The 144,179-nt window shown below is 41.9% G+C and overlaps 5 protein-coding genes across 9 annotated transcripts; 3 read left to right on the top strand and 2 right to left on the bottom strand.

Moving 5' to 3' along the window:
* Positions 1-1,866: 1,866 nt before the first annotated feature.
* LOC121319488 (charged multivesicular body protein 4b) lies at positions 1,867-6,175 on the top strand. The gene is made up of 5 exons (XM_041256948.1): positions 1,867-2,217; positions 3,489-3,666; positions 4,115-4,229; positions 4,369-4,495; positions 4,898-6,175. The coding sequence occupies exons 1-5, from the start codon at positions 2,034-2,036 to the stop codon at positions 4,957-4,959; spliced, it is 666 nt and encodes a 221-aa protein (XP_041112882.1). The 5' UTR covers positions 1,867-2,033; the 3' UTR covers positions 4,960-6,175.
* A 4,126-nt stretch (positions 6,176-10,301) lies between these two features.
* Positions 10,302-19,846, top strand: ahcy (adenosylhomocysteinase). The gene is made up of 10 exons (XM_041256947.1): positions 10,302-10,419; positions 11,504-11,694; positions 12,004-12,079; positions 12,598-12,750; positions 13,885-13,997; positions 14,854-15,061; positions 15,207-15,294; positions 15,773-15,887; positions 16,265-16,459; positions 19,075-19,846. The coding sequence occupies exons 1-10, from the start codon at positions 10,392-10,394 to the stop codon at positions 19,204-19,206; spliced, it is 1,299 nt and encodes a 432-aa protein (XP_041112881.1). The 5' UTR covers positions 10,302-10,391; the 3' UTR covers positions 19,207-19,846.
* Positions 19,847-25,620: 5,774 nt separating this feature from the next.
* LOC121320288 (agouti-signaling protein-like) lies at positions 25,621-40,233 on the bottom strand. Its single transcript, XM_041258541.1, has 4 exons — positions 40,163-40,233; positions 30,806-30,984; positions 26,874-26,932; positions 25,621-26,089 (listed from the first exon to the last, which is right to left on the bottom strand). The coding sequence occupies exons 2-4, from the start codon at positions 30,966-30,968 to the stop codon at positions 25,910-25,912; spliced, it is 402 nt and encodes a 133-aa protein (XP_041114475.1). The 5' UTR covers positions 30,969-30,984; positions 40,163-40,233; the 3' UTR covers positions 25,621-25,909.
* Positions 40,234-63,625: 23,392 nt separating this feature from the next.
* On the top strand, positions 63,626-68,592 carry LOC121319485 (eukaryotic translation initiation factor 2 subunit 2-like). The gene is made up of 9 exons (XM_041256940.1): positions 63,626-63,758; positions 65,120-65,297; positions 65,385-65,497; positions 65,714-65,846; positions 66,209-66,312; positions 66,504-66,652; positions 67,037-67,093; positions 67,290-67,375; positions 68,089-68,592. The coding sequence occupies exons 1-9, from the start codon at positions 63,744-63,746 to the stop codon at positions 68,262-68,264; spliced, it is 1,011 nt and encodes a 336-aa protein (XP_041112874.1). The 5' UTR covers positions 63,626-63,743; the 3' UTR covers positions 68,265-68,592.
* LOC121319486 (RNA-binding protein Raly-like) lies at positions 68,453-128,621 on the bottom strand. Of its 5 annotated transcripts, none has more exons than XM_041256941.1 (10): positions 128,512-128,621; positions 95,479-95,763; positions 93,407-93,479; positions 92,647-92,694; positions 84,700-84,857; positions 84,190-84,303; positions 82,325-82,446; positions 81,721-81,817; positions 73,506-73,550; positions 68,453-72,185 (listed from the first exon to the last, which is right to left on the bottom strand). In XM_041256941.1, the coding sequence occupies exons 2-10, from the start codon at positions 95,732-95,734 to the stop codon at positions 72,172-72,174; spliced, it is 927 nt and encodes a 308-aa protein (XP_041112875.1). In that variant the 5' UTR covers positions 95,735-95,763; positions 128,512-128,621; the 3' UTR covers positions 68,453-72,171. The 5 variants fall into 5 exon arrangements, with proteins under 5 accessions (XP_041112875.1, XP_041112876.1, XP_041112877.1 ...); XM_041256942.1 differs by lacking the exon at positions 128,512-128,621 and adding an exon at positions 127,656-128,013; XM_041256943.1 differs by lacking the exon at positions 128,512-128,621 and adding an exon at positions 98,268-98,480.
* Between the last annotated feature and the right edge of the window lie 15,558 nt (positions 128,622-144,179).

Raw genomic sequence — 144,179 nt, 5'->3', positions numbered from 1 at the left:
CTGCATGCATGTATGTGACAGCACAGCAGAGTTACTTGTAAGTGGGTCAGTTTGAATGGACTGTCCTCACAAGGTGAGTGAAGTATGTCTCAAAGACTTAATGCTGGAGAGGGCAGAGTGAAAGGAGGGGCTGCTGATTCCCTTTCTTGCTGACATGTCTCTCCACACTCCGGTCATGGGCTGACGTCCAGTCCAGGATTTCAGAGAGACTCTGCAGTCACCACTCACATCAAACACACAGGGATACAAACTGGGCTTTCCACAAGCTTTCTTTTCCGTAGTGAACTAGTTAGTAACCTTCACAGCTGATTAAACGTGCCCAGCATGGAAGGTGCCTGCAAGGCTGTGTGAATCACAGAAGACGAGTGTGTCGTCTGGAATATGTGCTGGGGGCAGCGGGGAAAGAGGAGGAGCAGGAGGAAGGAGATGGAGAAGAGGCTGTGAAGAGAACAAGGCAGGGGCGGAAGAGCAGTTCAAACACACTGGCAAACACAAACACATCAGGAGAATCACACAATCAATAGCAATGAACACACAGCTAAACAAACCCTTGATCATGAAAATGCATCAAAATCATATCTTACTTCAGTGGGGCATTGCAGAGATATGAGACATTCTCTTTGGCTTTCTGTAAGGAAAAGCTGTGCAGTTTCCTTTGTATCGAATGCACATTTACCCAGGGTTCAGGGGTGCAGTTTGAATGCACATTTACCCAGGGTTCAGGGGTGCAGTTTGAATGCACATTTACCCAGGGTTCAGGGGTGCAGTTTGAATGCACATTTACCCAGGGTTCAGGGGTGCAGTTTGAATGCACATTTACCCAGGGTTCAGGGGTGCAGTTTGAATGCACATTTACCCAGGGTTCAAGGGTGCAGTGTGAATGCACATTTAACCAGGGTTCAAGGGTGCAGTTTGAATGCACATTTAACCAGGGTTCAGTTTGGTTCAACATGGTGTGTTTTTTTGTGCAAAAACTCATCTTCAAATATGTTGTGTCAGTCAGATATTACTCATGAAGTTCAAAAGTGTGAGTCATGTTTAGGAGCCTTGGTTGCCTATGTAACTTAACAAAGGCAGCAGAGAAGAAAGGGCTAGAATCTGACTTCTATCACAGCCGCAGGCTGAAGTGTAACTGTCTACATACCATACCAGACACACCACTATATTCATGTATACCGTTTTTAATATCCCACTTTTTTATAATTGGGATTAAATGGAACCCTAAGTTATATGTTCCTACATGTGATGGATTCATGGATAAAGGGCTGATCCTACGTACTTTACTGTGTATGTAGAGGTTCGGTTATCACAGCGCGCCCTCTGCTGGAAATATGAGCACTCTGCTCCGCTGCGGTTAACCCTGTAGTGCCGTGACCTGACTGCCTCGGGCTGAAACGCAAACTTAAAAGCTATCTTAATCAATTACCTCTAGTAGCACCTATAACCTTAGATCTCGGGCTTTTTAAAACACCACGGTTCCTTGGGTTCGCACAGATATTTTCCACACCTCAGAATAATATCTCAAAATGAGTTTAAAGGGGGAAACCATCTACCGCTACAAGCAGAGACATTTGTGTCCTTTCCACAAAGCAAATTGACTTCACTTCCAGAGCCTTACATTTCTGTCCCGCCTGTATATAAGGTGGTCAGGTTGGTCAATTTACCTGTTACACAAGACGTAGGCGACATGCACTGCGTTTTAAATATGTATTTGTGACTTTACTAGAGTCGTGCTCTGAATGCATTAATATTAAAAAAACAAACAACAACAACAAAAAAAAAACACACGCATTCGACTTTAAGACGCTCTTGGGCGCGTCCACGTTCCAAAACGCACGCAGCGTGACTCACGGCCTGGTGAGCGTGACGTCATCGAGCCCTGGACAACAAGTGAGGAAGGAGGAATAACAACAAGGCGGCGAGCCGGCGGTGGCTTTTCGCTGAAACCAGAAGGCAAAGCATCGTTAACTAGTGAAACTGTGTGTGTGGGTTTTTTTATTTTATTTTATTTAGTGCGTAGTTGTTTCTCCGGGATGTCTTTGTTCGGAAAGCTGTTCGGGAGCGGGGGGAAAACGGGCAAAGCCCCGACTCCTCAGGAGGCGATCCAGCGGCTCAGAGACACCGAAGAGATGCTGACGAAGAAACAGGACTTCTTGGAGAAAAAGATTGACCAGGAGTTGCTGACTGCAAAGAAACACGGCACGAAAAACAAGCGAGGTGAGAGGGAGAGGGACAGGGACACGAAAACACAAGATCGATTCTTTTGGCTATATATTCCCATGTATAAGAAACGGTTATTTCCTAGCAACAGAGCGGATGAAAACAACAAGACAAGGACGCCAATACATATCTGATCAGCAGTGTTTTAAAGAACTTCCGACTAGTGACGCAACTGTTGGAAACTGGGAAGTGATGTCGTGGAGGGGGTACCCATCCACCCGTGGGTACTGTCTGTGCACAGGCGCACAGCATTCCGTTACAGAGTACAGTAATGAGGATAGGAGCCGCACAGTGCACTCTGTCATCGAAGCCACTGTAGGATCGTAATGTTGTCGTTTTGCGTGGCACAGGCAGATGTCTAGAGTCCGAACTTAACATGTAAAAATAGAGCGAGTGTAAGTGACGTCACTACCGCCATTCAACAAACAGTTCACGAGGTCCCTCGCCACACCCTGAGTCACGCAGAGGACCGTTCCTGCACATTGCAGCTGTGCGGGCTGTAAGAGTAACAGTAGCACACACACTCAGTCTAGTCAAACAATTAGCGACGACGACCTGTGGAGTTAGGGCATTTGTACTGCAGTACGATATAGCACGCAGTCTGTTAAAAAGGGTATTCAATGGAAACTGTGTTGTTAACTGCAGTCTCCTCCAGTTTTATACTAGCATGGTTCTTGGATGACTTTCGTAGTGTACCCTTATGTTCACCCAGACCTCGTTGGCTGTACAGTTTGTTTACATTCCTTATAAAGATACAGCAGGACTTAAGGTTGTTTCAGCTTTTGGATCAGAAGTGTCCTATCAGTTGTGCATATTGTGACCCAGCTGCAGAATCCACACAGACTGCACAGTGACCTTTGGAAGATATGTGTGCTAGAGTGTAAAGATAGCAGACTGAAATGGGACTGAATGTGTTTTCACTCCTCCTGTGTGTTCTTACAATGCTAGCTTGTTTTGAGGAGCAGGATCGGTACGTTCTGTACTTTTTTTTCAATCGTTTAATTGAAACTTTTAACTTTTACCAGCTTCACAAACATGCATTGCGCATGACATGCATCCAGGACATTTTCCAAGGATGTTGCAGAATTAGTCCCTGGGTGGCATTGTTATCTGGAAAGATCTCGAAAATATGTGACATGCATGAAACTAGGCATTGCTATCTGGAAAGATCTTCAATATATCTGGCATGCTTGAGAGTCAGGCTGTTATCTGGAAAGATCTTGAACATATCTGATAGTTGAAACTTGCTTTCACTGTACTGCCAACAGCTGCTCTTCAGGCCTTGAAGCGCAAGAAGAGGTATGAGAAGCAGCTGGCGCAGATCGACGGCACACTGTCCACCATTGAGTTCCAGAGGGAGGCGCTGGAGAATGCCAACACAAACACAGAGGTGCTCAAGAACATGGGCTTTGCTGCTAAAGCCATGAAAGCTGCTCACGAGAACATGTAAGGGAACTTTCTTCCAACACAGAGGCTGTGCTGTGGGACTGAAACAGCTCTCTATTCATTCACAAGGGGTGGGGAACTTTCACAGCAATGTTTTGGCTGCTGGTAGAACATTGTCAACCGTTTTAGTTCTCGACTGTTTTTTTTTTTTTTTGTGTGTGACTTCATTCTTTCCATTATTCCACTAACTGGGAATGTTGCTCTGGGACTAGAGTAACTTCTTTACTAAATTCATACAGGTGGTAAATCCTGCATTGGCTTTGTATAAATATATACCTCCTTAAAACCTTTCTGCATGAGTGGCACTAATTCAAAACCAGTTAAGAAAAGCTCTCAGATGTACTGTTCTGTATCATTTTTATCAGTATCTGCATCTTCAGTTATTACTGAATCACAGGGCTAGCCAATTAGCCCACCAATGCATTAATGTCTTTTGCATTGTTTTCAGGGATATTGATAAAGTAGATGACTTAATGCAGGACATCACAGAACAGCAGGAGCTTGCACAGGAGATCTCTGATGCTATTTCCAAACCCGTAGGATTTGGAGAAGATTTCGATGAGGTAAGGGACAGGGTTTCTTACGTGAGGGTTTTCATGGTTCAAATGAATTGGTTTGGAGGGTGTCTGTATGTATGCTCTGATGCTCAAGTGTCTTTGAACTGCACATGGAACTGATTGTTTTGTTAACTTTGTTATCCAGGATGAACTGCTGGCAGAATTGGACGAGTTAGAACAAGAGGAGTTAGACAAAAACCTATTGGAGATTGGAGGCAGTGAAACTGTAGCACTGCCCAGCGTGCCCTCCACATCCCTGCCAGCGAGGCCAGGTAAAGCAGCTGCTCTTAGGAGAGCACGGGAGGGGAGCTTCATGAGGACAGAACCATTTCATACCAGCAGATTCCTTTCATTGGAACACATGATTGGGTTCCTGCTCTTCAGCAAGCTATAGTGCTGGAGCTAAAGAAGCAACAGACTCATTCAAAGTAACAGTACTTTTATGCAACCCTTTTGTAACCCATTGCCCTGATCTAAGTAACAGTATTTATTTGTTTCAGTCATTTGAAGAAAATCAAAATACAGTAGCTGAAAAAAAAACAAACAAAAAAAACAACCTTTATTAATACATTTAGACAAATAAGCCTTTTGAATTTTCTTTACTAAAAGACCATCTAGCGGTAAAAAACAAATCCAGATTTTGTGTTGACTCGCGCATTGTACTCTGATTTCAGCAAAGAAAGAGGAAGACGAGGAAGACATGAAAGACCTGGAGGCCTGGGCTGAAACCATGTAACTGCAGCAGAGCCAGCGCCCGCCACTCTGCTTCAGGACAGAGGAAAGACTGTCAGCTCTCACAGTGGGCTGTGTGTGACATTGAAAAGAAATGTACTCCAGATACCCATAGCTCTTAATCTCCTCCCACAGCAGTAAGGGGTGCAGTGGGGTATCTTTAAACCCATTTCCCCTTGGAGAAAGGGAAGCCATCTTCTCAGACACTGGGGTTTTCTCAGACCCTTGGCCAATCCACTTCATTCAGCATACTGCTGTCAAGACTCTGCTACACTCCTGCTTCAACAGGAGCCATTGGCACCACAACACACACACACACGCCATTCATTTAATTGGAAACAATCCAATAAAATGCTCAACACAATGTCCCTTACAGACCCTTTCAATTTGAATGTCAGTTTCAAAATATCTCCAGTGATAACATAAGGCTGCGTTTAAGTCACAGTCGTTGCTGGCTAAACTTTATTTTTTAAAGGAAAGAAGTGCTTTTTGGGGGTTTGGGTGCTTTGAGCAGAAGTTGCTGGGTCCTTGAATTTGGGATGGACTTCTCAGTACATTTGGAAGCTGATGGCCATGCTGGTTTTGTGTTAATTTAAGATTTGCATAAGGCTACCACTAAATTATTTAAATATCGTAACATTAGCTGAATTGACTGATGGTTAGGTTTTTATTTTCAAAGCAAATGAAATGTGTTTCTATTGTAATCGTCAGACGAGTTAGATAAACTGGCATGTAATGTGTGCTGTTTATTCTTCTGAGCAGTGACTTGGGTTTTCACATGCACACGTGCTATACAATCGTTGCTTTCTTTGGTTGGTTCCATAATGTTTATAAAATATAAAATATTCTTCTGTATAGAAGATTGCTTTTGTGTATGAGAGAAAAATCCAGTGCAAACCCAAACTAAACCCTCTACAAACGTAGTCTGGAAAGATGTGCAGCAGGACATTGTTTTAATTGGGATACCAGGAAAGATAGGAAATGTGTGCTTTTTTTTTTTGATATCCAAAGGTAGGTCACATTGCAAACTGGCATGGAATTGACAAGTATCTTGTTGTTAAACAAAAGGGATGTTGTTCAACGTGCTGTACGTTTTCTACATATAAACTGCGGTGTGTATGGATATTTGGAAGTGTTGACACAAGCATTAGCATGTATACATGTATATGTTTTCATGATCCAGACTATTATTTGAATATTCATTAAACTTGTTGATTATTTGCTGCTGTTAGTTTTGTTTTAGGTGGAGGCTGTGTAGAGTGACCAGGTTTAATCTTCTAATCTGCTGTTTGTAGTGGAGGAGTTTCTGTTTGCAATGTGTGGAAGGCAGAGCGCCTCCTAGTGTACTCTTTACACACACACAGGCTAACACCCTCACACTCACACACTTACACACACACTGGTCTGTTGAGTTTCCACCTGCAGTGTATTGTCCTTTCATTATGTTGTGGGCAATCAGAAACCTGCGGCTGAGATGAACCAGGTACTCTAGCCTGACTGGCAGGGACTGCTGTTTTCCAGATCTTTAGGCATGCCCTGCAGAGTTAGCCAGTAGTAGGGGGCTGGGGCACAGAGATGACGAGGCATGATTGAGGGCTAGGGCAGGAGCAGGCTCTGGATTGTGCAATGCATGGAAAGAGGACTAAACTGCCTGAAAGCACTTCTGTTGAGATTTGAAGGGGGATCTCCACTATGCAGCAATACTTGCATAGCAAACCATGTGAACCGTACGTAAGGCCTTGAGGTTCAGAATGTGTGTTGTATGAATGGAATTGTCCCGCGGAGGACCACTATAGAATATACACTACCGGTCAAAAGTTTTAGAACACCTCCATTTTTCCAGTTTTTATTGAAATTTACGCAGTTTAATGTCTCAATGTACTCTGAAATTAAAGCACAGAACAAATAAACAATTGGAGATAAAAAGAAATCATGGAATCGTTTTGTTTAACAAAATTTAATCTACATTTTTTACTCAAAGTAGCCACCTTTTGCAGATATAACAGCCGAACACACTTGTGGCATTCTTTCTACAATGGAAATCAAATATTGTACGGAAAGTTCTTCCCAACACTGTTACAGAAGTTCCCACAAATGTGTTGCACTTGTTCTTCTAAGGTAGTTCTGACATAGCCAGGAGGTATGTTTTGGGTCATTATCTTGCTGTAGGATGAACCCCTGACCAACTAGGCGTATACCATTGGGTATTGCATGGCGCTGCAAAATGCTGTGGTAGTCATTTTGGTTCAGGGTGCCACTCACTTTGTGCAAGACACCGACTCTGGATCCAGCAAAAGAGCCCCAGACCATCACGCTTCCTTCTCCATGTTTGACAGTTGGTGTCACACACCGAGGAACCATCCTTTCACCTACTCGACGGCGTACAAAAACCCTGCGTGATGAACCGAAGATTTCAACTTGTGATTCATCAGTCCATAAGACCTTCTTCCAGTCTTCAGTAGTCCACTGGCAGTGCTTCATGGCCCAGGCAAGCCTCTTTTTCTTATTTTGCCATTTTAGCAATGGCTTTCTTACTGCTACTCGACCTGTCAAACCTGCAGCTCGAAGTCTTCTGTTCACAGTTGAAACTGAGACTTGCTTACTTCGACCAGTGTTAAGCTGTGCTTGAAGCTGTTGTCCTGTGAGCCGCCTCTCACGCAAGCTGTTGACTCAGAAACTTGTCTTCTGATTCTGTTGTGGCTTTGGGTCTGCCAGACCTCTTCCTGTCAGAGTTTCTTCCAGTTTCCAAGTGCCTTTTGATGGTGGAGGAAACTGTACTCACTGACACCTTGGCTTTCTTTGCAATTTCTCTAATGGAAAGACCTACACTTTTAAGGGTTATAATGGTCTGTCTGTCTTCCTTTGTTAATTGCCTTTTTCTTGCCATTATGATAGCAATGTACTACTTCCTGCAGTACAATACTGTCCAAATAATGCTTAAGAGGGTGTAGTAACACAGTCTGTTCCAACACTGCTTTTATACAGACAGAGGGTTTGTAAGTAATCAACAAAAGCTGGGACACCTGTAGGAATTGTTAGCATTAACTTTCAAGGCTTAATTTACTTCCATTGCTGCAGAACAGCTGTAAGTTGTTAACCCATTGCTTGTTCCCTGAAAAAGGCCTTTTTGTATAACTCTAAAATGTACGTTATTTTTCAGTTTTTGGTAACCTAAACTTTTTTTTTTTAATCTCTGGCAGTTTACCGTTTACCTTTGTACCATTTCAGGTTATTCACTGGACTTGAACTGCTTAAATTTCAATAAAAACTGGAAAAATGGGGGTGTTCTAAAACTTTTGACCAGTAGTGTATCATGGCATCAGACACAACATTATTACTGTTTAGCTGGAAAAAGCTGGTTACTTTTAAGGTTTAAAAATAAAACCTAAAAGCATTAACTGTCCTGGTTTCTGAAACATAAGATGAAAATAATAATAACAAACAGGCCGATGTATTGTTAGAAAGAAATCCTATACTCCAGCCCCTGCTGTTTCTTCTGATACTATTTCAGCTTTGCAACTTCAGATATCATGCTGCAGGAGCTAGAATACAGAACATCCTCCTAGTTCACATACACACGGCAGAACATCCTCCTGGTTCACACACACACACTGCAGAACATCCTCCTTGTTCACACACACACACACACTACAGAACATCCTCTTATTTCACACACACACACACTGCAGAATATCCTCCTAGTTCACATACACACTGCAGAACATCCTCCTCGTTCACACACGCTGCAGAACATCCTCCTTATTCACACACACACACACACACTGCAGAACATCCTCCTAGTTCACACACACTGCAGAACATCATAGTTCACACACACACTACAGAACATCCTCTTAGTTCACACACACACACTACAGAACGTCCTCCTAGTTCACACAAACACTGCAGAACATCCTCCTGGTTCACACATACACACTGCAGAACATCTTACTAGTTCACATACACACTGCAGAACATCCTCCTGGTTCACACACACACTGCAGAACATCCTCCTGGTTCACACACACTGCAGAACATCCTAGTTCGCATGCACACTGCAGAACATCCTCCTAGTTCACATACACACTGCAGAACATCCTCCTGGTTCGCACACATTGCAGAACATCCTAGTTCGCATGCACACTGCAGAACATCCTCCTAGTTCACATACACACTGCAGAACATCCTCTCAGTTCACACACACACACACACTGCAGAACATCCTCCTGGTTCACACACGCACACACACACTGCAGAACATTCTCCTAGTTCACACACACACACACACACTGCAGAACATCCTCCTTGTTCACACACGCTGCAGAACGTCCTCCTTATTCACACACACACACACTGCAGAACATCCTCCTAGTTCACACACACTGCAGAACATCATAGTTCACACACACACACTACAGAACATCCTCTTAGTTCACACACACACACCACAGAACGTCCTCCTAGTTCACACAAACACTGCAGAACATCCTCCTGGTTCACACATACACACTGCAGAACATCTTACTAGTTCACATACACACTGCAGAACATCCTCCTAGTTCACACACACACTGCAGAACATCCTAGTTCGCATGCACACTGCAGAACATCCTCCTAGTTCACATACACACTGCAGAACATCCTCCTGGTTCACACACACTGCAGAACATCCTCCTAGTTCACACACACACTGCAGAACATCCTCCTGGTTCACACACACTGCAGAACATCCTCCTAGTTCACACACACACTGCAGAACATCCTCCTGGTTCACACACACTGCAGATCATCCTCCTAGTTCACACACACACACTGCAGAACATCCTCCTGGTTCACACACACTGCAGATCATCCTTCTAGTTCACATACACACACACACTACAGAACATCCTACTAGTTCAAAAACCTGGAATAGGTAAAACTGCTATGCAATAGGAGTCCTGATTCCATTCCTGATAAATCTGAAAATGACCTGGGAAGTGCATTGTTTATATATATATATATATATATATATATATATATATATATATATATATATATATATATATAGGTATTCTGAGTGTGTTTGTGTTTTTCTCAGTAATTTAAACTATAACTTGAAGGAGCCTGTCGTATTAAAAAAAAAAAAAAAAAAACAACAAAAAAAAAAAACACGGTCCAGGTTCTTCTGTACACCACACCAGTGCCGGTAAAGGGTAACCGGGCGCCGTATCCAGTCACAGCTTTCATGTCAGACTATGCCCACGATTGCACCGCGTTCGGTTATGAAATATGGACCTTGATACGGAAAGCAACTCATGAATATGCTAATGAGACAGTGTACTTAAAGCCTCGAGAGGATCTGCCCCCTCTCCCTTTTACTAGTACAGCGCAGTTGCGGACGGTCTGGGCGAGTAATTCATTTCATTCTGTAAATCCCGCCCAATCAACATCAACATGTCCGAAAAACTGCCTTTCAAAGTCGGTAAGTGGCATGTGTTTAATAAATGGTATTGTGTTTCATAAATAAATAATATAATCTTGTGTTTCTGGTCTGTAAAACAGATGTAACAGTCGAAAACGAGGCTGGCCCGCTCCTGATGGTAAAGAATCAATTTTTTGTTGTTTAACATGCGAGGCTATTTTGGAGTATTGATAATTTTGTCTTTTATAGCATCACCATTGCAGGTTTATAGTTGTAGATTTTGACCTGCATTTTGTCAGTAACTTGCTTTGTGCATTGTAGCTCATACGATGGTTGATTTTTATGTTTTAATTTTTTAAAGCTAATGTGTTAATTGATATACAGTAAATGCTAGTGACCGTTTGAATTGATGATCATTCCAAATAGGCGACGCGTTTAATGTTTATTTCTGTCCGGAGGGGAAAATATTTTGCAGCGTGGTTCCCGATTTGTAGATATAGTCCAAATTTTCACGTGCATGCTGGTATTTGTAGTCCCTCCCGTTTGTGTGCATTACACCTTGAGCTTGGAAAAACTACAACTCGTAGACTGCCCGTACGAGCCTGCCAAAGTGCTCGCTGATTGACAATCAGGAGTTAAACTTGAGCTATTCTTAGATGTGTGGCCTAGAGCTGTGCAAAAGCTCACACGTGGCGGCGTTTGCAGGTGGATCTTTGTTAAAAACTTGTAAGTGTGTGCGCATTTTTTTTTTTTTTTTTACATAAATTGGTTTATGCAAGTGAAGCTTATGAAACATGATCGCTTGCTTTTATAATGCCTTAAAACCGACCTCCCATAATTGGGACGAGTTTTACTCGCTCACGGTGCAATCCCTTCTACTGGACATTGCACTACACTTCCAGTTCAGTGACTGTTGAGTAATAGCGCACAGCTCCCTGTTGCCCTTCCAGTTCTGGGCTTGTGTATTGGACAGCCCTGGTCTTCACCTTCCCCAAACCATTTGGTGCAAAGCTCCTAGTGAAACAGGAAATGACTTTGCAATGGGAGTCTCTCTTCCATGCCTGGTGCTAATGAGAAGTGACTAGGCTGGTGCTCGGATCTGAAGAGGTTCTCAGACCAGACGCTCCATTCCTTTTGATTGCAGCTGACATCAGCATGGCGGAGTGGGGCCGCAAGGCGGTGGAGATCGCGGAGAACGAGATGCCGGGTCTGATGAAGATGCGGGAGATGTACGGGGAGGCGAAGCCCCTGAAGGGAGCACGCATTGCCGGCTGTCTCCACATGACCCTCCAGACCGCCGTGCTGATCGAGACCCTGACAGCTCTGGGGGCCGAGGTGAGAGTTGCTGAGGGATCCCGGAGACTGGCTTCAATATCATTGTCCTGTGCAGGGGAGCACAGCTCTGTTTCCAGTGCTCGGTGGCTGTGCTCCTCTTCCACCCAAAACCATCTGCAGGAAATCCTTGTTGCACTTTCAGTCACCAATACTAAACAGGCAATTGTGTGACAGATCTGTGTGCAAGTGACCTTGCTGTTAAGTAAAGGAATGCATTCTCTTGTAGGTTTATAGAAAGGACAGCTTCTCTCGTGTGGTGTTGTCTTATCTGTGACCGTGACCCCACGTTGCGCTCTGGCTGTGTTTCAGGTTCAGTGGTCCAGCTGCAACATTTTCTCCACCCAGGATCATGCGGCTGCGGCCATTGCCAAGACTGGCATTCCTGGTAAGTGATCTGAATGGCTTGAAGCAGCACACACTGCGCTCCTTAAACATGGGTTTGGGTTATTAGTTTTCAGTCCTGTCCTGTTAGGTTTGCTGCATCTGTCTCCCAGTTTACTTTATGTAAAAGGCAAATCTGAGTACTCAAAAGTTTCCCCCAAAATTAAACAAGCAGTTTTGTCTGGCCCTTCTGCTGGAGACTTGTGTCCTAAAGAGTTATCAATTTCCTTTCACTTTAAACACATGCAGTGTAATGGATGGAAAACTGTCCTACATTTGTTTGTAGGTGTGTTTGTGTGATGGTGACGCTCAGCTCTGTTGAATGATTTGTGGAAGCGCAGCGGTACGCTTGATCACTCCTTTACAAGCTTCTGGAACGCAGCAGTAAGAAGAGTCCTGGCACGAACCCAGTCATCTGCATAAGAGCTCAGTTGAAGCGCTGTCCTCCTAGTCTGCCTTGTTAACTCTCTCCAGCATGCACTTCCCTGTGTCATTGTGCTTTGTTCTTCCCTCGTCATCCAGTGTACGCCTGGAAGGGAGAGACGGATGAGGAGTACATCTGGTGCATTGAACAGACCATTTATTTCCAGGATGGGAAGCCACTCAACATGATCCTGGATGATGGAGGGGACCTCACCAACATGGTGCACAAGAAGTACCCCAAGCTTCTCCCAGGTAAGGGCACCGCGCTGGGATATGCCAGCGAGGTAGAGCCCTGGGTTTCAGAACGCTCCTCAGTGAGGTCCGGTATTGAAATGGTCAAGAGGCTGTTTGAACAAATCGGGCCTCGGTTAGTCATGTAAAAGCCTTTGTTCTCAGTCACTCAAGTATTGTGGACGGGGTGTTGGGAAGACTAATCGAGGGTCTGGTGGCTCAGTTTCTTGGCCCCTGGAGTGTTGAACAATTGGAATTCTGAAACCAGGACTGCACGCAGGGCTGCTGTGTGCTTCTAACCTTCCACTCCAGAATTGAAGAGGATCACGAGTGATTTACATTTGTTTAGTCAAACAATGGTAACTAATAATGGTGACTGAAGGTCATTTTGTATGAGCTTGGATGCAAGAAGTCTGTCGAGTAGTGTTGCATTCCTGTTGGACACTAGGTGGGGGTGTTGCGCTTCCTTGCACACCTCGGTTGTCTTTTGCATTAATCCTGTTTGTGTGAAACTAGTCTCAAACACTGTAATCCTTATGCAAACAAGAGATGAAAAATGCCTGTCCCGTGGAGTGGAACGGGGGGGGGGGGGGTACGAAGTGCTGGCCTTTGCTGTTAATGAGTAGCATGCAGAGGTGTGCCAAACTACTGCATTGACTGGCCAGTGTTCCAGATTAGGATCTAGGGGGCACACTTCAGTTTAGTGTAAAACTGAGTGAGAAACACTTTATATGCTGCCATTGTAAAAGCAGGTTGTCCTATTGAAGTTCATTGTGTCTTTCTTTTCTTAACACTGTCTGGGTTGTGGATTGAACTGTGGAAGGCTGATCTATTCCCATGTTCAAGCTGCCTGTGTTATTCCTGCCTGTCCTTGATAAGAAGCGCCAGTTTTGATGTTGATCAGAGCTCTGCACTCAGCTGCTGGTTGTCGTCACTCTCTTTGCTCTTTCTTTCATGATCTATTTCAGTGTAGTGGGGTTTGCAGTGTCAGTTTATGAAGGCACTGAAGGATATCGGTAGGGTTAGGGGAGGCGAGCCCCAGTGCTTGAAGAGGTATAGCTGATGGGGTACCCTTTGCTCCTTCTCAGTAAGGCTAGGGCTGTTTTATTGCTCCTACCAGAGTTGCAGATGTATTTGATTGTTCTCTTGTTTTAGGAATCAAGGGGATTTCCGAAGAGACCACCACAGGAGTTCACAACTTGTACAAGATGTTGAAAAATGGAGAGCTCAAAATCCCAGCCATCAATGTGAATGATTCAGTGACAAAGGTACCACAGTAACTCGTGCTTTCCGTGCAAGTCAGTATTGTAAAACCTCCCCTTGCTTCAGTGCCCCCGGCTCTCCTTGCATTCTGCCAGAGAGCAGTGTGAGAATCGGATCTTTCTGTCTGCAGTCTCTGCTACTTCCAAAACCGCCTCAGGATCTCCAGATTGCATTCCCTGTAGACTTGTTACAAAGCAGAGTTAAACCCAAATCGTCCTCCGAGATCTGCTCTCGTTCCGCATTATTTTCTGTCTCCTTTCTGCCAGTTAGAGCCTGTATGTTGTGTGTGGGACAGTTTATTGTGCGTTTTGGAATTCCATTCCCAGCAGTCTTTGAGAGGAATTTGTGTTGACTTTCTGGGAATAGGACTTTATTGGAGTGACTGCTTTTCTGTGACCTTGTGATCCATCCAGAACGTCAAACACATGATCATAAATGAATGTGAAACCTAGAAGTGATCGCCATATCCAGCCTCCGCGTGAGACATGGAGATTAAAGGCAGAAATACAGCAGCTTAAAAACACCAGCGGTTGAGTGTGAGGGTTTGTTGCAGTTTGTATTGTTTCATGGCTTAGGGTTCCCCTGTGTACACTAGCTACAGTAAACTAAACACTTGCTGACTGATCTTCAAAGAACATGATCTAGTGTGAGTAAAGAAACTTTGAGAAATGGTTTGCTGAAATGGTGCCTCCCATTAATAAAGCACTGCAGGATCTAGTAAAATAAACTAATTCAAGTAAAAATGCAAATGGATGTATTGCAGACCCCAGTGCTGCTCCCAGGGTGCACACTACACTGAAGCGTGCTTGCTGCTCTGGGGTGTGAAGAGAGTAACGCCCCCTTGTTCATCCCTCTCTGCAGAGTAAGTTTGATAACCTGTACGGCTGCCGTGAGTCTCTGATCGACGGAATCAAGCGTGCCACGGACGTGATGATCGCTGGGAAGGTTGCGGTGGTGGCGGGGTACGGAGACGTGGGGAAGGGGTGTGTGCAGGCGCTGCGAGCCTTCGGGGCGCGAGTCATCGTCACAGAGATCGACCCCATCAACGCACTGCAGGCAGCCATGGAGGGTGAGGCAACAAAAGATTTGTTTTTACTGCATATTGTACTGCAGAGTTTTAATAGCCGTGGATAAGCAGCTCTGCTGAAGGCTTGCTCTGGTTAGGGTTGGTCGTGGATTAGCTCTGCTGAAGGCTTGCTCTGGTTTCTTCTTAGGGTATGAGGTGACCACGATGGACGAAGCCTGCAGAGAAGGCAACATCTTTGTCACGACCACTGGCTGTGAAGACATCCTGCTGGGAAGGTGAGTGTGTGCGCCGGGAGGACTGAGCGGTTCTTCAGAGGTAGCTTCAAACAAGGGCAATTAGCCTGTCACTGTCAGGACGGGCAACTAGCCAGGCACCACCAGGGCAATGAGAGCTTCAACTAGGTGGTTTAAGATTTACAGTGTTCCTGCTGTTAAAACAGAAGTCTAGAGGCAAGTGGGTGCATGCTGGGTATATCTGCTCTGAATGGCTGCTGTTTCTGATGGCAGTCAATCAAACAAATATAGCTAGATCGTATCTGTCTGTAATAACTGTGTAGAGCCTCATCGCCTTGGATATCATGGAGATCTGTAGAGAACGGGTGGAAATGCTGAAACGGGTCAACCGTGCAAGTTACCTGCAGTTTTTAAAAGTAAAATGCAGGCTTTTTTGGGACAGATTTAGGCTGCTTGTAACTCTTGACACTGTGCATGAAACCAATTCAGTCAATTCTGTTTTACCAATTTCTTGCATTAGGCACTTTGAACAAATGAAGGATGATTCCATTGTCTGCAACATCGGACACTTTGACATTGAAATTGACGTGAAGTGGCTGAATGAGAATTCAGAGAAGATTAACATTAAACCCCAGGTGAGTCAAACTGCAAGTGTAACACTTTGCCTCTGTACTGAATGCACCAGCTTCCTATCATGCCAATGATTTTGCAGTTCTGCAAATAACCACCATTGTGCTCAACTGAAACCTTTTCACAATATACAGGGTTGAAGAGGCATGTGGGTGGAATGTGCTTAACTATGCCTGTTCAATGCATGCTTTTCCCATGGATGTATATGCCCCTGCATGTAGATATGAGGATTGTGAAACCTAGGTAAGCTTCAATATGACACTTGTACCAGTCTGCTATTCATGATGGACAGTGTATTTGAGGTACAGTAGAATCGGATAGACTTGCACAAACCAGCCCATGCAGGCAGTTCTCTAATAGTGCGTGTCTGTCTCTTGTGCAGGTGGACCGCTACACGCTGAAGAACGGCCGGCACGTTATCTTGTTGGCAGAGGGTCGGCTTGTGAACTTGGGGTGCGCAATGGGTCACCCCAGCTTTGTGATGAGCAACTCCTTCACCAACCAGGTCCTGGCTCAGATCGAGCTGTGGACCAATACCAGCAAATACCCCCTGGGGGTCTACTTCCTGCCCAAGAAGGTAAGAGGGGCTGGGCAGCTCTGCATGGCAAGGTTTCTTCTCAAATTAGATGCAGTGCCAGGACGGCCCCATGTCCTTTTTAAACTTTTTTGAATGGCTTCTGCCATGTCCTCGCATGTCCAGATGGATTACTTTTGTTTTAGTAGTTCTATGCAAGCTGAGCGTCTGACAGGTCATTGTTTTGTTATGAAAGCAAAGCCAGGGTAACTGTTGACACATCAGTGACCTGTTTTGTCTAGAATTGCAATCTTCTCTGGGATATGTGATGGAATTGCAGGGAGTGCAATGTGTTCCTCACTCTCTAGAAGTGGCAGGGCTGGCTGAGTTTCACAAGCTAGCTGTGTTCTTCTGTATTTGTCGTTCTTCCATTATTGACTGCACTCTGCGCAAAGAAGAGGTTCAGAGCGTCGTATTGAGTAGATTTAGAGAGGTGGGAGCACTTCTATTATATCTAAAGAAAATACTAAGCAATAAAAATGTGCTGGCTCAGCCCATCGGCACACACTTCTATGTAAAAGGGTTGTCACGCCACTCGTTTTTATAGTGGTGTGTGGTTTTTTAAATTTTTATTTCTTGCCACAAATTAAACTTCAGCTGGACCCCTTTTTTATTATATCTTAGAAAAAAAAACTAACTGGGCATTGCTTTTTATTTGCTTTTTTTTAAATTCTCTGACGCAATGGAGAGGCCCACGGCACCTCTTCAATAGAGAGAGATATCCCCACTGTTCAACAGTGAAGCGATCCCTGGGCTGGGCAGGAAATTCCACAATCTGTGTGGTGAAGCCGCCTCATGTGATGCTTGGATTGATTTTCTGCAGGAAGGCTGATCTCACTCTGTTTACATTTAGTTTCCTTCGCATTTTAATCGCTGCGGGTTGTTGTTATTTAGTGGGGGTTTATACGCTAGAAGCTTTTCATTTTTTAACTGGTTCTGCCAAGATCAGCCCTGTTGATTTGCTAGTCTTTTAGATCTGCTGCTCGCACTGGAGAACTGGTCTTGAAGAGACTGCCCTGTATTCTTATTGGCCGGCCTCTCAAGGTTTAAACAGTTTCACACTCTGCTCGGGTTTCAAAACCCTGCTGAAAGTGGTGTCTGGGAACCTGATGGACCCATGTAGGGATGGGTTGGTATTTCGGTTTTTCAGTTTACCACGGTTTAGGTACGTTACGGTATTAATACAGTTGCTTTTATTCTAAACTGCAGTTATTATAATTCGGTTATACACCGGTTAACACATTTTTGAACTGCAAATCTGCTGCTTCTAAATCAAACGATGGTACTTGCAGCCTTAGCAAAGTGTCTGAGGAAGATCTTTTTGTGAACTGATACTGTGTTTTGAAGGAAATGGTCAATGACACAGAACACACGTTTCAATTGCTGCGTTTTGTTACCCAGAGCTTGCTGCTCTTGGCTGCTGTCTTTCTGACGTCACACGGAGCTTTTAGAGAAACGCCTTCTCCAAACCTTGCAGCAGAGCACACATTTTCAATATAATATTTACATTTGTCTGGATTATCAGTCAGTTTAATGTAATTGATAAACATTAACTTTATTGTAAAGTTTTACATCAATTATCACAGATTTAATACATTATGTTTTTAATTGATTTATTTAATAAATAAATAAATTTATTTAATTATTTAATAATATTTTTATTTTTTTTCCCCAAACTCCATGCGTGTGAATCATTGGAAGCTGACTTGTGCAATGTTGTAAATGTAAATCCAAGAACATGTTTTAGAGTGTGTGTGTGTATATATATATTCTTTTGGCCACACTTTGTCTGGTTGAAAAAATAAACAATTCATCTGTGCTCTTAAATAACCTGTGGTACATGTTTGTTAAGCAAAAGACTGATAATTTCCTAATTCTGTTTGCCATTGGCTACACAAAGTATTTGTTTCATTTTAGACCTTAATACTGTTGTAGTATAACATTGAGAGTACAACTTCAGTTTTTTTTTTTTAATTCAGATTCTTTATAAAAAAAAACAAAAAAAACATACAAAGTTATTTGGCATAGTAAAATACTAAATTCAAAATGTTTAAATCATTCCATGAGAGGAAGTGTGTTTTTGTTTTATTTTTGTGAATTCTGGTAATTTTAGGTGACTGACTTTAGTCTCTTCCTTTTTTTTTAGCCTTTTATTTGATAACTTGCATGATGTGCTGTATACTGTGATATTAAGGTTACCACGTTATTTAACAGTTCATGCTGTGCAAATTTTGCACCGTCCCATCCGTAGGCCCGTGTTTCTCCACCAAGCAATTGGAATAGACGCCTAATGAAATAATAAATGTGACTGGTTAATCTCCCAGTGCAGTGCACCTCTCTGGCTTGGCTCTACATGGTAAATTTAGGAGACTTGGTGGTCCAGTGGTTAAAGAAAGGGGACCTGTTACCAGAAGGTAACTGACTCGCTGTGTGTGACCCTGAGCTAGTCACTTAACCTCCTTGTGCTCCGTCCTTTGGATGAGACCTAAAACTGAGGTGCTGTTGCAAGCGACTCTGCATCAGTTGTGATGCGTAGTTCACCCTCTAGTCTCTGCTAAATGAATTTAATGTAATGGCTAGCAGCTTACTGACTTCTCTTCCCCTCCTCCTCTTTCCAGCTGGACGAGGCTGTGGCAGCTGCTCACCTGGAGAAGCTGGGCGTGAAGCTCACCAAACTGACTGACAAGCAGGCCAAGTACATCGGCCTGCCCAAGGAGGGGCCCTTCAAGCCAGACCACTACAGATACTGAGACCAACCTTCCAACGCTCGCCAGCGCTTCCAAAGCTGCTGCATTCATTTCTGGATTACTGGAACGAGTTGTCAGGTGTGTCCCAAACCCCCCCCCCCCCCCCCCCCATCGCTTGGCACTAAGCCTTGCATTTGTTTGTGGTCGTCTTTAATTGCAGAAAAAACTCCCTCTGTTCCTGGCATTTAGTTAGCCCTGCAATAGAACGGTAATTAGACTTTTACCTAAGTGTGACGTGAGGGATCGTTGCCCAACTGTGTGAATTGCCAGCAAGTCGATCACTTTGAAAATGAGCTTTCATGATTGCCAAACCATTCGCTTGACCATTCAGCCTAATGAGAAGGAAACTGCCATTCTATTAGTTCTGAAATAAAGCAATTCCAAACTGGAAAGCACTTCATCTAATGAGACGCTTCAAAGTGAAATTTGGCTTTGTTAAAGGAAAAAAAAAAAACAAGATTCCAGAAATGAATGCTGACTTGAACACCCCCACATGGCCAACGTTGACATCTTAGTTGAACTAATAGCAGCGTTGGACACTTCTGTTGGAATTACTGCCATGTCTTAACACTTGAATAATGTGTTTGCTTTAAGCATAGAATTCCAAATAAATGTAAGTGTTCAAAATAAACGGTTGAGTTTATGTAGCTTTGACTTTTCTTGAGTCCTTGGGTGACCAGGTTCAGGTGACTGTGGGTTATCAGTGCCCTCTCCCCCTGGTTTCAATGACTGGGTTATCGGTGACCTTGTACCCTGTTTTGAATGACTGTGGGTTATTAGTGCCCTCGCACTAATACTTGAATGACGGTGACTGGATTTCCCCTCAGAAATCTGCACCCATACTGGGAAAAGTAGTACCCACACAAGTAGTTCACCTGGTCTTTTGTTAACAATACATTAATCACCGCCCCTGGAAACAACTTCTGCCAGTGCGCCATGCTCAAGGGTCTGTGGTCTGGGTGACGTTTATTACCCTGAGTGAGTAACTGAGTTTTTCACTTCTAATCTTGTGTCTGTATCAAGTGCTGGTGACAGTTCCATGCACTGAGATGGGGAGGCACACAATACAGATCATGAGCTGGGGAAGTGGATAGTTGTTTCAAGTTTATTGGCATAGTTTTCAATTGACTCCTAAAAGCATCAAGATTTCCTTAGTTAATTAGGACACAGGGCATTGGTTAACAAGCTTGTGTTTACAGACCCCGATCAGGCCTTTGACTTTGAGTAAGCCCTGAAGGCTATAACCCCTGCAGAACATGAAACCAAGTCCCCTGAGACCTCCAGCTCAACCCAAAACCACCTTTTCTGATGACATTTTAAATGGAAAGCAGCTGCTGATGAAAGTGCCATTATGGGATTGCTAGATTTTCTTAAGCTGCTCTCCCTGTGCGCCTTCATATTGACATTCAGAGTTTTATAATATGGCAGTAACACTCAGCGCAGACCTCTTTAGCTGACATTATGGACCGGGGTGTGTGTGTGTGTGCGTTTTCTCTCTGTTTGCAGAGCTGGTCCTATTGGAACCTTCAGTGAGTTTACATGATGAAGCTCTGAGGACCGATCTGCGACGGGATAATAAGCTGATAGCTTGGGGTTCTATTCCTTGAATCCCTGAACCAGAGAGAAGAGAATTCTGAATCTAAAGGCAAGGACACTAATGCTGTCTCAAGGACCGCATGTAGCAAGATCCCAATCCTTCAATTGCACAATCCACACAATCGCAATCCATGTGCTGATGCAGGGTGTGGTAGCTGTGTCAGTCCAGAGAGGATGGACAAGGGGGTGTGATACCTTGTATTGGATTAACGGAACAATAATGAATCCCTACAACTCTAATGTAAGGAAAAAAGCTGTCTGTGTGGCGCCACAAGAGGCAATGCCAAAGGCATTCGGATTGTAGAGACAAGAAATGAGTTATTTTTGTATAAGAAACATTGATCTTTCTGCCCTACTTTCACCTGAAGAAGAGACCTTTGAGGTCTTCAGCGCTTGTGATTAATTATTGTTTAGTTGGTCCAGTAAAATTTATCGCCTCCTTCTCTTTGTCTAGCAATACGTGTTAGAATTCTCTTCAGAATGTTGAGCTTTTCCAATGTTCCGCTGATCTGGATGGAGCTCAGCGTTTCTCAGTGCATTTTTATCAATGCATTTTAGCTGTGTGCCGTGATGGTACGATCCTTGTGCGTTTTAATATTAAGGTTATGTGAAATGGCTCATCTGACTTTGAGACCTTTTAATCCAGCCGATAATAATTAAACAGCCGCAAAGATGCACGGTAATTATCACAGTGATTTACATTTACACACAGACCTCTTAACAACCACGTCCAAGGCTACTGTCTGCGTGTGCTCTTAGAGGAGCGAGCAGCTTCAGATTGCACGGTTTGTCTGGTGGAGCTGCTGGGACTCAGCTCAGAAGCTGCTCTTTTATATCACAGACATACAGAAGTGAGATCAGCCAGTCTGTAGTAGTAAGTCATAGAGCACTAGGTGGCTTGGAAAAAGACTCTTTGCTTGTGTGTGTGGCAGGCAGCTGGAAGTGAAGAGCTGCTCCTGGACTCGGGTCACATTACTAAGAACACAGCAGGCTTGTACACTTGCCATGCTTAACACTGCTCTGAGATGAGGAATACAATGCATTACTGCATTAAATATGTTCTTCATGAAGCAAGAAAAAACTAAATGCTCTTTCAGAGTGGCTGAAATGCCACTTTTTAGCATCATACAGAATTCCCTCTGAAAAAGCTGTGCTGTGACTTAATATGTAACAGGACTGCCTGGGCTTGAACTGGCGACCCTGCACACCTCAAGAGCTGGGCCAGGAAGGAATCTCTCACACAGACATTTGTGGAGCTAGCGGAGCACAGCTGGTGGTGACTGTGATAGCTGGGGTTTGATGCAATCATCCCCCGTGGAGGGGTGCAACACTGCCAAGTTCTCTTGGTGTAAGTGAAGATTGTCAAACACACTCATAAAGCCATTTCATAAGATTTTAATTGGCTCACTACAAAGTTTTTTTTGAATTTTTCTGTAAGCACGATTACAGAAAATATTTATTGTAAACAGGTGGAACTGACAGAAAGCAGAACTAGCCTGCCAGTCCACACGCACACATGATTCCAAAACTTTCCATGGAAAACCCAGTGCAGAGTCCTGTGTGCCAGACCTGGCTCTCTAACACACACACACCCAGTACAGAGTCCTGTGTGTGCCAGACTGGCTCTCTAACACACAGATTGCAGTCTTCCATGCAGCGTCTCATTACTGCATGACTTTCAGTGAAGTGCTTCTAAATTGAGATGATGAACAAAATCAAATCATCACCAAATGATGAGCCCAGAACTTTATTTAATGCAGGTGCGCACCGATGCTGTTTTAGTCATGCCATTAAAGAAATGCTTTGACAATTCCAGAAATGTAGTCTCAATGTTTTTTTTAGTGCTCTGAAGTGTAATTCAAACCATATAAAAACCTTATAGAATGCATTTGCATGAATGCGCTAGCAGGCTCATCACCAGACAGCTGCTTTGTTATTCCTTGCAGATCTAAGATACTGTCGTGTGGAATCAGATAATGGCAGCAGGGAAGTATTTTACAAGCAGCATCTGACACAGCAAGTAATGTTAGTGTGGAATGCTGCAAAAGCTCATGTTTGTGGGGGATCCAATATAATGAACTCTCATTATTGAAGTTTACAGCAGAATACCAGGGCAAAGGCAGGCAGGGCCAAGTGATTATAAACAGACATTTCTGTTCTCAAAAATTATGCAAAATACAAGACAAAAAGAACATTGCGATGTATAGCATGGCAAGTCATAGTGAAGCAGTGTCTCCTCAGTGTCCCTTGGTCGGTGTGCATGTTTGCTGAAACGCTGTCTCCTCAGTGTCCCTTGGTCAGTGTACATGTTTGCTGAAGTGTTGTCTCCTCAGTGTCCCTTGGTCAGTGTGTATGTTTGCTGAAGTGTTGTCTCCTCCGTGTCCCTTGGTCAGTGTGTATGTTTGCTGAAGCGTTGTCTTCTCAGTGTCCCTTGGTCAGTGTGTATGTTTGCTGAAGCATTGTCTCCTCAGTGTCTCTTGGTCAGTGTTCATGTTTGCTGAAGTGTTGTCTTCTCAGTGTCTCTTGGTCAGTGTGCATGCTTGCTGAAGCATTGTCTCCTCAGTGTCCCTTGGTCAGGCTCAGGTGAGAATATTTTGTAAGTGTTGCTTCCAGGTCTGCATTTTTTATTATATGTCAGGGTGTGGAGCCTGGTGCTTCAGAACAGACACATTCCAGCATTTACTGGATTTGAACACCCTGTTTAACATGATCATTAAAAGTTTCAAGTGATTTTTATTGCTGTTCTGTGCTTGAATTAAAAGCACTGCACAGCAGCTTGAGGAAAAAAACATTTCTGGTTTATACTGCATGACTCTCAGAGCATGCAACAGTAACTCAGACTTGTTCAATTCCTCACATTAATTTCTCACATTAATTGGAATTTTTCCACAGTAATTAGAGAATATTATGGCTTTACAACTTCTGATAGCTGTTATATTGTTCATTTTACAGACTGGAGTTAGTTTCCTATGATGCAATGATCTTCCAGTCTGACAGGCAGTTTCCAATTCAATTATGCAGATATACTGAACAGCATGTACTCACACTGTAACTATACAGCATGTACGCAGACTGTAACTACACTGTACACATGTACTCACACTGTAACTACACTGTACAGCATGTACACAGACTAACCACACTGTACAGCATGTACACAGACTAACCACACTGTACAGCATGTACTCACACTGTAACTACACTGTACAGCATCTACACAGACTGTAACTACACTGTACAGTATGTACTCACACTGTAACTACACTGTACAGCATCTACACAGACTAACTAAACTGTACAGCATGTACACAGACTAACCACACTGTACAGCATGTACTCACATTGTAACTACACTGTACAGCATCTACACAGACTGTAACTACACTGTACAGCATGTACACAGACTAACCACACTGTACAGCATGTACTCACACTAACTACACAGCATGTACGCAGACTGTAACTACACTGTACAGCATGTACACAGACTAACCACACTGTACAGCATGTACTCACACTGAACTACACTGTACAGCATCTACACAGACTGTAACTACACTGTACAACATGTACTCACACTGTAACTACACTGTACAGCATCTACATAGACTAACTACACTGTACAGCATGTACACAGGCTGTAACTACACTGTACAGCATGTACATAGACTATAACTACACTGTACAGCATGTACACACACTGTAACTACACTGTAACTACACTGTACAGCATGTACACAGACTGTAACTACACTGTACAGTATGTACACAGACTGTAATAAGGGCTTTGCTTTAACCCTCGTTTCTTTCCTCCCTTCTTAATATCTGTGTGGGACAGCATGCAGAGTTAACATCATCATTTAGGAAGAAAAGGGGGGTTGCAACGATGCTCTTTATATGTTTTATTAATACTGCTTCATTTGCTTAGTAACATACAGATAGCTTTCTGTTGTTATAGGAAATGCCTGCATAGCTGTCATTTCTAAAGGTTTTTACAGCAACAACCTTTAGAAATATATTTATATTGGCTTTATACATTGCACTGCAGTGTTCATCTGCTTGCACACTAATGATTTATGAATACAGCACGAGACATTACACAACTAGCTACTCAGATAGTCTAAAATCATCAATTATTACACTAACTGGCAAAGAAACTGAACAACTGCTGTTATAAATATAGAGAAAATGATGTAGCCGTGTGACATGTCATGAGATCCATTAGCATTTTAGACTTACACTGTGTGAAAGTTTTGTGCGACTATTCAGCAACAGCATGAGAACACAGAAGGATGCCATTCATTTCACAAGTGGCATGATAGTGCCTGAATGGACCAACAAGACCATTCAAGACATTTCAATATACTTCAGTTCCAAGAACGGAGACTTTGAAGCAAAACAATAAAAGGAAAGAAAGGGCAGCTATGGTGGCAAGCAGGTCGTGATTGAGTCTGCAGGCACAAACACAGCTACATCCCACCCCATTCATTACAACACAAACACAAACACAGCTACATTCCACCCCATTCATTACAACACAAACACAAACACAGCTACATTCCACCCCATTCATTACAACACAAAACAAACACAGCTACATCCCACCCCATTCATTACAACACAAAACAAACACAGCTACATCCCACCCCATTCATTACAACACAAACACAAACACAGCTACATTCCACCCCATTCATTACAACACAAACACAAACACAGCTACATCCCACCCCATTCATTACAACACAAACACAAACACAGCTACATCCCACCCCATTCATTACAACACAAACACAAACACAGCTACATTCCACCCCATTCATTACAACACAAACACAAACACAGCTACATCCCACCCCATTCATTACAACACAAACACAAGCACAGCTACATCACAAATGTAAGTCAGTGTGCCCCAATTCCCAGACCTGGCTACTCATCGGCTCACCATGACAGGAGCGTACAGAATTCTCATGACATTTCAACAAGGCTTTCCGAGGGAGATGAATTGAGCAAATAAAGAACACAAGCAGCATGCAGACACAGTTGTGTGCAATACAAAGGTGACGCCACGCTGACACACGACACTGTTACTGGTCCAGCAAGGGTCTTAACATCCTGGGCTTCCCATTCTGCAGTAGCAGACTGTTTTAAACAGCCGGCATTGGCAGAAGGCACAGTGTTCACAGCAGACTGTGCTTGAGGGCTTGCAGCTTCCCCAGGGCGGCACGCAGTTCGCTGGGGGAGGCTGCCTTGGCTTCTGGTAAGTGTTTTGGGTGTTGAGCTTGTTCTGTACAGAGGGAAAGAGGAAAACATGTTTGAATGTCTTGTAAATCCTGATGAAGGCTCCCAAATGTGGATTTGACTGGCTCGCTTTTTAGTCTTGATGTTGCACAAATAAAAGTTACAAGTGTTTTGGTGAACAAACCCTGAGTGTGGACGCTCTGTGCTGCGGGTGCACTTATTTTATCCAGCACCATATTTCTGTTTCTCACATCACCAGGGGTGCCCTCTAGCAGATGAAAAAGCCATTCAATCTCATTTTCATTTCTCATTTCATTGAAACTGTGCTGATTTGAAAATAAAAAAAAACTAAAGCTGTTTTCTAAGCACACACATTACAATGCACTCTCTTAGTGTTTAATCCAGGAAGGGACTACACTGAAAAAAACTTCATAGCAGTATTTCACATTAGTGTTCATCTGACACAAAGTGCAATACCCTCCTATCAGGGGTTCCAATGGTCACCAGCACCCTCACAATTGCTACTGTAAATACATGTCCTGTAGTAAAGGAGCCTCCAATGTACCTTCATAGGGACAGCTGTCTGCCCACTTTGATAATGACTATTATTATTATTACTTGTTTATTTAGCAGACTCATTTATCCAAGGTGACTTACAGTGACTAGGGTGCGTGAACTATGCATCAGCTGCAGATGGAGCACAAAGAGGTTAAGTGGCTTGCTCAAGGTCACTCAGTGAGTGAGCTGGGATTTGAAGTGGGGGCCGCTTGGTTACAAGCTCTTTTCGTTAACCACTGGACCACACAGACTAGTTAAGAAGGTACACATACTTGTTTTGATTTCTTTTCTGTAGATTTTCTTGCGCTCACTCTTGATGCTTTTGGAAGTTCTGCAAATAAAACAATATTGTTAATTGAGAGGACCAACACATATGTGTCACTATTCTAATATTCTCAATATTTTAATACTCTAATATTCTAATACTCTAATATTCTCACTATTCTATTACTCTAATATTCTCACTATTCTATTACTCTAATATTCTAATATTCTCACTATTCTAATACTCTAATATTCTAATACTCTAATATTCTCACTATTCTATTACTCTAATATTCTAATATTCTCACTATTCTAATACTCTAATATTCTAATGCTCTAATATTCTCACTATTCTATTACTCTAATATTCTAATATTCTCACTATTCCAATACTCTAATATTCTAATACTCTAATATTCTCACTATTCTAATACTCTAATATTCTAATACTCTAATATTCTCACTATTCTATTACTCTAATATTCTAATATTCTCAATATTCTAATACTCTAATATTCTAATATTCTCAATATTCTAATTCTCTATTACTCTAATATTCTAATATTCTCAATATTTTAAGGGCATATAGAGTAAAGAGCAGCTGAAGCCAGTTCACTGATATGGAGCTGGTTCAGTGCACTGTTATACATCTGATCAAGAAGTGCTCGCCTCTCATTAGCATAACAAGATTCTCACAGGGAGGGATGTCTTTCACTTTGAACCAGTGCCAACATGCTTCGTGCTCACTTCCTACTAGCAATAGGTATCTGCTGGAACTTTCCTCACTCATTCAATGCAGTGTATTAGGAATGCTGTGGATGAGGTAGAGGGATCCTTGTTATCTGTAACAATTCAATGCAGCTTATCAAGAGTGCTGTGCTTGAGGTGAAAACATGCAATGTTATATTAGTTTAGGGTCTTCTGAGGGGGATCAGTACACAATTAGAGCATACTTAAGGAGCCAGACAGGTTATTTACATTCTAACTATAAAGGCCTGCTGGTTTGGGTTACTGTTGTAATTATTTCACTCTGGAGACAAACTGCTCATTTTCAGGTTACAGAGGAAGTGATCTCGGTGGTCCAACAAGACTCTGTGTTTGTGCCGTTAAATTCATCTGTGAAGAAAAAAGGACTTTGTGCAACCAGCGATTAGCCCTTAAAGCAGACTCTCAATGTTAGAAGATATTGAAATGATAACACAATGCTTGCATTTTATTTTCTGGTTGTATAGAATGAAAACTATTTTTAAAATCTGTTCAATAAAATACAGACTAACATGTGAATGGAAACAATATATGATGTTTACACAACAATAACCTTAAAAGATTACAACATGAAATTGAAAACCGTGATGTATCTGATTCTGTTTTCATTTAGTGACTAACTAAATCTGTATTTTTTTTTACATGCTTGTGGTACACCAAGATAAACTTCCTTACTCAGAATAGCGTCAAATTTAGAAGGTACAGTATGAAACTGGATCTAGATTAATTCAATCAATGAGTTTCAAATCAATCAAATAGTAACCTTTTTTTTTGGGGGGGGGGGGGAATCTTTTTCCAATAGTACCCCAAAAAACATAAAATGGGGGGGGGGGGGGGGGGGGGGAATCTTTTTCCAATAGTACATCAAAAACATAAAATCAACCATAGCTTCTATGCCTCAACAAACAAAGATCATATATATATATATATATATATATATATATATATATATATATATATATATATATATATATATATATATATAATATATATAATATCATATAACTATCTGCCATTAATAATACACAACAATCTGCCATTAACAATACACAACAATCTGCCATTAATAATACCCAACAATCTGCCATTAACAATACCCAACAATCTGCCATTAACAATATCCAACAATCTCCCATTAATAATAACCAACAATCTCCCATTAATAATACCCAACGATCTGCCATTAATAATACCCAACGATCTGCCATTAATAATACCCAACAATCTCCCATTAATAATAACCAACAATCTCCCATTAATAATACCCAACGATCTCCCATTAATAATACCCAACGATCTGCCATTAATAATACTCAACAATCTCCCATTAATAATACCCAACCATCTGTCATTAATAATACCCAACAATCTGCCATTAATAATACCCAACGATCTCCCATTAATAATACCCAACGATCTGCCATTAATAATACCCAACGATCTGCCATTAATAATACCCAACGATCTGCCATTAATAATAACCAACCATCTGCCATTAATAATACCCAACGATCTGCCATTAATAATACCCAACGATCTGCCATTAATAATACCCAACGATCTGCCATTAATAATACCCAACAATCTGCCATTAATAATAACCAACAATCTCCCATTAATAATACCCAACGATCTGACCATTAATAATACCCAACAATCTCCCATTAATAATACCCAACGATCTCCCATTAATAATACCCAACGATCTCCCATTAATAATAACCAACGATCTCCCATTAATAATACCCAACAATCTGCCATTAATAATACCCAACGATCTGCCATTAATAATACCCAACAATCTGCCATTAATAATACCCAACAATCTCCCATTAATAATACCCAACAATCTCCCATTAATAATACCCAACAATCTCCCATTAATAATACCCAACGATCTGCCATTAATAATACCCAACAATCTGCCATTAATAATACCCAACGATCTGCCATTAATAATACCCAACGATCTGCCATTAATAATACCCAACAATCTGCCATTAATAATACCCAACAATCTGCCATTAATAATACCCAACCATCTGCCATTAATAATAACCAACCATCTGCCATTAATAATACCCAACGATCTCCCATTAATAATACCCAACAATCTCCCATTAATAATACCCAACGATCTGCCATTAATAATACCCAACAATCTGCCATTAATAATACCCAACGATCTGCCATTAATAATACCCAACGATCTGCCATTAATAATACCCAACAATCTGCCATTAATAATACCCAACGATCTGCCATTAATAATACCCAACCATCTGCCATTAATAATACCCAACAATCTGCCATTAATAATACCCAACGATCTCCCATTAATAATACCCAACAATCTCCCATTAATAATACCCAACAATCTGCCATTAATAATACCCAACGATCTGCCATTAATAATACCCAACGATCTGCCATTAATAATACCCAACGATCTGTCATTAACAATACCCAACGATCTGCCATTAATAATACCCAACGATCTGCCATTAATAATACCCAACAATCTGCCATTAATAATACCCAACGATCTGTCATTAACAATACCCAACGATCTGTCATTAACAATACCCAACAATCTGCCATTAATAATACCCAACAATCTGCCATTAATAATACCCAACGATCTCCCATTAATAATACCCAACGATCTGCCATTAATAATACCCAACAATCTTTTATTTCACAAACACAATTCTGTTCATTTTGACAAGAATGTGCTTAGGCTTGGTACTGCAGTGCAATAACTCTGATCCAGCTGAAAGATGGACCAGGCCATCAACAGTGTGTTCTTAACTGTGCCAAACAAACCCAATAACGTAAACACTATCTGCAAAATAATGATGACCAAATGTTCTGAGTGTGTCTCAGGGCTATGAGTTCTGTGTTCACACCAATCTATAGCATATGTCTCAGATCTTCTTTTGTCCAAATAACCAAGTAAGTATTTAGTGATTTGCAGATGCACTGTAGTTCTGTCACCCTCACAACAGTAATGACATACAGACTAATGCTAATATTGAAAGGGAGCGCAGCCCCAGAGCCTTTGGACTGTCTAGTTATTCTCTGCTGCAGAGCTCATCAATTCACATTGGGATGTGTGTTGCTCTATGAAGTATTTAAGAGACTGAAATGCCCTTGCTGGTGTCTGGAGACTAACCTACGATCAGCACTGCTGGGGTCTCTGACTGCTTCTCTTCTCGTTTGCTGGGTTCACAGCAGTCGTTACCAGGAGTCTTCTCCTCCATCACAATGTGTGGAAAGACCACCAGGAAACAGGCAGAGCAGATCAGCAAACATTGGTGCAACAACCTGGCACTCATGTTAAAGGTGACGAGGCTGAAAAATAGGAGACATGAAGAAAAGAGTCTTTTTATTACATTTTATTGAGCAACAATCGGCTTTCTTTTGCTGTTTGCTTTCCCTTTTGTCTCCCTCACATTTCCACCTACATGCTTCCATGCTATTCTAATTATACCTGATTCTTCACAGGTCCCAGTGCACTTTATTATTGTTGCATTTAGTACATAAGTGAAAGGAAAAGAGCAGAAGAGTGGCTGTGTCAAGAGCTGTCCCGTTTACATCATTCAAATAGACCCCTTACTTAGTTACCAGTACGGGAGAAGGAAACAGTGTTTTGATAAACACTTGTGGGAGTTGCCTCAAGGGCTCTAATGCAAATGGTTCTGTCAAACACAAACCCTCAGACGAAGCTCGAAGCTACCAAAGTGTTTTCTTTGTTTTTGCTATCGGCATCTGTCCAGTATGTCTGTCATAGATTAAGTTATCTGGAGTTCAATTGTATTGTGAAATAAATGAATACAGCCGAAGGAAATGCGGTATTGTCGAGCACAGAACAACAGAGTGGACCAGAACTCCAAAAGCAAACATTGCATTTCATCTGAACAGCGCAGTCCATTACTGGCAGTCAAAAGATCTGAAAGTTATGAGAATCAGGAAAACTGGGTTCTGCTGTTTTAGATGTCAGAACAGAAAATGTAGCATTGCAGCCTACCTGTTTATAAGCATGTGCTGGTGTTTGTTAAAATACCCCAATATTTGATGTGCCGTTCCATTGCCAACTCCCTTTCTGTGTTCCATCAAGATATCTGATACATGGGGTCCCCGAGAGGCTCCCCTGGTAGAAGTGATATCTGATACATGGGGTCCCCGAGAGGCTCCCCTGGTAGAAATACAGCCGTGTTGTGTGCAGGGGGAGTCATACAATGCAGGTTCATGTCCTGGCTGGGTGAGGTAGGCTGATCTTAAATAATAGGCAAAGCCTAATTTTAGTCTCTGTGCTTTTAGAAATATGAAAAGGATTTAGAAAAATTAGAATTAATTTTAAAACTGTTTTTTTGTCGACGGATTTAAAAGAGATGTGCATATAATCAAGCACATGTGTATCAACTGAAGTAGATCTTTCTGCAGATCTACTGATATGGAGTCAAGATAATCTAATGGAAATGCCTAGGGGGTTCTCAGAGAGTGGGTGAAATAACCTTTCTCTCCAGCTAGAAGAGACAGTAGCAGTATAAGAGGGCACAGAAGCAGACTTGGCATGGAAAGAGACTCACACATTTTATATTGCAATCATAAGAGTGAAATGCATTTATTTTAATAGGCTGTGCAGAGGATTCTGTTGCATGAAGACGTCTGAAAATATTAAATGAAGAAATAATTAATTGCACAATACAACTGAAAAAAACATACTTATTCCTTATCAATATTACAAAAATTGAATATTAAAAATACATTTTTATTACAATACTAAAATCCCATTATTCATTATTTTTTCAACAGTTTTGAAGATGTCTTAACAAACAACACTATTTTTTGGTATCTGCTTTTCATAATGTCTTTTTTGGAAAGAAAACGTATAATGTAGTGTTAAAGTTAAATTGCACAGAAAGGCTTTATGTACACGTAGCATTATCAGACCCTGTACACTGCAGTTTACTAAAAAGATGTGAGTCTGTCTGTAACAAGCAGCTGTGTTTGTGTCTGCACTGCACAATCCATTCTTTCAAGAGGATTTTCTCAAAACATTTCAATGCTGCTTTTTTCTTACATTGAGAAGAGACTAATTTTATTTCTCCAAGATACTGGAGAAAAGATCCATTTTGGCTGATGGCTCTTATCTGGGGATAACATTCTCTGCCTTCTCGGTGCTGTTTAGAACTAGAGTCGATAAACTTACCTTCTGGCAAGTTTTGTGCTTTTGCCTTTTTTGTTTTTACAAATGGATCTGTCTAATATTATGCTATGGCTTTATTTTGTAATGAAAGCGCATTCTCAGAATAATATTCTCATTTATTCCTGCAAACAGTTGCTCTTTCTCAAAGCCCTCACCCCCGATTTCCATCCTGTTCATTTTATAAGAACATGGATTTTTATACCCACTATGCAATGCTTTGCATTTCTTAACATTAAAATGAATTTGCCACAAGTTTGCCTAGTTACAGAGAAGGTGGAAATCCTTTTGAATTAGCTGGGCTGTGGTTTTAGAGTTCACAACTCCCCCAAGTTTGGAAGCAAAAGTATCTTGGTCCAACAGTTATGGTCCAAATAGAGACCCTTGTGGTGCAACGCTAAGTACACACCACCAATCTGATTTTACACCCCTCACAATGACTCCCTGCTGAAGGGTTTGCAACCTGTTCTGTATGCAATTACATGTCCTTCCATGTCTTCCTATATTGGCTTTAACATCATCAGAACAGTCAAACATCCAACTTGTTCTGGTGGGAAACATAATCACAGTGAACCACTGACTCCTCTGGGGGAGGGGAAGTCTGCACTGAAGTCACAATGTTCTTCAGACTAACCATGGTTGGGTTATTGTTGTGTCTTGGATATTGAAGCACCTTCAAAACACATAGATGCAGTCAGCACTCTATAGCCTTGTCAGATTTCTGCTGCTTTTATCATAGTGACTGAATATATATCCCTGTATTCTGAGGATTTTGATGTAATTCAAGACAACTTCAATCCCAGTCAGGTTAAATTTTAAGCGTGTCATAAGGAAAGCACACTACCCCAAGTCCTGGACCCAATAAAATGTTACAGCAGAAATTTTGTTCTGCTCAAGCCTGCCAATGTTAATCCTTCTCCTTAAGAATGGAGGGTTTTTTTTCCTTGCTATCATTTCAATATGATTTATTCTCACTGTATGTCCAAATAAATTAATTGTGCCTTTCATTTTTTAAGAATTTGTACATTTTTCTCAAAGGAATTATTGATTATATTCATTTTTTTAAATGTCAGCTTTTCAGAATGTTTATATTTCTTGTGCATTATAATAAGAAATGATTATAATGAGAATTGCTTCTCTCAGGGTGCAAGGACTGAGTTTTGGCAGCCAGACACAAACTCCACAGAATGTGTCTCTTACAGGGCTGGCTGATTTTAGTCAAGTCGATGGAAATCACTTGATTTAAAAAAACAAAAAACAAAAAACAAAAAAAGATTTAAATAATTTTCTTTTTCATTTACTGCCTATTTTATATAGTTTCTCAAGGAAATAGATGAAAACTATGTTTTAAATTTATTTTATTAACGCAAACATCTTAAACTCTTACTGTCTATAAACTAAAACTCTTAGGGCTGTATCCTGATCACAGCGCAAATGCGAGTGCAAACGCAAAAGGCGCTTGCCCCCGATTCTGTGGCGCATAAATGAAGCAAGCTTCGTTGCGAGTAATAATAATAATAATAATAATAATAATAATAATAATAATACTGCACTGAAATGGTATTCTGAAGACATGTCATGCCCCGTTAGAGAGCGCCGGCTCCAATCATTAACTTATTCGCCGAAGCGATTCTGCACAATGGGGTCCCGCTGAAACCAGATTTATTTAGTGGTGCAATCAGGAACTTTAACAATTGAACACACTATGAAAAGCAAAGTAGTTTGCTTGTGTTTGTAGGGGAGACCGGAGCTGGCTGTCACACTTTTCACTCTTTATTATTTTCCTCAATCTGGTGACATGCTGCGAGGTTTTGTTCCTCGCTATATTGCAGAATAACTCTTCACGTACAAATTGATGCTTTTGTTTTGTTTCAGCATAACTTTATTCCAAATATGATATTTAAACGGTTGAAATGCGCCGGTCACCTGTGACAACCTGATATGGGGTTGGTTGATTGCCACAGCGGCATGTTCTTGCTTTTACAATAGACAATAATGCAACATTTTTTTTTTTTTTTTTAACAACATAAAGTTTCTACTGTGCACAATGACAGAAAAAGTTATATTTTTACTTTTTATGTGAACATAAAAAAATACAAACCTATATGTATTTGAAATGTTGACCCATGCTGCAAAATAATACAACAGCCTCCACAGAACCAGAGGACAAACAGAAAATAATTTCAATAAGCATTATATAGTGACATATCCCACATTTTGGTGTAAAAAAGTAGAAAGAAAAATATAAGACTTCTTCCTATAGGATTTACATGTGACAACCAACCCCAAAAACTATGTGACAACCTGCCCTAACCAGACTTTACATGATAATTTAATTATCTCAGTTCTACTGGCAGAACCTACTGGTTTTGTTTTTAAACCAAAGGATAACCAGTATCTGGTTCTATTTAACATGGCCACCAGTTCAAACAAACTCCAATACTACTAAGAGTTATAACGTAAATAACAAGATATGCGTTTTATATTTTGGGTATCAAAAATAAATGAAATATGTGCTAACCTTTATGTTAGATGGAATTGACCTCAAATTACAAGAAGGCTGACTTCCAGACAATAGAACACACGGGGGGGGGACGGGGGGGGGGCGGGGTCCTCTGGCTACTCCATCGCTAAATTCTTGTAGTTCACATTTAGAGGATGCCACAATGATAAATAATTAGTTTTATTGAAACCACCATTTCCAACATCCTTCAAACTTACAGTTTGGAGGGACTGTAGAGCTACAACTACGGTACTACAAAAACAAACAAACAAAAAAAAACCAAAACAAAACCAAAACCAAAACAAAATCCATAATTAAAAAAAAAAAAAAAGATTTAAATAAAACAAATCAGATTTAAATCAAACACATCTGATTTTTGTTTTGTTTTGTTTATTTTAACAATAAAACGAATTCCTCTCATACCAGAAGATTCATCGAGGGGCGTCTCTCACAGTACACATTTTATGAAGTGATGAATGTTTCTTTTTTGACATCAACATTTATGTACAGCATTAATTGCTCTTAAAACAATAAACAGCGCAGGAACATACTGAGAGGTACTGCAGTAAACTTCAACACAAGAACGGTATAATAATCCAAATATTTTAGCTCAGAATATTTGAATAAATTATGTTATGCATTATTGTAACACCAGTTATATCTCAGACTTAAATTCACTTGAACCGGTGAGACAACGTTGAACTCTCGAAATGGTTTCATTCCCAAAAAATATTTGTGATTTATTTATTTTTTTCTTTTAATTTTAGGAAATAGAATTTATGGATGCATAGAACAAATTTGAAATAAAATCTATAAAGATATGCGGACAAATTGAACACCCTATTTGTTACAACAAAATGCAGCATAAATGTTTGAGTCAGTAATAGCAAGTGCTAGGGATCAGGCATTTCACGTAATGCCTGACTATATTTTCACAATATGCCTGTAACATATATACATTTTAGGAACACGACGATCACGGTGAGATAGCCGGTATCTGATGCTAGTATTAATTAAAGAGGGCTAATACAAATCACTAGTTTGTTCTTCGTAAGGATGCGGTGGTTTCTTCAGTGGCTCTCAGTCCGAGTAAAGCCGTACGCTTCTGTATTCATGTGTGTTGATACGTATACTTAAGTTGCATTGTTAATGGTCTATTTTTATTATTTTTTTATTTTTTTAATTCCTGTATAATTTAATGCAATAAATAAAGTTGCTGCTAAAGCCAGCCATTTAAAAATACTTTGTTCACAATTATTATTATTATTATTATTATTATTATTATTATTATTATTATTATATTATTTTAAATATTATTGGTTTTTTTTTTTTACACCGACCGGAATTCTTAAGAAAACAAACCCATGCTACTCTGAATTAAAAATGGTAATGTTGGGTTACAATACGTTTGCACAAGGCAATCAGAATTTAATTCAGTAAAATGTGAAACGAATAAAGTCATTCTATCTATATATTATATTGTATAGATATATATATATCTAATATATAATATATATATATATATATTTATATCGTTTAATATGACTTTATTGAAAGTTTTAATCATTAATATATTATATATTATATAATATATATATAGTTATATATAATATATATAATATATATAAAGAGTTGTCAAAAAAAGGTTAAATTTTTATTTTTTTTTAAAAATTTTACAATTTATTAAAAAGTCTAATAAATCTAATCTGTGATTTTTGTCTTATATATTGGAGATTATGAATACATCCAATTTATAATTACACTATTTGTCTTTCATTAATTAATATATGGAAGTTTTAAAAAAAAGCAAATTCTAAAAAGAATCAATTTTAAAATAAAACTGCTTTAATACTAGAAATACAAGTTCAAGGAAAACTGTGAAAAAAACAAAAAAACCCTTTAAGAGCGATAGGTATCCATATATCTTTCAAAATAATAATTACTATGATAAGATCTACTAGTGCCCTTTTAACCAATAACATTGAATGGGCACGAATGCAATTCAAGTCCACTAAATCAAGGAGCATCTCTATAATTAAAGGCAAAGTAGTAGATAAAACATTCTTCATTAATGGTGAGGCAATACCAACAGTCTCTGAGAAGCCAGTGAAGAGTCTTGGGAGATGGTACGACAGGGATCTAAAGGACACAGTTCGTGTGGGAGAAGTTAGACAACAAGCAGTGGAAGGGTTGAAGAGCATAGACAGCAGCGCTTTACCAGGCAAACTGAAACTCTGGTGCTTTCAGTTTGGTCTACTGACGAGGTTGCTGTGGCCACTGACTGTGTACGAGATTTCTTTGAAATACAGTAGAGAAGCTGGAAGCTTTAATCAGTTCATACATCAGGAAATGGTTGGGAGTTCCATGCTGCCTCAGCAGAGTGGGACTTTATGGTAAAGGAATACTGCAGCTACCAGTCTCCCTCTAACCAAGGAATTTAAGTGCGCCAAGGTCAGACTGGAAATGACATTAGTAGAGTCACGCGACAAATGCGTAAGGGAGGCAGTACCTGTGTTGAAAACTGGAAGAAAGTGGGCGGCAAAGAAAGCTGTGGAAGATGCAAAGGCTGCCCTTCGAATTGGTGATATCATGGGGCAAGTTTAGCATGGAAGAGGGGGTCTTGGTCTCAGTTCAGCTCCTCCTACATGGCACAAGGCAGCCCCAGCTCAAGGAGGAAGCTGGTAGTCAACGAGATGCAAAAGCAGGAGGAGAGGATGAGGTGTATAAAGGCCATTTCCCAGGCCAAGCAGGGAGAATGAATGAGATGGGAGAGTGTGGAACAACGCAAGATTGGCTGGCAAGACCTATGGTCAGTGGAACAGGAGAGCAACCACCAAGAAAAGGTGTTAAAACCAATCCTCGCCCAGGACAACTGGAAGCTGCTAGAGACTGGAAAATGCTGACAGATGTTGGTCAACGGCTTATTTTTCCACCTGAGATTGCCACCACTAACCTTTGATCCAGATATTGTCTTGTGGTCTGGGTCAGCACGCCTTGTTCACCTGGTAGAGTTAACACTGCCATGGGAGGATGCTGTAGATGAGGCGTACGAGAGGAAGAAACTGCGATATGCTCAATTAGCCACTGAAGCGGAACAGCGAGGATGGAGAGTCCGGGTTTACCCAGTGGAAATGGGTTGTCGAGGATTTGTGGCACACTCTACAACCCGGTTTCTCAGAGACGTCAGATTCAGTGGCCAAGAGTTGCGTCGCACAGTGAAGAACTTATCTGAAGCAGCAGAGAGGAGCAGCAACTGGCTGTGGTTGAGACGGAAAGATTCTGGCTGGGAATCTCAAGCACAATAGAAAGAAAGAAACGCTGATGTGCAGGTAAGTAAGCTGGGCTGAGATGAGTGGGGGTGGAGGGGGGTGATGCTGGGACGCCAGAATCACCGTCGAGCCCTCTTGAGGTGTCGTGGGATAGTCGACGAAACACTGAGGATCAATCCAGACGGTTGTCATGCTGATGCGCTGGGGAGGCCACACTGTGGTTGATCCCCGGAGCCAGCATCGCAGCCGTTGTGTGTGCTGATGCGCCAGGGAGGCAAATAAGCTGATCCCTGGAGCCAGCATTACACTTCAGCCATTCACACCAGACAGAAGGATATCTACATCATTAAATGGATGGCGACACATATGGATCACATTAGTTTACTGTAAAGCTACGTCTTAGTTGATGCTTATCTTATTGAGAGCCGAGTTCAACTCAGCATGAAGTTTTAACATCTACTCTCGTGTAATGGAAATAATAATTACACCTTTTGAAATGAAATCCATTCTGACATCTACGGTTTTCCAGACTCATCTGTGATGCTCTCTCCACATTCACCACTAACATGATCAGGATTTTCAGCTCAGTATTGTTTTTCTAAACATCACAAGTATTTTATTTCATAAATGTCACAATAGAATACGCTGCACTGTGCCTTAGGGACTGATTAAAGAAGTTTCCAAGCACCAAGAAACTGCTAATCAGCTATGAAAATTGATTTGAAGCGGAACTGGAAAACACATATTCTTGTCTAATTAGGTCTCCTTTGAAACTAAGATTTCAAAAAATGTTAAACAGATTTTAAAAAGGTGACATCAAAACATGACACGCATGGTTATAAATGCAACAAAAAAATATTTCAATGCCAGTTGTCTTTTATATTCCTAAAATAAAATTAAATGAAGTAGTTTGGTAAAAACAGCTTTGCTTCAAAATGTCAATACTAATTCCTACTTTTTATTTCATTTTTTAAACTTACAGAAATAATAATATATTTTGTGTTCATTCAGAAATGTGCAACTTCGCATTAGTCTAAAGAAAGCTATTTTTCTGTAGCTTACAGTTTCACATTGTTTTCAACTGGCACAGATCCACATCTTGATTGAGTACAACATGAAATAAGTTCTTAATAAAGACCTTCCAGAATATCAAACATGTCAAAAAGAGAAAGGAAAATATTCTAGAGAAAAATTGCTTTCAAACCCAACAAGGCGATCATGCTGGAAAACTCCAGCAATGTTTCCATTGAATGTATTTCTAGAAGTTCAAGACGTTCTCTTTAACCCTGTTATAATCCTTGAAGAAGAAAGTCTGTTTAGTTGAAAAGGATTTTATGTTTCCCTTGTGAGTGAGTGGCCAGTGGTGACCTGTGGTGACCACACAGCTTTGAAATTTTAAAGAGGAGCTGCTACCTGTTTTGAAAAGAAACATAAGCATGGCATTTGTGCCCTATAGGCATTTTTTAAAAGCCTGTATTAACCCTGCTGCATTCATGATCTGCTCTTCATTGCACAGGAAAAGCCAACAACTGCACAATATTGGAAACATACCTTTCTTGATGTCCCCTGTTATCTATGTGACCTTGAAAATTAACTGCTCCTTTTTCTAAGGCTCCTTTAGGTCTGTTAAACGAGAACGAAATATCAAGCAATCAGGAAGCCGTGCATTTTTAAAAGGGAAAACTGAGACATGCAAGCAGGGGCGGATCCACACATTTAAAAAAAAAAAGAGGACTATAAATTGGGGCATGGGAGTCAGAGTGCGATCGCTCAGCACTCAACTATCAACAAAGCACATTTTCTGTCCTTAATCACTCTACCATGAAGGTAAAGAGCTGATGTGACACATTCACACTTCTCTCTTACAAATCAGTGTGCCCTGAATCCACTGAAGCAGCCTCACATTGTAACTCAGCTCAGAAACACCATATGCCATTAATAACTTGAAACAATTAAATAGAGGAGAAAACCCTCATGGAGTGATCATTAGCAATGCTGGACTGCCGTCATTTAATGCGTGTTGTAAGAAGTGTTTACTGAGTCCATTTTACAGTGAGGATGCCTGGTTACTGCTGGGGAAAAAATGAATGACACAAAATGACTGGTTGGAAAATATGTTCTTCATTTTACCCCTTAGAATGATTTTGTGCGTTGGGGACTGTGAAGACTGACAGAGCAAGATTCTAACTATTAGTTATAACCATGTATTCTAACTGTTGGTTCTAGCATTGCATTCTGACTGTTGGCTCTAGCCATGTATTCTGACTGTTGGTTCTAGCTGTGTATTCTCACCATTGGTTCTAGCTGTGTATTTTCACCATTGGTTCTAGCAGTGTATTTTCACTGTTGGTTCTAGCTGTGTATTCTGACTGTTGGTTCCAGCTGTGTATTCTCACCATTGGTTCTAGCAGTGTATTTTCACTGTCGGTTCTAGCAGTGTATTCTGACTGCAATTGAGTTTTACATTTAGATTTGTCTACTTTAGGGATGTAATTGTTTTGCGCCTCTAGTACTACATTTTTGAAGAACAGCCATTCTTTTTCTGTGGATGTTTTCTCTATTTTACTTCAATCTATTTATGTTAGTCTCTGTTTCATACCTTCATAGTTTGCTTTTCTAAAATTGTAAACCTTAGCTTTAATCATTACTTTTGGGGTTTTGGGGTTTCATCACGTGATTACAGGGGCATTCAGTTACACAGTGTGGTTTATCAAAGATCAGATAATTGACCCTACTGTACTATTCAAATAGCATGGTACCTTTAAGCCAGTCAATGGAATACAATGCTTGAATAACACTGTAGTGTGCGCTGTTACTTTACTGTACTAATCAAATAGCATGGTACCTTCAAGCCAGTCAATGGAATACAATGCTTCAATAACATTGTAGTGTGCGCCATTACTTTGCCCACAAGGCTGACAATGATTGCTATGTACAGGGTGTATTGTGTACAATATAAAATAAACTTGATTATACTGCGCTAGTATTGTAGCAGTAGGCTATTAGCAGTAAAACGCACGTCTCTGCCAGCTGTCCGGATGTCTCTTTTGGAGTGTGTGCACGGAGGACATATTTCTGGTTTCGCTATGCTGAAAAATGAATCCGTTCTTCTATTTAAAAACAAATCTATTACAGCATAGCAAATTTACATTTTTGTTAAAACTTCAAGAATGCAGATGTTTGGCTTACACACCATGTTTAATTCACCAAAAACTCTTCATTTCATCTAAAAAGTTATTGATGAAGGAAAAAAAGTTAAATCCAACAATATCACAATATGGAAATTATTATTATCTATATCGTATGAAAACATCAAAACTGGTGGCCATTACTAATACTCATCATTCCCAGGAGAAAGCCCTTTCAAAATCAGAACCCTGAGAGCACAGTGAGCCCTTCCAGAATCAGAATCCTGAGAGCACAGTCAGCTCTTCCAGAATCAGAACCCTGAGAGCACAATGAGCCCTTCCAGAATCAGAATCCTGAGAGCACAGTGAGCCCTTCCAGAATCAGAACCCTGAGAGCACAGTGAGCCCTTCCAGAATCAGAACCCTGAGAGCACAATGAGCCCTTCCAGAATCAGAACTCAGAGAGCACAGTGCTACCTTGTTTTAAACATTATAAATTGCTCTTTCTTCTTTGGTATTATAATATGTAATACAATGTATTGCAATTGTGCAGAGAGAAAGTTTACAATGGACACTGGACACTGGAAGCTAGTTAGTGTTGTCACCCCTGGATAGGGCTGACCTTATTGGATTGGCCCCCTGGATAGGGCTGACCTAATTGGATTGGCCCCCTGGATAGGGCTGACCTCATTGGATTAGCTCCCTGGATAGGGCTGACCTCTTTGGATTGGCCCCCTGGATAGGGCTGACCTCTTTGGATTGGCCCCCTGGTTAGGACTGACCTCACTGGATTAGCTTCCTGAATAGGGCTGATTTAATTGGGTTAGCTCCCTGGATAGGGCTGACCTCATTGGATTGGCCCCCTGAATAGGGATGACTTCATTGGATTAGCTCCCTGGATAGGGCTGACCTCATTGGATTGGCCCCCTGGATAGGGCTGACCTCATTGGATTGGCCCCCTGAATAGGGATGACCTCACTGGATTGGCCTCCTGAATAGTGATGACCTCATTGGATTAGCTTCCTGGATAGGGCTGATCTCATTGGATTAGCCCCCTGGATAGGGCTGACCTCACTGGATTAGCCCCCTGGATATGGCTGACCTCATTGGGAACTATCAGTCTGGTAACAGGGAAGTGATGAGTTTTTGTCACTTTACAAGTGTTCCGCTGCTGACATAGCGTTACACGTGTCAGTTAGTACAAAGCCCCCCTCTTGCAGACCGCACTTGGGTTGTGCCTTTAACACTTCTTGTATAGTTTGCAGACCTGACCTCCCCCATTACTACATTAATCTCTCCTGTGATGCCAGCTGAGTTCATTTATCAATACAGATAACATGGGAAATCATGAGTACTAATAACTCCACTTAGCAGAGAAGACACAAACTTTGCAAGAGGCTTGCTACACTGTAAATCCCATTCTAATTTTATTCATAACACTCATCCATTTTAAGTTAGTTAAACATTCAAATGTACTTTAGTTATTCAAACATAATTGGTTTAGTAGAATCAGGGGACTAGATTCCCATCAGCCCTTGCGGGACTTGTACAATTTATTTTAAGAATTGTTTGTTGTTAATTGTGTTGTTGTTTTGTGTATGTGCGGTTGCACACGTGTGTTGTTTTTGCTCATCTCTTGTGCCCCTGCCTGCTCCCTTACACATGTTCTCTTTGTGTTGTGTGTGGCAGCCCCCGTTCGGTGGTCAGTCTGCGGATGTGACCTCCCTCCCTTCTCGCTCTCCCTGCACCTCTGCCTCTGCCTGGTTCCAGCACTGGTAAATGCTGCTGTAAGCACATAAGCAGAATTGCTGCACTGGCAGCTAATACAATAGCAGCTGATTGCACATCTTGTTGCCTCAGCTGACTTATTATTGTTTAAATGAATTAAAAATGATCAAAGTAATTTGACTATTAAAAAGTAAATCTAACTCAAATTGATTGAACTACATGAATATACATGTGATGAGTTTAGTCAGCCCCAGAGAAAGTTGTCATAGCAAAAACTAAATGAGTAGCTACACTTAATTGTATAAGGCAATGAGTTTACTCTGTTTCTTTTTTAGTAAACTTGACTAATCAGGGTTTACAGTGTACCCCTTGGCTGGCGGAAAGTGTCGTGTTTCATTTAATACTCTTGTAAAATCCACAACAACACTACTAATTCTGAAAGAATTGTTGCCGGTTGAATATATTTCACATTTTGTCCCAAAAGGTCAAAAAAGCCACTCTCCTTGAGAATACATTCTCAATTACATATTCATATCTGTATGAGGCAGCTGTGGAACTCAGAAACTCAGAGGAGAGTCTGAGATGCATTATCTAAAGCTTTCAGACAGTAGGGGCTTTTCAAAATGATCACTGAGGCCCATTTATATTGAGTCATAAAGATCACAGTATTCGGCTGTGTATTTTACTGTTTTCCAATTTTTACAAACATTTCAAAGAAACAAATGCTAATATAATATAATATAACATCTCACAGTCATTTCTGTGCTTTTCAAATGACTCGCTAAATCTCCAGGAGGAGCTGGAAGTTGTTGAGTTTTGGGTCTTTTCTTAAGTTGTTGCCAAACATGATAATGACCAGACCCCCTTCTGAGAGCTGCTTAAGGACTAATGCCACATATATAGGATGTATCGACATGTATATAATATATATATATATAAATATATATATATATATATATATATATATATATATATATATATATATATATATATATATCTATATCATATGGTAAACCATCTTGGGGCTGCCACCTTTTCCACAGACCAAACCTGGACATATTTTTCAATAAGCCTTGGTCTATCAAAACTGCAGTATACTGTAATACTGTTTAACACAATACCACTAGATCTCGGTACAAATCAATAACCGTGCAGTATAAATGTAATAAAGACAGAACTGAAGGTTTCAGTGAAGAAAACAACACAAAGCCAGGTAATGGAAATGGATTATCACAGACCTATCTGCTCCTGTTTGCCTGCTGGTGTTGTATTACTATACATTTTGTCAGCCACTTTAGATTCCATTAGCTGCTTGAGAAATGTAATCTAGCTTTTATGTTTATTTACGCAGCAGATATAACTCGGTCATTTGATTCTAGGTATCTACATGAATCACATTAGGAACTTTGCTAGGACCTCTGAAACGGGAAACTCCCAGATTGCAATACTTGTGTTTTCCATTTCCTCTTTTCTTTCAGCTTTGATGAGATAGTTGTGATGGGGAGTCTGGCATTGTTTTAGAAGGGGCTGTATTCTTATTTCATCACTATCTGTGCTGTGTTCAATAATAGCCTGGAGTATATTGTAATTCTTACTTCATCACTGGCCTCTGCTGTGTTCAATACAAGTACAATAAAGACAGCATCTTCATTAATTAAAGTAAATGATATATCTGCAAAAAATGTGCTGCTCAAAATAAATTGAATTCTTGTAAGAATAGCCTAAAAGTGCCGAGCTGAATGCAAAAGGACACAGTTTCCAATCTAAGCAGTCTCTCGCCAGATTTCTAATGCAAGCAGCCCCTCGTCAGTGGGAAAGGGCTCTGAAGCAGATATCGGATGCATTTTATTAACACTTTGTATTTTCTGACCTGGCGAAATGGCCAACCACAACAACCTTAAACAAGAGCTGTGGAAAATAAAGTGTTTTCCACATGAAATAACCTCCAATTACACTTTGAACACAGTCCTTGAAAACCTCAGCCCTGAAGAAACGATTAGACAGTAAAGTGTGTCGCTGTATTTGTCAGTAATGATTCCTGTATAGCTGTCCTCACTCAAAGCAATGCTTACTCATTTCAACAAGATACTTATAAAGGTAAGCATCCTACAAGGCAAACTCTGTTCCTCCTATAAGAAAAAGTCAGTAGAAAAGTAAGTGTTTTAGCTCAAGCCTCCCACAGTGTAATCACTGGACACCTTATCGACAGGGTCCTGGGCGTTTCTTTCAGCTGAGTCCTTTCAGGGTTACAGCTGTGATGTCTTTAAAAGTACTCCAGCAGTTCCCATGTGTTCCACAAGGTGGTGGTGTAAGCGATGGACATGCTGGAGCTGGACAAAGATCTGTTTTAATGCTAGATTTAGTCAGCTTCTCCAGGGGAAAGGCTTGCTGCAGGAACTATGTGCCATTTATGAACAGTAATGTTCTTACCAAACGAGTTCCATTGATTCACAGTTGTTTTAAAATTGTTGTTTGCAATGTATACACACACACACACACACACACACACACACACACACACACACACACACACACACACACACACATATTTCTCTCTCTCTCTCTCTCTCTCTCTCTCTCTCTCTCTCTCTCTCTCTCTCTCTCTCTCTCTCTCTCTCTCTCTCTCTATATATATATATATATATATATATATATATATATATATATATATATAGAATATAATATAATATAATTATAAAAAATTGTTTAAATTGTCAATTTGGTATTTGATTTGATTTTTGTGTTTGATTCATGGGTGTTTTTAAAATAAACCATACCGTTAAATGGGTATACAGTACTTGTTCAATCAATCAATCAATCAATCTGTCTTTATTTTATATAACGCCTTTCATAGAGAGCCAGACCATGGCAGAGGGACATCCAGGGTTGAGTTTTAAGTAGAGCTGGGTGTCGTCAGAGGATGAGGTAACCCAAGGGAAACATGTAGATATTGAAGAGAAGGGGCTCAAGAACAGACCCTGAGGGACACCACAAGTGATGAGGTTTGCAACACCACAGTGTCGAGCATAGAAAACAGACTGTATGCGTCCAGATAGGTAAGAAGAGAGCCAAGAGAGACAGGTTCCAGAGATTCCAACATACTTAAGAAGGCGGTCAAGAAGAATGCCATGATCTAAGTTAAAAAGCAACAAAAGCAGCTGTTAGGTCAATGAAGACAAGCACAGAGGGAGCACCAGCATCAGCATTGAGCAGAAGATCATTTACAAGCCAGACTGCAGAGATTCAAGCAGATTGTTATTCGTGAGATCTTTCATCAGCTGACTGACTACAGCCCTTTTCAGAGGTTTGGAGAGAAAGGGGAGATTGGAGATGGGATGCTAATTAGACAGCCGGGTCAAGAGAGGATTTTACAAAAACAGTTTAAAATAAATCTTTAAACAAAGTATGCCAGTATTGTCCCAAATTGCATGTTGTGTGTTCTATTCAAAACCAGTTCCAACTAAAGCTTCCAAAACAGTAAAACCACCTAATGCTTGGGGCAAGGAATAAATACAAGATCTAGTTCCATGATCCCAGAGCCAATATACACCAGGCTTGCAACATCACACTAAATATATTTTGTGTAAACATTTGTATCTGGTAACAGTTTTCTTCACTGGATAACAAATATCTGAAATATATTGTGTGAATGCAATGCTCCTGTGTACCATGCTCTCTGTACCAAGTCTTTCTATAGCACTCACTGGTGGTCATGTCATTCAGCACCAGCTACATAGAACTGCAGTTTAACCATGTCACAATGCTCTGCTGCTGCCCCTCCTGATTGTTTAACCATGTCACAATGCTCTACTGCTGCCCCTCCTGATTGTTTAACCATGTCACAATGCTCCACTGCTGCCCCTCCTGATTGTTTAACCATGTCACAATGCTCCACTGCTGCCCCTCCTGATTGTTTAACCATGTCACAATGCTCCACTGCTGCCCCTCCTGATTGTTTAACCATGTCACAATGCTCCACTGCTGCCCCTCCTGATTGTTTAACCATGTCACAATGCTCCACTGCTGCCCCTCCTGATTGTTTAACCATGTCACAATGCTCCACTGCTGCCCCTCCTGATTGTTTAACCATGTCACAATGCTCCACTGCTGCCCCTCCTGATTGTGTAACCATGTCACAATGCTCTGCTGCTGCTCCTGATTGTTTAACCATGTCACAATGCTCCACTGCTGCCCCTCCTGATTGTTTAACCATGTCACAATGCTCCACTGCTGCCCCTCCTGATTGTTTAACCATGTCACAATGCTCCACTGCTGCCCCTCCTGATTGTTTAACCATGTCACAATGCTCCACTGCTGCCCCTCCTGATTGTTTAACCATGTCACAATGCTCTGCTGCTGCCCCTCCTGATTGTTTAACCATGTCACAATGCTCCACTGCTGCCCCTCCTGATTGTTTAACCATGTCACAATGCTCCACTGCTGCCCCTCCTGATTGTTTAACCATGTCACAATGCTCCACTGCTGCCCCTCCTGATTGTTTAACCATGTCACAATGCTCCACTGCTGCCCCTCCTGATTGTTTAACCATGTCACAATGCTCTGCTGCTGCCCCTCCTGATTGTTTAACCATATCACAATGCTCCACTGCTGCCCCTCCTGATTGTTTAACCATGTCACAATGCTCCACTGCTGCCCCTCCTGATTGTTTAACCATGTCACAATGCTCCACTGCTGCCCCTCCTGATTGTTTAACCATGTCACAATGCTCCACTGCTGCCCCTCCTGATTGTGTAACCATGTCACAATGCTCTGCTGCTGCTGCTCCAGATTGTTTAACCATGTCACAATGCTCTCTAGCTCCTCCTGGATTCTCCAGCCCCCTCCCCCCTCCACCCCTATGGAGAGATGTGGCAACACTTGGGCTCACCAGTAACTAGTGTTGGGAGCACCTCCTCCAGAACACACCCCAATGAAAGCTCTGCTGTCCTTACTGGATTCAGGGCTGTAATATCTGCTTTATTCTGACAATTTCATTTTACTGAATGGCATTTGGAATGAAGACCACACTGTAGCATGAATATCAGAGGTAGCTACGGCCCTGGATATGAGAGCACATAACATTGAAGGCTACCAGAGGCCTGTTCCAGCTCTTACAGGGCAGTCAGGGTGGAACACAATATAAATATTCCTTTTGATAGTCTGTTGAGTCAAATGCCAGTCTTGTTCTCAAGTTTTTTTTTTTTTTGCCTGCTTTTGTAGAAGCTGTTAAACTTTCCAAATGAACAACTCTAATGTCCTGTAATATTTCAAGATGATGGACCAGTAATTCTTTTTATATCACTTTACAAATTAGTTGAAGTTTATTTTTTAAGCATTCACTTCTTTTCGCTCTTGATTTATTGGAATTCTCTCTGTGATTTATACAATAATTCACAAGGAAGAAAGGCATAACGTATGTGCTGGATTCACCTTGGCATAACATGTGTGTCAAGCTGTAGAGTTTTTTGAATAGAGAAGTGAGTTTCTCACGTATCCTGCCCTGTATTAGAAACATGGTCGTGGTGCAACAGTGTCAGAAACCGACGAGCCAATCACAACAGGAAGATGAAATAGAAGTCAAAGTCTCCCTTCGCATTCTTTAGCATTGCAATAACAAAACACACAGTATATGTTTATTGCGCATTCAAAGGGGCATTAGTTTGAAAATACTTCTAGCTTGCATTCAAGTGGTGTCATGTTATTGCACTCGGAATGCAAGCAAACCCATCTGTGTAAACCCTTGTGGGTTTAAGTGTCGAAACAAAGCAACTTCAAGCCTCTTCACTTTCAAGCATCTCAAAAGATCCACAACAGAGGTTCTTTCCTTTTAGCACAACTCCAGCAGTTACAGTTTGATCTGAAATAAACTTTTAAAAACAGACCTTTTGTTCGATAAACTTTAACTGTAGATCTTAAAGCAGTGTGTTTGTCTTCATAGTTGTTTTTTTCCCCAAACAATCTAGGCTTAATAATAAAAAAATAAGACCTTGTCTGAGCCTTACAATCGCCTGTTTCCTGTAACACAGGAAGTTCAGCTTACATTGGTGTTCATGGTTCGATAGTGGAGCTGGAACACTTTGATACAATGGCAGTCTGAATATGTACAGCTGGGTTATTATTGCTTTGTTTTGTTCATACTGTTCCGTTCAAACAAACTGAGCTGTTCCTAATGGTTTGCTAATACTTTATTACTTGTATATTTCTGTATATAAAGTAGCCAACAGAATGATTTATATTTCATTAAACAGCAAACAGACTCATTACAGCTAATCTAAAAGGCAGAAATATCTGCAAAGTATAACACTTCATCTTCACTATTGTAAAAGAAAACTCTGTGGACTGAAATGTAAGTGGAGAAATGGAAAGGTAATGTAATGACTGTTTCATTTCAATCGCAGTCCTGTTCATTTTCCAAATTACAGCCAAATTAAGGCACAGGCTGGCAATCCACGCAGAAAAGCACTCCAGTACATTGCAAATATACACTAGTGTAGAAATTGCAGCTGGACTACTTTTTTAACATACTAATCAAGATGGATTATATACACATAGAACAGGCACACTATAATTGTGAGCAAACCTGGAACATTTTTATATATATATAATATAGTTATATATATATATATATATATATATATATATATATATATATATATATATATATATATATATATATATATATATATATATATATTGTAAGATAGCAGGGAGGGGGTTGGGATTCCTCCCTGCTAAAACATGTGAGAATGCACTGTGGGTGAATGGGCTAAGGGTTTTAATTGTGTTAATTGTTTTATTGTTTAGATAATCCCCTGCACCTGGTGCTAATTGTAAATTGGAGCCAGGTGCAGGGTATTTAAGAGAAACAGCCAGCTTGCTAGGGGCTGAGGAAAGAGCTTGACTCTATGAGTGAGAGCAGTTGTACCAGGAAGGTTGTGTAGAATGTAAGTTTGAGTTGTGTGACAGGTAAACGGCTTAGCTGTCCTGTGGTCAGTGAGGGACCAGTATATGTTTAGTTAGTGCTCCAAAGGGAGTTAGGTGTTTGTTTCTGTTTGTTTTCTTTTCATTTGTGTTCATTAAAAGTGTGCGTCAGTGCCGTAAAAATCAATTTCTGTGTCTTGGGTCTAATTTTAAAGGGGCAACGAACCACGTGATCTTGTGATCTTTCACAATATATATATAGATATAGATGGATAGCTAGCTGGGAAAATTCAGATACAAAGCATACAAAATATTAACACAATATTACCAGGAAAAGTGCACTTTTATATGACTCTCTCTTTTTTTTTTTTTTATGTTTGTACTTGGACCCTGGAAAACCAAACTTAATTTAACAAAGAAAAAAAAAAACACACATTTAAGCCATCAGATTGAACCTGTTATGTCCTGTATGTAATATGATGTGTTATAAATTTAGTTGCAGTGTTTCTGCATTGAGGAGCAGTCAGACTTTGTGAAAATGTCTTTGTAGCTCAGTCTAGAATGGGACAGCAGTTCTGCACAAGAGGTCACTGTACGTTAAGCAGCAGAGAGTGTGTGCAGCACTCCATTAGAATATATCATTCATCCTGTACTTGACTTTTTAACTGCTTCCACTTGTTGTTCACTGCTTAACAGTATTTCCATTTGCTCCCTGACATTTAGTGAACACCACTGAAAATAATTTTAGCTCTGTTAGAGTATAGGAATGCATTCCTCTGGCATGTTTCAGTAAGGATTTTTAATAAGGATTAAAGATTTGCTTATGAACAGTATTTTACTGTGGTTAGAAAATAATATTGCAGAACAAATCAGAAATGTAATACTACCTGGAAAACAGTAGATTGAAAGAACGGCAATCTTAAAACTCTTTTTTTTCCTGTTTTCTTTCACTAGAGATTAGTAGAAATGTGTTCTGTATTCCAGTCTGAGAACCATCGAATGGGATAAATTCATAACTGTCCTTCGACAGATTCACTGTACTGCACATATTACTGTGTTACACAGGCGCCCTTTTTATTCATATCAAAGCCACTGCATGCTGCTGAATTGTGCAGTTTGTTTGCATGTTGAGTTAATTATGGTTTCAATGAGAGGACAGGTTCTAGGGGGAATATCATAGCACTGGAATGGGGGGGAGAGTTGGAGCTGTGAGTTATTTGGTCGTGTAAAGCCATGGTTTTATTTATGGTGTCACAATGTGTTCTCCTACAGTGAACATTTAATTGAACACAGACATGCAAGGAAGCGATGGACTGTGAGGGTGGCTGGTACAGCAAAGAAAGTCAGCTGGGCCAAAACGTTTCCATTCTGTTATTCAGCTTTGAGTGTTTGTTGTCCTGGGTTACTGGAATTAAAGAACATATCAAATGCATTTAGAATCCCGTGCCTTTCTTCATGGGTCTCATATATAACAGTTCATATATAACATGCACATTGGGCATGCTTCATATAAACCATGGTGCACTATCTGAACACTAGAACCCAGGTGTGCAACATTCTCCTATTTATATAGGAGAATGTTGCACACCTGGGTTCTAGTGTTCAGATAGTGCACCATGGTTCATATGAAGCATGCCCAATGAAACAATTCTGCGTGCTCTAGAAGTGTTGCACATTATTGTGCAACACTTCTAGAGCATGCGGAATTGTGTCAAAGGGTCTGAGTTCTCTACTGAGAATTACTGTAATTGCTTATTAAAATTATATCAAATAATGTCCTGTGTGATAGTATCCTTTTCACTGGAACCACGTTTAAAAGAAGAACCAGTTGGCATTACATCTCAAATGAAATCATTTATCCACCAAGAAGATGCCAAAGGGGTTTGCAAATGCATCATTGGACAGGTCCACTCGTAACTGTCTCACAGCACTGGAGGTTCTACATTACTGAAATAAACAATGAACTGTTCTGCGAGATCCATTTAGACCAGGTAACACCTGCACAGAAACTCGATGTATTGAGAGTAACAGATTGCAAGCAATGTCAGCTTTTCCTTTCCAATTGTATCATGTATATTTACTGTTACTGACATGGCTTTTAATATTTGTTATTCTAGCCTGTACCCCAGCACTGTTTGAACTTTATAACATCGTTATATGACTTGAATTATGAAGTAGCAATGCCCCTGCCCACATCCCTGTCCCTGGTAGTGTACGGAGGTCTTCTCTAATAGGCACATCATACAGGTAATTCATTTAGAATATCATTTGCCTTTAGCAAGTACAACCGTTTCAGTGAAACGCATTTCAGTGGTGACTGTATGAGCCCCAAGATATTTAGGTTTGCGTTGTTCTGTTACTTACTGTTTCGTAATATTTCCTGATATGTTTAATCATGAGGTTTGTCTGGTTTTTACAGTTTGCTGGCTGGATACCTGATAAACGTGTGTGTCCTCTCTCATAGAGATGGTAACAAGTGACTGTCGCTTCACTGGAGAATAGGGATCCCCAGTGGGGATGAGTGGAGGTGGTGCCTGGTAGCCAGTACTTACACCTCACTGTAATCTGTATGTAGATCTTGAGACCCACCCATCCTTAACACAAATTCTTGAGGGTTCAGAATGCTGGCATCCGATTGGTTGGGCTCGGTCTCAATTTGATAATGCTTTCCATTGTTATTTGTTAGAAGCTATTCCACATATTGTGAGTGTATAATGTGAGAGGGGATTTCCTGTGCTGACAGTGGATTAGCAGAGCTATGGAAGGCAATATCCTGAGAATCAATTGTCTGGTTCCTGAGGAAAAAAAAAAACTATAAAAAAAAAACTGTTATGTTACCGACTGCTTGACATGCTGTGCTATACTTGGTGATGCTAACCTACTTGCAGCACTCATCACACTGGTATCTGCAATGTGTATCTGTGTATCCCCTAGCCAGGGATCCAGAATGTAAATTGACCCAACAAGCTCCATCCCTAGGCAGTCCTTTCCCCTGATTCTATCGTCTGACGCTGATTTCGGTGTGCTTGCTTGCATTCCCTTTGCCTGCCCTGTTTATAGCAGCTCTGCTGTTACTCTACATGTTCATGTTTGCTTCACAGCTGTGTGTTCTAGTTCTAGATTCGCAGATGTTGAAGGATGGTGTCCACAACTTCTCTTTTTGAAATGCATGAATTTATGTCATAAAGGTACAGTGCATGAATTGATATGTTAGGGTAAAATTGAAACACTGCAACTTTATTAAGAAATATGACTTGAGAAAGAAAACAGTCATGCATAGTAAGAGCAGGGCATCCTGGAGAGACTCTCATGTGGATAGCATTGGGTATAGGCTTAACAGGTAATTAACCTGAAGAAAAGCTCTTAAAAAAACAAACATTCTAACCACTGCAATCAGTTCAAAGGCCCTGCACCACTGGCAATTGTTTAAATACCTTTTAAACAGCATGCAAACCAATGTGAACAATTGAAAGAAGGTGTACTTACTGGGCTGTAAAAATGATTTGCTTTTTCACTGTTCAAAGTATTTACGACCTTTGAGTGTTGTGGCAACGCAATGAGGCCCCCATGGAAAATAAACCCCAATTGGGAACTGATTCAGTGTGCAATAGCGCTAGGAAAAGGGTCTGTTTCAATTCAAACAAAATTCTTCCTCTCCTTATCGCTTCTGAAATGAGACAAATGTGTCATCAAAAAGTCTTTATCAGTGTGTGGGACACTAACAAGAGGCTGACTCTGCAGTCATCTAGACAGATCGCTCCCGCATGGTCAGATCCAGTGACTCTGCAGTCTTCCAGACAGATCGCTCCCGCATGGTCAGATCCAGTGACTCTGCAACCTTCCAGACAGATCGCTCCCGCAAGGTCAGATCCAGTGACTCTGCAGTCTTCCAGACAGATCGCTCCCGCAAGGTCAGATCCAGTGACTCTGCAGTCTTCCAGACAGATCGCTCCCACAAGGTCAGATTCAGTGACTGGATATAAATTGTTGGAAGACATAAGGTAGGATTATTCCGATACTAGCTATGTTGGTTTTCTTTTTTTTTTTGTAATATATCACTTTATTTTCTCGGAGCTGACAACAACCTTTTATTCCTCTGAGCATCTGTTTATTTTATTCTACACATAAATCTCAGATCTAGCCGTCTTGGCACATGTAAAAGAAAATAAATGTTTACTGAGGATGTGCTGAGAGCCCTTACGGCTGAGGTAATTCAGCGTGAAATCCAGTTATTTGCAAAGGCCTCAGCCAACATCAGTTAAGCTACCATAGAGGCATGTGGTCCTCTATAGCGGAGAAAGTCAATGCTGTTGTGTTACCAGTAGGACAGTCAACCAGCTGATGAAAAGGTGAAATTCAGCTATTAGGTCTAGGAGTGAGACGATAGTACCTTACCACTGCATCCTCCCACATCCCAAACAAAGTGACCCTGGGTTTGAATATGCAGTGTCTTCTCTGTCTTGCCCTTCTCCTCCAAAGCTTTTCCTGCCAGTCCTCAACAAGAGGAGGGCCAGCAATTGCCTGAGTGCAAGGCTAAATCCTTACATCTGTTTGCGCCCGCATAGGATTCCAGATCCTGAAAACCATTCTTTACATATGTCACATTTTTAGTGATCGCTAAAGTTCCACTTTACTCCATCTAAACATCAATATGCTTTTGAATCACTTTCCATGTATGCTTACATCAGCCCCATAATGTATAAAGCATGTTGGTATTCACACTTTAACAGATTTGGTGGTAACAAACAATGCAGTGATGACATCTAATAGGGTTTATTTTGTGATTTAGTTGAAAAAAAGAGTTTTGTTTGTAAAGAGACCAATGCTTTCAAGAAAACATGTTTCTCATCCTTCTTGAACACAGTTGTAGTGCTCTTGTAAATGAAGTTTGCTACTTGTTTCATTCTTCTTGAACACAGTTGTAGTCCTCTTGTAAAGGACAGTTTGCTACTCGTTTCATTTTCTCTTTTCACCTTTATTAGTATTCTGGGGTTCAAAAGCAACTTCTTCCTCAACTGGCATTGATAATGTATCATGTGAACTCCACAGAACACATTTCTATTGTTTTCCCATACAAGCCCTGGAGGAGCTGTTTGAGTCGTTTGCGAGATGGTATTAACCAAGTATGAGGAATCAGGAATCACAAACATGCTTGGGCATTGTTCAGCATCTTTACCCAATCATCATTTTCAAAAGATCAAGTGCTTTATGAGGAAAAGGCCAGTTTTTGAATGAATTAGGTGACAGTTAATTGTGAAGCCTATATAATTGAATATAAAATCTCTAACAGGATGACATGTGTATAATGTGTTTGTGACAGGACTCAACTGCAGCAGCGCTGGTGCTCTGATTGGAATGGGTGGTCCGTTTTGGGAATGGAAAGAACCCCAAGCAGTGTTTCTGGGGGGAGTGTGATCTGGATACACCATTGCATGAAAGAGGACTTCTTTCTCCTGGCGAAAGCACTCAAGTAACAGCTGAGAAATGCACTCCCATTCTGCTTTACAGGCGCGGAGGTGGGAATGCGAATAACAAAAAAAACAGGATTGTGTTTAAAAATATATGGTTGCAATATTGACAACATGGGCTACAGTCCAGATAAAGCACATGTTTCTTGTAAACACTACAGGGTGCTTTGTAGCACTTCCATTTCAGGGTAACTGCATGCTTTTTACTTGCATCTTTTTATTTTGTTCTTGTTTTACAGTAGGTTCCACAGCTTGAAATACCACCATTTGAAAAACATGACAGGGTGTTCTTACTTGGAAGTCAGAATCATTTATTTTAGTTAACTATTTGGAAAACAATTGGAAACTGTATGACATTTGACTACAAAATGCATAACATTTAAAAGAGGGCATTTAAAAAAGGAATAGGAGACAGTGGTTTAAATCCAGCAACATCAAGCCATCAGAAAAAGGCAGACACACACACATTCAGTTATGTGTAATAAAGCAGTCTTGGATACAGTATGCCAACCAAGCGAAGCCAGTTTATATCTGGCTCCATACAATAGCCTGACATCTCTTAGGATTTGACTCCAGATGTTCATCATTAAAGCTGCTCAGAAGAGCACACATCAATCTGAACACCTGTGCACTCGTCAGATTGACAAGACACAAACACATGGCAGCCTTAGTGTGTGAGCTGAACTATTACTGCAAGAGTACCAACACTAAGATCAAAAGTAGTAAGTTTGAAATGTGCCCACCTCTTAGTTTAAATGGAGTTTAATACCTTTGATCTGGTAATATTTAGAAGGTATGCTCCCACAGCCTGAAACAATTCTCAGCCACTCACACCCAACCAGAATTGTGTATTCAGTGATCACTGCCTCTAAAGCTGGGCTTTGAAATCTCCTTCACAGCTGCTTTCCAGAATTGCCGGTGCAGTCATAGACCAAGTAATGTGTTTAGTCTTGAATACAGAATAATGATCACATTTTAAAAAAGCAGATTGCATGTACACATTTCAGCAGCAATATAAAGGCCCGGCTGGAATCTGGAACGACTTGAAGAATTATCAAACTGTGGGAGTTGCAGCAACTTTTTGGAATACTTGAGATCTATCATTAAACCTAATCAAGCTAATTTAGTAGCAGCGTTTACCTAATAACTCACACATTGGGAACCTCAACCTCAAGCTGAATGGATGATTAATGCAGTGCCTGGGATCTAAAACAGTGCTTTTAAATGCTTTTTTAAAAATGCTTTTTAAATTCCTTTGCTCGTGTCTCTTTCTACAAAAATCTCCTCAGCCAGCAGCATACGCACAGTGACCTGCATCTCCCCTAGTTTGTATCACGCAGCAAACCTAGGGTTTCAACGTTTCTCCAGTGAGAAAGCACTGCACTCTCTGCTTGGAAAAAGACAGACCTTATCCATCCAAGGGTGCTTTTTAAGAGATGAGGTTTAAGAGCTCTGCAAAACACTAAAAGCAATCATATCATACATTCAATCAGGGAGTGAATGTCTGGCTACAAGCCCTGTCTTTAAATCCAGTCATGTTCTCTGAATTGTTGCAGACATGCACAGATACAGCACATTGCAGTGGTGAGATACAGATATGCAGTGTCATTTCTCTCTTCATAGATCAGTGGTTTTGAATACAGACCTCCTTGGGCCCTGAGACTTTACTATTATTATCAATTGTAAAATCCCACAGGATGTTCTGTTCTATGGAACACATCTGGAAGCTGCATGTTCTAAATCAACTGTGAGGAACAACTGGCAAATGATCATTCTTTCATCTTGGAAACTGGTCATCCTGCATCCCAGAAATGGGACATTGTTTTATTTTTTTCAAAAGGCTTAAACCTGCATGTTCTGTTACAAGCCTGTTTTGATAGATAAAATAAAAATGTGGTGGTCATGAAACATTTCTTTACTTCCAGTAAAGAAGCCAATGACAGCCTGTCCATTGCATGGATTTGTATGTTCCCTATGCTCTTTCCCAGCTGACAAATTGCATGCTTTACTGGACTCTCACAAAGAGTTGCAGTCGTTCTGGATTTATGAAACAGTAATTGAACTCTGAGTCCTGCACTGCAATGCATTCTCACACATCATCACTCCGACACCAGACGGGACTGGCAACAATTATTATGCTGTTTCTACAAAGCACAAGAAGGGAGGCTGAGAATGTGGCTGGAAAATGTCCAGAGAGCCATTACAGCCATGACTACAGCAGACAGTTGCCCTGCAGACAATGATCGACATTACAGCCATGACTACAGCTGACCACACCCCTGCACAATCTGAAAACAATTTTAAATAATTATTACTGGTAATATTACTTTCATAAACAATAACGTTAGGATATTACCATATAACCCTGGTTCTCTGAGAAGAATGACAACCCTTAACAAATGAGAAGAGCCTCTCTGACTGCCAATCTCTGAGCATATATAAAAAAGCTGCCCTATCAGGGACCTGCTGTGAGGAGGAAGTCCCTACTACCTCCTGTTGAAGAGGGTCGTCCTCACAGTAGCATATCGCCATTTTCTTTCAAAATCGGAGGTCAGCTGGAGACACGACCTCGAAGGGTAATGGTTGTCATTCTTTTCAGGGAACCAGGGTTATGGTAATAACCTAACATTCCCTTTCAAGGTGGAATGACCTCCATTACTGAATGGGAAGCTGTACCAAAGCTGTTGAGGCTCCAGATTACCGACAGTACAGCTTCACGGTGATAGCAACAGAGCCCTCATGATGCCTAAGGGCATGTCGCCTGCAACACCCTAGAGCCCAGAGAGGTCCTCGGTCAGTTTGCAACATCAAGGCGGTAAAAACATACAAATGTCTGACTACCTGTCCATGTAGCAGCATTGCAAAGCTCATCCAAGAAGGCCCATGAAAGAGAGCCCACGAAGTTGCTTGGCCCCTGGTAGAATGGGCCGTAATGTCCCCCAGCATAAGAACATAAGAACTTAAGAAAGTTTACAAAACGAGAGGAGGCCATTCAGCCTATCTTGCTCATTTGGTTGTTAGTAGCGTATTAATCCCAGAATCTCATCAAGCAGCTTCTTGAAGGATCTCAGTGTGTCAGCTTCAATAACATTATTGGGGAGTTAGTTCCAGACCCTCACAATTCTCTGTGTAAAAAAGTGCTTCCTATTTTCTGTTTTGAATGCCCCTTTGTCTAATGTCCATGTGTGACCCCTGGTCCTTGTTTCTTTTTTCAGGTCGAAAAAGTCCCTTGGGTCGACATTGTCAATACCTTTTAGAATTTTGAATGCTTGAATTAGGTCGCTGCATAGTCTTCGTTGTTCAAAACTGAATGGATTCAATTCTTTTAGCCAGTCTACATATGACATGCCTTTTAAACCCGGAATAATTCTGATCACTCTTCTTTGCACTCTTTCTAGATCAGCAATATCCTTATTGTAGAGAGGTGACCAAAACTGAACACAATATTCAAGATGATGTCTTACTAATGCATTGTACAGTTTTAACATTACTTCCCTTGATTTAAATTCAACACTTTTCACAATGTATCCGAGCAACTTGTTGGCCTTTTTTTTATAGCTTCCCCACATTGTCTGGATGAAGACATTTCTGAGTCAACAAAAACTCCTCTTTTTCGTAGATTCCTTCTTCAATTTCAGTATCTCCCATATGATATTTATAATGCATATTTTTATTTCCTGCATGCAGTACCTTACACTTTTCTCTATTAAATGTCATTTGCCATGTGTCTGCCCAGTTCTGAATCTTGTCTAGATAATTTTGAATGACCTTAACAGTATTTGCCACTCCTCCTATTTTTGTGTCATCTGCAAATTTAACAAGTTTGCTTACTATACCAGAATCTAAGTCATTAATGTAGATTAGGAATAGCACAGGACCTAATACGGATCCCTGTGGTACTCCACTGGTTACCACACTTACATGATCAGTAAGGCAGAAGTCTTGGAAAACTTTTCATTTATATGAATACTGGGCTCTAGTACTCGGCGCCCTAGCAAACTGTAGTGTCACTACCACTGCATTTGGCAAACCTCGTCTGGATAGACGGCTCTGTTCAACGGCCAGACCCAGAGTTGGAGCTGGGCTGGGTTTGGGTGCATAATAACTTTTCCGGGTTATTGGCTCAGGAGGTCCATGCATAACGGGAGCTGCCACGGTTGGCCCAACAACAGGTTGGAAAGGAGAGCAAACCACCCTGATCCTCTCTAGTGTCAGGGGTAATAGCAGTAGCAGAGAGAGGTAATACATACAAGAGCCCCTGGGGTGAGCTAGCGCGTCTACTCCCAGGGGGCCCCCGTCTCTCTCCATAGAGAACTATAGGGGGCAATGAGTGGACTTGGCTGTGGCAAAGAGGTTGACTTGTGCACTACGAAACCTTTCCCAAATCTGTTTCACCACCTGAGGGTGCAGTCTCAACTCTGAGCTGTCTGGAGCTCCTCTGGACAGGAGGTCTGCTGCCCTGTTGTTCACACCGGGGAGGTGAACTGCCTTGATGGAACGTAAGTTTCTGTGCACCCAGGACAGGAGTCTGTGCGCTGCATGGTGAAGAAGACAGTACTGCATCCATGTGCTTTGAAAATGTGCGGGGCGCCAGCGAGAGGCCAAGCGGCAGCACGCAGAATTCGTAGTTGTTGACTTGAAAGACGAAGCGCAGATATTTTCTATGTGTTGGATGGATCGGGACATGGAAGTAGGCGTCTTGCAGGTCAATCTGTGAACCAGTCGCCCAGCTGGACGGACTGGAGGATATGCTGTGCAGTCCAGAATAGGTCTGAAACCGTCGTCCCTCTTGGGCACCAGGAAGTACCTGAAATAAAAGCCGCAGAGGGCATCGCTTGGGTTTACCAAGCGCACAGCATTCTTCTGTTGAAGATTGGCAATCTCCTGTTGAAGGAGAATCGCGCACACTGGTTCAACGGTGGTAAGGAGCACACCCTTGAAGGGTAGCGGGCCTAAGCAGATTTGCAGAGTGTAACCGTGTCTCATTGTCGATAGCACCCAGGAGTCCTGGGTGCAGCCTTGCCATGGGTCGTGTCCAGTGGTCAGTCCGTTTGTGAGGGGGAAAGGTGGCAGCTGGAGCTCCTCGGCCTTGGTTTCCAGCTAGAGAACCGGTTCACATCCATGGTCGCGCCGAACTGCACCGGTGTTATAGGGACATCCAATAACACAACCTTCTCCATCTCTATGACCTTGGCTTGGGTCAGCCAAAGATGTTGGCGAGCAGCCACCAGCACCGCTAGAGAACTGCCTGATGCCTGACCTAACTCCCCCATCAGGTCAGTCATCGCTCCCGTCACCGCCTGAAGCTCCCCCGCGTCTGTCTCCATTGCCTGCTCCTGCAGTCTCGTGCTAGCTGCGGCTGGTAGAGCACCAAATTGGACATGGTATTTGCCGCCCTTACTGACCACGCCGCTGAAGCATATGCTTTTTTTAGCATGGTGTCAGTAGTCCTGCAAGGCTTAGATGGGCAGGTAGGGTCTTTATCCCCTCTGGTGAAGGTGGATCCTTGCACCAGCACCATAACCGTGTCCCCGATGGGAGGGAACGTGCCCAGGCCAGCCTCTTGGGCTCCGGCGGTGTGCAGCAGGGACTCCGGTGTTCTGGAGCCTGAAGGAGCAGACGCCGGGTGGCTCCATGAAGAGTGAACCAGCTCTACAAAGTCTTGACATAGAGGGAGGGAGTGTTGTGGGTCCCCCTTCCCTTCCTGTTCCGCCGGCCAGGGAACGTCCGTGGCAGCAGCTTGCACTGCATCAGGGCCCGGAACTCCTCCCTTTGAGAAGTGTGCGGGATGGGTGGTGTAGCCTGCCCAACTGAAATGGCAGGTCAGACACGTCCAACCTCGATGCTGCAAAAGACAGCTCGACAGGGCTTGGGGGTCAATGTGGGGCCGGGGATGGAGAGTGGGAGTGGGGAAACTGGGCTGCCTGGTAGTAGGGGGGCAGTCTACCGTCCATTTGCATGAGCTCCTCAAAGCGCCTCTCAGTCGAGCTTTGACGTCACTCTGGTGACTCAGAGAGGGAGTGCATGCACTTACGCGGGGAAGGACAACAGTACCTCCACGGCGACCGCCTGTCTCCTGGTGAATGCCCTCTTGAGCTGTGCCATCTCGGAGGTGTCCACCCAGACTATCGAAGGACGCTTACGCCTCTGCACTGGTGATGGAGAAGGGGAGGGTGACCCAGGGGTATGGGGGAGCTCCCTGGTCACAGTGGCATGCGGGGTTCCACAGGCCCTTTGAGGAGGACCTGTACCATGAATCTCATTCTTTTTTTCCCCTATGATTGAGAATCCGCAGGGGAGAGGGCTGTCCTCCTGTGCTTTGTTCTGTTTGAGAAATTCCGACAGGGAGAGCTGTCCAAATCACCTGCCAGCACCCTGGCTGCGTGGTCTGGCCCTAGGTACCTAACACAAGAAGTGCGCTCATCTTGTTTGGGGAGTTTGGCCACACTGGTGGAACTCAGCGGAGGACCCTGCAGAGCGCACTGACATGGCACTGGGCGTCGGTGTTGAGCTGTCTGCGTTAGTGCGTAGCTGGTGCCGAGCAATCGCCGTTGGTGTCGGCGCCGAAATGAACGTGGACAGTGCCGGGCTGCTGCCGTCAGTGTCAAAGGAGAGCGTGCTCAGTGCCGAGCAGTCGGTGCTGAGCCAATCGGTGCCAAGGAAGAGCACAGCCAGTGCCGAGTTAATTGCCGTTGGTGCCGAGTTCAATGGCTTCGGGGTCAGCGCCGAGGAAGAGCGTTGTCGGTGCCAGGCTATTATAGCCGAGTCAATTGGCATTGGTGTCGAGGAGGAGCGTGGTCGCGCTAGGAAAGCCCGAGGCTGAGAAGGGTGCGTAGGCCCGAGCTGGATGGTTGCTGCAGCCGAGTAAATCGGCCTAGAAGACGACGCCCCGAGCCCATGGGGTCACCCTACAGCACTACAAATGCTCACACGACTCAGAAAACGGTATTATTAAACTACACAAGGTAATAATGAGAACAAAAGCCTAGCGCCAATCTCTATAGAGGGGTCGAAATCCAACTCTAATCAGTGGAATCTACCGAAGCGAGACTAAGGCAACTAGCAATCTCAAAAACATTTGTATTTAGCTCACTGCTATCAGGCAATCAGTGTGTCGTCTCAGTGAGGTGAGAGCGAAAATGGCGATTTGCTACTATGAGGGCGACACTCTTCAGCAGGTGGGAGGGACTTCCTCCTCACAGCAGTGCTCTGAAAGGGCAGCTTATCTTAAAATATATGCTCAGTGATTGGCGGTCAGAGAGGCTCTTCCCTTTCGGTAATGGTTGTCATTCCACTTGAAAGGGAACCAAGTATTGAACAGTAAAACAATTAACCGTATACTTTTATCGCATACTCAGATGGATTGATTTAATTAATATGCAGGCTAAATAAGCAAATACTATTTTTGTTGGCCTGACAAACAATTAAAATACAATACAGCTTTTGCGACTTAAGTCGCCTTTTCATCAGATGTGAAAGGGAATTGTTTGTGAGCATTCATCAGCAAAAATGCACAGTTTGCCTTTCTATCTGAAACCCGCAAGCGGCGGTGTTTCAATTTCTGAACAGCATCTGATTGCCTGACTTGCCTGAATTTCCCGAACAATAACAACAACACACACGGCAACTGTACAGTCAATTGCAAAAGTAATTTACATCACAACGAAAACTGTCCACGGATGGCCACTATTACCCAGCATACACTACAGCTCTGCCAGTAGAAACTACAATCCCCATCGTGCAGTTCACGGTCCTGCGTGTTGAGAAGTCAAGCTGATGTAAGTCTTTTGAAACGGGAACTGCACGGAGCAAGGAAAGATAGGTAGTGAGTGAGTGGTGAATTCAGACCAACAAAACTTGCAGTTAATACTTACAAGCAAAACAATCATGTCTGGAGACGAGGTGAGTAGTGATACATGTGTATTTATTGTAAAGGGAACATCGGTGAGAAAAGTAAGCTGAATTAAGTTTGTTCAAACTAGTGGCTTGGTCCCGGGCCTAGTAATTGCCGATAAGATTTGTGTCCAGCCCCATGTGAGAGACATACGACGCTAGCGTGTCTGCACACCAGCTTGTGTCTGGACTGTATTGTTAATGTAACGTTGTCTGTTGTAAATGATCAGTTGAAACGTGGTGGACAGTAGCCCCATGTGTATTATGTAGGTTCACTATGGAATTCCCAGCGAGGCATTTTTGAAAAACAGCTGGATTGAGGTGAAAAGGCCTAAGTAATGTACTATAATACCACTAGACCACATCTGTACAATTCGCTCCTAAACAGACGTGTCGGGTTGAAACCATGACCACGAATGCTAGCTGTAGTGTCGCTGCGTTTTGCTTTAAATGTGCGTAACAATGTATAATAAAGAATTGCATGGTGACTGTTTTGTCGTGTGTATGTGTTGGATATAGCGCGATGTAACTAGAGCATAGAATGACATGGTCATGATGACGTTTTTGCATTGTGTATCCAAGCACCGCGGCTTCATGTTAAACGAAAGCACCGCTCCGTTGTAATTGTGGGGTCATTGGTGAGTTTTTAAGAAGCAGTTTTTGTATTTTGGATCTTTGGGAAGTGTTGGCGGCAGTGAGGTGCTGACATCCAAGCACCCCTGACAATTAATAAGGGGTGTGTCAGCCCGCAACAGGTCCTTGAGATCGCCTAAAATACTTTACCTTGTTCTGTAGTTACTGCGAACGCTGTTAACTGGTCATTTTTCTGAAGGACTGGACCACTGAAGCCTAGAAACCGTATGTTGCATTTATGAACTTGTGCTGCCTGGGCTGTGTCATGTGTGTCCCACAAATAAAATAATGCTAACTTTCTTTTTGCATTGAGGTGCGCGAAACAGGGTTTAACATTTACTGATAAGTGATTGAAATCCATTTGCTTTATTTATATATTCATTTAAGATTGAGTAATTTGGTTTGGTATGTAACTATTCACAAACCACCATACTGTTAGTTACAGTATTTGGAGGCAGAGCTACAACTACGGTACTATTAAAAGTTTTCAATAATTTGAAAACAGTCCAAAAAGAAATCGCTGACCCTGCTGATAGGTTGGATCTGGTCGTCCAAATTGTCAGTTTCATCCTCATGGTGCTTGAGTCCCCCTCAATTTCCAGAAGAAACAGTTTGAACAACCACTCAATTCCTTGTGTACCTGTAAGGGGTTGAGAAGAATTTCTTTCCCCACAACAGCAATAATCCAAGCTTTTGTTTATTAGAGGCTCATGCTTGGTTCCCGTTTGTCCCCACAGATGATTTTTGACCCCAACATGACCAAGAAGAAGAAGAAGAAGAAGAAGCCCTTCATGCTGGATGAGGAGGGGGGAGAGATGCCCAGTGAGGACACCCAGCCAGCTGAGGCCAAGGAGGCCGAGCCCGAGGCAGTGGAGGAGGATTTCGATGCAGACGAGGATGACAGCAGAAAGAAAGGTGGGGACTCTCGGACTGTGTGTTGAAGTTCTGTGTGTGTGCTTTCATGAGGGAAAATGCTCACTGTCTTTAATCTCCTGTTTTCAGAAGCATCGTATGATCTGGATGACTTGATCTTTTTCAATCAGAAGAAGAAGAAGAAGAAAAGTAAAAAGATATTTGACGATGAAGGAGAGCAAAGCTTGGTGGTCGGTGTGATGGTCAGTATAACCAGCTCTGTGCTTGGAGTACAATTCAGCCTCTCTAGTCCTGTTTCTTCTGATATGTGAGGGGCGTTGCTCGCTTCCTCCCTGTCTCTACAGACATTTCAAATAAGACACTTTATCTGTGGGCGTCTTTGATCCCACTCTCTGTTTGTACAACACCTGTTTCCAGTTTGCCCTTGGCGTTTCCTAATGCTGATCACTTTAATTTAGGATATTAAAATCGAGGGAGAGCAGACGGAAGCTGTAGATGATGATAATGACCTTGACTTGATGCTGCCCGACAAGAAGAGGAAACCCAGGAAAGTTGTGTTTCAAGACGAGGGTGAAACGCAGGACAGAGAAGGTCAGTCAGTGCTGTCTGCTGGGCAGAAGGGGCCTGTTGTATGCATTTGGCTCTAGGGCTCCCGTTGGTCTCCTATGTTGTTTTTTTTTTTTAAATGTAATAATTGGCAACTGTTAAAGTGTCATGTTAATTTGAGCAAATGTTACCTACAAAGAGTTATACCCATGAGGAAGGGGGAAGGGAAGGTATTTTGTTTCTAAGTGCACTAGGATTATTTATACATTCTCACAACAATCGCTTGAGTGATCTGTGATTGTTAGTTTTATTGCTGCTTCTGTCATTTTAATCTCGAGCCTTTGCATCACACTGGCTTTGCTGAGAGTAATGCGATGATCTAATTTAAATGTGGTTGTTTTGGATAGCACTGGATGATGATGAAGAAGGGAAGAATAACGATGGCATCACGTTCGTTTCTCAGTCTGGACCTGCCTGGGCTGGCACCGAGCGAGACTACACCTATGATGAGGTAGAATAAATAAAACCAGGCTCGGCTGTTGTCCTGACTTCAAGGAGCTTTCTGTCAGAAAACGTTCAAAGTTTTCAAGGCTTTTCCCATCAGAATGCATTTTAAAGCAGTTACAAAACATGTGTGTGTTTGTGTGTGTGTGAGAGAGATGCTTCTGTTTGACCAGTTATTTATGTATTGACCCCCCCCAGCTATTGTATCGAGTGTTTAATATCATGAGAGAAAAAAACCCGGACATGGTCGCAGGAGAAAAGAGGAAGTTCGTCATGAAACCACCCCAGGTGGTCAGAGTGGGAACTAAGAAAACTTCATTCGTCAACTTCACAGATATCTGCAAACTGTGAGTAGATCTGACTGTCATATTGTTTCATTTTTCTGTATTGGTCGTTTGCGCAGTAGCCACCAAGGGGCACTTGGTTGGGACGTTCTTTATCACAAGGTATTGAGTATCTTGAGATGAGTGAATGCTGAACTTTGGGCAGTTCTTAGAAGTCGTATAAAGTCCGGAGGGGCGAGGGCCTTCAGTTGCTCTGCTCCCTGCCTTTGGAATGCTGGTGCAGGCAAGTTCCATCTCCTTTATAGTGATGCTGAGAGCTCTTCCTTTGTAGTGAAGGGGTTGGGTTACTAGCGTACTTGCTCCATACAGTCTGTGTGTTGTTAGGGTTCTGCAGTGTGACAGTGTTTTGTCTGATGCACTCTAATGCACCTTGTGTTCTCTTCTCAGGTTACATCGTCAGCCGAAGCATCTCCTGGCGTTTTTATTGGCTGAGTTGGGTACAAGGTCAGACCTGCTGTTAATCTTGTATTTATTCAGTGTCAGCAGATCTGATGCGAATCGCACATTGGAATAACTGACACTTGGTTGGAAGTCGTGCTTATTGCCCCTGTTGCATTATGTGGCACAAGTTCAAAATAAAAATGATGCAAATGCAGTTTGTATCGACTTGTTTAAATGTGCCTTTCATTTGCCCCAACAGTGGCTCTATAGACGGCAACAACCAGCTTGTCATCAAGGGAAGGTTCCAACAGAAACAGATCGAGAACGTCTTGAGAAGATACATCAGTGAGTATTTGTGTGTGCTTCTCTATGTTGTTCTATTGTCTAATTGCATTCTGGCCTAGTTCTATATCCTCAGTGCGGAGTGGGGGCTTATTAATTAGTCAAAGCCAATACTGAATTGCAGCATCAGAAGTAACACCAAAAAAAAAAAAGATATTGCATGGCATATGATTTTCTTAATGCCAAGGAGGGCTGCCTTCTAATGATAAAACAGTGGCCGTTTTTTTATAACTGATGCTCTTAGAACAGCCCTCAGATGTTGTTCTTTTGAAATCCATATAACAAGCCACATTTCTGCCAAGATTGTCAGGTCGTCAAGCCTTTGAAGCCAGGGACACTTTTTATGCTCCGTGCTATTTCTGATTAACTCAACAGTGCTGCCTTTAGAAAAAGAATAACTGCCTATAACTTACACTGACAGCATCTATAACAAGGTTTGAGTCGCTTTGTTGGACTTTCGTTCACTTTTGGGATAACGACTCTGCAATATATAACACATGTTGAACAAAAGATGCTTGTTGTTCCCATAAGTTATATGTTTGATCAGCATATAACATTTGTATTAGTTTGATCTACAAAAGCTAGATTTTATTTTGTATATGTGTCAGAATAGTCACCTTGGGTCGTCCGTCAGTCATTAATGTGAAGGTGTGCGAGGCCGGCAGCGTGTGAAGTTGGCAGGGTGTGAAGTCGCTCTATGTCATTTTGTTTTGCAGAGGAGTATGTGACCTGCCACACTTGCCGGTCTCCAGATACCATCCTGCAGAAAGACACCCGTCTGTATTTCCTGCAGTGCGAGACGTGCCACTCGCGCTGCTCTGTGGCCAGCATCAAGACTGGCTTCCAGGCTGTCACGGGCAAGAGAGCTCAGCTCCGCGCCAAGGCCAACTAGCCCTCTAACGAACTGGATCCCTTCATCATGTGAGGGGGTGGCAAAGGCACAGGAGTGACCAGGGTGGACTATTTTACAAACTGTGGGTGGGTTTTAAGCAGCTTAAAGAGCATGGCAACTGACAAAGGCAAGCAGATTCAAGGATTGTGGCTTATTCTGTGAAGTGCTCCCCATAGTTCATTGTGTTATTTCATCATCATCTTTCCATCCTGCTTGCAAGGAGTTTTTTTTTTTTTTTTTTTAATTGGGTGAACTTGAATTATAATACCTAGCATTCTTTTTTTTCTTACTTGCCTATTACCCCTAATAAAACTGAGAAAAAACAACATTCTGGGGTTGCAAAGTGCTTTATTAAAAGGTTCTGCAGATGTCAGAAGGGACTGAGTGGGGAGGGAGGGAGGGAGGGGAGTATGTGTGTGTAAATACACTGTTCTAATTCTGGTACAGCTTGGTGATTTCCACTCAAGCAGTGGATTGATTGTGATCTATAATTATTAGGTGCTTCGAGTGAGGACAGCAGGGGTTAGTGATAAGTTGTACTACAGTTTATTTGTTTTTCTTTCATGGAATTGAACTTTTTCATAATTTCCCAGAGCACTACTCTCTCCTGGAGACAACGGCAAAGGCTGTTGATGTAAGCAAAGCTGACCAGCTTACAATAATCAAACATCTGTCAAAAATAAGTTGTATTTTATGTTTTATTTTTGTCAGTAGCTGTTTGAAGGGAATCACACAGTTAACATGTTACAGGTCTCTGAACGTCCTGCTCTGTCACTTCAGAGGATCCAAACCAGCGGCTTTTAACCAGAGGCATGGTTAATGTAATGCTCACCTTTTAAAAGCAATTGCAATGTATTGTTGCGTGTTTGTACTGTGCCAGCAGCTTTGCACTGCGAAGATGCTAGAATGTGGCTATCTTATGCGATGAGCTATGAAAAACCTATAAAACCAAAAGCAACAAATCTGAAAGCTGAACTCAGGTGCAGGGCTTGGTCTCTTAATGTTGGGCTTCGGAAATATATAGAACAGCACAAGGTTTGTCATGGGGTCGTATCGAAAGGGATCGTGTCTGTCTCATTCACTGCAGATTTGGTTAGTGATTGCGTCAGTGGCAGTAAACCCAGTATGGGTCCAGTCTGTGCATTGACAGACTTGCTTACCTTTGTGGCAATGTATAATTAGAGCTGTGCCTTTAACCTCACCTCAGCGACCTCCTTGCTAGCCAATCCTCCTTGGTATGGCAACACAGACTAAGACTGGGAGTTAGTCTGGGGGAGAGGAGGCTTAACATTCAGGCCTAGAATTAATCCGTCTGACCTTTGTATTCAACTGGCTAACTTGTATTCGACTAGTTTAAGTGACTAGCTTAAGAGTGGCCTAGGTATATAGGCTAGTCTAATGCACTCTTATGTAACCGGACCCAGGTCCTGACATCTATTAATATCCTGATAAAACTAAACGAGGTTCATGTCGTTCTTCTGTGCTCTTCGTGCCTCCTGTGGTGGAGATGCGTGTTCCTAGTATTGAGAAGCTTTGCAGGGATGGCATGTTTACATACCTAGCTATTTGCAGCCGTTGCCTCATGAAACCCCAACATGGGCAACGACTGAAAACCAGACCCCTGTGTGCTTTTGTTAGCCAGTATTTCAGGTTCATGCGAGTTAACTGATAAAATCTGGCGTATTTCTAAATTCCATTAATATCTGAACCTCCTTTTAGAGGTGAAGTAGAACATTAAAACTGTACTTTGTGTCAGATTTTACGTGAGGTTTTACACTTGGCACTTCGCACAGTTAGTCCAGGCACGTTTTTCACAGCAACAAAGTTTTGCTAAAATGTTAACATTTAAAAAAAAGAGTACAAGCCTTTTAGCAGGCAGCTGATTTGGGGTGGAACACAGTTTTGGCAGTGTAGCAGTCTGATCTGGACAAGTGGATATTTGAGATTCAGAACAAGAAGGGAGCATAAATCTTCTTTCAACAGCTGGAATAAGTACAGACACAAAAAAACATTTTCTAATAAGTACTGCTTGTCCATTTTAGTTATTTACCAATGCGTTCCAATAGCTTTACATGTATATGGGGTATCCAGTAAATTGTTTAAATTCAATAATGTGAACAGGAGTGTTGGCATTGTGGTTTGAATTCCTCACCTGCACAAAGCTGACATGTCATTGTTTATTTGTGTGCTTGTTTTTGATGCGGAGAAGCAGACCTGGTCAGTACATCAAGAGACAGAATGACTAGCAGCTTCTGTTTAACATGATCATCGGGGAGCGACCAACTCAACAACAGGAACGCAGACACGCATGTGGGGGGAAAAGAAATGACATTGGTACAGGAATATTATCTGAAAAGAACAAGAAATGAATCAGAGAAACTCAATGCAGCTATTCCAGTGAGGACTCATATGAGACCATCACTGTGCATGCAGTGGGGCGCAGTATTGTTTTAGAAAACTCTATGAACAATAAACAAGCTGGCTAGATATCTGGAGAGACCAATTCCCAATTATGTGCAGAGATTGAGAAACAGGCAGATGTTTTATTCTTCAAGAACTGAACACCCCCTTTTTTTTTTTTAAACCACTAAACCAAACATACTGTATTGCTCTCAGAGGTCTCAGGTCTCCGTAACATTTTAAAGACTGAAGTTACCTTTATACGCTATCTTGTTTTATAGCAAATTCAGAATCGCAGTGAAGGTACTAAATAGAGCAGCGGGGATGGGGATGCAGTGCAGAACAAGTATAGTACATTCTGCCTGCTTCTGGGAAATAATCATTTATTTAACTGGGACACCAGAGTCTTTTTTTGAAACAAGAACCATACCCAAATAGCCTCCACTGAACCCTGAGGTCAACGATTGTAAAGCTCTGAGTATATTGCCACTTGCTGCGTTCGCTGCAGGTCATTGGGTGTACAGAGAAACAGAGGTTCATGTTCTCTGCAGGACTGGAGCAGGGTGGGTAGGATGTTGGATTAGAGGGCACTGCTGTGTGCAGGAAGGAGTAAACCAAGTATCTTTTCCACTTGAAACACAAGCAACTGGATGAACACGGATTGATTCTACAACAAATGCAGCGAATTAGCATGAGTCACACGATTTTCTGCAGGTAGGGTGTGATGCAATTCAGTTTAAGTGGCTGGTTCATAAAGCAGTGTCAGTGGCATCCGTGGATCGTGCTTAACCCGCTGAAGTAAACTCTCCTAGCGTAGGTGTTTGGAAGTGAGTTCTTGTTTGTGAGTCGGTCTCCTTGGTGCTTTCCCAGCTCATGATGGGAAAACAGCAGTTGGGTCTAATGCAAATATATTTCCAAAGGAATGAAAAAAAGAAGGGAGGAGGAAGCCTGTCAATGTAGAAAACACACACCACCTAAAAACTCACATGGTTTCTATTATGCAGCTCCACAAGTTCAGGCAACAAATTCAGTATTGTTTATTTACATCGTCTTTAAAGATTTCTTGCAGTCTTGAAAGTGCAAGCAGAAAATATACACAAGTAATTAAAAATAACATACCATTTATCTATATAAGATCAGTATATATAAATAAAAACAACAGATAATGGTGGGGTGGGAGGGGAACACTTTCTAAGATTTAGCAGCAGTCATAAAATATCAGTCCTTTTATGAGAGTGCTTAACAGTAATCCAGAAACTGTTATTTGTTTTTCTTTTCAAAGTAATATTTTAATCCAAAAGTTCATTGTCACTTCGTCCTATTCCCAGACTTGTGGAGAGCAGGAACTCAAGTTTGTTTTAGACGGCAGGGGAGTCGAGGTGATTCGTTTCAAGCCGTCGTTTCTCCCTGCGATGAAGTTGTTAAACTTGACGGCGCCCCTCAGTTTCCCTTTCTCGATCGGATGCCTGTGGTTCTAAAACATTTTTTTCCAGCCGACAGCCTCTTCCTAATCCCCGCTGCCTGGTCACAAAGAGGAAAAACAGCATTAACCGCTTGTCCGTCAGCGCACAGGAAGAATGCAGATAAGGGCTGGACCGCTGGCAATATTCTCGTGTGTTTATGTTTTACTCAGCTGCCTTTAATAGCCAACAGGTGGCATGAAATCATCCAACCAATTTAGACTTCGGAAACTAGTAGAGCTTAATACAACATTTGTTTTGTTAAACACAGCTTGAACCAGGAGACATATTTGGACCATGGGCCGTGAACTTTACAGCTGTGGCCGACTGACACCAGAGAGCAACAGGTACTGCGCGGCTCGACTGGCAGTCTACCTGTCTCCCATTACAAACCATTTCTCTTGCCAGACTGGACCATTGTATTTTTGTTCTAAATCTTGATAATGGTGATTAAAAAATAGCCCTTGTGTAGTTAATCTACACTTTACACACGGAAAGACAAAATGTTCACTAGCAGGTCACTTCCGTCTTTCACCAAACCGCACATAGCTGATTTGTACCGAAGTGCGACACACACCATAGTGGCTCCTCTGCATTGAGACCTATCACTAGTGAGCTGTCTATGAGGGGGTGGGGAGCTCTTATTTCACAACTCCAGCCCAAGCTTGCAATATTAAATACAAAATTACAAAAGAAAATAAACTTAACAACTGGAATGCTTTCTTGGCCAGTTGTGCCTGAAATCAGGAAGATTGGGGTTTAAGCTGCAGAGACAAAGCATCCAAAGAAAATAATTATGTGAGGATTACACACAGATGAGAAAACCGTTCTGTGGGGAAATAAATACTAAACAAGATTGATTCTTCTCTTGGCCCTTATTCAGTAATCATGGAATATTTGCTAATCATTATCCATTATTATATGAACATAACTGCCTACTAACCCACATTATAGTGCAGTGTTATACACACAGTAAACAGCAATAGGATGAACAAAACACATGGTGAAGTATAGACAAGAGCACTAGAGCACACAAAACATATGGTGAAGTATACAGGCAAGAGCACTAGAGCACACAAAGAAGCACGGTGAAATATAGGCAAGAGCACTAGAGCACACACAAAGAAGTGTGATACAGCAGTACAATATTAAATATCTCATGGCTGATTGATGTTAAGATTCAGATAATTTCTCTCATGTATATTGTTTTGTTATTTCAATGATTGTATTCTCCGCCACTGATGTGTGGTCTAACAGTGAATGGAAAAAAACAGACTGCAAGCTGGTGCTACTGGCAGAACTGTTGTGTTTGAAGGAGGAGGCAAAGGGCAGCAGTAAGAATCAAGCATGGCTTCAGACACAATGGTGTATTGCAACTCGCCTTTTACTGTAGAATCGTATCCATTTCTGAGAAGTGATTGTTTTCCTAAAAGAGAAAGACAAAACCAGAACAAAACGAGAGAGGCTTCAGATAGTGCAGTGTGAGTTTCAGTTGTACAAGAAAACCACTGTTTAAAAAGAAAAGAAAAAAGCATCAGCAAATAGGTTTCAGAAAGTGCTGGAGAGGGCTATCTGTTGATCTGGCAGCGTATGTCATGGTGATGAGCAATGAGATACTCCCATTGATTCAGTGAGTCTCAGGACAGTAGTATGGTGATGTGCAATGAGATACTCCCATTGATTCAGTCTCAGGACTAAAGATTCAGATTCAGGTGCTGCTTCAGGACATTTCATGCACGGCTCCATCTGTTCATCAGAAATCATTTAGTGTCGTAGTAGCAGAGCGAGCACCTCGAATAAAAACACTGTAATATAAAGAGCAGTGCCATAGCTATACAACAGAGGCATGCATTTCCTGTCAATATGCCCGTCTGTTTGGTGTAATCCCACATCAATATTTACTGTATGTACCCTGACGACACCTACTGGACACTTGCCTTACAAAAGGCGATGGTCCTGACTGTACTGCTGAGCCTCTGCAAATGGAAAACTAGGCTCCTGCTAAGCGGTAAGGGTTTTTAAAAATGTTTTTTTTGGTTTTGGGGAGTTGGTTGAGGTTGGTTATGTGGCTTTGTTTGCTCAAATACCTCTCCAACCTTACAGAGACCCCCCTTTTTAAAAGAGCACTCCATCTGAAAAACCAAGCAGCATGTTAAAGATCTGCCACAGAAAATCACACAGACAGATACAGTAAGACAGGCACACACAGACAGGTACTGTAAGACAGGCACACATAGACAGGTCCACACAGACAGGTACTGTAAGACAGGCACACACAGACAGGTCCACACAGACAGGTGCTGTAAGACAGGCACACACAGACAGGTCCACACAGACAGGTGCTGTAAGACAGGAACACACAGACAGGTGCTGTAAGACAGGAACACACAGACAGGTCCACACAGACAGGTACTGTAAGACAGGCACACACAGACAGGTCCACACAGACAGGTACTGTAAGACAGGCACACACAGACAGGTCCACACAGACAGGTACTGTAAGACAGGCACACACAGACAGGTCCACACAGACAGGTGCTGTAAGACAGGCACACACAGACAGGTCCACACAGACAGGTGCTGTAAGACAGGAACACACAGACAGGTGCTGTAAGACAGGAACACACAGACAGGTGCTGTAAGACAGGTACACACAGGCAGGCACTGTAAGACAGGCACACACAGACAGGTGCAGACAGACAGGTACACACAGACAGGTGCACAAAGACAGGAACACACAGACAGGTGCTGTAAGACAGGAACACACAGACAGGTGCTGTAAGACAGGAACACACAGACAGGTGCTGTAAGACAGGTACACACAGACAGGTGCTGTAAGACAGGTACACACAGACAGGTGCTGTAAGACAGGTACACACAGACAGGTGCTGTAAGACAGGAACACACAGACAGGTGCTGTAAGACAGGAACACACAGACAGGTGCTGTAAGACAGGAACACACAGACAGGTGCTGTAAGACAGGTACACACAGGCAGGCACTGTAAGACAGGCACACACAGACAGGTCCACACAGACAGGTGCTGTAAGACAGGTACACACAGACAGGCAGGTCCACACAGACAGGTCCAAGACAGGTACACACAGACAGGTGCTGTAAGACAGGAACACACAGACAGGTGCTGTAAGACAGGAACACACAGACAGGTGCTGTAAGACAGGAACACACAGACAGGTGCTGTAAGACAGGTACACACAGGCAGGCACTGTAAGACAGGCACACACAGACAGGTCCACACAGATACACACAGACAGGCACTGTAAGACAGGCACACACAGACAGGTCCACATAGACAGGTCCACACAGGCAGGTGCTGTAAGACAGGAACACACAGACAGGTGCTGTAAGACAGGAACACACAGACAGGTGCTGTAAGACAGGTACACACAGGCAGGCACTGTAAGACAGGCACACACAGACAGGTCCACACAGACAGGTGCTGTAAGACAGGTACACACAGACAGGCACTGTAAGACAGGCACACACAGACAGGTCCACACAGACAGGTGCTGTAAGACAGGTACACACAGACAGGCACTGTAAGACAGGCACACACAGACAGGTCCACACAGACAGGTGCTGTAAGACAGGCACACACAGACAGGTGCTGTAAGACAGGTACACACAGGCAGGCACTGTAAGACAGGCACACACAGACAGGTCCACACAGACAGGTACACACAGACAGGTGCTGTAAGACAGGCACACACAGACAGGTGCTGTAAGACAGGTACACACAGGCAGGCACTGTAAGACAGGCACACACAGACAGGTCCACACAGACAGGTGCTGTAAGACAGGCACACACAGACAGGTCCACACAGACAGGTGCTGTAAGACAGGTACACACAGACAGGTGGTGTACACAGACAGGTACACACAGACAGGTGCTGTAAGACAGGAACACACAGACAGGTGCTGTAAGACAGGAACACACAGACAGGTGCTGTAAGACAGGAACACACAGACAGGTGCTGTAAGACAGGTACACACAGACAGGCGCTGTAAGACAGGCACACACAGACAGGTCCTGTAAGACAGGTACACACAGACAGGCACTGTAAGACAGGCACACACAGACAGGTCCACATAGACAGGTCCACACAGACAGGTGCTGTAAGACAGGAACACACAGACAGGTGCTGTAAGACAGGAACACACAGACAGGTGCTGTAAGACAGGTACACACAGGCAGGCACTGTAAGACAGGCACACACAGACAGGTCCACACAGACAGGTGCTGTAAGACAGGTACACACAGACAGGCACTGTAAGACAGGCACACACAGACAGGTCCACACAGACAGGTGCTGTAAGACAGGTACACACAGACAGGCACTGTAAGACAGGCACACACAGACAGGTCCACACAGACAGGTGCTGTAAGACAGGCACACACAGACAGGTGCTGTAAGACAGGTACACACAGGCAGGCACTGTAAGACAGGCACACACAGACAGGTCCACACAGACAGGTCCACACAGACAGGTGCTGTAAGACAGGCACACACAGACAGGTGCTGTAAGACAGGTACACACAGGCAGGCACTGTAAGACAGGCACACACAGACAGGTCCACACAGACAGGTGCTGTAAGACAGGCACACACAGACAGGTGCTGTAAGACAGGTACACACAGGCAGGCACTGTAAGACAGGCACACACAGACAGGTCCACACAGACAGGTCCACACAGACAGGTACTGTAAGACAGGTACACACAGACAGGTCCACACAGACAGGTCCACACAGACAGGTACTGTAAGACAGGTCCACACAGACAGGTACTGTAAGACAGGTACACACAGACAGGTACACACAGACAGGTACACAGAGACAGGCACACACAGAAAGGTACTGCAAGACAAGTACACACAGACAAGCACACAAAGACAGGCCCACACAGACAGGTCCACAAAGACAGCTCCACACAGACAGGCCCACAAAGACAGGCCCACACCGGACAGGCCCCACAGGTCCACCACACACACAGGTACTGAAAGACAGGCACAAACAGACAGGTACTGTAAGACAGGTACACACAGACAGGTCCACACAGACAGGTACTGTAAGACAGGTACACACAGACAGGCCCACACAGAAGGGTCCACACAGACAGGTACTGTAAGACAGGCACACACAGACAGGTACTGTAAGGCAGGTCCACACAGACAGGTACTGTCAGACAGGTAGACACAGACATGTACTATAAGACAGGTACACACAGACAGGCACACACAGAAAGGTACTGCAAGACAAGTACACACAGACAGGTATTGTAAGACATTTACACACAGAACTGGCAAACACAGAAGGGTCCACACAGACAGGTACTGTAAGACAGGCACTGTAAGACAGGTAAACGCAGACAGGTACTGTAAGGCAGGTACACACAAACAGGCCCACACAGACAGGTACACACAGACAGGTACTGTAAGACAGGCACACACAGACAGGTACTGTAAGACATTTACACACAGACAGGCAAACACAGAAGGGTCCACACAGACAGGTACTGTAAGACAGGCACACACAGACAGGTACTGTAAGACAGGCACACACAGACAGGTACTGTAAGGCAGGTACACAAAAACAGGCCCACACAGACACGTACTGTAAGACAGGCACACACAGACAGGTACTGTAAGACAAGTACACACAGACAGGCACACACAGACAGGCACTGTAAGACAGGTACACAGAGATAGGCCCACAAAGACAGGTCCACACAGACAGGTGCTGTAAGACAGGCACACACAGACGGGTGCTGTAAGACAGGAACACACAGACAGGTGCTGTAAGACAGGAACACACAGACAGGTGCTGTAAGACAGGTACACACAGGCAGGCACTGTAAGACAGGCACACACAGACAGGTCCACACAGACAGGTCCACACAGACAGGTGCTGTAAGACAGGTACACACAGACAGGCACTGTAAGACAGGCACACACAGACAGGTCCACACAGACAGGTGCTGTAAGACAGGCACACACAGACAGGTGCTGTAAGACAGGAACACACAGACAGGTGCTGTAAGACAGGTACACACAGACAGGTGCTGTAAGACAGGTACACACAGACAGGTGCTGTAAGACAGGTACACACAGACAGGTGCTGTAAGACAGGTACACACAGACAGGCACTGTAAGACAGGCACACACAGACAGGTCCACACAGACAGGTGCTGTAAGACAGGCACACACAGACAGGTGCTGTAAGACAGGTACACACAGGCAGGCACTGTAAGACAGGCACACACAGACAGGTACTGTAAGACAGGTCCACACAGACAGGTACTGTAAGACAGGTCCACACAGACAGGTCCACACAGACAGGTACTGTAAGACAGGTACACACAGACAGGTACTGTAAGGCAGGTAGACACAGACATGTACTATAAGACAGGCACACAGAGACAGGCACACGCAGACAGGTACACACAGACAGGCACACACAGAAAGGTACTGCAAGACAAGTACACACAGACAAGCACACAAAGACAGGTCCACAAAGACAGCTCCACACAGACAGGCCCACAAAGACAGGCCCACACCGACAGGTCCACACACACAGGTACTGAAAGACAGGCACAAACAGACAGGTACTGTAAGACAGGTACACACAGACAGGCACACACAGACAGGTATTGTAAGACATTTACACACAGACATGCAAACACAGAAGGGTCCACACAGACAGGTACTGTAAGACAGGCACACACAGACAGGTACTGTAAGACAGGTAAACACAGACAGGTACTGTAAGGCAGGTACACACAAACAGGCCCACACAGACAGGTACACACAGACAGGTACTGTAAGACAGGCACACACAGACAGGTACTGTAAGACATTTACACACAGACAGGCAAACACAGAAGGGTCCACACAGACAGGTACTGTAAGACAGGCACACACAGACAGGTACTGTAAGACAGGCACACACAGACAGGTACTGTAAGGCAGGTACACAAAAACAGGCCCACACAGACTGGTCCACACAGACACGTACTGTAAGACAGGCACACGCAGACAGGTACTGTAAGACAAGTACACAGAGATAGGCCCACAAAGACAGGTCCACACAGACAGGTCCACAAAGACAGCTCCACACAGACAGGCCCACAAAGACAGGCCCACACCGACAGGTCCACACACACACAGGTACTGTAAGACAGGCACACACAGACAGGCACACACAGACAGGTACACACAAACAGGCCCACACAGACAGGTCCACACAGAAGGGTCCACACAGACAGGTACTGTAAGACAGGTAAACCCAGACAGGTACTGTAAGACAGGTCCACACAGACAGGCACACAGAGACAGGCACACGCAGACAGGTACTGCAAGACAAGTACACACAGATAAGCACACAAAGACAGGCCCACACAGACAGGTACACAAAGACAGCCCCACACAGACAGGCCCACACAGACAGGTCCACACACACAGGTACTGAAAGACAGGCACAAACAGACAGGTACTGTAAGACAGGTACACACAGACAGGCACACACAGACAGGCCCACAAAGACAGGCCCACACCGACAGGTCCACACACAGACAGGTACTGTAAGACAGGTACACACAGACAGGCACACACAGACAGGTATTGTAAGACATTTACACACAGACAGGCAAACACAGAAGGGTCCACACAGACAGGTACTGTAAGACAGGCACACGCAGACAGGTACTGTAAGACAGGTACACACAGACAGGCACACACAGACAGGTATTGTAAGACATTTTCACACAGACAGGCAAACACAGAAGGGTCCACACAGACAGGTACTGTAAGACAGGCACACACAGACAGGTACTGTAAGACAGGTAAACGCAGACAGGTACTGTAAGGCACGTACACAAAAACAGGCCCACACAGACTGGTCCACACAGACACGTACTGTAAGACAGGTACACACAGACAGGCACACACAGACAGGTACTGTAAGACAAGTACGCACAGACAGGCACACACAGACAGTTACTGTAAGACAGGTACACACAGACAGGTACTGTAAGGCAGGTACACACAGGTAGGCCCACACAGACAGGTAATGTAAGACAGGCACACACAGACAGGTACACACAGACAGGCCCACACAGACAGGTCCGCACAGACAGGTCCACACAGACAGGTACTGTAAGACAGGCACACACAGACAGGTCCACACAGACAGGCACACACAGACAGGTACTGTAAGACAGGCACACACAGACAGGCACACACAGACAGGTACTGTAAGACAAGTACACACACCACACAGAAGGGTCCACACAGACAGGTCCACACAGTCAGGTACTGTAAGACAGGCACACACAGACAGGTACTGTAGGACAGGTAAACACAGACAGGTACTGTAAGACAGGCACACACTGACAGGTACTGTAAGACAGGTACACACAAACAGGCCCACACAGACTGGTCCACACTGACAGGTACTGTAAGACAGGCACACACAGAGAGGTAATGTAAGACAGGCACACACAAACAGGTACTGTCAGACAGGCCCACACAGACAGGCCCACACAGACAGGCCCACACAGACAGGTCCACACAGACAGGCCCACACAGACAGGTATTGTAGGTCAAGTACACACAGACAGGCCCACACAGACAGGTACTGTCAGACAGGTACTGTAAGACAGGCACACACAGACAGACCCACACAGACAGGTACTGTCAGACAGGTACTGTAAGACAGGTCCAAACAGAAAGGTCCAAACAGACAGGTCCACACAGACAGCTCCATACAGACAGGCACACACAGACAGGTACTGTAAGACAGGCACACACAGACAGGCACACACAGACAGGTACACACAGACAGGCCCACACAGAATGGTCCACACAGAAGGGTCCACACAGACAGGTACTGTAAGACAGGTAAACACAGACAGGTACTGTAAGGCAGGTACGCACAGATAGGCCCTCACAGACAGGTACTGTAAGACAGGTACACACAGACAGGTACTGTAAGACAGGTACTGTCAGACAGGTACACAGAGACAGTCACACACAGACAGGTACTGTAAGACAGGTACTGTAAGACAGGCACACACAGACAGGTACTGTAAGACAGGCACACACAGACAGGCACTGTAAGACAAGTACACAGAGACAGGTCCACACAGACAGGCCCACACTGACAGGTACTGTCAGACAGGTACTGTAAGACAGGCACACACAGACAGGCACACACAGACAGGTACTGTAAGACAGGCACACACAGACAGGTACTTTAAGACAGGTATACACAGACAGGCCCACACAGATAGGTATTGTCTGACAGGTACTGTAAGACAGGCCCACACAGACAGGTACACACAGACAGGCACACACAAACAGGTACACACAGACAGGTACTGTAAGACAGGTACACACAGACAGGTCCATACAGAAGGGTCCACACAGACAGGTACTGTAAGACAGGCACACACAGACAGGGATACACAGACAGGTACTGTAAGACAGGTACACACAGACAGGTACAGTAAGTCCCTGCTAAGTGACACAGCCCTCTAGTGGTCTAACACACTTTGTACTGTAGAATCTGAGTTATCTACCATATAACATTTTCCACATTCTTAGTTTAAAGATGGTCAGCGAAGATGAGTTCCGGGAGCCTCGGGCTGGGGAGTCCAACAAAGCACCAGCACTGTTCTGATAGAGAGAAAGACACAGGCACACGTTTAGTGTGCTCGTTGCACCCTGCCCTGCTGCACAGTGCACCTTTAAATACACACAATACCAAGGCAGGGCCAACAGAATCCTAAAGAGAGGTGGAAGATTATTACTTTTGGCGTTTCATTTTTCTGCTTTTTGGGTGTAAGGACGGCCTGCTAAAAGTTTCTCACAGTAAAAGTAGAGCAAAGTGTAATGAAGCACAGTACAAGCATGATAAAGCATAGGGAAGCATTGTAAAGCCCAGAGAGGTATGGTAAAAGTACATATTTAAATCAAGACACTCAGATATCATATCCAATACAGCCTGAAAGAGGATTTATCTGACCCCAGAACCTTGGGAATGCTGGGAACAGTGAAAAGGCTGTCATTGGCTGGTGGCTGGGTGAGACAGATAGGGTAATGAGTGTGAATGGGTTCCAGTGTCCCTCTCTCACCATGGGACAGGGTAATGAGTGTGAATGGGTTCCATTGTCACTCTCTCACCATGTCCTCCTCACACTCGTCCCCCTCATCCCCGTTCAATAGCTCCTCAGTCAGCTCTTCTGTTTCGGAGGGCGAGTCGTCCTGCGAGACTTCACTCTTACTCTCCTCCATCTTCCTGATTTCTGTGGAAGCAACACAGGCTGCATGAAAAGAACTGGGAGCTCAGACAGGGTAACAATGTGCCACTGTGTGTTACATTACACATGCAGATCACATGTACAATGAGCCTAGTATACATATCCTATAGTGTTCTGTATACAGAGCAAGTACACCACAGTGTTCTGTCTACACAAGAGGAGCATGCCATACCAGACAGTGTAAATTGAGGTAGTCTTGAGGGCGGGATAGGAAGAGGCTGAGTCTCATTGACATGCAGTCTCCAGACCTGCCCGATCCAGACGCCACGCAAGCACACGTATGATGGTAGAAACCCCAGTACTCTGGTTATGAGTGCACATGTGTGACAGCAACCCAGCACTGGTAGGACAATAACCATCTACGGGGTGCAACAGCAAGCATGCTACGTGGCTGCTGTACAGAATAAAATAACATGAATAAATACCCTTTCCCTTCACGAAGGACTTCGACTTCCTAACAGGATGTCACAAAATCGCTTGGTTTCCAGTGGTACCCCATTATTTTTAATAGTAAACACATGCAAATGTTCAAAAGAGGAGCAGTACGTTTGAACCAGCCCACAGTTTGAAAATCCATTCCAGTTCACTGAAGCCCTTGGGAATGGCTGGAACTTATTTACGAGCTGCATGTGGAACTGCCTGTGCAGCTATGAGCTGTCACTTCTCAACTGCTTCCAATAGATGGCTAGACTGAGTGAAAAGCTATCATTGCACATTCGCTTTTCTAAATGGAATTAATAATTACAGATCTGTCAAAACTAGCTACAAGTAATAATAAAAATAATAACATTATGTAACACAATTTTTGTTCCTGGGTAGTAAGTGTTATTTCCTAATTGCTTATGCCTCAAAAGTATAGAAAATGGCTATTATTCCCCACAAACTTTGCTTTTGTGACCAGGACAGTAATATTTCAAAATATCACTATTTCCAATGGGGAAATGGGCAAATGTGTGTCTTTTCGTTCACATAGTCAGAAAAAAACAACATATGAATCCAAATTAACATGTATTTATACTAAAGTAATACAAAAATGACTACAAAAGATTTAGAAGTGAGTAGTTTTTCTAGATTTACGATTATACTGTAAATACAGTATAATCGTAAATCTCGAAAAACTACTCCTAAATATAAAAATTTGCTACATGGTGTAATAATAATAATGTACTTTGCTTATACAATGTTTTGAAGCACTTATTTTTTAATTTCAATAATATATATGTGTGTGTGTGTGCTAAACTTTGCTATGGCACAAATGTGTTAAAAGTGGTTAGAAAGTGTCAGGCAATGCAATATTCAAGTGTAGAGGCTCCCCTTCTTTGCCTTCACTGTGTATTGATGAGGGTGGTATGATTCAGTAGGGGCTTTATGCGTTTAGCTGCATTACGTTTTATGCAATTCTGCCATCTTCTGGTATTTTGAATGAAATGCAACTGACTGTGGGACAAGTATGGAAAAGGCATACATACACAAACACAAACACACACACAAACATCCATGCAAATATATCTACTTATTTGTTGTGTTTACAAGCAGGTGAGCCAGCTCACCACCCCATGCACAGTATACTGTACTGTGAGCTGCTCACTCACCTGTCACTGAGTATTTCTCTGATCTGCACCCCATGCACAGTATACTGTACTGTGAGCTGCTCACTCACTTGTCACTGAGTATTTCTCTGATCTGCACCCCATGCACAGTATACTGTACTGTGAGCTGCTCACTCACCTGTCACTGAGTATTTCTCCTCTGTGATCTGCTCCAGCCTACCCAGCAGAGCATCGATGTTAGATTTGATCTGGGTGAGCTCTGATTTAATTGCTTGAAGTTCATTGGATTTCACTGCAGAAAACAAAAAATATATTCATTAAAAACAGTGCCTGATCTATCTCATTATTTCTGGATTAAGGTTGATGTCAGGGATACTCTTTGGGAAACCCAAAAAGAACACAGTTCAGAATAAGGCTGACGGCAAGGTGAGGGTAGAGCATGGCACCATGTTGACTCAGTTCAGAGTAAGGCTACAGCAGGGTGAGGGTAGAGCATGGCACCATGTTGACTCAGTTCAGAGTAAGGCTACAGCAGGGTGAGGGTAGAGCATGGCACCATGTTGACTCAGTTCAGAGTAAGGCTACAGCAGGGTGAGGGTAGAGCATGGCACCATGTTGACTCAGTTCAGAGTAAGGCTACAGCAGGGTGAGGGTAGAGTGTTTTGAGAAACCTCAGGAATCCACTTACATTTCTGTTTTGCAGAGCTGTTTGTGATGGCGGCTGATCGGGTGATTAGTTTGACAGGAAGTGACTTCACTCTGCGCACTAACGGCACAGCCACACGGGGGCGCTTCACTGGAACCACTCTGGGGGCAGGTGACACGCGGCCGCGGTATTCAAACAGCCTGAAACACATAAGGGCAGAACAGAGAGACAGCTGAGAGCAAGAAGAGACAGGTGTTTACAATGCAGCTCAGACATGACTCTCAAAACACACCTTGTATTGAAGACAAGGCTTTACAATGCAGCTCACATATGACTCTAACAACACACCTTGTATTGAAGAGAGGGGTTTACAATAAAGCTCATACATGACTCTAATAACACACCTTGTATTGAAGAGAGGGGTTTACAATGCAACGTTAGAGGTGGTATTCTCAGTTCCATGATCTACCTCATGAATGTTTAATGTTAAAGGTGCTATTCTCAGTTCTATGATCTATCTCATGTCTATGTTTAATGTTAGAGGTGGTATTCTCAGTTCTATCTCATGACTGTGTTTAATGTTAGAGGTGGCATTCTCAGTTCCATCTATTTCATGACTGTGTTTAATGTTAGCGTTGGTATTCTCAGTTCTATCTATCTTATGACTGTCTTTAATGTTAGAGGTGGTATTCTCAGTTATATGATCTATCTCATGACTGTGTTTAATGTTAGAGATGATATTGTCAGTTCTATCTCGTGACTGTGTTTAATGTTAGAGATGGTATTCTCAGTTATATCTATCTCATGACTGTGACAAATGTTAGAGGTGGTATTCTCAGATTTATCTCATGACTGTGTTTAAAGTTAGAGGCGGTATTCTCAGTTCTATCTATCTCATGACTGTGATTAATGTTAGAGGTGGTATTCTCAGTTCTATCTATTTCATGACTGTGTTTAATGTTAGAGTTGGTATTCTCAGTTATATCTATCTCATGACTATGTTTAATGTTACAGGTGGTATTCTCAGTTCTATGATCTATCTCATTACTGTGTTTAATGTTAGAGGTGGTATTCTCAGTTCTATGCTCTATCTCATGACTGTGTTTAATGTTAGAGATGGTATTATCAGTTCTATCTATCCCGTGACTGTGTTTAATGTTAGAGATGGTATTCTAAGTTCTATCTATCTCATGACTATGATAAATGTTAGAGGTGGTATTCTCAGTTCTATCTATTTCATGATTGTGTTTAATGTTAGAGTAGGTATTCTCTGTTCTATCTATCTCATGACTGTGTTTAATGTTACAGGTGGTATTCTCAGTTCTATCTATCTTATGACTGTCTTTAATGTTAGAGGTGGTATTCTCAGTTATATGATCTATCTCATGACTGTGTTTAATGTTAGAGATGATATTATCAGTTCTATCTCGTGACTGTTTTTAATGTTAGAGATGGTATTCTCAGTTATATCTATCTCATGACTGTGACAAATGTTAGAGGTGGTATTCTCAGTTCTATCTATCTCATGACTGTGATTAATGTTAGAGGTGGTATTCTCAGTTCTATCTATTTCATGACTGTGTTTAATGTTAGCGTTGGTATTCTCAGTTCTATCTATCTTATGACTGTCTTTAATGTTAGAGGCGGTATTCTCAGTTATATGATCTATCTCATGACTGTGTTTAATGTTAGAGATGATATTGTCAGTTCTATCTCGTGACTGTGTTTAATGTTAGAGATGGTATTCTCAGTTATATCTATCTCATGACTGTGACAAATGTTAGAGGTGGGATTCTCAGATTTATCTCATGACTGTGTTTAAAGTTAGAGGCGGTATTCTCAGTTCTATCTATCTCATGACTGTGATTAATGTTAGAGGTGGTATTCTCAGTTATATCTATTTCATGACTGTGTTTAATGTTAGAGTTGGTATTCTCAGTTATATCTATCTCATGACTATGTTTAATGTTACAGGTGGTATTCTCAGTTCTATGATCTATCTCATTACTGTGTTTAATGTTAGAGGTGGTATTCTCAGTTCTATGCTCTATCTCATGACTGTGTTTAATGTTAGAGATGGTATTATCAGTTCTATCTATCCCGTGACTGTGTTTAATGTTAGAGATGGTATTCTCAGTTCTATCTATCTCATGACTATGATAAATGTTAGAGGTGGTATTCTCAGTTCTATCTATTTCATGATTGTGTTTAATGTTAGAGTAGGTATTCTCAGTTCTATCTATCTCACGACTGTGTTTAATGTTACAGGTGGTATTCTCAGTTCTATCTATCTCATGACTGTGTTTAATGTTAGAGATGGTATTCTCAGTTCTATCTCTCATGACTGTGTTTAATGTTAGAGATGGTATTCTCAGTTATATCTATCTCATGACTGTGACAAATGTTAGAGGTGGTATTCTCAGATTTATCTCATGACTGTGTTTAAAGTTAGAGGCGGTATTCTCAGTTCTATCTATCTCATGACTGTGATTAATGTTAGAGGTGGTATTCTCAGTTATATCTATTTCATGACTGTGTTTAATGTTAGAGGTGGTATTCTCAGTTATATCTATCTCATGACTGTGTTTAATGTTAGAGGTGGTATTCTCAGTTCTATGATCTATCTCATGACTGTGTTTAATGTTAGAGGTGGTATTCTCAGTTCTATGCTCTATCTCATGACTGTGTTTAATGTTAGAGATGGTATTATCAGTTCTACCTATCCCGTGACTGTGTTTAATGTTAGAGATGGTATTCTCAGTTCTATCTATCTCATGACTATGATAAATGTTAGAGGTGGTATTCTCAGTTCTATCTATTTCATGATTGTGTTTAATGTTAGAGTAGGTATTCTCAGTTCTATCTATCTCACGACTGTGTTTAATGTTACAGGTGGTATTCTCAGTTCTGTGATCTATCTCATGACTGTGTTTAATGTTAGATGTGGTATTCTCAGTTCTATCTATCTCATGACTGTGTTAATGTTAGAGGTGGTATTCTCAGTTCTATCTATCTCATGACTGTGATTAATGTTAGAGGTGGTATTCTCAGTTCTATGATCTATCTCATGACTGTGTTTAATGTTAGAGGTGGTATTCTCAGTTCTATCTATCTCATGACTGTGTTTAATGTTAGAGGTGGTATTCTCAGTTCTATGATCTATCTCATGACTGTGTTTAATGTTAGAGGTGGTATTCTCAGTTCTATCTATCTCATGACTGTTTAATGTTAGAGGTGGTATTCTCAGTTCTATCTATCTCATGACTATGATACATGTTAGAGGTGGTATTCTCAGTTCTATGATCTATCTCATGACTGTGTTTAATGTTAGAGGTGGTATTCTCAGTTCTATCTATCTCATGACTGTGTTTAATGTTAGAGGTGGTATTCTCAGTTCTACGATCTATCTCATGACTGTGTTTAATGTTAGAGGTGGTATTCTCAGTTCTATCTATCTATCTCATGACTGTGTTTAATGTTAGAGGTGGTATTCTCAGTTCTATCTATCTCATGACTGTGTTTAATGTTAGAGGTGGTATTCTCAGTTCTATCTATCTCATGACTGTGTTTAATGTTAGAGGCAGTATTCACAGTTCTATCTATCTCATGACTGTGTTTAATGTTAGAGGTGGAATTCTCAGTTCTATCTATCTCATGACTGTGATTAATGTTAGAGGTGGTATTCTCAGGTCTATCTATTTCATGACTGTGATTAATGTTAGAGTTGGTATTCTCAGTTCTATCTCATGACTGTGTTTAATGTTAGAGGCGGTATTCTCAGTTCTATCTATCTCATGACTGTGTTTAATGTTAGAGGTGGTATTCTCAGTTCTATGATCTATCTCATGACTGTGTTTAATGTTAGAGGTGGTATTCTCAGTTCTATGATCTATCTCATGACTGTGTTTAATGTTAGAGGTGGTATTCTCAGTTCTATGATCTATCTCATGACTGTGTTTAATGTTAGAGGTGGTATTCTCAGTTCTACGATCTATCTCATGACTGTGTTTAATGTTAGAGGTGGTATTCTCAGTTCTATGATCTATCTCATGACTATGTTTAATGTTAGAGGTGGTATTCTCAGTTCTATGATCTATCTCATGACTCTAATCTCAGTGACTGTGTTTAATGTTAGAGGTGGTATTCTCAGTTCTATCTATCTCATGACTGTGTTTAATGTTAGAGGTGGTATTCTCAGTTCTATATCTATCTCATGACTGTGTTTAATGTTAGAGGTGGTATTCTCAGTTCTATGATCTATCTCATGACTGTGTTTAATGTTAGAGGTGGTATTCTCAGTTCTATCTATCTCATGACTGTGTTTAATGTTAGAGGTGGTATTCTCAGTTCTATCTATCTCATGACTGTGTTTAATGTTAGAGGTGGTATTCTCAGTTCTATCTATCTCATGACTGTGATTAATGTTAGAGGTGGTGTTCTCAGTTCTATCTATCTCATGACTGTCTTTAATGTTAGATGTGGTGTTCTCAGTTCTATGATCTATCTCATGACTGTGTTTAATGTTAGAGGTGGTATTCTCAGTTCTATCTATCTCATGACTGTGATTAATGTTAGAGGCAGTATTCTCAGTTCTATCTATTTCATGACTGTGTTTAATGTTAGATGTGGTGTTCTCAGTTCTATCTATCTCATGACTGTGTTTAATGTTAGATGTGGTATTCTCAGTTCTATGATCTATCTCATGACTGTGTTTAATGTTAGAGGTGGTATTCTCAGTTCTATGATCTATCTCATGACTGTGTTTAATGTTAGAGATGGTATTCTCAGTTCTATCTATCTCATGACTGTGTTTAATGTTAGAGGTGGTATTCTCAGTTCTATGATCTATCTCATGACTGTGTTTAATGTTAGAGGTAGTATTCACAGTTCTATTATCTATCTCATGACTGTGTTTAATGTTAGAGGTGGTATTCTCAGTTCTATCTATCTCATGACTGTGTTTAATGTTAGAGGTGGTATTCTCAGTTCTATGATCTATCTCATGACTGTGTTTAATGTTAGAGGTGGTATTCTCAGTTCTATCTATTTCATGACTGTGTTTAATGTTAGATGTGGTGTTCTCAGTTCTATCTATCTCATGACTGTGTTTAATGTTAGAGGTGGTATTCTCAGTTCTATTATCTATCTCATGACTGTGTTTAATGTTAGAGGTGGTATTCTCAGTTCTACGATCTATCTCATGACTGTGTTTAATCTTAGAGGTGGTATTCTCAGTTCTACGATCTATCTCATGACTGTGTTTAATGTTAGAGGTGGTATTCTCAGTTCTATGATCTATCTCATGACTGTGTTTAATGTTAGAGGTGGTATTCTCAGTTCTATGATCTATCTTATGACTGTGTTTAATGTTAGAGGTGGTATTCTCAGTTCTACGATCTATCTCATGACTGTGTTTAATGTTAGAGGTGGTATTCTCAGTTCTATCTATCTCATGACTGTGTTTAATGTTAGAGGTGGTATTCTCAGTTCTATGATCTATCTCATGACTGTGTTTAATGTTAGAGGTGGTATTCTCAGTTCTATGATCTATCTCATGACTGTGTTTAATGTTAGAGGTGGTATTCTCAGTTCTATCTCATGACTGTGTTTAATGTTAGAGGTGGTATTCTCTGTTCTGTGATCTATCTCATGACTGTGTTTAATCTTCGAGGCAGTATTCGCAGTTCTATTATCTATCTCATGACTGTGTTTAATGTTAGAGGTGGTATTCTCAGTTCTATCTATCTCATGACTGTTTAATGTTAGAGATGGTATTCTCAGTTCTATCTATCTCATGACTATGATACATGTTAGAGGTGGTATTCTCAGTTCTATGATCTATCTCATGACTGTGTTTAATGTTAGAGGTGGTATTCTCAGTTCTATCTATCTCATGACTGTGATTAATGTTAGAGGTGGTATTCTCAGGTCTATCTATTTCATGACTGTGATTAATGTTAGAGTTGGTATTCTCAGTTCTATCTCATGACTGTGTTTAATGTTACAGGTGGTATTCTCAGTTCTGTGATCTATCTCATGACTGTGTTTAATGTTAGAGGCAGTATTCGCAGTTCTATTATCTATCTCATGACTGTGTTGAATCTTAGAGGCGGTATTCGCAGTTCTATTATCTACCTCATGACTGTGTTTAATGTTATAGGTGGTATTCTCAGTTCTATCTATCTCATGACTGTTTAATGTTAGAGGTGGTATTCTCAGTTCTATCTATCTCATGACTATGATACATGTTAGAGGTGGTATTCTCAGTTCTATGATCTATCTCATGACTGTGTTTAATGTTAGAGGTGGTATTCTCAGTTCTATCTATCTCATTACTGTGTTTAATGTTAGAGGTGGTATTCTCAGTTCTATCTATATCTCATGACTGTGTTTAATGTTAGAGGTGGTATTCTCAGTTCTATGATCTATCTCATGACTGTGTTTAATGTTAGAGGTGGTATTCTCAGTTCTATCTATCTCATGACTGTGATTAATGTTAGAGGTGGTATTCTCAGGTCTATCTATTTCATGACTGTGATTAATGTTAGAGTTGGTATTCTCAGTTCTATCTCATGACTGTGTTTAATGTTACAGGTGGTATTCTCAGTTCTATGATCTATCTCATGACTGTGTTTAATGTTAGAGGTGGTATTCTCAGTTCTATGATATATCTCATGACTGTGTTTAATGTTAGAGGTGGTATTCTCAGTTCTACGATCTATCTCATGACTGTGTTTAATGTTAGAGGTGGTATTCTCAGTTCTATGATCTATCTCATGACTGTGTTTAATGTTAGAGGTGGTATTCTCAGTTCTACGATCTATCTCATGACTGTGTTTAATCTTAGAGGTGGTATTATCAGTTCTATTATCTATCTCATGACTGTGTTGAATCTTAGAGGAGGTATTCGCAATTCTATTATCTATCTCATGACTGTGTTTAATGTTAGAGGTGGTATTCTCAGTTATATGATCTATCTCACGACTGTGTTTAATGTTAGAGATGGTATTATCAGTTCTATCTATCTCATGACTATGATAAATGTTAGAGGTGGTATTCTCATTTCTATCTATTTCATGACTGTTTTTAATGTTAGAGTAGGTATTCTCAGTTCTATCTATCTCATGACTGTGTTTAATGTTAGAGGTGGTATTCTCAGTTCTATCTATCACATGACTGTGGTTAATGTTAGAGATGGTATTATCAGTTCTATCTCGTGACTGTGTTTAATGTTAGCGATGGTATTCTCAGTTCTATCTATCTCACGACTATGATAAATGTTAGAGGTGGTATTCTCAGTTCTATCTAACTCATGACTGTGTTTAATGTTAGTGGTGATATTCTCAGTTCTATGATCTATCTCATGACTTTGTTTAAAGTTAGAGGTGGTATTCTTAGTTCTATGATCTATCTCGTTACTGTGTTTAATGTTAGACATGGTATTCTCAGTTCTATCTATCTCATGACTATGATAAATGTTAGAGGTGGTATTCTCAGTTCTATCTATCTCATGACTGTGTTTAATGTTAGAGGTGGTATTCTCAGTTCCATGATCTATCTCATGACTGTTTTTAATGTTAGAGTTGGTATTCTCAGTTCTATGATCCATCTCATGACTGTGTTTAATTTTAGAGGTGGTATTCTCAGTTCTACGATCTATCGCATGACTGTGTTTAATCTTAGAGGTGGTATTCTCAGTTCTATGATATATCTCATGACTGTGTTTAATGTTAGAGGTGGTATTCTCAGTTCTACGATCTATCTCATGACTGTGTTTAATGTTAGAGATGGTATTCTCAGTTCTACCTATCTCATGACTGTGTTTAATGTTAGATATGGTATTCTCAGTTCTATCTATGTCATGACTATGATACATGTTAGATATGGTATTCTCAGTTCTATCTATCTCATGACTATGACACATGTTAGTGGTGGTATTCTCAGTTCTATGATCTTACTGTGTAAAGTTACGAGACGAGTGGCACATACCTGTCATAGAAGTCGTCTCTGTAGTAATCATAGTCAAAGTCATAACCACTGGAAAAAACAAAACAACACGAGAGAAAACTCAATTAAAAGGACCCATTCCTTACCCTTACCTCCAAAGAGTAGCTCCCCCAGCCCAGTACTTGAGATCTGGGGCTTTACTAAAACTGCAGACCATCTGCTAGAAGGGACTGGAAGGGACTGTTAGCGAAGAGAAAGAACATGAAAGATCTAGTATATGCAGTTTACTGTGGTGAGAGAAGGAGTGTGCGTGTGTGTGTGTGTGTGTGTGTGTGGAAACAATAATATTACTGTGTTACACACACGTGTGTGTGTCTGTGTTATATAGAAGCTGATGTGTGTGTGTTTGTGTGTGTGCGTTATATAGAAGCTGATATGTGTGTGTGTGTGTGTGTGTGTGTGTGGTGTGTTATATAGAAGCTGATGTGTGTGTGTGTGTGTGGTGTTAGTGTCAGTATGTGTGTGTGTGTGGTGTGTGGTTATATAGAAGCTGATGTGTGTTTGTGTGGTGTGTTATATAGAAGCTGATGTGTGTGTGTGTGGTGTGTTATATAGAAGCTGAAGTGTGTGTGTGTGTGTGTGTTATATAGAAGCGCACTACACACACACACACCACACAATATATTTAAATACCTGTGTGTGTGTGTGTGTGTGTGTGTGTGTGTTATATAGAAGCTGATCATGTCTGTTTCATATGGGTCTCTCTGTCACATTGCTCTAAACCTGGGGTTGCTGCACATACCTGTACAGCGCTGATGCTGATCGCTTCAGCCCTTTGGGTCTGTTGGGTCTGGGCTCTCCGGCCATGTTGATATCTGGAAAAGTAAAGAAAGGAATTGCTCTCTAAGCTCTTCCTTAACCCACTGGCAGCCTGCAAGGATCCTCATGTGCTGTAAACAATAGCGGACCTGATTTCATCAGTCTGGCCAGTGCAAAGAAACCCGGTTCCAACGACACCTATTGGACCCCTGTAGAACTGGGATGGGATGAAAGCTTACCTGGCCTCCAAGTGTTAATATCCTGCTTCAAGACCAGGTCAGAGGAGAGAGAGAGAGAGAGAGAGAGAGAGAGAGAGAGAGAGAGAGAGAGAGAGAGAGAGGGGGAGGAGAGAGAGGGGGGGGGGGGGGAGAGACTCCCCTTGTTTATAATACAGCCCTTCAACCACTAGGTGGCACTGTTGTAGCATGTTGTTGTCATTCTGAATGCACAGAAGGATTGTCTGCAGGTTGCTAGTATTTTCATTATTTTAAGGTAAGGCTGCAGCAAACCTATCTTATAAATGGTTATTAATTAATTTTCTTTCTCTCTCTCTCTCTTTAGTGATAGTGGTTATAAGTGGTTTTCACTTATCTCAGCGCTGATGGTCTTCAGATCAGTTGAGTAGTTAAAGCATAATTGTGGCTGGGCCGGGCCCTGCTTTAATAATGTGGTTTGTGTGCTGGTGGGGGTGATTGGCAGGGATGGGGTTAATTCCTATCCCTGCCAAATAAATGTGAGAATGTGGCTGTTCCCAAATTAGATCATTGGTGCTAATTGGAAACAGCCACATGCTTTAAAAAGGGAGCTAGAAGTTTCATTACCGTGTGTTGGGAAAGGAGTGAGGAGAGTCTTGCTGGGTGTGGTGTGGTGTGGTTTTGGGCTGTGAAGGTGTTGAGGGGAGTCTTGCTGGGTGTGGTTTTGTTTTGGGCTGTGAAGGTGTTGAGGGGAGTTTTGCTGGGTGTGGTTTTGTTTTGGGGCTGTGAAGGTGTTGAGGGGAGTCTTTCTGGGTGTGGTTTTGTTTTGGGGCTTTGAAGGTGTTGAGGGGAGTCTTGCTGGGTGTGGTTTTGTTTTGGGCTGTGAAGGTGTTGAGGGGAGTCTTGCTGGATGTGGTTTTGTTTTGGGGCTGTGAAGGTGTTGAGGGGAGTCTTGCTGGGTGTGGTTTTGTTTTTGGGCTGTGAAGGTGGTGAGGGGAGTCTTGCTGGGTGTGGTTTTGTTTTTGGGCTGTGAAGGTGGTGAGGGGAGTCTTGCTGGGTGTGGTCACTGTCTCACTAGGGCTCATGCATGCAGTCCTGGAGACACTGTCTCACTAGGGCTTGTGCATACATCCTGGAGACACTGTCTCACTAGGGCTCGTGCATACAGTCCTGGAGACACTGTCTCACTAGGGCTCGTGCATACAGTCCTGGAGACACTGTCTCACTAGGGCTCGTGCATGCAGTCCTGGAGACACTGTCTCACTAGGGCTCGTGCATGCAGTGCTGGAGACACTGTCTCACTAGGGCTCGTGTATGCAGTGCTGGAGACACTGTCTCACTAGAGCTCGTGTATGCAGTGCTGGAGACACTGTCTCACTAGAGCTCGTGTATGCAGTGCTGGAGACACTGTCTCACTAGGGCTCGTGTATGCAGTGCTGGAGACACTGTCTCACTAGGGCTCGTGTATGCAGTGCTGGAGACACTGTCTCACTAGAGCTTGTGTATGCAGTGCTGGAGACACTGTCTCACTAGGGCTCGTGTATACAGTGCTGCCCAAGAACATTTCAAGATGTGTCAAGAGCTGGAAAATCTTATGCAATAATGAAATAAAACAATTATGAGTGGTCACTGTGTATTTAAATGCAGTGCAAGTCCTTCTTTCTGTCTAGCCTCAATCCAGCAGCAGATTTGATATCGAGATGCTGCTTCTGATGCTGTCACTCTCTCTCTGCTCTACCACCAAGAGAACAATGAACAAAAATCCACTTTCACATGCTCCAGAAAAACAAAGAAAAAAAACAACAGCTTTTATATTCGAAAGCTATTTTTAACAGGAAGGAGAAGTAGAAGGGTTTCGTACCCAGTGTCTGCCCAGCGAGCACGCGGCCGCTCTCTCCCAGCACAGCCCCCCTGGCGTGCCTCTCACCCGCGTACTGGATGAAGGCGTAGCCCTTGTGCACGGAGCAGCCCAGTACACGCCCGTACTTGGAGAAGATTGTTTCCACATCAGACTTCTTCACCACCGCCGTGTTGAGGTTCCCGATGAAGACGCGGGAGTTGATGGACTTGGGGTCGTTCTTGTTCGTGATGTTACTAGTTTGTACCTTCAGGGACATCTTGATGGGGTTGCTGTTGTGGTGGAGGCCTGTACCACACCCCCAAAAACAAAAAGAAAAAGAAGAGAGGGGCGTGTCACAGAGAGAGGTTACTGGCTGGTGAAGAGAGGGGCGTGTCACACAGAGAGAGGTTACTGGCTGGTGAAAAGAGGGGTGTGTCACACAGAGAGGTTACTGACTGGTGAACAGAGGGGCTTTTTTGTATTGAGGCCACATTATATGAAAACATGCGTAGCTCCAATAATGCTGACTGGGTGTCTCTGCTTGCCTCAGCAAGACCTCTCTTTAGAGCTTTACTGCAAAAACATCAGAATAAAGTTATTTAATTACAACAACAAAAAACCTTCAATAAGCGTTTTACATTTTCATTTCATACAACACAATGTACATTGAGAATCCAATGACATCCTAATCCCATTACGAGCTCCTGAGACACTGTCACTAAGGAGATGCGTTTTGTGATCCAGTTACATTACACTTCTAGGGATGTGCTGCGTGCTCTAATAAATACAGCTTGCTGACCATGGTGGAATTGTAGCAGTGGTGGGCAAGGCCAGTCGAGAGACAGGCACACTTGTCAGAAGGTGGCACTCTTTTCCAATGACAGAAAGCACAGCCCATAGTCAATCTGGAGTCATAAAGATAATAATTTATTAGCTTAGTGCTGGCAGGAAACCAGGATAGCTTCCCTGGCTTCTAGCGCTGTCCTTGCACTCCTTGCACAAACTGCAAAGCTGTTAGTTTACCATTTAGACTGTTAAAGATAAAACATGCTTGGGGCACACATAGGCTACACAGAAGAGGCTGCGCTGCTTTTGACAAGTGGGATGCATAGGCTGGCATGGAGCTTGCACTTCATGAATACAGTGAGCAGTGTGCCATACATGGTGCTATTGAGCAGGTATCAGTAGAGAACGTCACATTCCCTGGCAGTGTTTCACATAATACCAGCAGCATATTGGACAGAAAACTGGGCTTCTTTACAGGAGAAGTGCTTGTGGATTATTACAAAAATGTTTACAATACATTCTGAAAAGCAAGCAAAAAATATGAAGGGGAGTGCTGTGCATCACCCTGGAGTGCTGCATGATGGAGAAGCTTTCGATTCCCAAACCTTTTCAGTAAGAGCACGTGCAGTTCCCCACCGCAGCCCTGTACAGGCTTTGTGATGATTCGGATGTCTTGCTTATTGCACGGCACTCCAGGGGTCCATTTCGCACAATAATTAACAATACTTCATAGCCCTGAAGACACTGTGAAGGTTGCAGTCCATCATATCCCCGCCTGCTTTAACACCTGATCAATACCTGGAGGAAGTCCTATCGATTGTTATTCCCCAGGAGTTATCAATTGATAAAACCCTGACTGCAGAGGCAGCACTTTCTAGCAGACAATGGGCTCTCATTAGCCAATACAAACGCTTCTACTGAGGTACACAGCTTAGAAAATGTTACCCTAGCTGCTATGACTTCTAATGAGGCATCATTAATAAGACATGTCTTCCAAGAATAGGTCTGCGTTTCAGGGTGTGAGAGTGAGAGTGTGAGATAGTGAGAGTGAGAGATATAGGGTGAGAGAGTGTGAGAGTGAGTGTGAGATGTAGAGTGAAAGATAGAGTGTGATAGTGAGAGTGAGATATAGGGTGAGATAGTGAGAGTGTGAGAGTGAGAGCGTGAGGGTGAGTGTGAGTGAGATATAGAGTGAGTGTGAGATACAGAGTGAATGATATTGAAAGAGAGTGAGTTATATATAGTGAGAGATACAGCCGTGCAGGGTGAATGTGAGTGAGATATAGAGTGAGCGTGAGATACAGAGTGAATGATATTGAAAGAGAGTGAGTTATAGTGAGAGATACAGCCGTGCAGGGAGAGCATTAGCAGCAGACACTGTATATTCATGTTGAGATAAGGAGGGATGCTGGCCAACTGTCTTTTAACAGCTTCTTGAGAATTGCTGCAAGAATATATTATTTAGGTTATATGCAGCGTATTGAGAAGTTATAGGCAGCTTTATTTGTCAAATCCTTTTTTTTTTATTTGATGCGTTTTACTCTACACATATCTTAATGAGGCAGCAAAAAAACAATGCTGCGCTGCTTTCAACAAGCTTTTGGCAGACAACATAACTTGTTTTCTTTTAAATATAACTAATTAAACATATCATCTTTCTGCTTGTAGTGAACACATGGTTAAAAAAATGTCCTTTAGCTTTGTTCAGAAACCCTGTCGTTACAATCTAGGGTAGCCTTAGGCCTGAGCTGGTGGATTCGATAAACTCTGTGCACAGCTACCCGGCAAGAGCCTCACTTTACCTAAGAGCCTGATAATTGAGTCCCAGGCTTTGAAGCCTATGGCCATGCTAAGGGCTGCACAATGCCTTTCCTGCTTTAAGTTTAAAACAGCAAATAGATGAAGATCCTTGACTGAGTTGCAGGCACAGTTGATTTCGAGTGCAGACTCTGATATTGCTCTGTGTTTGGCCCTGGAGCCCTTAGCTTATCTATATTTATTCAGCTCTCATAAAGCAAACCCACCCCCTTCATATCCAGACTGCTGGGTCACATCACTGGCTCAGCTCGTTGTGGTAACAGGAGATGGAGGTCATAGCGAACCGCACAGGGGTGGACTCAACCTGGACGAAAGCAAACCTCCATGGGACGACTGGAAATCTGCCTGGGTGGAAGGTTAATCCAGTGGAAGCCTATCTGGCATTATCCCCTGAATGACATCAAGGAATGTCCTGACATTTGAGTTTTGCTATAAGGTTTCTATAGAAACGTATCTGTTGTTTGTTAATGTGAAAAGGGGAGGTGGGGGGGGGGGGGAACCTTTATTAGATAACACTAAAAATAAAAAAGAAAAGTTCAGGTTGAAACGAAAGTGGGGTCTTTTCAATTCACTGACACTACGATGATGGAAATAATGCCTGTGTTTAGCTGATAAGAAAAGGGCTCTTTGAGTTTTGAGGTTATGATCATCAAACACGGTAACAGGGCAAGTCTACAGTGTATTTCTGTCATTTTAAGATTTAGTGAATGTCAGCATTCGGATCAGTTGAACAAACAGCATTGTCTTTTTCAAAGGTAATAAAGAATACCCATATGCCCAGTTTGAGAGATGGTGGGGTCTGTCACTATATTACATGTATTGACCTTATCTCTGAAATATTTGAATTGATTTATTATTAACTGATCTCTGTATTTTATCATAAACTGTTACTCTATATTTGTGCAGTATTTGAATATTCTACAGGAAAATGTGAATTAATAATAATAGGAAGCTAAATTCCACATGAAACTCCAAGCCACAATGGAACAGATGATACAGCCACAGTACAGTGATAATGGCCAGCGGGGTTTCAGGTTGGAATAAGAGCTAGCTGGAGGGCTGCATCGCACACAATGACAGAGACTCACGCCGGGGCTCAGAGCCCTCACCATGCTGGTATGTGACTGATGGTATAATACAACACAGCTCCCCTGGGGAGTTTGTGTACAGGGGCTGAAGCCCTCGCCAGTGAAATGAACCTGATAGAAGCGTTGAGAAGTCAGGATGGTCAGGCTGTGCTCTGCGCATTACCAGTGTGGAATAACAGCCGTGCTGTTTGCTTGCTTATCAAACTAGATTTCCCTGGATGGCCAGCTGCTCTTCGCTCTCCCATTTTATCTCTTCATGGATCTCTTTTCTTATGTGTTCTTGCAAAAAAACAAAAAAGAAATTGAAGTCATAATTGAAAACGAAAAACAAAACGACGGAGTAGGTCTGGAGCTGAGCCCCGCTGTGCTGCTGAAGAGACGAGGCCAGGTGCCTCCAGCACTGTAATCCTGCTCACACTGAGCATGCATTGCTGCTAAACTGTCAGGATATGGTTGCTTGTCATGGTAATTCATTGCAACTAGCTCACTACCTTTGTTAAAAAACAAAACTTTGTTCAAGTGCCTTTAACCAGAAAGAGCCCTTATTGTACTCTATACATAGAGTGTGCCCACTGACAATACCACAGAAACACAAATCCACTCAGATTAGAGGCTGATCATGAAGAGTACAGCATGCACACTGACAATACCACAGAAACAAAAATCCACTCAGATTAGAGGCTCCCGCTGATCATCAAGAGTACAGCATGCACACTGACAATACCACAGAAACACAAATCCACTCAGATTAGAGGTTGATCATCAAGAGTACAGCATGCACACTGACAATACCACAGAAACACAAATCCACTCAGATTAGAGGTTGATCATCAAGAGTACAGCATGCACACTGACAATACCACAGAAACACAAATCCACTCAGAGGCTGATCATCAATACAGCATGCACACTGACAATACCACAGTAACACAAATCCACTCAAATTAGAGACACCCGCTGATCATCAAAAGTACAGCATGCCACTGACCATACCACAGAAACACAAATCCACTCAGAGGCTGATCATCAATACAGCATGCACACTGACAATACCACAGAAACACAAATCCACTCAAATTAGAGGCACCCGCTGATCATGAAGAGTACAGCATGCACACTGACAATACCACAGAAACACAAATCCACTCAGATTAGAGGCACTCGCTGATCATGAAGAGTACAGCATGCACACTGACAATACCACAGAAACACAAATCCACTCAGAGGCTGATCATCAATACAGCATGCACACTGACAATACCACAGAAACACAAATCCACTCAAATTAGAGGCACCCGCTGATCATGAAGAGTACAGCATGCACACTGACAATACCACAGAAACACAAATCCACTCAGAGGCTGATCATCAATACAGCATGCACATTGACAATACCACAGAAACACAAATCCACTCAGATTAGAGGCTGATCATCAAGAGTACAGCATGCATACTGACCATACCACAGAAACACAAATCCACTCAAATTAGAGGCACCCGCTGATCATGAAGAGTACAGCATGCACACTGACAATACCACATAAACACAAATCCACTCAGATTAGAGGCTGATCATCAAGAGTACATCATGCACATTGACAATACCACAGAAACACAAATCCACTCAGATTAGAGGTTGATCATCAAGAGTACAGCATGTACACTGACAATACCACAGAAACACAAATCCACTCAGATTAGAGGTTGATCATCAAGAGTACAGCATACACATTGCCATAGCACAGAAACACAAATCCACTCAGATTAGAGGCTGATCATCAAGAGTACAGCATGCATACTGAACATACCACAGAAACACAAATCCACTCAGATTAGAGGCTGATCATCAAGAGTACAGCATGCACACTGACAATACCACAGAAACACAAATCCACTCAGATTAGAGGCTGATCATCAAGAGTACAGCATGCATACTGACCATACCACATAAACACAAATCCACTCAGATTAGAGGCTGATCATCAAGAGTACAGCATGCATACTGAACATACCACAGAAACACAAATCCACACAGATTAGAGGCTCCTGCTGAGTACATGGTAAAGAGGGTTACCATGACATTCATCACCAACATAAGAAATGGAAAGAGGACAAGCAGCTCCCAGACATGGCATCAGGAACAGCAGCACCTCTTGACATGCACTCTGAAGGACCTTAATTCTGATACCCTCAATGACCTGCCCTGGGGAATGTTTGTATCAAGTTCCATCAAGTTCTTACAGATGGATGGGTGAGTATGAGAAGCCTAGAATATATATATATATATATATATATATATATATATATATATATATATATATATATATATATATATATATATATATATATATATATATATATATATATATATATATACAGTGCCTTGCAAAAGTATTCAGACCCCTGACCAATTCTCTCATATTACTGAATTACAAATGGTACATTGAAATTTCGTTCTGGTCGATATTTTATTTTAAAACACTTAAACTCAAAATCAATAATTGTAAGATGACATTGGTTTTATGTTGGGAAATATTTTTAAGAAAAATAAAAAACTGAAATATCTTGCTTGCATAACTATTCAACCACCACACATTAATATTTGGTAGAGTCACCTTTCACTGCAATAACAGCTTTAAGTCTTTTGGGGTAAGTATGTACCAGCTTTGCACACAGTGTCAGAGTGATTTTGGCCCATTCTTCGACCGAACAGTGCCACAGATTCTCAATGGGATTGAGATCAGGACTTTGACTGGGCCACTGTAGGACATTCACCTTTTTGTTCTTGAGCCACTCCAATGTTGCTTTGGCCTTGTGCTTGGGATCATTGTCCCGCTGAAAGGTGAATTTCCTGCCAAGCTTCAGTTTTTTAGCAGACTGAAGCAGATTCTCTTGCAGTATTTTCCTGTATTTTGCTCCATCCATTCTTCCTTCAATTGTAACAAGATGCCCAGTCCCTGCTGATGAGAAGCATCCCCACAGCATGATGCTGCCACCACCATACTTCACTGTAGGGATGGTGTGTCTTGAGGCATGGGCAGTGTTAGGTTTGCTCCACACTAGCACTTTGAGTTATGGCCAAAAAGCTCTATCTTGGTCTCATCTGATCACAAAACCTTTGCCCACATTGCAGCTGGGTACCTCTCATGCTTTCTGGCAAACTCCAGACGTGCTTTCAGATGGTACTTTTTGAGTAACGGCTTCTTTGCCACCCTCCCATACAGGCCAGTGTTATGTAGAGCTCTTGATATGGTTGACTGGTGCACCATTACTCCACTCCCAGCCACTGAACTCTGTAGCTCCTTCAAAGTGATTGTTGGCCTCTCTGTGGCTTCTCTCACAAGTCTCCTTCTTGTTTGAGCGCTGAGTTTTGAGGGATGGCCTTTTCTTGGCAGTGCCTGGATGGTGTGATGCAGCTGCCACTTCCTGATTATTGATCCAACCGTGCTCACTGGGATATCCAAACACTTGGATGTTATTTTGTACCCTTTCCCTAATCTATGCATTTATATTCATTTATCTCTAACTTCTGTAGAATGCTCTTTGGTCTTCATTTTCCTTCAGATTCTCAGCCTTACCAATGATCCTTCAACAGTGGGGTTTTTATCCAGAAAATGTGATAGCAACTTTAATGGTTCACAGGTGGAGGCCAATGGTAAGGTAAATGTGTCCTCGTTAGGGCAATTTCTTTCATCGGTGCAAACTGGGAGCTTCCACAGCACAGGGGTTGAATACATATGCAAGCAAGATATTTCAGTTTTATATTTTTCTTAAAAATATTTCCCAACATAAAACCAATGTCATCTTACAATAATAGATTCTGAGTTTCAGTGTTTAAAAATAAAATATCAAACAGAACGAAATTTCAATGTACCATTTGTAATTCGGTAATATGAGAGAATTGGCCAGGGGTCTGAATACTTTTGCAAGGCACTATATAAATTTTATATATCTTCCTTGTTTAAATGACTGGTTCTGTGTTTAGAGAACCATTAAGATGCAGGATGACAATGCAGAGAGTTGTTAATGGAGTGGCTGGTAGAAGCCATGTGCTACAAGAATCCTTCACTATCCTGCCACTGCGCATCAATCCAGTCTTCTGTGCTATGCTCACCCTGGTATAATTCAATTCCACTCTCACTGTCTTTTGACCTCTTTGGCTCAGGATTAAAGCTTTATTGAAACCTTTTGCCTGAACGTTGACTCCTAGCTGCTGCAGTGCGTGTATTAAAACGAGGCCCCCTCAATCATCAGGACCGCTGTGCTCCATCTATACGCATGTCGCTCAAAGCAATCCTCCTCTCAAAAGAGGGTCTGAAAGAGTTAACCAGAATCTGACAGCCCAGAGTGATTACTGTGCCCATCACTGGTGCTTGAGTGCCAAAACTCTTTCCTTTAAATAAAGTTTATACATTATTAAGCAGTTTGTCATTCTTGAGTTATGAGTCTGCGGAACTTGTGCAGCATAAACCTGAGAGAAATTGCCACTCCAGCTATTGTTGAAGCCGCAAAGCTCCAGTGACTGGTGAAAACAAGCTCTTGAATATTCCACACAAAAGACCCCTGTCCCTTGCTACTGCACAACACCACTGTGAGTCCTCTTGGGGAATCAAGACCTCTGTTTGCTTGTATACACTGTAACTGTAACCTCGCCCCCCCACATACAGTTTTTACTGCAGTGATTTTGAGAATCTTGCCTTGCTGAGGAAGTCATCACAATGCTATTACAGTTGTTGTACATTCATTTTACCTTGACTTTTTGTGCCAAAGCTGTGAGGCGGCTCTGGGTAAAGCAAGGACACACTCAGTGCCAAACACCCCTACACTAGAAACATGCAAAAAAAGCGTAATCTGCCCAGGGGATGAAAGTGGAAGACTAGAGCACCTAATTAAAACATCCAACCTGCAACATAATTCATTGCATTTAAAAATCCAGCTGCTGGCATGCTTCTTCTGATCAGATGATGGGAATAAATAGCAGGGAGCCAAGCTGATGAGCAGCCAGGGCCCGTGAGGGTTTGAGAAGGGGTGGCACTGTATCCTCGGGTCTGCTGCTCTGCAAAGGAAATGCCTGCTGATGCACAATAACTCCACCAGTCCCAATCACTTTGATTTCCTCCCCTTGTTTTCCATGATGTACGAGGCACACAGACTCTCATCTATCCACGGGGCAGGTTCATTTATACCAGGCTTGAAAAATAGATGGTGTATGAAGAGTAATTTGGTGCTGGAGCCGAGCCCTGTCCCTCCAGATGTGTCGGGGGAGTTTGATTAAAACCCCTTTATGGGAAATCAATACTTTCTTCATTAGGACTCTCACTCTCCAATCCCCCGATAAACAGATGGCCCTGCAGGAAAGAGGCTGTGCTTTCCACCGGGACTCCCTGGCGGATCAATACAGCCCCAAGTTGAGACACACAGAGCCAGCAGAGCACATACAAGGCATAGTCTGATTGCGTTTGCACAGCTAGACTGGATTAGACATAAGCACAGGAGATTTGCATGCACTATATTGGAAATGCTAAGGACACTTGATAGTTGCACAAGGCTTACTTTGCAAACTAAACTGGCAATGACAGCTGCCAATCAGAGTAATGCCCATGCTTAAAATCTAATTCTCAAATCAAACTGTCCGGTTAGCTTTTAGATTAGTGAAGGTAATGAAACCTAACACAGAATTACAGGTAATTCCGACAGCTAACTTCAGAAAGATGAAGTTCTGGCTTGGTTTTGGGGTTTTCTTCATTACTGAATGAGTGGTTACCAAGGTATCCTGCTTATAGTACTCAAAAATGATGAGCTCTGTTTTTAAACATTACGCCACATACCTGTGAGCAGTGCTGCAGTGTGTGCCTATGAGACTGCACTCATTACAATATATAGTGAGCAGCATATTTCAAGCAGTGATGACAGGGAGGCTGTATACCCCTGCTTCACCAGGATAGTCTTTTTTCTAATGTAAGTCAATCTTTGAAATCCAGCAGTATATTTTTCTTGGGGAGGTGACAGGTAAAGTACGTACTGTAGAATTAGTGAGTAAATCTTTTAACACAACAACGGAGAATGTACATCAATTTAGAACCCTTATATTAATAGCTAGTGGAAATTAGAACCCTTATATTAATGATAGTGGAATTTAGAACCCTTATATTAATGGCTAGTGGAATTTATAACCCTTATATTAATGATAGCGTGATTTAGAACCCTTTCATTAATGTTTGTGGAATTTAGAACCCTTATATTAATGATAGTGGAATTTAGAACCATTATATGAATGACAAGTGGAATTTAGAACCCTTATATTAATGAGTAATGGAATTTAGGCATGGAAAGGTATCCAATGAAATATTCAGTTCTTTTATTGATGGCTAGACATTAGTAGAGAGACCTCTGCCAGAATATTTAGCGCGTGTTTAAGAGCAGCATGCTGTCAATTCCAGTTCCAGTGTAAGAGTTCCCGCAGGGCCGATCTGCTCCACACGCAGCTATGAGCCTCTAATTTGCCGTTCCTGGGAATATCATGCTGCTTTGCTACCACCTGACCCCTGCATCTGTCTTATTGTGGTTCATTATCCTGAGCTTTATCTTCAGCGTTTTCAAAGGACAGCCAAAGTTTCCGGTTCAGTGCTGTTCCATTAATCAAGGCTTCTTCACCCGTGCTTGCTAAACCTAAAGCAAACGACACAAGCAGCTCCTCGCAGTTCGTCTGCACTGCTACCATGCATCACTCGCTTGCGCCATGGCTGCTTTATGGAAGTTAAAAGCAGGCAGTTATAGAGCCTTTGTACTGGGAAGGAATGAATTTGATCTCTTGCAGGAGATGACTGGGGGAGTATGGGTTTAGATAGTTAATACTGATTAATAAGAGAAAAATAAATGCTACCTTGATATAATTTCTGGGAATGGATATGCATTATGCATTATGTGTCCAGCAGGTGGTGTTGCTGTATGTGTATATATATATATATATATATATATATATATATATATATATATATATATATATATATAGAGAGAGAGAGAGAGAGAGAGAGAGAGAGAGAGAGAGAGAGAGAGAGAGAGAGAGAGAGAGAGAGAGAGAGAGAGAGAGAGAGAGAGAGACACACACACACACACACACACACACACACACACACACACACATCATGTCTATTAATGAGCATAATTAAGAAGGGGTAGGGGCTTGGTCAGCGCATTCGATTCAGTTTTGCTGCTCACGTTGAGGTCTGATTCAGGGGGCTGTGTTTGATCGGGTCCAGTCAGTATTAACACTCCACTCACAGATATTGTGGTGTTTTGAGGTAGCTGTCAGCTCCTTGTTTGGAGTTTGCTATAATTTAATAATAGAGCAGAATAAGAAGGACTTCATTGGAAAACAAGAATATCACCCACAACAAACCATGCCAGCTAGTCAATTACTATTGCAACTTTTTCATCCGGGTAAAAAGCGAAACACATTAAAAAATTCTGTGGTTCGCTTTGTTCTCAAGCGTATCTTAGGGGGATATATCTCACATGCACAATACATAATGGATGAGTTCAGGCACAACTATCTCTCTCTCTCTCTCTCTCTCCATTGAGGTCTATGAGAATGCAGCTACACACTTACATTTTCAACTAACTTGGGAGGCACAGGGGGTCAAAGTGAAGAGCCCTGCCACATTACACCACCCTCTCGCTGGATAGAATCGGCATCATCCACTAACACAGGGGCTCGCTTATCTGGCTGCCTTTAAATATTTGAAGCAGATGAAGCACAGCAAGCAGATGCAATGCTCTCGGAGATTTCATCTTCAGTGTCTCTGTGTTCTCAGAGGAGAGTTCATCTTCAGTGTCTCTGTGCTCTCGGAGGGTTCATCTTCAGTTTCTCTGTGCCCTCGGAGAGTTCATCTTCAGTGTCTCTGTGTTCTCAGAGGAGAGTTCATCTTCAGTGTCTCTGTGTTCTCAGAGGAGAGTTCATCTTCAGTGTCTCTGTGCCCTCGGAGGGTTCATCTTCAGTTTCTCTGTGCCCTCGGAGAGTTCATCTTCAGTGTCTCTGTGTTCTCAGAGGAGAGTTCATCTTCAGTGTCTCTGTGTTCTCAGAGGAGAGTTCATCTTCAGTGTCTCTGTGCTCTCGGAGAGTTCATCTTCAGTGTTTCTGTGCTCTCGGAGAGTTCATCTTCAGGGTCTCTGTGTTCTCAGAGGAGAGTTCATCTTCAGTGTCTCTGTGCTCTCAGAGGAGAGTTCATCTTCAGTGTCTCTGTGTTCTCAGAGGAGAGTTAATCTTCAGTGTCTCTGTGCTCTCGGGGGGTTCATCTTCAGTTTCTCTGTGCTCTCGGAGAGTTCATCTTCAGTGTCTCTGTGTTCTCAGAGGAGAGTTCATCTTCAGTGTCTCTGTGCCTTCGGAGAGTTCATCTTCAGTGTCTCTGTGTTCTCAGAGGAGAGTTCATCTTCAGTGTCTCTGTGCTCTCGGAGAGTTCATCTTCAGTGTTTCTGTGCTCTCGGAGAGTTCATCTTCAGGGTCTCTGTGTTCTCAGAGGAGAGTTCATCTTCAGTGTCTCTGTGCTCTCGGAGGGTTCATCTTCAGTGTCTCTGTGCTCTCAGAGAGTTCATCTTCAGGGTCTCTGTGTTCTCAGAGGAGAGTTCATCTTCAGTGTCTCTGTGCTCTCGGAGGGTTCATCTTCAGTGTCTCTGTGCTCTCAGAGAGTTCATCTTCAGTGTCTCTGTGTTCTCAGAGGAGAGTTCATCTTCAGTGTCTCTGTGCTCTCGGAGAGCTCATCTTCAGTGTCTCTGTGCTCTCGGAGAGTTCATCTTCAGGGGTTCTGTGCTCTCAGTGGAGAGTTCATCTTCAGTGTCTCTGTGCTCTCGGAGAGTTCATCTTCAGTGTCTCCGTGTTCTCAGAGGAGAGTTCATCTTCAGTGTCTCTATGCTCTCGGAGAGTTCATCTTCAGGGTTTCTGTGCTCTCAGAGAGTTCATCTTCAGTGTCTCTGTGTTCTCAGAGGAGAGTTCATCTTCAGGGTTTCTGTGCTCTCAGAGAGTTCATCTTCAGGGTCTCTGTGTTCTTAGAGGAGAGTTAATCTTCAGTGTCTCTGTGCTCTCGGAGGGTTCATCTTCAGTGTCTCTGTGCTCTCAGAGAGTTCATCTTCAGGGTCTCTGTGTTCTCAGAGGAGAGTTCATCTTCAGTGTCTCTGTGCTCTCAGAGAGTTCATCTTCAGTGTCTCTGTGTTCTCAGAGGAGAGTTCATCTTCAGTGTCTCTGTGCTCTCGGAGAGCTCATCTTCAGTGTCTCTGTGCTCTCGGAGAGTTCATCTTCAGGGGTTCTGTGCTCTCAGTGGAGAGTTCATCTTCAGTGTCTCTGTGCTCTCGGAGAGTTCATCTTCAGTGTCTCCGTGTTCTCAGAGGAGAGTTCATCTTCAGTGTCTCTATGCTCTCGGAGAGTTCATCTTCAGGGTTTCTGTGCTCTCAGAGAGTTCATCTTCAGTGTCTCTGTGCTCTCACAGGAGAGTTCATCTTCAGGGTTTCTGTGCTCTCAGAGAGTTCATCTTCAGTGTCTCTGTTCTCAGAGGAGATTTCATCTTCAGGGTCTCTGTGCTCTCGGAGATTTCATCTTCAGTGTCTCTGTGCTCTCACAGGAGAGTTCATCTTCAGGGTTTCTGTGCTCTCAGTGGAGAGTTCATCTTCAGGGTTTCTGTGCTCTCAGAGAGTTCATCTTCAGGGTCTCTGTGTTCTCAGAGGAGATTTCATCTTCAGGGTTTCTGTGCTCTCAGAGAGTTCATCTTCAGTGTCTCCGTGTTCTCAGAGGATATTTCATCTTCAGTGTCTCTGTGCTGCCGTTCTCTCCAGTGTTTTGTTTGTGCATAATTAGTTAAACCTGTTAATTACCCAGCACTTCTGTGTCCAGACAGCATGCAATATAGATCCAGCTATTTTAGTAACAATCTTTGCTGACTCAAATGAAAACGATCCATAACAATTCCCCAGTCAAATTTATTTTCAGCCAAGCGTGCACAAACTGCAAAACTACAGCCAATTAAGATGTTTTTTTGGGACAAATCTAATTTGTAATCTGAGATGTTAATATCAACTCCCTTGTCTTCATACAATATATGTGTGTGTGTGTGTGTGTGTATGTATATATATATATATATATATATATATATATATATATATATATATATATATATATATATATATATATATATATATATTTACACACAATGGTACATAATTTATGTAAAGAAGGAGAAGGAGGAAGAGAAGGAGGAGGAGTAGTGAGGGAATATTGATGCTGTGTATTAAGTTGTGCTCTACCTGACAAAAATCAAACCACCTGCTGTTTACACACTGTTTCTGTCATACTCATGATCAGGAATCTCACTGGGTTTGCCCTGCTTCTATCTGGCTAGACAATGGTTCATCATTTTAAATACAGTACAATAAGCAACTGGAGAGTTTAGATTGTGTTTGTAAGGTCAGCTTGCTTATTACCGGATATAAAAGGCAAATCTGGTGCTGAATTCAAATGTGGTGCTGAGTCTACAGACCAGATACAGTACAAAGATAAGTAAGCCCAGGGCACAGGGGTGGGAACTGGGACAGGAGAGGAGACTGACTTGTAATTTAAGAGAGATCATTAATAATGATTTATCATAATGGATTCACGATTAGCTTCTTTACTGGGAGAAAAAGCAAGTGGCTCAGAAAACACAGCATTCTGCACAGGTGGGGACTAACTGCTTACGACTGAGTAGCCTCTGTAATGATCAGACTACAGCACAACCCACAGCACGCTTATTATACATTTCAGAGCATGCCGCAGATTAGGATCCGTGCACAGAAGCAGGGCTTCATCGCCTGGTCTCCTCAGTTGTAGTTGCATAGGGTTTGGGGGCTGGGTGTTATTCTGAAGATATAAATCTAGTGTGAGGAATGGCTTGCTGATACAATCGACTCAGAGGGACAGTAAAACGCACTCGAAAGAGTCCCTGTTTTTACTGCGCTCGCTTGCTTTTACACTCTCCAGAAGAACACTACACTGCAAAGCAGGTAACTACAAAGTGAACGACATGGGCTGATCTGCTTGGATCACCACATCCAGTCTGTCAGCTCCACTCGCCCGTCCAGCTGATCAAGGCATCAGGAATGCGTGGAGCTTATCTTTTCCGTCCTCCTAGATTTCACATTAGCATCTGGGTAGCAGTGACCCTATTAGATGTCAGGCATTTCTTGAGCTAACTCCTTCATGAATACATCAGCTAGCTGCCACTGCCTGCATCCCTCTTCCCCTGACCAAAGGCAATGGAAACAACCCAATCCTGATAGAAAACCAGAGAGCCTGATAGTGCAGCTCAGTCACCAAGTCTAAACCCATATTAATCCAGACTTAAATCACAGTCCACTTCATTCATCAGCCTGTGCCTTTCTTGTCCTGAAGGGATTAGTTAAGAACTCTCAGCTCAGCATGGCTGCTGACCCTCCTAATAACATTGAAGGGTGCAATATGCTGCTTGACAGTAGCAAGAGAGCACAGCCTGAGGACTGCTCACTGCCCTAGGCTTCTGTGAAGGAGGACTGTGCATTACCTTTCTGCAAACTAGTCACTCTTGCAAAGCTGCTGTTGTTCTGTTTTGTATCATTATCTCGTAACACAAAGAACTCACTGCTCTGTTACAAACATGTAACCTTTATACTTTCGTTAATCTCTTTGCCATGTCCTTCTTATGTGTGTACAGCAGGTAATGCCAGAGCAGAACAAACAAATAGAAGTAATCCTGGCTGCACGTATTGTAGATGATTAGCCTGGGTCCCAGATTCTCAGGTACAGGGGTACAGGGCACAGGGGTACAGGGTTGCAGACGAGGCTCCTAGCATGGTGCAGCATGCAGTAGATGCTGAAGAGTCAGCTCCCATAATGCTTGTAAGCTAACCTTCTGCAAAACAAAATCTCCTCCCCTCCTCCTTCCTCCTCTTCCTCCTTCTCCTCCCCTCCTCCTCCTTCTCCTTCCTCCTCTTCCTCCTCCTCCCTCCTCATGCAGGAGATGCTGAAGAGTCAGCTCCCATAATGCTTGTAAGCTAACCTGCTGCAACACAAAATCTCCTCTTCCTCCTCCTCCTCCTCCCCTAACCTGGTCACTCTATCAGATCCCCGCGATGCTGAAGCACTGGGATATTGTGCTTGCAGCAAGGGACAAAACCCAGCAGGGAAGCACCCTGTAAAACCTTCATGCTGGTTAATCAGAGGTATTTATGTATGTATGTATGTATGTATGTATTATTATTATTATTATGTTTAAATGAAACCTTGATACAGGCTTATTAAATGAAAGAAGCAGGACTGTATGGATTCATATAAGCTCAGTCGCTTGTTTAAAAAAGTGATGTGTCTCTATGAGCTAGCCTGGTTACCAACACTTAAAATAAATAAGCAAGCATGCCCTCAGATCAGTACATACACTAGGTAGTAATGCAACACAAATGGGCTTTGATAGTTCATAAAGCAGAAACAACCCAATTAAAAGCTATATAAGGTGAAAACAGTGCACTAGCTGTTGTTTGTCACTAGGCAGAGCGAATCGGTTGTATTGCTCCACACACAAGCAGGGTCTATAATCATTCTAAAGAAATCTTTCAAAAGATTCCAGCATGCTCCATTGCTGAATTGGTTTAACTCGGGGGGGGGGGGGTTATTAAAGTCTTCCATTATTCTATCCACTATATTGAGATTCCACAGGACTTTGTAGTGTTCGGTGTTATTTCATTTTCAATTGACAAGCACTTTTACTGTTCTGCATGCTGTGTGCTTGTGTTCTTGCAGTGAAGTCCTCGCTGCAATGCTTTAAACAGCACTACTTAAAAAAAAAAATCTATAAATAAATAAAAGAGGTTGTAAAATACAATCATCTAAAAAAAAATTATGAACATTCGGAAAGGGACGCATTTAAGTTTCAGCTCTCTGACCCGGTTTCACAGCAGCGTTTCAGGGAATGAAGGAATGGGACTGGAGAAGCACGAGCAACTCTCCCAACAAGATGGTGCCCTTGACTTTGCAAAATGAAATGGCTCAAACTGCTTCATGCGATGGGAGTACATTGGAAATAAGTGGTGACATCACAATGACCTGCCTGCACAGTATATCCATTCTATTCACATGTAAAAATGTATGGTTGACATACATGCAGACACCCTAACCCTAACCATAACACTAACCCTAACACTAACATAACCCTAGCCCTAACCCTAACCAAGGTCCTGAGACACTGAAGTTTCATCAGGACTGGGCACAGGTTTCTGTCAGTAGACAGAAAGCCAGCGCGTCAGTAACAATGAAGGAATTTGTTTCATGTGAAATAGACACCACTCTGCCAGAGAGAGTTCACCAATGTGCAGCTGAATCTGTGATTAAGCAGTCTGGTACCAATGACGTTTACAATGGAGCCACTTTTCTATTATAAATCGGGTACACAGACTTTCTGAAAACCCACAGAACGGTTTAAACCCAACAAAGGATCTTCAGCCGTGGTTTTCTATCATTACACACACAATCCCTTCAATCTCTCCGTCCTGGCTGTGTGCACAGCAAATATAAACCAGCATGAGGGGGTTAGGCACAGTTCTGGCTTTCGGCTCATTATATCACAACGCAGATTGGCAAGGCAGCGTTAGTTTGTATTGCAAATTAAAAACCCGCTACTATGGATTTCAACAGGCAATGCCCATGGCTTGCTCAATATAAAGCCAGTGAAACACCAAGGACATTTCTGGCAAACTATGATGGGAAAATTGTTAAAACAACTGTAATCCAGGCTCAAGTCTTGATTACTTTAAAACTAATTTTAGCAATGATTCATTTTACCATTCAATATATTTCTGGGCGATGTGCTGAGCACAGTGCTTGCTTGTTGTGATACTTGTGTTAAGTGTGGTCTCAGACAGTCCACCTCACCTGACCACAACGTTGGGATCCCTGCTCCTCCCGCACATGAAGAACTGCACTACTCTCGGGGGAAAGAAAGCTTCTCTATTCCAGACTAGGATGTAAGGTTAATACACTAACTAATCATTTGCTTGCACCCTGCTTTGAAATGCAAATGCTTACATTTTCATCTCCTTTCTTGTTTGTCCTAATTCTTTATTTCAAAAGATGCCCTGAAACCACTTCTCTCCCTTATTGTCCCTCAATTTGGCATTATTTTATTTTTCTCTCTCCTTGTCTCTCTCTCTCTTTCTCTGTCTCTCTGTCTCTTCTTGTCTCTCTCTGTCTCTTTTTCCATGTCTCTCCCCCCCCCCCCCTCTCTCTATCTCAATTCAATTTGGCATTATTTTTTTCTCTCTCCCTGTCTCTCTCTGTCTCTTTCTCTGTCTTTCTCTCTCCATCTCTCTTTCTCTCTCCCTGTCTCTCTCTCTCTCTCCCTCTCCCTCTCTCTCTCCATCTTCGCTCCCTTTTGATGTTCTAAACACATCATCACAAACTGTGCAGTGGATCTGAGGGCTCTGACATTTCTGTTTGGGTAACTGACATCAGGACTCCACACTTACTTCAATCCGCTGCACTGCTGTGATGTTAATTGCTGCTGAATATTCCTGATCAGTTGCATGCTGTTCCTGCTCTGATAAAGGTCACCATCAGAACCCTGGCAGTAGAACATTTCCTGCTGTCAGGTTTCTTTGCTGCTATGGTGTCTGCTCACTTGTTCATGAGATCTGTTGTAAGGCCTTGGTCTGACAATGCCTTGTTTTTGCATACCAGCTCATATTGCTAATGGAGGTTTCTTTTTTGCTGCAGCACAAACATTTGTATTAGTCTGTCTACAAAGTCTATAAGGCAGGGATTTTAACATTTTAGAAGAGTCAATAAATGAAGGGATGCTTATAATAGCTTCAAGATGTTACTAAATAACACCAGAATTAACCGTCATGCCTGGGGGGAGGGTATAAATAAGAAATATAAATGGTTTATTTTCATACGGCCTGTTTATAAGTTTAGACTGTAAGCATGTATACTTATTATAACTCAACAGCAAATCAAGACAGGAAGGCTTTCAGGCAGCCTGCACTCACAAGGGCTGACACTCTTGTGTAGAGACCAGTCTGTACAATCAACCAATCACATTGCTATGGTGAAGCTGGCAGTGTGCGGTTCTCGGGCACTGGGTCAATCCTATAGAGATACAGCCGACCCCCCTGCTCTGCCAGCTAGCATCGTAGTGAATCCAATGTGAGTGTAGGAGTGTGTGAGACTATGCCAGTGTGCCTGCTTATGCTCTATGTATGTGAGAAGCAGGAAACGGACCCTCTATAACCAACATACAGAGACGATACCAGAACTATTAAACCCTCAAGCGCCCACTTTAGAAACCCTAAAAGATCCCGGTAGATTGCCAGCAAGTGAGAAAGTCTGTTATACCCAAGCAAAGGTGCACCACACCCAGAGAGCTTCATGGCTCCCACTCTCTGGAACTCTCTCCTAGCTTTAGCTCGTGTGGCTCCCACGACCCACTTGTTCTCGCTTGTTTTCAATGCTCTTTAAGCCTGGTATCTGTTATTAGCTGTTGTCTAAATTGCTATTTCAGGTTTTTCACTCCATCTTATTCATATGATTCTGTATGACACACGCATCCACAACGTTAATACATACATGAAATTGTATTTACTGTATTATACATTGTTCCTCACTATCTTGTAAAGTGCTTTGTGATGGTGGTCCACTATAAAAGGCGCTATATAAAAAAGACTGATTGATTGATTGATTCAGAGAGAATGAATACAGATTTCTTTTCAGACAAGCACTTTATTCAGAAGTCTTGGGGCAAAAATCCCTGCAATCATGACTGTGATACAGATCAGCCTGTTCCATAATGAAAATGCAATGGCATTCACCACATCATGTGCCACTGAACGCTATGCAGCTCAGGATCCAAGCGCTATACATTCACAAAGGTCCTTGTGTCACAGAGAGAGCTAAATATAACTCAGTATACCCTGCTGATTGTATTAGATTTCTATACTTTGTATTTATACACAGCATGACTGGCTATTTTAATAATTAGCTTGTGATCTGTTTACTATTATGAAGATGTTTTTTTTCAATGTGAACAAACAAGCTGTGCCATTAACACTGCGTGTGCGTGAGATGTATTAACACTGCGTGTGCGTGAGATGTATTAACACTGCGTGTGTCTGATATTTATTTTGGGCAACAAACACGGCACAAAAAGAGCCTCTGCAGCTGCACCCCACTGCAATGCACAGCAGTGCTTCAATGTAAAGACCCTTTCTGCAATAAGCAAGCCGTTCAGCTGATTGGAGCCCTTCACTGCACTGAACTCTCTGACTGCGCTGCCACGCTTTGCAGTGCTCTCTCTCCAGGAAGGCTTTACCTTTTCTCTTGACTCATTTCAATGAGATCAAAGAGGAGTCAACAGCAGACCAGGCTGAACGTGCAACCCTGCGACACACAGGTGCTTGAGCTCAACATCAGCTGTGAGGATCAATTTGAAAAGACAAATGGAAAGCTATTCAACACACCCACTCAAAAACATGCAGCTGTTTTCATTGCGGATGGTGCCCTATAGCTCTGGCCAAAAGTTCTGCATCAGAATGAACTCATTTTGCTCGAATGAAAGCTGCTGAATAATGTTACGTTAACATATTGAGTTACACTCTGGTTTGCGCTTTTCCACATACTTAACAGAAAACTGACAAATTAAAAAAAATTGACATGTCCAAGTCTAGCATGCAATACTGTACCACTGCTATAGTTTCCGCTAGACTCTTACAATACCATTTTGTAGTCTCTTTGATTATATGATGTTAAATAAAAAAAATCTAAATTATGCTGCAGTTGTATATCATATTAATAATAACAGTAAAATAACAAGACAAAGAAAAACAATCAATAACTTAAAACTAGCTGAAATATGAATGAGCAGATTGGAGTACTCTCAACATGAGTGTATCACATACTGTACTTACAACATAGTTATCATACATGAGTATTCACATACTGTACTTACAACATAGTTATCACACATGTATTTTGCATAGCCTTATTTATAAGCATGATTTATTTCACATGTAGTGAAACAGCACAACAATACCTTCTTTTCTGCACCACTGCTCAAGGTAATGGGAGTCTTGCTAAATAAGACTGTTTTTCTTTCTCACTTGTCTGTAGGGATTTCAGTCACAACAGATTGATGCCCTTTTCACACCCAGCCCACGTGGAAATGTGTCTGAATCATTTTCCAAAATGAAGGCTCCTTTGTAAATCAGTCTTCAGATGAAGGGGGATGAGACAGGACACTGCCCTAGATTTAAGATCACTATGCCTAATCCAGAAGAGACTGGAAACCATTTCATCAAGAAGGCTTTCCAACCAGACATGCTGCTTAACTACCACTTAACAGTGTGGGATTTCCAACTAGCAGCAGATGCACTGGAGATCATTATGAGATGTTCTAAAGACGTGAAAACACACACGCACCGCTCTACCAGGACACTCTTTGCTGGTTTGCTGTAACCAGACGTAGGTTTTTAACATCGGGCAGGTAGGTAGGTAGGAATTTACTAAAAACATCAGCCAATGGCAGGTCCATTTTCCTTCCCCCTCCTGGGATGTACTACAGCTTTACTTGCTGCTGCAGGTTCTCTTCCAGTAAACAAATGTGTGGCGTTGAACTAAAGCGTTGGTATTTCAACAGGCACAGCTGGGCTATATCCCAAGCTAACGGCAGTGTCTATCTCACCCCACTTAGCAGAGGGTATATTAGGTATATGCAGCTCTTAATTCAGTGCGAGTTCAGCTGGTAAGCTATAATGGAATTATCACTAGAAGGCTGCAATGTTGCAGGTAGATGACTGGATAATAGATAACATGTCGTGACCAGCCCTGCCTGAGTATGAAACTGTTGCCTTCTTGCATTTTAGATTATGGAAACATATGGTGAAGACGCATGAGGCCTTGGAAAAAGATTTAAACATAGAGGCAACAGTATGAGAGCGGGGATAACGATGTCAGCCCTTGATTAATCTGCGGTCTAACAAAGAAACACTCCAGCACATTCTACACAACTACACAGTATTTACTCTTCTGTGTAGAACAATGTCATCAGCTGTGAACTCCTATTCAGAGCCAAGGCTACCTTTTTATTTTCCAGTATTGAAAGAAAGAAAGAAAGATCAACTGTAGAAAACATGCACAATAATATATATTTGTTTTAACACAAAACATTGTATTTCACAATCGTCATCAATGGCGCAACATTAAAAAAACTTTGTTCCCGTCTCAGTGGCAATGAAATATTGTCTGCATGTCAGTGACACTGGGGAATGACACTGTCATTATTAGGCTCCTTGTTACACAAGGCAACTAAAACTGCTCTGCCAGCAACACGCATTCTCACTGTTACAAAACGGAGAAAACGAGCAAGCTTCCCAGGAGAGATGAAAACAAGTGTGCTGCACCCTTTCCTGAAACCAAAACCAACATCCAACCTGCAATGTCGAAGCCTGCTGCCTGCTGGCACGTAGGAAACTCAGCAGTGAGATGAAAGCAGTGAAACCAGCAGAGTGGAAATGCTACTGCTGCAGAAAGCTGCTAATCCAGGACTGGGATGCAACATCTCTTTTCAACCCCTGCAGTGAATAGAGTTCAGCTCTCTTATTGTCCCAGTTCAATTCACACTTCAATTCCATAGCTGTTTTGGACCTGAGGGGAACGAGGTCTCAAGATAACGTCCTGTTAATGAGATTCATAACACCAGCTCTGTCAGTGGTTATTGCTTCTTACGCACAACAACTCTTGAGACGATGGCGTATGGAGAGGAGCAACACTAAGCTGGTGTTGCAGCTGGTCTGCTGGTCTCTTTGTGAGCACTGAATACTTAATTACAACACATGGTAAACTTACCTTACTCGCTCAAGTCAGATAAATACAAACACCAACAACCTCCACAAATGACATGAGCAGCATTGAAATGAAAGCCTTTAAACTGGAACAGGATCAGCATAAACATCCATGCATCCAGGACCATCTACACATATACATAGTAACCTAATAACTGTGAACCACAGTGTGCAGTCCTAACCTCACTCTCGCAATTAGGATTGCAACAAGGCATGTCAGCTCCCCGGGGGTGGGGGGGGTGGGGGTGCTCTCTGAGCATTTTGTACCTGGAAAAAAAATAGCACAAACCCATCATATTGAATGGATGTGCATGCAAAGGTATACAAAGAGGTGTTGATGCTCCTCTGTATTAAATGTCTGCTAACAGTGGCCAGCAGCTCAATAACAACATGATCACATCAAAGTATGTCAAATATGATGAGGGATATACTCAAGCAGGCCTATTGCCTCTATCTATTGAGGGTGTACTGACAAGGAACTGAAGCTCGATAAACAGTTATCTGCATATTAATCAACTGAAATGAACTCAAACTAAAGCCTTCCTAAAAAAACAGTTTACAGTAACATTTCACTTGCCTTTTTTGTTTGCACAATTACTGTAATTGTCCATTACTGGCACTGGTAGAGAGAACTGCATAAAAAGGAGCTCTGCAGGCTAACGTGAACTCTCTTGAACTATAATGTAATAATACAGCCACTGCACACATGCTTCTGCAGTTACAATGCAACACGTTTCATTACAAAATGAAAGACCTTGTCAGCTGCTAGCTTCTTTTGTAATGGCACTATTTCTACACACGGTTATGTAATCACAATGTAATTACTATGTAATCACACATGCAGTTACATAGTAATCACAGTGTAGAGACACTTCATGTAAAGTGTTACAATAATGTAGCAATACAAAGTAACTGCTTAAATTCCTCAACAAGCATTTTACAAATGACTTAATTTATATCATTTTTATAAAAAATGACTTTTCAGTACAAAAGCATATTTAATTATTCAGTTTTCTAATAAATCACTTTTTAGTATTGATTGATTGATTTTAGGATTGATTAATTGATTGATTCAGAGAGAATGAATACAGATTTCTTTTCAGACAAGCACTTTATTCAGAAGTCTTGGGGCAAAAATCCCTGCAATCATGACTGTGATACAAATCAGCCTGTTCCATAATGAAAATGCAATGGCATTCACCACATCATGTGCCACTGAACGCTATACATTCACAAAGGTCCTTGTGTCACAGAGAGATCTAAATATAACTCAGTATACCCTGCTGATTGTATTAGATTTCTATACTTTGTATTTATACATTTATACTATTATGAAGATGTTTTTTTCACTTTTTAGTACCACATGTACCAATAACTGAACTATTGCCTAAGGATCTTTATACAAAAGCTGTGATCGACTGCAATAACCCCCCACAACTATTTCAATAACCTGCTACGATGCGCACACCTGCTTTCATTTCATCTTCTACACCCCCCCCCCCCCCCCCCCCTCATTCTTGTAGTGGAGGGGAAACAGGCATTTCAATTGAATTATAGCAAACAAATCAAAGCTCATTGAAAATTAGAATTGTTGCAACGATCTGCATAGCTGGAGAAAGTGATGATTCAACTATCAGACTTGCTTTGCTCCTGAGATTACAGTAATTATAGTGGAGCACACTCACAATTATCAAATCTGAAAAAGAAACAGACCCAGCCACAGCCTGATCAATTCTACCTGCAGCTGCTGCTTTCTGCTGTGACCAGACGGGCACAGTGGCAGGACAGTGTTTGCAATAGAAAAATGACTGAGATTATGCAAGCGCTCAGTTCGAAAAGGCAGAGCATCTAAAACTGCACAAGCTGATGGTGACTTATTCCAAGAATTCATGAAAGTCAGTATGAAATAAAAAAAAAAAATCTATCATTAAATTGAAAGAGTTTAGAACAGCGAATGTCAGAGGCCAGTTCAACGGTGCATCCCTTACGCCGGTAGCCTCCCACTCTAATGTTAGCACTGGGTGCTGTGTGCTGTTAGCTTTATGCATTTGCTTGACATTGTTTTATGTGTCATTTTGTGATTTTGTTTTTAACACTGTAACACACAAAAAACCACTCACTATAAACAATATGGTTATTACATATTTTTTTCCCACTATGCAATTATTTTCATCGCACATGAAACCTTTGCATTCCTTTATCAAATTGCACTGTTAATTGACTCGAGAAGTAAATTACTCCAAACGAGAACCCACGAGATTCAGACTCCAGTGTAACCGCAATGTTTGACACATTTTACTGCATGACTAACGCTTTTATACAAATTTCATTATGGCTCCATTTATAATTTACACCCCTCGTAGTTTTTTTGGGGGGTTATTAAAAAGATGATACCTTCCAAATCAATTTCTCTTTTCATTTTCAGCTGGGAATACATCAAGGGCCCCTGAGTGCAAACTAAATCAATAAATGAAATGACAAATTGCAAGGTGCACCATAACTTACCTGCAGCCAATCACATCCTGGCAGTTTTATGCCAATCGCATCCTGGCAGTTTTATGGTAATCATACCAATTTGCTTTTCCCTTAAGCACTTCAGAAAGAGCATGCCACAGCAAGAAAAGAAGCTGTTTTAAAGGATACAGCCCTGCAAAGTACGACAGGCACTCCACCTACAAACATACACTCAGACCTCTTGAGTGACAAAGCAGCCCTTAATGACCAGCGACAATATTATATCTCTACAGACTGCTATAGCGCTGCTATAGAAATGCGTGTGTGGAACACCGAGGATGATTGCATCACCAGAGAGGCTGCGTTTACATTTCTACCACTTGAATGATGGAGATTTATTTTCCACCCCTAGTCCTTTAAAAGGTTCAAATCAAATAGAGATGAAATACTGAAATGAGAACAGCATCAACTTATTGCTTTCTATGTTTTGTATGTTTTTTTAATCAAACATAGGCATGTAATGAAAAAAGGAAGAAAGAAGGAAAGTGCTGATTCAGCTTCTGTGAGGAGTGCTGAATGCACAGAGCATCAAGTGCTCAGAGAAAACACTTACTGATGAGGACCTTGGGCAGCAATCCCAGCCTGGAAAGACTTCCACCACCTCTGTACTAACAAAGCATGAGACTGGCCTGGCAACTCACATCACTGGAGCAAGCAAGCTAAAGGGCACATTGCACCATGTGACTTTAACACACAGACTAGCATTACACCGTGTAACTGTAACATACAGATGTGAGCGTTCTTCTGTGTGGTTTTTACTCGTGTGGAGAACTGCAGTTCCGCCCCATTGTGAGTTTTAAGACAGCGATATTGTGGTCAAGACAGTTCAAACACTATGATGCAAAGGGTCCTATGAGCAGTTGTGTGCTCCAGGTCACTCACACAACTAATGATTGGCACCTTCTTTGGTCAGAGTAATGATCAAAGCAATTTGTTTGCCAATTAGAACCCTATCTACCTACTGTACAGCAGCCTGCTCCAAGTTACTGTTTAAAGAGCTACCAATACCAAAACACCTGCTAGCATAATCAACATGATTCCTCAGGCTAACAAAGTACCAGGGGAAGCAAAGCCACCAAGAACAAACATGCAGGAGTATGTCACTATGCAGGAGTGTGTCTCTCTGCAGGAGTGTGTCTCGCTGCAGGAGAGTAAAAGCTGCCACTTTCCAATTCAGATGCACCTCCAACCTGCTCATATAACTAAATATGGAAGGAAAAAGAAAAATTAAAACAGTGCAGATTGTCAAGAAGGACAACCGATTAACCAGACCTCACATTCACTTGATCATTGCATTCCTCAAACAGTAACATGCTTTCCACAAATCACACATTTCTGAGGTCAGCGCAGGACGCTGGGCGTACTGATGTAAAGAAAGCAACTGCTTCGTTTCCCTATGAAAATGCAGACCAGACAAGATAAACCTGCATTCTAGCTGAAGCTGAGGCTTGCTAGGGGCTAAAGTGGGATCAGTTCAAACAGTCTCAATCCATGGAGTGCAATCTGCAAGCTCCAATTTTAAAAAATCAATTGCAAGCGATTAACTGAGACTGATTAATCAGGAGCGCAGTGCAAGGTAATAGTGCTTCTGTAAAGAGGGTCCTGGTGCTTTGAAAGACTGGGACGTGTCTCCAAAAAGAACAAAGGCCAGCTCTTCTCATTAGCTAATTAGTAGTTAATTAGTGTAGTAAATGCTTCATTGAAGAGAACCCAGAACATCCTGTTCTATTTTTAACAAATTGCTAAGAAATTGGAGCTGCAATGATCCAAAAGAAGAACATAACACTATGTAACTCAATTTTTGTTCCTGGGTAGTAAGTGTTATTTTCTAATTGCTTATGCCTCAAAAGTATAAAAAATGGCTATTATTCCCCACAGACTTTGCTTTTGTGACCAGGACAGTGACATTTCAAAATATCACTATTTCCAATGGGAAAACGGGCAAATGTGTGTCTTTTCGTTCACATAAAGTCAGAAAAAAACAACATATGAATCCAAATTAACATGTATTTATACAAAAGTAATACAAGAATGACTACAAAAGATTTAGAAGTGAGTAAATACAGTATAATCGAAAAACTACTCACTTCTAAATCTTTTGTAGTCATCTTTGTATTACTTTAGTATAAATACATGTTAATTTGGATTCATATGTTGTTTTTTTTCTGACTTTATGTGAACGAAAAGACACACATTTGCCCGTTTTCCCATTGGAAATAGTGATATTTTGAAATATCACTGTCCTGGTCACAAAAGCAAAGTTTGTGGGGAATAATAGCCATTTTTTATACTTTTGAGGCATAAGCAATTAGGAAATAACACTTACTACCCAGGAAAAAAAAAAAAAAAAAAAAAAAATTGTTACACAGTGTAATTAACATTTGAAATGAACGCATGCACTACCATACAGGATCACAGACACAAAAGAAATACTTCATTTCAATTACAACAATTAGGGTAATTACAATTAACAGAGAATGCAAATCACTAAATAATTCACTGTATTCCAAATTAGGGAAAATATGGCCCTACAGAAAATCTTCAGAGCCCGCCCCCACACCTCCACTGCAATAACATGAACCCACTGAAGCCTTTGATGTGAGGAATATGGAGACCCCAGGAGCAGAGCTTCGTTACACATGGGTGCCGTACATACAGACTGAATCCAGAGGCTAATGTATATATGACAGTGCAGTGAGTCACTCTTCCACGGGACTAGTACCTAAGCTTCCAGTAAATTGCCTTTATGATGACAGTAAATTATTCTAGGCTGTATGCCTCAGTAAACAGCACAGCTGAAAACAGATTTACCAAGAGCACGTCCTGCTTTAGGCTTTTACATGCTGTCACCTTTTGGCTCGCCACACAGGCTCTCATGGGTTCTTCTCCCTTCGAAGTCACGACCCAACACACAGGATTGAATTGAAACAGCGCTCACGCGCACTTTTAATAAACACAATGCACCTAGCTCCTATTTGGAGCACTAACTAAACATTCACCAGGAGATCCCTAACTAACACACAGGACGGCTAGGCCGTTTACCTGACCCGAACATAAAACTTTCACAGGCTTTACACAATACCTTATTTTGAATACGACTGCTCACACACACAATCGGACTCTTCTCTCAGCAGCCTGGAAAAGAATGGCTGCCTCTCAAATACCCTGCATCTGGCTCCAATTTACAATTACCACAAGGTGCAGGGGATTACTAAACAATAAAACAATTAATCAATTAAACCCCATCCATGTGCATTCTCACATGGTTTTAGCAGGGAAGGATTTTAACCCCCTCCCTGCTATCTCACAATGTCAAAATCGAGCAGAACGGTTTCTTACAATGCAGTCCTTGTGCCCATGGTAATAAAGGGTGGAGATATTTTTGATAAAATTCACACTGGACACAGAGACCTTTGCTCTTCCAAGTCCAAGTTAAACACTAACCCTTAACCCCTAACCCATGCATCAGGCACAGAAGATGAGCGTGCCTGAAACAGCTACCCCACGAGCCCCACTCGGGCACCTTACCCACTGTACACCAGGTTCAATCTCCTCGGCTGTGCGCTTCTACTGCTCCCAGCCTGTAGAACCTGTCCTTGAGGAAACACGGGGGGTGGGGGTGGTGAGAGGGTCCCACACACACTTCCTATTCCATACGACAATACATCCACTCTCTCTCCCTACTGCAGTACTTTTCAAATGATCTCTATTGAGGGGTCAAGTTGAGATTCACCCCGAACTGAAAGAAAAAGGACACATACACGCAGACACTGACACACACACACATACACACACACTGACACACACTGATTTCTAGTTATTTGTATTTTATTCAGTCTCGAGGTGTTGACCTGAAAGCTGCTGTACGTTATATGTTTTGATAAGATGACAGATGTGGCTGCTGTTCTGCGGAAGTTAGAAATCACACTCATGCTTGCTGCGGGTGGTCTCCCATCACTTACTGTAAAGTGTGAAAACTGAAACACATTCTGCAAATGTATAAAACACATCGTGTAATCCTTTCAAGATACAGGTTTTAAAGCAAGTCCTTCATGTTGCATTCTTTTATTTCATTATGCTTCTTGCTTTTCCTTAAAACAGCAGATGCACATATTATGTACTTCAACTGCACTTGCAATATGCCCGGAAAAAGGTGTGAATTACGCTGCTTATTATTTATTTTCTATTTGGACTTTTTAAAAAGACATACCCTGTAGCTTTGCAAATAAGTGCACAATGGAAAATAAAGTTTCAGTGCATCTTGGTCTCGAAACATAATGATAACATACCAAAGAGCCTCTCACACATTCTGTCTAAGTAACCCTGTTTCCTGAATCCAATTATTTCCTCTAAAGACTGTGCAGAAGGCCCAGCTATTTGCGGCACTGAAAGCCCAGATTAAATTATAAACTCACAGACTGCATCAGCAGATCAAAGACAAAGGAGAGTGAGATCCCTCATGGCTTGGCTTGGACAGAACAGCACCAGCCACAGATCACTGCGCAATCACTTATCTCGTTTAGACCAGAACATACTGTGGAGAAGAGAAGCAGCAAATATCCATGGGCATCGCAACATGTACACCAGCTGCATGCTACCCATCTGTCTTCTTCAACTCTTTGAAGTGTCCAAGCCCAACAATCATGCTCCAATTGTACACCAAAAGATGAACCCTTTGGTGTCTGCCCTGATTATCCTTGAAAATGTGACGTGAAGCTTGTTTACATCCTACCTTTCTCTCCCCTTTAAATCCGCAAGTGAAACATGCAGATCTGAAAATGGTACCTCTGTGACACAATTTCTGCAGCGATGGTCCAGTCCAGATACACAGAAGTCATGGGCCTCTGAACAGCTTGATATTGAGGACATGGTATAACAAACACTGTAACAAATATTACATTTTCATGTTTACTGTAGCATGTGACAAGTTTATACACACACCATATAACTATAAATGAGTTTATACACAGTATATAAATATAAATGTAATTGAATAGTAAAACGGATACAAAAACATGAAACACAGTGTGTGCTTACAGCATTACTTGTTGACTTTACTAAATGAATAAGGCACGCCTTATCATTACAGCCCAGTGATGGATGACTCACAAACCTTCAATCCGACCAAAGCCAAACGCATGCTTTAAACAACAAGAAGCAAACACCCCATAGCTGAGAAATGAATTAGGGAAACCAGATGACCTTAACCAGTTCAGAACACAACCTGGCTGTGAACGCAGGTTCAACAGTGTACAAAGCACATACACAGTGCAAAGAGTAGGGGTTCAACAGTGTACAGAGCACACACACACACACACACACACAATACAAAGAGCAGGGGTTTAACAGTATACAGAGCACACACACACACACACATGTACAAAGAGCGGGAGTTCAACAGTGTACAGAGCACACACACAGTGCAAAGAGCAGGGGTTCAACAGTGTACAGAGCACACAAATACAGTACAAAGAGCAGGGGTTTGACAGTGTACACAGCACACACACACACACAATGCAAAGAGCAGGGGCTCAACAGTGTACGGAGCACACAAATACAGTGCAAAGAGCAGGGGTTCAACAGTGTACAGAGCACACACACAGTGCAAAGAGCAGGGGTTCAACAGTGTACAGAGCACACAAATACTGTGCAAAGAGCAGGGGTTCAACAGTGTACAGAGCACACACACACACAGTGCAAAGAGCAGGGGTTCAACAGTGTACACAGCACACACACACACAGTGCAAAGAGCAGGGGTTCAACAGTGTACACACACACACACACACACACACACAGTACAAAAAGCAGGGGTTCAACAGTGTACAGAGCACACACACACAGTACAAAGAGCAGGGGTTTGACAGTGTACACAGCACACACACACACACAATGCAAAGAGCAGGGGCTCAACAGTGTACGGAGCACACAAATACAGTGCAAAGATCTCCCTGCCAGGGCACTCAAACGACATCATACTGCTGAGCCTGCTTTCCACTGCATTTCTTTTAAGTAATAGCTGCTAATCTCGAGTGCAATCACAACACCTTCTAACATGTCAAATGAGACTGGTGAGATTCATTCGTGGTGACAACACTGGTGGAACAGCTTTGTCTCTCTCTCTCTCCATCTCTTGCTCTCTTTCTCTCCTTGTCTCTCTCTTCATCAGCTACGTGCTCTGTTTATCTTTGTTCTGTACAGGATTTAAAGAACCGTTGGGTGGCTGGTTGCTGGAGGAGACTCCTTCTCTTGTAGGTTTGAATTTCAAGCCCCTCTCTGAATCCATCATCTCTGGGTATTATAAATTATAAACAGAGCTGGTATGTATAAACATTTCACTGGATACAGTACTATAAACACAGCGCCGGTATGCATCGATTTCACTGGGTACAGTACTATACACACAGCGCCGCTATGCATAAACATTTCACTGGGTACAGTACTATAAACACAGCGCCGGTATGCATAAACATTTCACTGGGTACAGTACTATAAACACAGCACTGGTATGCCTAAACATTTCACTGGGTACAGTACTATAAACACAGCGCCGGTATGCCTAAACATTTCACTGGGTACAGTACTATAAACACAGCGCCGGTATGCATAAACATTTCACTGGGTACAGTACTATAAACACAGCACTGGTATGCCTAAACATTTCACTGGGTACAGTACTATAAACACAGCGCCGGTATGCCTAAACATTTCACTGGGTACAGTACTATAAACACAGCGCCGGTATGCCTAAACATTTCACTGGGTACAGTACTATAAACACAGCACTGGTATTAATAAGTCAAAACATGTAAACAGGCATTCACAGCAGTGGGCTCTGTACCAAACAGTAGGATCCCTTCACGCTGGTAAAGTCCTTAACCCTTAATTACCCAGGTGAAATTATGCAAACAACGACAACAAACAGCAACCGTCCTTCTCATAGCGCGCTGTGGAAGCATAGTAAGTAGTAACAGCGGCATACCCCCCCCCCCCCCCCCCCAAAAAAAAAAAAAAAAAAAACACCACAATTCATCTGCACACAATGTTGACAACCAGTAAAAAAAAAAAAAATACTGCGGAGGAGAAAAATAATAATAATGAAAACAAAATTACCGGACTTTCCCCCAGAGTTGGCGCGGGTTCTGACCCAAGAGTCAGTGACTGTAGCAGGAGACGCACGTCACGAGTATTACAGAGTTCGCTACAGCAAGCCACAAGGACGAGCTTCTTTGGTTTTGTGTCTTTCTTGCATACGTTTCACTTGATTTTTGTGTGTGCTATTATTATTATTATAAAACTTGCTAATAAAGATATTTTGATTGTCTCACAGACTGTTCTACTATACTACAGGCAGCTGGATATTATCACATACCACAACGGCATTTTCTTGTGATTTGCCAGAATTAATCCGTTCAGCAAGTTTTTGCACAAGACAAGAGCAGCACAGCGGTGTGAGCTTCAGCTGAATTCCTTGAGAGAATTGAGTGGCAGGTGTCAACACCGACGCATACAAACAAACCAACAAACAAAACAAAACAAAAAAAAAAAAAAAAAAAAAAAATCAAGAATTAAGACCTTGCCATAAAAATTACTGAGAAAATATACACTGGCTTAGCACGAAAAAAACAAAACAAAAATAATTTGTGCATTTATGCATTTATAAATTCCATGTTGTAACAGCGTGAAATATCATGTAGAAAAAAAAATAAAACTTAAGTTTTTTTGTTTTTGTTTTTTTTCTTGAAATAGTGTTTCAAAGTATGTATCATAGGACACCACGACATGATCTTTAGAGGGGTAGCGGCGGTACAGCGGAAAGAACAGATGCATTCCAACATTCAAAGATATTGATTGACAAGAACGAACCTTCAAATGCAAAAAAAAAAAAAAAAAAAATAAAAAAAAAAAGGTAAAAGAAACACTGACATATAGTTCTATGTAAAAAAGAAAAAAAAGGAAAAGTACTCACCAAACAAAATTTCAGAAGAAATAAAAATGCTGAAAGAAGGGAGAGGCAGGTATACGCAGCCCGACTGCAGACAGAACACAGCGCGAGCACACAGTAGCAGCTGAAGCAGTTCGCCTCTCGCACAATCCAGTCTTCAACTTCGAGCAAACCATCATCACAGGATAGGGGATACCAAAACAACTGTTCGCGATGATTGACGCCCCTTCAGTGCATCAATAACACCGTTTGTATAAGAGAAGGGTGTATCACATAAGTTTATCCTCAGGCAAGTGATGCATCGATTTAATTTATGCTTTTTTAATTTTTTTTATTATTATTTAATGTTGCCCCCCTTATCAAGGAAAATGGTAGCGGTTCTTATTTAAAGCTCTTCATAATAGCCATGCAAGTTCCTCCAGTAGTGTCGACGTGTGCGTGCAATGCAAAGTTATTACTTATTTATTGCCGTGATAATAATCCAAGCTATTTACAATAAAAAAAAAAAAAACAATATAAATAAATACACGAATTAAAACAAAATAGCGCTAGTTTGTACGTGCTATGGGCAGGGTACTGGTAAATGACAGTATACCTCGTAATCAAAAAGCATAGGAAGCATGAATGGTATCAGCTTACAAAAATAGCTCGTGCTACAACTCAGTATATGTTGAGTGTTACAAACTATATATATATATATATAGATATATATATATATATATATAGATATTCAATATATATATATATATTTATTATATAGAGAGAGAGAGAGGGGGGGGGGGGGGGGGGGGGGGGGGGTGCAGTTGCAGTTGCTTTTATAACACAATGGGGGTAGACCTGACTCCTTTCTACCAAGTTAATGGTTCAATTCTTCCTCATTGTGTCTCATGCTTTGACTGTATGTAAAATTTTTAAGTTCTGTAATGTAATTGCAGTCTATCCACTGTTGTTTTGTGATGGTGCTGCTTCTGTCTGGACACACACTGTGCAAAGATAATTGCTGTACTGGACACCCCAGCCCTGAAGACTTGCATGCCATGCTCACACATTAGCACACCAGGAGGCTTGGCTCAGAGCTGAGTGTGCCTCGAGCAGCACAGGCTGTGTGCTGTTAAACAGCAGTCAGGAGGATCATATGTTTGAATGAGGGTCTCAACCCATTAAACAGAGGTCAGGAGGATCATGTGTTTGAATGAGGGTGTCAACCCGTTAAACAGAGGTTCATAGGTTCATGTGTTTGAGTGAGGGTCTGAACTCGTTAAACAGAGATCAGGAGGATCATGTGTTTGAATGAGGGTGTCAGCCCGTTAAACAGAGGTTCAGATGTTCATGTGTTTGAGTGAGGGTCTGAACCCATTAAACAGAGGTCAGGGGGATCATGTGTTTGAATGAGAGTGTCAACCCGTTAAACAGAGGTTCAGAGGGTCTGAACTCGTTAAACAGAGGTCAGGGGGATCATGTGTTTGAATGAGAGTCTGAACCCATTACAAAGAGGTCAGAAGGATCATGTATTTGAATGAGGGTCTAAACCCGTTAAACTAAGGTCAAGGGGATCATGTGTTTGAATGAGGGTCTGAACTCCTTAAACAGAGGTCAGGAGGATCATGTGTTTGAATGGGGGTCTGAACCCGTTTAACAGAGGTCAGGAGGATCATATGTTTGATTGGGGGTCTGAACCCTGAGGCATGTGGCTGTTGGCAGGTCTCATAATCACTGAGAATATAAGAGGTGTTTCCTCAACAACACAAGACTGATAAGATGCTCAATGAAATGTAATTGGATGCTTGTGACCTTGCAAGCCTCTGGACTGTTTCCAGCACTATAATTGTCCATGCAGAAACAATGTGTCCAGTTTGCACTGGTAAAGTATTTCATTTACAACTTGCCTTCATGGTGATAATACGGATGGAACAGCTTCTGAGTTTGTTTAATGAATTAGATACCAGTTTACACAAAAGCGCTCCAGCAAAGATGGTACTAATGTCTAAGAAGACAAATAGCCAAGTACAGCTTGCAACTGATCTCATGAGACTCACTGCAGACTTTGGCAAAAGTACAGTAATTCTTAGCAGAATAGCTCCTATATAAAACGTTTATAATACAAGACTGGACAGAATAGCTCCTGTATCACAAGTTTATAACACAAGACCAGACAGAACACAATTCTCTAGATAAAAAATGGCAGTATAGTTAGATGATTTTTGTTATTGTTTTCTGTCACTCAGAAGCTAAGCCAAAATATAGAACCATGCAGGAATATAAGTACCTAGGAGTATAATACCTAAGTACCGATACTGTAGTATACTGGACACAGCTGCTTAGCAGTAGTTCTGAGCATATGAAGTGAGGGTTACCATGGATACACATTGATTGACTGCACCTAGGTCTGATGGCTAGACACTATAGTTAAATGCGTGCCAAAGGGCATGAATTTGAGGGAAGTCACCAAATGAGTTACACCACCAACCAAGCGTCTTGAAGTATATTCAATTACCAGCCTATTAAGTATTTATTACTAGTCAGTGAATCTGGTAGCTTGTAATAAGATCCAAATAACCTTGTATTGAACCCAGGACTGATACTGCCTCTCTGTTAATGTTTAATTAAAATGATTGGATCCCCATGCTCATGAATTAATAAAGGCATATTATTGTTGAAAATGAATAATATAGGTGCTGTGAAGAGGATAGTTATTATCTTAAACTCCCCATGCGTTTGTTACCCACTTGAATAATTTACAGTTACTGATTCCTGTTTACTAACAGCCCAGGCCTTCGGCTCCAATGCACAAAGTGAGTTTGAGCGGGCAGCTGTGTGTGTCATTGAACCACGACCCATTTCAACAGGCACTGGCCCTGGGTGTGTCATCGAACCATGACCCATTTCAACAGGCACTGGCCCTGGGTGTGTCATCGAACCACGACCCATTTCAACAGGCACTGGCCCAGGGTGCGTCATCGAACCATGACCCATTTCAACAGGCACTGGCCCTGGGTGTGTCATCGAACCATGACCCATTTCAACAGGCACTGGCCCAGGGTTAAGCAGGGGTGGTCCTGCCCATTTTATAATACACATTGTAGTCACATGTACTGATTCTGCTCAGGTCACATTAAGCTTGCAGCTACTCAACGCAGCCAGTGAGAAGCTCACAGAAAACTGGATTCCAGGATGGAAAATGTCGCCGTAGAATTGTTCAAGGTGCTTGAAATACTGAAAAGACTCCAGTGGTTTTAAAAGTTACCAGGAACACATCATTAAAGCCCTCCTTGGCACTGTATGTTGAAGTGGAAGATTACCCTTGGCTTGCCTTCACTCTCAGTGTTAGTGATGGAGGTAGGACTCCTGTGGAATAGCAGCAGAGAGAATCAGAGTGTGTGTGTGTGTGTGCGTGTGTGCGTGTGTGTGTGTGTGTGTGTGTGTGTGTGTGTGTGTGTGTGTGTGTGTGTGTGTGTGCGTGTGTGTGTGTGTGCATGTGCGTGTGCGTGTGTGTGTGTGTGTGTGTACGTGTGCGTGTGTGTGTGTGTGTGTGTGTGTGTGTGTGTGTGTGTGTGTGCGTGTGTGTGTGTGTGTATGTGAGAGAGAAATTGTGTGCACATGCTATATAGCAATTAAAATGTCTTGCAGTCCACAATAGCTGCTTTATATACAAATTCAAAAACCAGGCAAGATCTGACTGGGATTGTGGCAGTAATGTTAAAATGATTCCACAGATGTTGTTTTTCTATGTTTTACTTGTGTCACAAATGTACCCATTCATTAATACAATATTTGTTTAAAAAAACACGATTTAGACACAGTTGCACTAAAATTTACTACATGTGCATAGCAGACAATTCTGTGCCTGTGAGGATGAAATGCCATGCATTAAAAATGTATTGAATAGATATTTCCCTAATCATGTGATATAGTTGTAACTGCATGTTTTAAATATAGTCACAAAAGCAACATTGCAGTTAATGTATTTTGAAGTGTATTCTTTTCAAAGACATTGTATTGCAGAGGATCCAGCAAAATAATGAAATGGTTTGCAATCATAAAGGTTATTATTGAATATTTTCTTGAGAACTATTTCATTTCTTTAGACTCCAGATCCTTTAGATGTTAAGCTTGTCCTTTGATGACAAGTGTAATTGTTGCCAGCTGCACTCTTAACCTTTGTCTGCACAGGCAGCTCAGGTCCAGTAATGGAGTCAAAATTGCATCACTGGTCTCGAGCAGTTACATTTCTGTCTTGGAAATGGAATTAAGGGCAATGAACTCCAGCCAGGGAAGAACACTTTATTTGTCTATCGCTGTGCACAAACAATACGAGTACATGTAAAATGCATGCTTCATTCAAAAGGTTACCAATAATTGCACCAGCATACTAAGCAGGTTAAGACTGTTCATTATAGTGTCTGATTGAGATGGGCTGCAGCATTCTTGCTATGAAAAAAAAAAAAAAACTTTCATGGACTCTGCCTGTTTGTCTTTCTGTGAAGAAACTTACATGCACTCCCCTCTGCCTGCTAGTTTTTCTGTCAGTGAAGACTGGAATGAGACTAAAACAGCTGCAGAAAGCTGTGTGAGGGAAATTAAAAACTAGTAATAGATCACAGTGAGTTTCTAAAGAAAGCCATTATACAGTCCCTGTAGCAGTGCCACAGTGTCAGCCCTGCAAGTGAACAATGCCCCTCAATTACTGCCCAGACTCTTCCCAATGAATAACACGTCAGCCAATGCAAAATGCTTTGAGCTGGGTACCACACTGGCTGGCATTATGCACTGAAGCCTTTGCAACGCTAATATGCTTCCACATAATGAGCCCTGAGGAGTCTTCAGAAGCAACCCATTGCTGGAATGATTAGTAAGCATGGCACATAATGATCTTATCGCTGTGTCTCTCTTTGTCTATACAGCTTCTGTTATACATACAGCACAGCAGTGATGTCATCGGTGCATGACATGTGAGTAATTAAAGGGCTGTGTCTCTCTTTGTCTATAAAGCGTCTGTTGGCCTTCTACCCACGAGAAGCTTATTTTGCCTGTGCAAATTGTTTTTAGCAGAAAGGTCCAGCAAGCTCTCGTCACAGTCAAGGCTCTTGCATTGCGTAGAACGACAGTCCTGCTCCCCTTACTGTCACCTTCAAGAAGGCATTGAATGGGCGGGGAGCACAGCAATCAGGTGCATGTGGTAAACGCCTTCATAGCAGAGTGCCACCTATAGCAGTATATCATAGATTCTGTTAGCAAGGTGCATTGGTACAATGCTTTGCAGTTGAAACTTACTTAAAATGGCATTTGTACCGATTCGTCCCGTAAATAGTTCTGATATGAAGAGAAATAAATGGCTCCCAAAAACTGGTTGCTAGTTTCAATGTCCTTATAATATGTGTGTGTGTGTGTGTGTGTGTGTGAGAGAGAGAGAGAGAGAGAGAGAGAGAGAGAGAGAGAGAGAGAGAGAGAGAGAGAGAGACAGAATTACATGAATGCATTTGTAGAAGTGATCAAGTTGAATTAATAACATGCCATGCTCTTTTTAATATCACCCCTACGGCATTTAATAACATGCTGTATACCGCATAGACATGCTTTGGAATTTCAATGAATTTAAGCAGCGAAAAGTTAAATGAACTCAAACCAGCAGGGTCGCCTGGTAAAATATAGAAAAAAAAAAAAACATTTTCAGTGCGTTTGCACTGGCACGCCTTTGGCTTTGCCATCAATGTGTTACTCAATACTTTATCACATTACTCACTTCCCACTTAAACTGAAGCGTGGTAACATATGGTAATTATGAGAACACATAAATTTTACAATTACCCCTGCTTTACTCTGTTAAGTCGACAGCTTGCTTTTTGACTATATATATTATACTATGGAGATATATATATAATATATATAGTATATATATATATATATATATATATATATATATATATGGTATATATATCTCAAAGAGCCAGTCAGTTTTGATACATTGTACATATCTTTCTCTCGGGAGCATGTGTTTGAATCAAAGCATTAACTACTTGTTATTGTTATGATGTAATGGTGTTCTATAGTTCATTCTTTTCTGTTGAGTCCCACTGGCATAATCATGATCAGTCCATTTAGCCATTTACTTTATTTTATTTTTCTCTATGTCGCATTGTCTAATTTTAGCTGTTCTAATAATACAAACTTTACATCATTCATGTCATGTCCTTGACTGGTAAGTGCTGTACTATTGGTTCCTTATTTTTTTTATTTCTAATTAATGAAAGGTGGTTCTAAATTATTTTATATAAAGTTGTTCCAGTCTCTCCAACATATTTTATTTCATCACATTTTTCACAGGCTATTCCATAAACAACATTGCTATTTTTACAGTAGGTATTCGTTTTCAGTGGATATGTATTGTTCTTGAGTTTAATTATATTTTTTCTTTTGTCCATGTATTTACAAACTTTATATGTACTAGTGTAAGTATTTGTAGAGCCTATTCTGTCAATTATTCTTTTATGTTTACTGTGAACTAAATATCATCTAAATTAGCTTCTCTTTTGAATGCTACAACTGGGGCCTTAAGAAATACTTTTTTCAATTTTTCTGAATTATGTAGAATCTGCAAGTGTTTCCAAACTATCTTAGAAGTGTTGGGCAAAAGTTTAGAGTAAGTGATTTCTAATGGGAATCTTTTGACCTTTTTATCTCTGTTTTTATAATCTAGTAGATCATCTCTTATTAGTTTATCCACTTTTCTTAACTCTATCTCTAGAATTCTTTCTTTGTATCCTCTTTTTTTAAGATTTGTTTTTAATACATGTCTTTGTTTTACATTGTCACTTTCTCTTGAGCATATTCTTCGTATTCTTATTCCTAGACCCTTTGGGATTGCTCTCGTTGTGTTTATTGAATGTGCAGAGGACATGTGTAAATACTGGTGCATGTCAGTAGCTCTACAGAAGAGGCCAGTCTCAATTGAACCTTCTTCAGGTTTTACTACGGTATCTAAAAATTCTATTTCTTTTCTTGTCCATCTAAGGTCCACCTTAATATTACTGTGTATTTCATTTGCTATTTTATGAAACTGGAAAAGAGATTCTTCTCCATGTGTTCAAACCCCCAAAATGTCCTCTGCAATGTAAATTCAGTAGTGTATTACACTAAGTGATTGCAGTGACCTGAAATACAACATGCTCATCAATTCAGGATCTGAAAGGTGGGATACTTTGGGGTTTTCTGGGTCCCGTGGACCTTCAATCATGCTAAGGGCAGGTGACTGTGCAGCTAGGAGAGGCTGGCAGTGCTGCACAAGGTCAAAAGCCTCCCAATCAATGCCAGCTGTCAGTCAGTGGGCTCTTTCCTCGTCAGTGCGCAGGATTCACTCTTTCGTGTAATACAGAACCGGTCCAAGGGAATAGTGTCCTTGAAATGCCATTGATTTGTGAAGCCAGAGCATGTTCGACCAAGTCTCTGTGGTGTCCACAGGAAACACACAACCCAACGTCAGTTTGACAATTTATCAGGGGAAAAAATAAACATTGACTTCATGCTGTAGAAAGCAGTGTGAGGAATGGAACAGAAGCACAGTGTGTTCCTAATGACTTCATGCTGTAGAGAGCAACCAGCTCTGTCAACTTGTACAGGAAACTCTGAAATGAATGCAAACAATAAGACTATTTCTTCAGTGAGATTTGCGTACTTCTACCTTTTCAAGCATTCGTCTCAAAATGCTCTGTGCCAGCCCTCAATCTTTAATGCTGTGGATCAATATCTTGGGGCGTGACTTTAATGAACAAAGATCTCTACAGCAATTCATATGCATGTAGAGTTTCACAATACATCTTTAGCTCTGATATTCTGCAGCACCCTGTATTTGAAATTCCTGGGAGCTTAATCAGATTCAATTAAAATAGCTGTGATCTCCAAAGCCGACTGAGCGCAATAAAACAACCTACAGTAAATGAGTAATCCAGCAGCTAATGAATGACTGCATTTATCTCATCCGCTTCAGGCATGCTCGCTCAACCCTCGTGCAGGGCCTGAACCACAGATTCTTTGAGCAATGGGCACAGGCTGGGATCTGTGTGAGCAATAGCTCTAATTAGAGGCTCTTTTAATCTGCACACTGTGTGCAAAGCAGCAATTGTATCTGGACACCTTAATTAAAATCTACATTATGTGGCTGCTTGCTGCAGCAGTAGAACATTAAGAGAATTAGAAATGTTTTTTTTTGCATCTGTGGCATTTGCTCTAATGAGAAACTGTTTCCTAATGTGGCCCCATTTAGGTTTAATTGAGTAGATTGAAAATGACAGCTGTTGCATTTTACATGTGTACTGTAATTAACTTCCTGCCTGCTGCACAGTGCATTCAGCTTGATTCCCAACGCAGGCACCCGGTGGATTTCCACAACAGAAAAAACTTTTTGTTTTGTTTTTGTTTATAGATACCCAGTCCGGTACCATTTTAGGGATGGCATTGATATCCTACCTTATACCTTATAGTTGAATGCAAATAATACTCTGGACTGCTTTACTATCATTGTGGTATTGATATAGCACCCAGAGAGCCCTGTTTGAAAAGTCACCAGCGATGCAAAGAGAAAAGCATGTGCTGTATATTTATACTACACGTGCAAACAGATAGGGTTGGGTGTTGTTAGTTAAATCAAATCCCACGGTCCCTTAGCACCTACTTAAGAAGAACAGGCACCTCACTGAGGAGCACACTCACAATAATAACAAGGACATGAATAATATAGATGAATAGAATATATACCGATCAGTGGAATAATGGATACTTTATAGCTGATTAATGAGTGGATTATAACAATCTAGTAATTCAAAACAAACTCCTTCTTGCTGTTGGTTTGGCTATCATTGTGGCAACATAGCTCCAGGCAGCTTGTGTCTTAAGCCTAATATAGACATGCTCTTAAAATAGATTCCGAGATTTTGTAAAATGCCACCAAATGTCATTTGTGCTGTTTCACTGGATTGAGTCTTGTGCTCCAACCTGTGTAGTCTGGTTGTCCTGACCCGTGGAAAATCCCAAGAGTTGGAACCTTTCAGTTCATACACTGACTCGGGTTGCTGGATCAATATCTTCTTCTTCTTCTTCTTCTTCTTCTTCTTCTTCTTCTTCTTCTTCTTCTTCTTCTTCTTCTTCTTAAAGCTACAGCAGTGAGCACATTTATTAGAACAACCCAGTGCTTCTCTTTTGATGTGTAACGCATATGAAAACAAACCACTCTAACTGAAAATCATGTCAAATTGTCAAAATAGACAAATTATTGATTGCCTGATTAAAGCACAAAGTGGTGTGACATTTTCACACACGAGTGCCTATTGTTTCTATATCACTGATTACTGAGCAGTCATGTAAATCCTCACACCCAAAGGTTTTCCTGCAGGTCGGTATATAAAGGATAGAAATTACATCCCTTGAGGTGTTCGAATCATCAGGGGCTTTTGCCCTGCCGATTCCTCTAAAGCATCATCAGGTTCTGGAATAAAAAGAACAGATTCTAAGTCCTCTAGGAAAGAAATCGGATCGCAAATGTAGCATGTGGGCAGGCAGTGCACTTTCATCTTTGCCACAAATACTTTTTCATTAGTTTAGCACAGGGCTTTGCTCTGGACTCCCGTGCTGCTCATTTGGATTGTGTTATTGCAATATATCAGTTCAGCATTAGCAGGATATGTGGTATTTGAACTGCTTGTTAAGAAAGCTCCACATGCTGCAAGTATAGGGTCTATAATGTAAAGAAAGTCCTGGCTTCACGTTGTATCAAGGGTGGGATACTAAAAGTTCCTTTATTTCTGAACTGTTACCTTCTCATCAGTTTGTTGTGTAAATTCAGCTTCAGGAGTCTTTTCTTAGATGCAGACCTGGGGCAGTGGAGCTGGATTCATTAGTGAGGGATGGAGAACACACACAAGGCAAGAAATAACAATGCATGTAAATGCAGATGATATGGATCCCGGTTTTATTTGTCTCTGTGTGCTTATTGAAACCTAACCCTTAACTGTCCATCTCTATTTTCAGAGCTGCCTATTTGGAACCTCATGGTAACTGATTCTCTTAGAGTCCAGCAATAACAGCAGAGGCATATCATTCCCCAAGTGCCTTTTAGAGAACAAGAGCATTTCAAACTCAGTGCAGTGCATATGCTGTGCAGTGCAAACGCTCTGCGCGGTAAAAACTAACTAACAAGCTCACAAACAAACACACACACTGGAGAAAGGTTTCAAAGGGTTTCCTTTTTCATCATGTATCTATATATATATATATATATATATATATATATATATATATATATATATATATATATATATATATATATATATTATAGCTATCTTATACGATGAAGCATACTATTATTTCAAGTCATTCAACAGTCATATTAAAGATTAATATATACAAGTGTTTAAAATAATTATTTACAATAATTGTACCAGATATAAGATTGTATAGGGCACACAAGAAATGCATTTCTATAACTTCCATTATTGACCCAGATTTTTCCATGCCTTTACAGTGCTCTACCATGCTCGTCTTTCATTTTCACCAAAAAACATGAAATAAATAAATGAATAAATAAATAAAATAGTACGAATGCAGACCAGATTGACTTGACAGATGGACCCCTTGTCAAGTGTACTTTAATTAACATCCACAAGACTTGTGCCAGTCCCTGGCTTTGCCTTTGTCTCATGCCAAAATGAATTTGTATCTTGACAATACACGCATGGGCTTGCTGCTTATTTTAGACTTTTTAGCCTTGCATTTAAGAGCTGCTGCTGCCTTACAAAGCCAGACTGCAACACAGACAAGCGGGAACACGTTTCTTATGGGGAGCAGAAACAGGTGGTTAAAAAAGAAGAGCCTTTACAGGTGTTCAAATAGCCCAACATTTAAGAAGAGCAGATGTGACAACATGGATTTTGTTCTATCAGTTATGTTTCCTGTTTATTTATCTGTTGTATAAGGCATTTGAGTTTTTTTCAAAGTTTTGGCAGGGCAGCTTCTCAAAACTCCATAGAACTCACACAAGCTGTTTTAACTAAAAACTTTAATAAAAAACTTGTGACCGAAGGGGATATTACCAGCCTGAAGTTCAGTGCACCTGCTCCAGTAGGTCTGCAGTGTTTTCAAAGGCTATGAAAAGGATATTGGTTTCAAAGGGTTTCCTTTTTCATCATGTTGACCACACCCAGCCCCTGTGATTCTTTTCTGCGTTGATACCCTGCAGAGTCACCTGTCTTGGAAACATGTTCCCTCCTCTGATTCCCCGCAGAGTCACCTGTCTTGGAAGCATGTCCCCTCCTCCTCTCATACCCTGCAGAGTCACCTGTCTTGGAAGCATGTCCACTCCTCTGCTGATACCCTGTAGAGCTGAGGCTGGAGAGGAGCAGCACTGTGATGAACCATCACTGTTTAGCAGCAGGCAATCAAGGTACTTCAGACACAGCTGACCCAGTGTGTTGAACCCAAGAAGGGGTCAGCTTGGAAAGGGAAGAGAAGCAATTTTCTTTTAGAGCACAAGTGCAGAAGCAAGTGACAAACAAACACTCTACTGGAAAAGAAAGAGAAATCAAGCTGGCTGTACTATATGACTACAGGCACGGGAAGCATCTTTCATTGCAGATCGGCTTAGCAAGGCCATTGCTAATATGCACTGATATGCAAATCATGAGATTGTCTCATAAAGCATGTATTCTTTTGAACACATCGTTGCTTTGAAGGAAGAGACACACGGGTGCTGCAAGCACAAAGGAACGGAAGCGAGAATTCTTCTTCGCATTTCAGTTGTCATTGTTCTGAGCTGATTGCTGTTCAGCAGGTTATCAAGGCAGCTAAAGGTAGCAGATGTGTCTCATGAACCCCTTGCCTTTTGTATTTGTGACATTAGTAAATACGAGCAAAGCCGCTTATTTCCAGGTGAAGCCTCTTCATTTATTCCATGACTCACATTGTTTATACTCAATGTAATCAGAAAGGAGCATTTGAATGGACTCCATTCAGGTTGCTTATTGTACGCGACCCCCTTAAGCTGCCGGCACTCCTGTCTTCTAAGATTAACTCCACCTGCTAATTCTCACTTGCACAGCAATCCCCCCCTCCCTTCTCTTCATTGCTGCCTGAGAGCCGTGAATCCATCTGAGCTGCTGAAGTTCCTGACAGCTGCTTGATTTCTCCATTTAAGCTTAAGCGCTTTTTGATGGTAGTCCACTATGAAAGGCGCTATATAAAATACATTGATTGATTGAGTTCCGTGACTCCCACCTCCCTTCTTTCAAAAGCAGAGCCCCATCCATCCAGTATTTAACCTTTGGGACCACAAGGGCGAGCTTAACCTTCACCTGCTTGTAACATGCTTGGGTATTCCAGATCTTAGAGTCTATTCAGTTTACATTCTTTCAGTCCTTTCAATCAAACAGCTTCCTGGTCATACAAAAAGACAGTGGGGCTGTAAAAAAGAAAATATGAAAAGATCTTACATGAATTCCAACTCACTGATGTCTGGATGAGGTTTGTTTTTTGTGGTCGCCATTTTGGACAAACCTGAAGCTTGCTCAAACTCCTCGCTCTAAATGACGGCCAGAAAATTTATTCTAGAATACTCTAGTTACCTAATATTCCCTTTACAATAAAACTTGGATACAAATCCCTAGGGCAGACAGTCTAACCTTTTCACTCCAGTTTTATTTATTCTGGTAACTGAGTTACAGTCGATATTATAAAGCTACCAGCCTCTAGGTTTCAGAAACATGAGTGACCCAAACAATCCTCACCAACAGTGCTGAGCAGGATATCTGGGGACCTGACTTTCAATGCTGACTGTGTGAGAACAACACGTGGAAATACAATGCCCAGCAGGTAGGGATTTGTAGAATCATATCATATGCTGCAGTATAAAGGTTTCAAGAAGAAGAAAGGAAAGGATACACTGCAATGATCTCTTCCTTAGCAGCTTGTGATCTCATGCTGTCACCCGACTCCCCTTCGATCTGATACAAAGACAGAATCAGACACAATTCAATTTGTACAGAGATACATTGAAGATTGAAACTAAACAGCGGCGTGATATTAAAATGGATTCTCCACTCAGCGTTCTGGATGGTTCCTCTCCAGAGAGACTGTGCTGTACGACTCACAGCCTGACTGAGGCAGGCTTCCTCTCCAGAGAGACTGCACTGTACAACTCACAGCCTGACTAAGGCAGGCTTCCTCTCCAGAGAGACCGCGCTGTACGACTCACAGTCTGACCAAGGCAGGCTTCCTCTCCAGAGAGACTGCACTGTACGACTCACAGCCTGACTGAGGCAGGCTTCCTCTCCAGAGAGACTGCACTGTATGACTCACAGCCTGACCGAGGCAGGCTTCCTCTCCAGAGAGACTGCGCTGCATGACTCACAGCCTGGCTGAGGCAGGCTTCCTCTCCAGAGAGACTGCACTGTACGACTCACAGCCTGACTGAGGCAGGCTTCCTCTCCAGAGAGACTGCGCTGTACGACTCACAGCCTGACTGAGGCAGGCTTCCTCTCCAGAGAGACTGCACTGTATGACTCACAGCCTGACCGAGGAAGGCTTCCTCTCCAGAGAGACTGCACTGCGCTCTGCCTCTCCGGCAGTGTAAAAAAACAAAAACACAAAACATTGCAGCCCCCCCGAGACAAGATTTCAGTGTTTTGTCTTTCACTCTCAGGAGTATAATTAAGTCTAATGCATGAGTATAATTGCTCTTTTCCTCTCTTTGAATCTAATTCATGTGTGGGTTCTCTTAAACAGGGGTGTGTATTGCACTGAAATAAAGCAAGTCTGAAAAGTTGTAAAAAAAAGCCTTTAAAAACATGTTGTTCCATCTTAGCAGTCCTGGATTGCTTCTCTACTCCCAGCCTGTATGAAGAACTCCATTCCAACATCAGCAATGGGCAGTCACAGAACTGGAACCATGCAATGCCACTCGTCTCTTTGAAATCTTCAAAGAGTAAAGATGGGGTGTACAATCCTGCACAACACCGAATGCTGTCTGTGTCACAGGCACTGTAACAGGACATCTAATAGCACCTCATTCACAGAAAGAGAAACGCTTAATGAGAGTGTTTGTGTCCTGACCACAGTAGACTGGAGCATTTCTTTTATAGGTGTGGAGCAGGCAGACAAATATTGAAACTTTTTTATTTTTAGGGGTGTGATGAGTCAAAGGGATTTCGGTCTGTGATTCAGCCTCCCGACAGTAGATGGCATCAAACCAACTTGGGACTTCCCTTACCAAGATCTCGTGACCATGGCAAAAGTCATCTTTTGAGGGGCGGCACCTTGGTGAGTGGCGGAAGTACGAGTATGTAAATTCCAGCCACTGGAGTCAAGTGAAGGATAAGGACACTTGTCAGTTGGGGATTGGTGTTCCACTGACTACAGAGGCGGGACATTACATACTAAAGGGAACGTACTACTGTGTTCGGGGTTGGTCCGAAAGTAAAATAGGAGGAGTAACGGGTGGAGGGAGAGACTGGTTTGGTGCAGCAGGATTTAAAAAAAAAAAAACACTAACATTTCTTTTGTCTTTTTTTGTTGTATGTATGGTTTACCACCAAGACGATAAAAGACGAGTTCTCACGATCTGTTTTGGATTTCACCCCTGCACTCCTTCCCTCACACCATTTTGTTTTCTTTTGTTATTTAATTATTTTGTTGTGTATAGATAATAAAAATAAATTATTTTATTTCTGTACACATAAATTACTGTCTGGACATTCCATTTAATACACTCTCGCCTCACACGTGGTGTCAGAAGTGAAAATGGATCCAGCTACAGTGTTGGCAATGTTTAGGGAGCAGGAGGAGAAGCGAGAGGAGAGAGAGACACGGCATCAGGAACAGCTCGCCCAGTTCTTTGGACAGCTGGTGGAAAAACTATCAATATCAACATCAGAGAGAGAGGTTGCCCGGATGTTTGCAGCTCCGCCAAAACTTCAGAAGATGACCTCGGAAGATGATCCCAAGGCTTTCTTGATTACTTTTGAGAGAGTGGCAGAGGCTGCAGAGTGGCCTAGGGAACACTGGGCCATGAAATTGGCACCCTGCCTGACAGGGGAAGCTCAGGCAGCGTATCGAGCCCTGACGGCCACGAATGCAGGGGACTATGTTAAAGTAAAAGAAGCCATTCTCTCACGCCTCGGGATCACAGAGGAAACATACTGGTGCCGTTTTCAGGAATACCAGCTGTCCAAGGGGATGCGGCCCCGGGTTGCGGGACAATATCTTTTAGATCAGTGCACCCGGTGGCTGCGGCCAGAAGAACATACACCCCAAGAACTGGTGCAGAAAATAGTTATAGAACAGTTCACGTCTATACTACCGCCAGGGAATCGAGAGTGGATTAAGAGGAATCGACCTACCACTCTCGAGGATGCCATCCTCCTGGCGGAGGCCTACGAAGACGCAAACGAAGGCGCCGGGTCAGACCCCACTCCTGCCCCTAAACTAACTCGGACCAACCAACCAATGAAGCCCAGAGGGGGTAACCAGACCTTCAGACCATGGAGGTCGAGGTTAGCCCCATCCTGGGCGAGAGAGAATCCCCCTAACCTGCCGGTCGCGGACTCGCAGGACAGATTAACTCCGTTGATGCCTCCTAACCAAGTGTGCTACCAATGTAATGAGCCTGGACACATTGCCAGGAATTGTCCAGTAATGAAGGTGGACCTGGCGAC

This window comes from Polyodon spathula, chromosome 8 (genome assembly GCF_017654505.1).
Source record: "Polyodon spathula isolate WHYD16114869_AA chromosome 8, ASM1765450v1, whole genome shotgun sequence".
Taxonomy (NCBI): domain Eukaryota; kingdom Metazoa; phylum Chordata; class Actinopteri; order Acipenseriformes; family Polyodontidae; genus Polyodon; species Polyodon spathula.
Note: the sequence above shows the minus strand (reverse complement) of the source record. Positions and strands in the feature narration are given on the sequence as shown.

Coding starts and splice junctions, on each gene's coding strand:
- LOC121319488 (XM_041256948.1), top strand. CDS start 2,034: ATGTCTTTGTTCGGAAAGCTGTTCGGGAGCGGGGGGAAAACGGGCAAA. Junction 2,218..3,488: donor CGGCACGAAAAACAAGCGAG/GTGAGAGGGAGA, acceptor TACTGCCAACAG/CTGCTCTTCAGGCCTTGAAG. Junction 4,496..4,897: donor ATCCCTGCCAGCGAGGCCAG/GTAAAGCAGCTG, acceptor CTCTGATTTCAG/CAAAGAAAGAGGAAGACGAG.
- ahcy (XM_041256947.1), top strand. CDS start 10,392: ATGTCCGAAAAACTGCCTTTCAAAGTCG. Junction 12,751..13,884: donor GTACCCCAAGCTTCTCCCAG/GTAAGGGCACCG, acceptor CTCTTGTTTTAG/GAATCAAGGGGATTTCCGAA. Junction 15,062..15,206: donor ACTGCAGGCAGCCATGGAGG/GTGAGGCAACAA, acceptor GTTTCTTCTTAG/GGTATGAGGTGACCACGATG.
- LOC121320288 (XM_041258541.1), bottom strand. CDS start 30,968: ATGAGTGCCAGGTTGTTGCACCAATGTTTGCTGATCTGCTCTGCCTGT. Junction 26,933..30,805: donor CCCAGCAGTGCTGATCGTAG/GTTAGTCTCCAG, acceptor TTTTATTTGCAG/AACTTCCAAAAGCATCAAGA. Junction 26,090..26,873: donor CAGAAAAGAAATCAAAACAA/GTATGTGTACCT, acceptor CCCTCTGTACAG/AACAAGCTCAACACCCAAAA.
- LOC121319485 (XM_041256940.1), top strand. Junction 65,298..65,384: donor GGATGACAGCAGAAAGAAAG/GTGGGGACTCTC, acceptor TCCTGTTTTCAG/AAGCATCGTATGATCTGGAT. Junction 65,498..65,713: donor GCTTGGTGGTCGGTGTGATG/GTCAGTATAACC, acceptor ACTTTAATTTAG/GATATTAAAATCGAGGGAGA.
- LOC121319486 (XM_041256941.1), bottom strand. CDS start 95,734: ATGTCCCTGAAGGTACAAACTAGTAACATCACGAACAAGAACGACCCC. Junction 84,304..84,699: donor CAGCTCTGCAAAACAGAAAT/GTAAGTGGATTC, acceptor TGTTTTCTGCAG/TGAAATCCAATGAACTTCAA. Junction 82,447..84,189: donor GGAGAAATACTCAGTGACAG/GTGAGTGAGCAG, acceptor TTGCTTCCACAG/AAATCAGGAAGATGGAGGAG.